General features: G+C 35.0%; 2 protein-coding genes across 2 annotated transcripts in view; both read right to left on the bottom strand.

Moving 5' to 3' along the window:
• Positions 1-43,279: 43,279 nt before the first annotated feature.
• On the bottom strand, positions 43,280-106,712 carry LOC139086830 (protein amalgam-like). Its single transcript, XM_070635439.1, has 11 exons — positions 106,490-106,712; positions 86,901-87,309; positions 77,195-77,317; positions 76,851-77,051; positions 69,823-69,963; positions 59,423-59,554; positions 53,798-53,895; positions 53,320-53,703; positions 52,370-52,566; positions 50,445-50,503; positions 43,280-45,266 (listed from the first exon to the last, which is right to left on the bottom strand). The coding sequence occupies exons 2-11, from the start codon at positions 86,992-86,994 to the stop codon at positions 45,124-45,126; spliced, it is 1,572 nt and encodes a 523-aa protein (XP_070491540.1). The 5' UTR covers positions 86,995-87,309; positions 106,490-106,712; the 3' UTR covers positions 43,280-45,123.
• A 31,654-nt stretch (positions 106,713-138,366) lies between these two features.
• Gr63a (Gustatory receptor 63a) overlaps positions 138,367-144,179 on the bottom strand; it is a 6,026-nt gene continuing 213 nt past the window's right edge. The window contains exons 1-8 of the mRNA XM_070635461.1: positions 144,171-144,179; positions 143,477-143,629; positions 142,137-142,319; positions 141,758-141,948; positions 140,916-141,003; positions 140,349-140,674; positions 139,259-139,373; positions 138,367-138,582 (exon numbers count right to left, since the gene is read on the bottom strand). The exon at positions 144,171-144,179 is cut by the window's right edge and continues 213 nt beyond it. Coding sequence (XP_070491562.1) covers positions 138,463-138,582; positions 139,259-139,373; positions 140,349-140,674; positions 140,916-141,003; positions 141,758-141,948; positions 142,137-142,319; positions 143,477-143,629; positions 144,171-144,179 — 1,185 coding nt within the window. The 3' untranslated portion in view covers positions 138,367-138,462. The remainder of the gene's footprint in view (positions 138,583-139,258; positions 139,374-140,348; positions 140,675-140,915; positions 141,004-141,757; positions 141,949-142,136; positions 142,320-143,476; positions 143,630-144,170) is intronic.

The following is a 144,179-nucleotide window of genomic DNA, read 5'->3' as shown; positions in this document are numbered from 1 at the left end:
GATTCCTTATCCAGGTAACCAAAATAAAAATATAAAAATATATTAAAAATATGATAGATTACTTTTGATATCAATTGATTCACCATAACAACCTTCAGAAGCTCTGCTCATTAATAAATTATCGTATATACAATTTTTCCAGGAGATAATTAAACATTTCCATGACTTCATTTGTATTACAAGGCAATCAATGAATTTTTATCGTTATTAAAAATTGTGCCTTCGTGTGTAATTCACTTTTATCATTTAATTGACGAATTTATCATGAAGCAGGTACTTGAAAGGGATATGGAGAACTTACTGAGAAACAGATATGGTAATGAGCTGTTTTGGGTAAATTTTGGCTTTCACAAGCGGCAGTCAACGGCGATCGTTGACACCTGCTATTGGCGGTTGACACTTGTCATTGGCGGGGGTCAGTTAACACCGTCGAGGGTCGGTCGTTGTTGACACTTGCCATTGCCGGCACTTTGCACCGGTAGGGGTTTATTAACACTTGCCACTAATGCATGTTGTTTGACACTTTCACCGTCGGAGGTTGGTCGCCGCTGTTTCTTGCCACCGACGGAAGCCGGTCGCCGTTGGCTGCCGTTGGGCGCCGATAAAAGATGATATTTTCCAATCTTTCGCTGGTTACCGTCGCCCAATTGCCAACTCTGCTGAGAATTTGAATTTATCACAAAATTAATATATCTGATAATAATACACAGTAATAACAATCAGGGATTGATACTGTACTCATACTCAAAAATAAAAAATCTATCGAGTATCCACTGCCGAAACCAATGAATTAATTTTTAAAAATAGAAGTAAATAATGCTTATGGATTTACTGAAGTTTATGATGAGTTAACTGCCATAAAAATTTCATTTTTTATTACTCAACATTCATCTCAGCCACAAAATAATAATTTTCATCTGCAAATATTTGCTGATTTATTTTTGTCAATTTTAAGACACAACCAGCAAGATTGCGTCATATAAATCCACATCTCGATAGAAAGTGAATGTCAGATTCCCAATAAATTGATCTTCCCAAACATCTTTAACATTCTATCAACTGATGGTGAAATTAATTTACAAAAAAGAATCCCCTTGAGGATGTACTCAACATTCGATGCTTTTATCTTCACATCAAAAAATAAGAGATATACAAGTTGTTTCTTTGCGATGTTACGAAAAGCGAAAGCTGATTCTTCTTATTTCGTATCAACAAACTAATTTGCTGTAAATTGAATGTGGGGAAAAAAAATTGGGTTTGGGGATGGAGTTGAGAAGATTGTAGATGAATTGGGAAGGTTTTTCGGAGAATTTATGGTTAATTGAATGTTTAATGTCGAAAGGTAGGCATAGTTTTTGGAAGAAAATTGCGTCTTGGATGTGCTTATGGAAAGTCATGGCAATAGAGGTTGTATGGTTTACTTTATTGATGATTTTTAGATGGAAATTGAAATTTTCCATATAGATTTTCGATAAAATACATGCAAAATTTGGTAAAAAGCTTTAAAGTCACACTAAATTCAAATTATTAAGCAGAGCATGGAGACGACTAGAGTTTAAAAAATTGGTGCCTGTGACAGACACAGACAACAGATCTGTCATAGTCAAGTAACACTCGATCGGCACTCATTGAAATGTTGCCATCACGGCGACGGAAACAACCGGATTTGCCAAGAGGCTGCTTCTTGGTTCTTAGTATACTACTACTTCGTTGCCGTGGTGGCTATATTCCAATATGTGTCGATCGGGACAGTTTTTGTCTGTTTAAAGGCAAAAATCACAAATTGCAACTCTGAAGTCGACTTGGGACGACTTTTCAATACAAACTCCGATCCCTGATTAAACGTACACCAAGTTAATGTTCACATAAATCACATTAACCGACTTGACCATCTTGACGTTCCATAAAGCCAAATCCGAATCTTTAGGATCGTTTGATTGACACTCCAACCTTCCTCAAACTCTACCTACTACCTCATCGCTGCTATGACCCTTTAATACCCCTCTGAATCCTATTTAAACCCCTCTTGTTCCTCTTATTGTAATATTTGATACTTTATAGTTCATAGTAAGCATAAGTGACTTCAGAATAATTTTAAATTACGTCCTGCCTTGACAATGCTTACATATGCTTATAATGCTTCAAGGACATAGGCATTTTGTAGAGAATTTGGGATGGTACAACAGATCGCAGTGCCGTTGCTATAAGCGAACCCAACATTATATTCTATGGTATTCTATGACAATGCTTCAATTCAGTGGTGGGTAACCTTTAATTTTTGGCAGCACACCTTAGTGGCTAGCCTTGACCAAAACACAAACGACATACGGTCCATGACATTTTCAAACATTTTTGGCGACACACAGGTTACCCACCATTGCTTTAATTCCTCAAATAACATTAAAATGCTGTTTTATACACAGCCTGACAAAGCATGAACCCAAAAACCTTGATAATTCGAGAAATTAAGCTATTCCTATCTCACAATACGTGTTTTGTATTACAACAAATGTTACACCTAATTAGAAATGAATTTTGTGCTCACGTGTCCACCCATTCAGCATCAAAAAATACTTGTACTTAATAATGAAAAAAAAAGCAGCAATCAGCTTCTAGCTCATTAGCCATAGTGACGATCGTACTCGACAAAGCATCGCAAATTAATTTCGATTTATTTTCTAATTTATATCAATTAATTTTGCGGTATTAGTAAACTAAATATACCAAAAAATGGTCGATGACGGCTTGTTTGTTGTGTCTTAATATTTTTTTGTGTTCCATGAAAATGAATGTGCGGTGCCTAGCCTCAACTAATTGCTCATCTACTCTCCTCTTTCACAATTTTGTTCCACTTCATCAGATTACATTTCGTAAACAAAAATTTTATTTCTATTGTTGCTGTTTGTGCTACTGCCATGCTATTATGATGAAGATGATTATTATTGTACTTTTTTTTTGGCCTTTTCATTCTTTTTTTATTGTTGCCATGAGCGGTAATTTTAGATGAAAAAAAGTCGGTCTCTTTTTTTTTCGGGGCCAGGACTAAAGAATGAAAAATACATTTGAAAAATTAATTTTATTAGAAAAGCCATTTTTCATAAATAACAGTCAATCAACCGTTGAATTTGCCTTCCTTGTTTTTTTTTAAAGGTGCTGTTTAATGGATGATGAGTTTGGATGTTGTTGGAGTTTTTGTGGTTAGTTTGACTGACTGACTGATAGACTGACTGAGAAATGTCTTAATACAGGGCATATAAGATACAGGGAGGGGCTTTTTAACACATCCTGACTTCCTTCATGTTCAGTTATGCCCCTTCCTCCCGTCGATTTTATCTAAGCTTCTGCTGCACACAACGTAATTGCCCTCATGACCTCCCATACTCAGATTGACTCATTTACTGGTTACCGCTTGTCACTTTAATTCAGAATTTTTTGTGTTACCTGTCTAAAAAAATCTACTAAATTAAATCCGAAAATTCCGCTAAGATACCCTCTTGATGTCCATCGTCAACATCTAGAGCTTGAAGTCCACACGAATTTTATATGAGAAAATAGACTCGTTTCAATACAAAATCCAAGTCGTTTTCAAGCTCTTTCAACATCAATTCCAAGACTCCCTGCCAAAATTTACAGTACTAAAATGCGCTACAAATAATTCTTAACCTACATTACTTGCATAATTGTTTCCACTGCTATACTCACTTCTCTTCATTAATTATTTAAAGCCGTAGAACGATGCAGGTTTGACATGTTTTGGAAAGTAAAGATAAAGAATAATTTTATTTTTCTAACATTTCTGGCAAATTTGTTTATGGATCATCATAAATGGGAAGGAATGATGTTTAAGAACATTAAATAAATTTTAAAAAGGAATTAAAATAGCGGGGTAAGGCTCATGCGTTGGTTGTTGTCATACATTTAGTGACATACTTAAGGTTTTTGGGAATGCTAAGCGATTTCTGAGGATTTACTAGTGTGTCGCTAGTATTGGGTTGCTAGCCTGACTCCGAAGTTGACCTTCTTCATACCTTCTCTTGGTATTCTATGTTATCATTAAATGCACCGCAGGTGACCGAGCTCTGTGCAAGGATAAGGACTTAAAAGAGCATACTTACTTACTTACTGCAATCATGTTCCTATGCTGTGGTTACAACAGAAGGCTTTCCATCTGACTCTATTGCTGGCTCTGTCACCTAGTTTGTTCAAAATCTGTCCGCACATTGAGCTGACATTCTTTCATTACTGTTCTGCGGCAAGTAGCTTTTGGAGCTCCTGATCGAGCATATTAACTTAAAAGGGCATATTAAATGCTTATTCTAACTCTGCCTGAAGGATGACAGTCCTAAATAGGAATGGTATGATATACAATCTATCATCTTCGAACCCAACATGCACAAAGAAAGCAACAGGACTGGACTAACAACGACAACCCAACACAAAGGACAAATGTGTCACTTAGGACTCCCTCTAACATAATGACAGGTCAACCGCATTCAAAAATTACACAAAATCTACTTCCAATTCCTCTCATTTCATGAATTATCATATGCAGTTTACAGCAAGGCAAATGATGTTCAAGCATCAAAACTGTGTAAAGAACAAAACCAAACCACAGTTCTTATGATGTAAGTAAAACTTAACCAACATATAATTTCATTGTTTAGATGATGTATTTCAACCAAAAAACAAATATTTATGATGCTTGAAGGCACAAATATCATCTCAAATGTAAAACTTAATTGATATAATTATTGATGTGAAATATACATTCCTATTTTGAAGCTAATTAGTTATGTAAACTGTGGGTAGTGAAGATAATTGAGTTGCATTGTTGAAGATTCTCTGGAAAATTTTTCTTTAAAGTGGTTTTTGTGGGATTGTTCTGCATATGTCAGACATGAAATAAATTTTTGAATCTCAAATTCAGTAATTAATTAAGCAGTAATAATTAAAATTTTATGTCAATTGAATTAACCACAAATATTGATATTTACATGCTTAGTTATTTAGCTGGATCTCTAAGGATCAATTGTAATACATGGCTTCCTATATGAAGCAAATTAAGCTATTGATGGCTATCAACAATACGGTCTTTATCAAATATATCCATTCATAAGTTATTTGGTCGTCAATCTACAAGTTAGACTTACAAGTCTTGTTATATTAATTAATTTGTGTCGCTTTGATCTGACTCTTAGATACAACCTTCGCATTACTCCTACGTGAATATATTAATGGCTTTTTACAGCCCTGAAATCATCGATCAAAAAGCATCAGTGGTCAAATTGGTAGAGTTTTGGTCATATGTTGTGCTGTAGGTCGTGAGTTCGTACCTTGGTGTTGCATATGCGCCGAAGGTCGTAGGTTCGAATCAATGTCAGGTTTAGTCTTCAAATGAACTTCATATGCTGTAATGAACAAGAATATGATTGCTTAAGCATCGATCAATTAGTTACATTAAAGCAGTGCTGAGCAACCTTTTATTTTTCCTTGAAGAATCTTGTTGGTAAGCCTCGGTCGGAACTTTACACACACCAATCGATTCATGTCGCAGGCTCATGCCGTGGTACAAAGGTTGCCTATTGTTGCATTCAGATTCGGCAGGACCTTGGGAGTTTCGACTCCACTTTTTTTTGGAAAGTGCCTCCATATTAAAGTCCTGCCAACTCTGACTGCATTGAAGTGATTGAAATTCAGTCTTGAAACTGAAGCTAACCTTGATTGGAATCTTCCACAATTTCTTTGAGTTTTTGTGGAAGAAATCCTAATTCGGATTCCCAGCCGAAAAGTTCTTGAAATGGACTCAGAATCAAGCTACCTCAGGATTGTCTCAATCTCAAGAATTCGTCTATTTCTGTCATTGTACCCTTCCATGTTCAATACTCCGCCTCTGATCCTATTCATCATTATTAATTAAATTTCCCCTTCCTTGACATAAAATCAGTCACAGCCTCTAACCGCTAAAAATCACATCAAATTAACTCCTCATCGATTGAATACGTCACATCCATTTCGTCCGTCATCAAACATTCCTCAAACTAATTTATTTCATGTCATTATTTTCATATTCATCCCTTAAATAGCGGACCATCCTTCGTTATTTGAAAAATAAATTTTCATTATCCATTTCACTCATTCCCACATCCTTCCTTCCTTCTAAGAATAGCAAAAGAGAAATAATAAAAGTTTTTTATTCCTTATTCCACGTTGCGGATAACTTAATTATCATATTTTAAATTCACTGCTTTCACTTTCACTTTTTTTTTTTGTTGTTGTATTCTTCTCCTTCCTTGATGCCCTCGCAAAAGCACTAAACTTCGTTTTTTTTTTTTGTGTATTGTTGGACTTGGCAGTGCGAGTGAAAGAACTTTTCTTTTTCTGTGCCATTTTTTTTTTGTTCGTATGTCCTCGTAAATTACTTTTACATTTCACACTGTTATTTTTCTTACAGCTTAGAGCTGTACAATGAAAATAGCGACCATTTTTCCTAATTTAAATTGTCGCCGCTGCGGATATTTTTGTAGTGTTGAAAGCAGGCATGAAGAGATGAGACTTGTGGAAAAGTGGCAATTTATCAGTTTGTCACACCTTGTTGGTATGCGTCGACTGAAACCGTACAATGTATAGGGTTCATGGGATTTAAAAGGATTTTTGGCGGGACACAGGTTGCTCATCACTATCGTAGGTTGAAGTTGACTTGACTTGTGGGAAAGTGGCAATTTATCAGTTGCACTTTGTTGGTATGCGTCGACTGAAACCGTACAATTTATAGGGTTCAGAATGTTTCACTAGTCTGCTGCAGCACATAGGGTGCCCGTCACTGTCATTGGTTGAAGTTGACTAGGATTTTGAATGAAAATCCTGCAAAATTCACCCTCATTCCTCCTCATAACCTCCAAAATCCCGCTAACTTCCAACAAAACTCCATCCACAATCCAACAATTATTTTGTCCGCTAAGCGAATTCCCTCGTAGCAAAAATATTTTACATAAATTCAGCTCTTATTTGACAGCACAAGCAAAAATATTGATTGATTGTGTGTGTTAATTAAGTTAACAATGTAACCGCGTGGTCATACAGCGTAAAAATGTTCTAAGCTTTATGTGGGGGAGGGAAACAGAAAAGAGGAAAAATAAAGGAAAGAAAAATAGCTTCGAAATGACATCGCAAATCTCTGATGACACAAAAAAAACGTATTTTCTTTCTCGTCGTCCTTCGTTGCTGATACAACTACTGCTGCTGCTTCTCATCTTTCGTAGTGTATTTACTGTCGTTTTGATTCTGTTAGCTGAAAAAACTAATAAAAGTTATAATTTGACAAATGATTTGACGCTTGTGTTGTGCTTTACTTTACTGGAACCATGCTTTGACATGGAAACTAGATTATTACATCTGACTCTGTTGTTCTGTTGTTTTTTAGCAACAAATTTATGTTACAATTTGGAACGGAAATTTAAAATTCAAAAAATGTTAGATAAGAGTGAAGTTGGCTGCGATTTAGAGGAAAATAAGTGAAAATTTAGTGATTTGATTAATTTAAGTGATTAAACAGTGATTATAAGTGTATAAACTAGCTATATTAAGCATAAAAGTCGTGAATTTCAAGCAGCCTTCCAGTCTGGTCTTCAATTCTTCAATTAATTGTGAATTCTAGAGCTTAAAATGAAAAATTCTTTCAAATTTGATAAAATCTTCATTTCCAGTTAAACTTTGCAGCAAAACACAATATTTACTTGATTTCTCAACTTATTCTACACTTGATTAAGCTGCTTTTCAAGATTCCGTACAAGTAAGTAGCAAATAAAGTTTTCAAATTCACCTTGAACTTGACTGGATCTTTCTCTCTGGATGTTTACAGTAGTTTATAGTTTTTCATTCAATTCTAAACTCTCATTTGATCTCCTTTTGCTTACATCAAGCGCTATTAAATATCCAGATGAAAAGAAATGCGTCATAAGAAAAGTCACAGATCATCTAAACTTTCCTATCGTCTGAAAATTTTTCAAAGAACTTACTTTATTCTCTGGCAACTAATAAAAATGTTTCTTATATAAATAAATTAAAATTCATTAAATTAAAACCGCAACATACACAAACAGAACGACGAGCTGAAAATGAATGAAGAAAACTTTTTCTATATTTTACAATTGCTGTTTATTATGTGAGAGACTTTCTTTTCCTTTCAATATCCAATTTATTTTGTCGACGCTTCCATCTCTACACAGTCTCTTACTGTATGACTGTGTAACAATAAGACACATAATGAACATAGAAATGTTTTTTCATCAGTTTATTTCATTCCCATTTTTCCTGTTGTTTGTGGGGATACTCGATACTGTTGTTTGTCAAGATACTGGTACGAGGGATGGTAAGGGGAATGTAACAAGCAGTTACAGGATCTGCGGCTGTTACTTTTTGTTAGAATCTAGTAAATTGACTCAAAATATGAAATTTGTTCACATAAAATCTAAATGTTTGAGACTAAAGCATTGGTGAGGAATCTGTGTGCGCCGGTACACTGGCATGGTCTATGCGCTTTGGGTCTAGGCTTATCCTCAAGTTGTAAGGTATAAAATGAAAGATTTCCCACCTCTGATCCAAAACATGACTTGGTCTAGTCACCAAAATTCATCCCTACGTCACGGACATTCCAAGAAGGCACAAGGAAGTAAAAACGACATCAGCACACCAACAAAAAATTGTGAATAATGAAAATTAAATTGAAAAGGATCGCAACGTGAAATCGTTTATAAACATTTTTAGTGCCAAACAATTCACAACAGAAAAATAACAACAACAAGTCGTCCTGAGAAGCAACAAAAAAATGCTTTTTCTTATGAGGAAATAGGAAGGAAATTAGAAATAAAGCTACAATAATAATTTTCCCCAGCTATTCATGATGGAAAATTGATTTGATTTAATTAATCGAGGAAAGTTTTTGAGTATTTTAAATGCGAACCTTTAGAGGTGATGGACTTGATTTAATGAAATTGGTGGTTCTTTGAGGGAGGCCATGGATCACACTTGATCTGTACGGCCAGCGAAGAAAGTAAGTAAGGTGGTTCTTTGGGAAATTTAGTAATGGAATGGATCAAGACTCGAATAGGATAAGTCAGAGTCAAGATGAATTGAGGCTGGATTTTTAATCGATAACCGATTTATGCTATTCAGGAGAAGAAGCCATGAAGTGCAACATTGGAATGAGAATCTATACCTAACCCTCTAAAGGGAAGAGTGAGGATGGTGAGCTGTCCGGGATGATTTTCTTACAATTTTGTTCAAACAAGGGAAAGGAAGGAGGAGGATTGATAATGAAAATGAGCAAACAACAGCCGACATGGTGCCGTCAAGGTATCTTCACGTCTTGCCGTTACAACATCGAATTAGCTGTACCCAAGCTAACTACATTATACATTTCAAGTAGCTTATCGTTACAAAAAGTCGATTTAAAGTCAAAAAAGACACTAAAATTGCCAAAAAATCATCTCAGCGTCAATAAACATGAAATTATTCAAAATCACAGTCAGGATAATCAAAAAGATTTTATAGTCTACAAAAAAATTATTTAACGACTTCCAAAATACGCGAAATTTTCTTGTTGTGACTTTTAATTACCATGAAAATAACATTTTGAGCTCAAAAAAAGTCTATAAAAATTTTTTTTAATACAAATCCATTTTCATTAAAATCTCACGACTTTTTTCCCATCCGCTGTTACATCAACAAGCACAGAAACAACAACAAAAAAAGCAACAAACATAATCAGAAAGTAATCGTTATAAGTAGGGGTTTCAATCCCGGGATCCCGCATCCCGGGATCCCGGGATCCCGGACGTTTTTCCGGTCCCGAAATTCCGGGATTGGAGAAGCTTCAATCCCGGGATTACGGGATTGAGAATTCATTTGATGATGATACAAAAACTTCAAGTTTAAAGTCTAAAATTTTAAAAAAATTAAGAACCACACGTTTGAAAATCATGTCTTATAATATAATATAGTGAACATGAGGCTTTACGGAATAAAATAACAAAAATTGATTAAAACTTTCTTTAAAAATTCATATTAAATTGTTAATAATTGAAAGGCCAGAAATTAAATTTATTTGTATGTAATTTCTTAAAATTCTGTTAAGGCGTACCAAAGATCTCAAAAATTTAGGCAAATTCTGAGTTTATTATGCTTTCTTGATATCGGGATTTCCCGGGGAACCCCGAAAAATCCCGAGATCCCGAAATTTCTATTCCCGATCCCAAAAATCTATCGAAATTGGGATTTTGAGAAAGCATGATATTGACATCTTGATTTCGGCTCTGAAATCACAAATCTTTGCAATTTTTTGTCATTAATTTGTTTTGTTAACTATTTAGAACACATTTTTGTGTACTGGAAATGATTTTTTTCATCCTCAAAATTTCTAATAAAAATTACTTCCTTGGCTGGGGCGCAAATGTTAGTATTACATTTGCACTTGAATTCGACTAAAAACTTGATATTTTTTCCATCATCCAATCCCGGGATTAATCCCGGGATCCCGGGATTGAGATTTCAAATCCCGTAATCCCGGGATTGAGATTTTGTCCCGGGATTGAAACCCCTAGTTATAAGTGATAGGCTATCAGATTTTATGACTCTAAATTCCACGAACAATGAAATCAATTTGAAAACAAAAAAACCTAATTTACAAGAAAAGAATAGCAACAGCCAGAAGAGGCAGCAGCAAAAAAAGCGAATCCTTGGCTGTAAGTATTAATGAGCCATATAGACAGTTTGTTTGCCATTGCTTTTGTTTTTTTTTCTTCCCTTTCTTTTTGTTGTATTCTTCTTTTTTTTGTTGCTTTAACACCATTCAGTACATAGAAATGATGATATTCTTGTGTAGTAATGGTTGCATGATGGGATGAAATGGAAGGAAATTGTGTTTGTGATGGCTGAAATAGTTTGAAGAGTTGGTGATGTTTGAGTGTTTTGTAGATCTGATCCCATCAGGTCCAACTGGTTTGTCGTGATTATCTTCACTGTCAGCATTTGCGTAGTTGCTAGTGCCTCGGCCAACGAATTCTAACGATCCGGGTTCGATCTCAGGGAAGGTCTAGTTGGATTAAAGTGTTTTTTCACTGTTTTTAGTCTCACCAACTCAGTTTGCTTATTCGCGACACTCAAATTGTGGCTAGGTGCATTGAATTGGTATATTCTGGGCCATAGGCCATGATTTTAGATACAAATTGTAACGAAAGGGGAAAATGGTCAAAAAATGCTTTTGGTTGTTGATATTAAAAGCAGTGGTAGACAACAGCGGCTCTTCTTGATGGTAAGTCTCGACTTAAACCACTCACGACACACAGTTCATGGCAATTTCACATATTATAGTGTGCCGTGGTCAACAGGTTGCCTACCCCCGGGTTAACTATTTAAATAAAATCTAAAGCAGTCAACTGCAATTCTTGAGCGATCGACTAAGTCCATGGCTTATATTTGGTGTGGTTTAAACTCGAAGATCGTCGGTTTGAATTCTCTCATCTCCAAAATTGCTATTGACTTACTTATTGTCCCCGTTGCCGCGCGTAGGGAATGTCTGAAAACAGCTCTATCCTTCGAAACCTTCTGCCAGTTCGGGGTAAAACTGCTATAACCTCATCTAAATCATGAGTATAAAGCATAATTCCGGTCCTCATCACAAAAATCATCAAGCAATTTCAACCAATTCTTCCACAAACTTCCACCATCCCCCATCAACTGAAAGGAGTGAAGCAACAAAAAAAAACAACAACAAAACACAGCAAAGCGAATATATTTAATCAGATTTCATTATTTTTTCATTCCGTCGCTCATTCGTATCCACATATATATATATAGAGAGAAAGAGAAAATTCCCAAAAATAGACAGTACGGCACACTCGATGTAGAATGGAGAAAGCAAAAGCAAAAAAAGGTTAACATATGGGATCATCAAATTGCGATTATATGTACGCTATCTCCGATGTATCACTAAACGCTTCACATGCTTCATGATTTTTCTTAAGAATATTTTCCCATTAATTCACTTGGATTTTTTTTTGTTTTTGTTGCTCTCATGCCAATACATAGACACATCATACGCACATTGTGTGATAAAATAAAGACAATCAAGTTAGCGAATGTGGATGTATAAACAATATAGACGCTTCATATCAAACATCATGTGAATATGGATGATGTGTTTGCTTTTGGGGTTTTAGATGTTTTTGTAAATGGTGGCAGGAAAAGAGGGAAAAAGTTGATGGAAGTAGTGATAAAAGTGGGAATGAGTCAAGGGGGAAGGGAGTGATGGGTAATTTGTGTGTCAAGGCACACCTGTACCACACCTGCGTGTGGTTTTGGTCGACGCTTCCTCAAAAGCAGAGTTACGAAACATGTGCCTGTTTTTCTTACAAAACCATACAAATTATCAAGAAATTGTATGGTTTTGGTCCGTCATGGGTTCCTGTTTTGCAACTCTGCTCCAAAGTTGTTCCTCGAAATATAAAAGGTTGCCTACATCTGGAGTAGGGTAAGCATAGACTTGATGTAGTCAGTTGGGGAATCTACTCAGAATCCAAACTTAAACTTAGAATATCCACCTGATCCATCCCTTCCAAAAATGAGTCAAAATTTATTTTTAACAATTTTCATTGCACATTTTCAAGAAATCTTCCAAAAAAGTTCCCCAAAAAGCTTCCTTACCTTAAAAATAATTTCCAATCTTCAAATCCCTTCCCATCCATAAGCATCACTCGAAATCTCAATAGCAAGTTCTTTCTATAAAATATAAATTTTCTTTAAATTGGTTTAAGTAGTTTTTATATTGTATTTATTTATATTTTCTTCTTACTCTATGCAACAATAGAATTTATGGTTGTTGCTATGCAAGTTTAATATTACATAAGAAAAACAAATATGAGATCGTGTCGAGTTGCCTTTTCAGCATAACAACTGCAATATAGCACTAATATTATTGCAACATAGAGAGAGGATATGCATTTTTATGATTGTGGGGTTGGTGATGGCTGAGGCGCATTTGATCTAAATTTAGGAGGGTTTGATGAAATACAGGAAGTCTGCATTTTACATGAGCCGATCCTTATTTTGAGAGAATTTTATATTGTTGGCTCAGACTAGTTTGCTACGGAATAGATCCAGACGTCCAGATTCTGGCAGTTGACGTCTAAAACTGGATTTATCGTTAACTTCCCTTTTCCAGTTGCCAATTTCAAGTGTTACACTGTCTCACCAGTCATCCAGTCACCTAATTGAACTCTAGTCTACTTTGACAACCAAGACATATTAGGACATTTAAACTGAATCCAGCTGGATTAGTGTTACTCGCAGTTAAGTGCTTCTGTGGAGTAATTAGCAAGATACCTGACTCAAATTAGGTGTTGTAACTCGAAGGACTTAGGTTTGAATCCTGCCTTTTTCATATTTAAGATTTTTCATGAGTTTAGATACTTAAAATGCTTAATCTACGAGATAGAAACGAAATCGGACCTCCGAGAAAGATCTCGACCTACAAAGGACCTTAAAAGACTAAATAAACCCACACATCAACATCCTTCCTTTAATCCACAAAAACATCACTACAGGAATAAATGCAAAAGTATAGCCATAATAAGCCAAACAAGTAGTTAAATTGAGAGCGAAAAATGTTTACTGTTTCATTCTTTAGTTCTCATCTCACGTATTCATTACAATAAAATGACACTTCGTGCGCGTGAAGAATCTTCTCCTTCTATTGTCTTTCTTCTGTTTTTTATTTACTCATATTCAGTCTTTTGAAACTACTTGCTAGTTCTTAAGGGTATAGTGTGATGATTTTGTCAGATTGTTTTGAAAATTTTGAGTAGAGTTGATAAGGTTTGGTTTTGGAGGTGGTTTAAGGAGAGTACAGGCTGTTTGGGGGTCTGTGGATGCCGGAATCCACGTGGTACTTCCATATTTGAGTTGATTAAGGAAGAAAATTGCAGAAAAATTCCAAAAAACTTGCCAGAATTTCTCAAAACTCCTGTCGATGTGGGTTGATCCAGTTTACATCCTAAGATTCCATTTAAACCCCTTAAACACTTGTCATATTCATCCAGCTTACTTCCACTGCCTCACTACTTCCTTACAAATCTAACAAAATCCATCCATGTGCTTTTTATATGTCACAACAATTTTATCTCCTTTTATATTTCATTTTTCCCAGTATTTTTTTTATTATTTACATTTCCAACTCAGTCACTATTTTATTCAGCTACACATTCAATACTCATGTGCTTACAGTCACTGCTACTATTGCCATTACTGTTGTCTTTATTTCCATTCACATACGACATCTTTTTTATATCTTTTTTATACAACAAATTCTCATCTTATCAACCTCATTGTTCTATCATTAGTTTGTTATCTTTGATTTTTTTATTGATTTGCTTCCTCGCTTTTCTTGGTACAAAAGATTTTTAGATTTTTTATTCACATATCAACTTACTAGCACTATTGTGTTGTGTGAACTATATTGTGTCGAATGAATTTTTATTTTAAAGTGATTGTTAGTGTTATTTTGAACTTTTAGTGCTTTTGAGTTAGTAAAGCTTTTTTGATGCTGATTTTTATTATGTTAGTGATGTTTAGTTTATTATTTGAGAAGATGATACAAAGAAATAGAATCAAATCAACTTATTTAATTCTAGTTCTCTATGAGACAAAGAGCATGCTTTCAAGGCAGAGTTGCAAAACAGGCATCTGTTTCAAGGTAACAAAAATACCAATGCGGTACCCATAAGTGGTCTCTGAATTTTACTTGGTTTTTATAGTAAAACTAGATAATTAAAGTAGTAAAGTAGATTCTATGGCGATTTATGCCTTAACTTGCTTACTTTCTTTGCTGACAGAACATATCAATTGAGAATCATGGTACCTAGTAATAAACATATTCATTCATTCATTCATTCCTCTCAGGTGGCGTCTAAATCTGGCTCTTTCTTTTTTTTATCCTTTGACAAATTCCAAGTGCAATACTGTCAGCTTCTTTCGAAGTGTTTTGGTCGTCCACAAGGTCTTTTACAAAAACATCTCTTGTTTGAATGGGATTCCTGTAATAGTCTATCAATGGTAGGGAATGAAGTAGTAATGGAGATATAGAAAATGTGTTCATATTGCACTGTACCATATAATTGAGTAGCCCCCATGGCTCAGTGGTAGAAGAGAGCGACTGAAAATCGCCTAGTCCCATTCGAGATCCGTTATTAGGAATTGCAATATTTTCTGTTAGATCCACACAGCTACAATGCAGTGTTGACAGCAAAGATAGATAGAATAAAGACTAGGGTCCGTCGATGACGAAAGGGCACTGCGATCTACGATCTGTTGTACCATCCCCGAGTGTTGACAGCAAAACTTCTGCATAAATGATGAAACTGCTGTTTTTGGTCAGAATTGTTGTCCAGCAATCCTTAAAAATTCTAATTTCATTGATTTTCCCCAAACTTCTCAGAAAAACCAAGCCATTAGCATCACAAAAATCAATAAAACCAAATTTATTCAACTCAGTCAAATTCTTCTTATTTCAAAAACTTTTCCTTTTATTGTGTCTCAATTCATAGAACCATGAATAATCCATACAGAATCGATTGTGATGTATTACAAAATGATGTTGAAAATTACATTAAACACATATAACAATATTGAGAAATCAGCAAATTGAGATTCTCGTTATTTCATCCTCATTCCACAAAAAATTTTCATTTTTCCACCTCATGTTTTTCTCATCGATTCCTTCTTGTTCCTTACACTGAATGAAAGATCATTGAAATCGAAATGAAAATGCTTTTTGTGGAGATTGAATCACATTACCATGAAGCTTTTTACATCCAATTACTTTTGCACACGCAACGATCCATTATTCAGTAGATGTGTGTATCTACAGGTAAAAGATGTTGTGGAATATCTATCGATATATACTTACATACATATTTATGCTATTTATTTAGATAGACATAACGTTCTTGCCGTTTCATTTTATCATACTGTGTGTGAATAAATTTTGGAACAGTTTCAGATGCCTACCAAGTGCTTGAGAACATCTGTGAGTTCTATCTTACGCATCCTTAGAAATATATGGGAAAGGAATGAGGTAAATATCATTATGCTGCGATAAACGGACGTCCTTGTGTGTATTTTGAGTCGATTCTTCAAAATTAGGTCGGGATAAATATTTTTGAATTTTTGGAAGTACTAAAAAATTATCCCATTGGTCGGGATAAATATTTTGGGATTTTTGGAAGTACTAAAAAATTATCCTATTGGTCGGGATAAATATTTTTGGATTTTTGGAAGTACTAAAAAATTATCCCATTGGTCGGGATAAATATTTTGGGATTTTTGGAAGTACTAAAAAATTATCCCATTGGTCGGGATAAATATTTTGGGATTTTTGGAAGTACTAAAAAATTATCCCATTGGTCGGGATAAATATTTTTGGAGGTACTAAACTCAAAAAGCTTGAATTCCCCAAAAAGTCACCACAAGGAACTATTTCAATATCAAAGCAAATTGTTCCAATTCCGATTTTTTTTTTTATTTTTCATTCATCTTGTGTATGCCGCCGCCAACAGGTATAATACTTATATGCTGATGCCTCCGCTTGAAATTTCCTCTGCTACAAATACAGCTCTTACACGTTCCCATTTCATGCTTCTCCATTGAAAATCTTTCAAAATGCCATTCTCGGCACAAAATTTTCCTGATTCTTCTTATGCTGTAATTTTCATCGTTTTTCTTTCTTCTTATGCTACTTATATATGTAGCATCTTCATTGATATAAGCTTTAGTTGGATGTTGACTTTCACTTAAATAATGAAGAAGGATATGGTGCAGGGGGTGGGTGATTCGGGGTGAATATTGGAAGTTTCTGGATGTTCTGAGCTGTGCTCAAGTGCAGCAGGGATGAAGGATGATTTTTCTGAGAAATTGATTGCATTTTTGAGATGGAATTCGATGACAAAAGGAGCAGATAGACGGTGATGCCTTTGGGAAGCCAACATTCCTGTGAATCATATGGAAATAAGTCAATTTGCTGTTCATACAGATCCATTGCCTCTCTTAGATGTATTCTTAAGCTGGCTGCCGTCTGTGACTCAAATGCCCATCCAAAAATCCCTAAAATTTCAAATAAAATCCTCAATTTCCTTAATCAGCAACTCAAAATAAATAAAGTCAATCCATAAAGTTCCCATCCCCAGCCAACATTCTGCTGTAAAGTAAGGTAAATGAAGAGGATGAAGGAAAGGTGAATATTTGTCTGATAATGTGCCATTTTTTTCCATCCTCCTTTTTTCCATTTTCTTCCTCTACTTTATGTTATAAAACATTTAAACTTTAAATCTATTGAGAGGAAAAGAAGATTTCCTTAACAGCTTTATGTCGTCACCATGCCGTACAATTTATATGCTCTACAATATTTTCATCTTCGGGGTTGGGATATTATGAAGGAAAGTTAATGGAGCTAAATGTTATGGAATTTATAGATTGAGAAATTTAGAGGATTTTAGATGTTTCTTGCTTGCTACGGCATTCGGATATTTTTTGTTGGAGAGCTTTTGAAACTTAAAAGTGGGGATTAAAGGTTGATCTGAAGTCTTAATGCTGATATTATTCTATAGACATCTTATGAATGGAAATTGAGAGAAAATTGAGGACGTGACGTATTAAAGAATTTTTTGAACAGAATGTCTTCAAATTTTCAAGGATATCCTGTAAATTATATTAACATTTATCAATTTATGCTGATGATGTCATAAAATTTTAAGAATCTCTTAACACCTCTTAAGTAGCTGCGAGAAATTGACGAAAATTCCCCAAAGGAACTCGCAACTTAATATCAAGAAAAATGCAAATGGAAGTGAATTTATTTGAATTGATTGTTATTCCACATATTTAAGTAGGCACAAAATTGATATTCATTGCAATTTATAGGCGAATAAGATTTGCATAAGATGCGGTTGTTATTAAAGGAAAGCATCATGCGGAGCGTGCAAATGAAATGTCTATGGAAAATCTATTGCTTTTGCAGTCCTTGTGGGATGTTTGTCAGTTCTTTAGGTTTGGTATGGTGTAGATTTGAGATGGTAATTGAGTGTTTGGATGTGATTTGACCTGAAAGTGATCATTTAGGGGTTAGCGATATGATTAAATTGAGGGAATTATGAACAATAGGGTCATCGAAAAAATGGAAAACCCCTGCGAATAGAAATCTTGCTCTGATCATCAGTCAAAAAGCAATAGTGTCAATTATCGACTAATATTACACAAAATATTGGCAAAGGCACAAATCTCATACAACAGAGTAGCAAGATAAGCTTCTGATAAGCTTAAAAACCAAGTAAGACTCAAAATAGCTCCAAAAACAACACTGACATGAAATTACATTTTAATACAGCAGGACAATATTGTTAACCTTTATTTTAATGAAATTCAACAAATGCGGTACTAAACAGCACCATATCACTCAATTATAGACCAATTTCTCACTCTACATCAGTGATTTTCAATATTGTGTCGCATATCCAGTGTGTATTTAAAGTGTGCGGCGGAACATGGGTTGCCTATTACTGGACTAGTCTGTCACGAGCCATAGGGCATGAATAACTCCGCTAGAATCCACCAAGAACCACAAAACCCAAGCACAAGTCCTAAATTCACCTTAAAGTCCAACAATCCCTTTCCTATCTAACAAAATAATCACAAAGGACAAGTAACAACAAATAAGGCACAATGCAAGCACAATATAAAAAGTACAGAAAATGCTAAATGATTCTGCATAACAATAAAAATACATCCCCACACCCACACCCAGGAAGAGATTTCCCCCATCCACTCCAATAAACAAAAATATTAATCACAATGAGGCTGAAAGACTAAAATTAAATTCCATAAATTGCTGATAGCATTACAGTGCTATACGATGCGAATATCAATTTAATTGAAGGTTATGCTGACTGTTATTGGAGAAAAAATAAAATAAAATTTATATGAAAAGCATTCTCATCAGGAGCTTTGACCCTAATTGAAATCTCGCCATAAGCAAGGCACACAGAAGAGAGAGCGAAAAAAAAATAAAAGTCGAAGGCAGTAAAAATAAATAAATTTCCAGTTCCGCTTTTCGTTTTTTATATTTAAATTACATACGAATTTTCCACTCGATTTATCAAGAGGAACAGAGAAGGAAGAAAGAAATTAGAACCGAATGAAGATGGTGAAGGCAAAAAAAAATTAAATTTCTCATCAATTCCGAATTTGTACTCAATAAAGTTCCTGCTTGAATGTACATTCAAAATTTATTCATACATTCTATGATGTTTTATGGCTCTTATTGGTCTCGGCTTTCTGTTTTTTTACCTTAGAAAAGTTTTGCTATAGCTAGTGCAGACTTTATTTGAAAATTGAGGAAGTTTGATGCTCATTTTTGTGGGTTGGTTAGCCTGAATTTAATTAATTTTTTATTAGGGATTTAAATATGAGAGGATTTAGGTTGCTTTGCTATTACTTTTGTGGGGATTTAATGATAAAATATATGGTGCTTGAAGTACCTAGCCTTATGAGCTTTAGCACTAAGATCTATTCAAGATCTATTGCAGGCTAAAATCTGTCTATATCGACAGTTTTGTTCCAAGAGTTCTTTGGATGTCCACGAGCTCTTTTACCAAACAGAAAGTCAGCTTTGAAGACCTTGATGAGCAATATACTCTTTAGATCTACAGTTTACAGTGAGATTTGAATCACTTAAAAGCTCTGCACATTGCAAGGACACGAGAATGTCATAAGACATGATGTACCCTCTTTTGTACCCAATTACAATTCGTAAGTGCAAGATTCCGGTAAAACGATTTATCCTTACCTACTTACTTCTTTGGCTAGAGAGCAAGTGGATCAATTATCGCGCTCAGAGAATGTCTAAAGCTGTCTATCTTTTGAGAATTTCTGTCATTTTGGAAAATAAAGGCCAGAGAGTCCTTTTCTACACTTTGGGGAGTTCTTTCGTCTTCCTCGAGATCTCTTGCCATCCTTACTTTACTTACTTCGCTGGCCGTACAGATGTAATGTGATCGATGGCCTCTCTCAGTCGGTTCCTGAAGCTGGTTCTATCGCTGGCTACCGCTTGCCAATTACCGCTTGTCATCCTTAAAGTCTGTATATCCACCAAATTCATCTACATACTAGTATATCCTTGAGTAAATCTTACAATTGAGACACAGTCCCTAACACGCTTTTAGGAATCATAGTGGTCTTTCTGAATCTTCAAAGCATGATGTATCATGAAAGCACGATCTTTGCCTGTTATGGAGTATGTGTCAAAGACCTCAAAACTGTACTCAACTCACAAATCAAGCTTCGTAACTATAACTGCGAATTTAAAAAGAGCTTTGACCATGAATTGGGATCAGAATTCGAAGTAGTCTCGTATTTTGTATGAAGTCTGCTTCGAGCTCTCCTTGAGATTGAGCCCAAGACCATTGACACGTAAGGCCAATTCTCTATCATTTAGGCAATTGTTGCCATCTCACAGCTTGACGCTAAACTTATATTTAAATTGACCTTTGGAATTTGAAGCATTTTTGGTAAATAAACAGACGCTTTTTACAGAATCTAGTGTCAAAAATAGCCTAAATTCTCAAAATCAACATTATGTAGGCAAAGACACTAAGCCATCAGCTTTTACTAAAAATAATTTAATTACCAAAAAAAAAGTCAGCTTCAATTCATAATCCAAAAAAAACCTTTTCTAAAATTAGAATAACGATCAATCGATGACTTTACCATCCTCAAACAGCAAAATCTGCGTCATAAATTTTAAAATAATCAATTCAATTAATTCTCATACTTCCTTTATCTTTTCATGTTCCTTTTTTTGCTTCTATCTCGGCACACAACTTTTTTTATTCTGTATTTTAATTAAATTCCTTTTCAATGAATTCAATAAATTTCATAAAAGCAGCACCGGTATAGAGAATACGGAAGAATAATACATATTGAGCATACAAAAAAAGTATATATTGATAATAACGACAACGTATGTGGATGCTGAGTAAAAAATTGAGAATTTTTCTTTTTTTTTGTGGCTCATAAAAAAGGCAAAAGGAGGGCGTGGATTTTGAAAGAGGTTGAAAATTTTAATTGGAAATTTTCGAGGAAATTGAAATAAAACTAAAATGAATGGGGGAGATAAGTAAGGAAGTGATTTTAGTGAGCCATAGTTCTTAATCTTTTGATTTTGGATTGTTCCTTAATTTTCGTGATTTGAGTCTGATTTGTGGGTTAGTTTAATGTTCAATGTCGTGCAATCTCCTACCCAACATAGAAATTCTTCCTCTGAAATTATATGCAGCCATTTATATGAAGGATAATCATGTTCAGTGAAGTATCCAATGGGGAAAGAGATGGGGTCTGGTGATCCGGGTCAAACCTGTTTCATGTCCCTTTTTTGACAAAATTCTTCAATTTTCTATGTTTTTTTTTTTTTTGTAGAAAAATAAAAAAATAGTTCATGAATTTGTTGCTGAATCTCAGATCATGCCATGTGATGCCTGCAACTATAGCTTAAAGAAGGGTTTGCTAAATCCCATCTATAGTGACAATTTTACCTTCAACTGGATAAAGATGCCTTATAGGTTCAATTTCAATGTTGCTTACTTACTTGGCTGGCCATACAGAAACAGTTGTGATACAAAGCTTCTCTCAGATGACGTCTAAAGCTGGCTTATTTGCTGGCTTTCGACTGCCAATTATCTACACCTTGTAATGCTTCGATGCCCTTCTCTTACCGTAATCCTTGCTACTAAGGACTCCAAGTAAGGTGCTTAATCTTTTGATTTTATGCTCCTTTTTTGGACAAAATTCTTCAATTTTCGATGATTTTTTGTAGAAAAATCCAAAAATCGTTCATGAATCTGTTGCTAAATCTCAGATCAGGCCATGTGATGCCTGCAACTATACCCTATGCTAAATTGCATCTTTAGTGACAATTCGGCCTTAAATTTGAAAAACAAGAAAAACTCACAAACTCACAACAATAATTGAATCTACTTCTCAAGTTCATTATTTTGAACAGCTCAACAGTAAACCTTAAAGCCAAAAATTATCAAGAACTCTTCATAAAAGCAACCTCTGCTATTTCTATTCTTGGAATGCCATCAAAAAGCTTTTGGCACGTACGAAAAAAAAAATATCGACAACAATAAAATCTTTCTTTCTTAGTAAATGTTCTTTGTTCTATATTTCTTAAGAATTGAATAACAATTTTAGCTGGAAGGCTTTTAAAATGATTTCCAGGAATGAACTTTTATTTTGGACGTTATTGTGACGTAATTAAAGTGATTGAAATTTTAGAAAAAAAAATTAATTTAATTGAAAATAGGAATTAGTGGTGGGGCACTAGAGTTGTTGCTATAAGTGATGGCAATTCAGGATTCTTGGTACCAAGAATTAGGCTACCGAAAGATTTGTCGAGACTGAGATTTAGAAGAATTCGCATGTAATCATTGTTCCGGTTTCGGTTAGCAAAATCTGAGATAAAAATATAATCAGCAGCTTTACTAATGTCCCTAAATTCACAATAAATCAACAGAAATTGATTAAAATGTTGTCAGGTATCAAATTGTATGAAATATTGTATTACTTCATGGAATAACTTCAAAATTGAGACTCTGGATACCCTCTTGTTTGATATGTTACTTAAGTCGAGCTCTTGCTTACTTACTTCGTTGGTCGTACAGATCAGTTGTGATCCATAATCTCCCAGTGAATGAGTCCAGTGAATGAGTGTAAAAGAACTGAAAGCTTACAGTAGTTTTTGTCGATGTCACTTGAAGTAGCAATTAAGAGTCCAACTCTTATTCATAGCCAGGATCTTGCAAAAGAAGCATTTTCTAGACTGTTGTTCAATTGACAGATCCAGATGCGTATCCATATTGTTTTTGGTATTGGCCAAATTGGCAATTGGCAGGTGGAATCTTACGATAGAACGATAGGCGTCATCTGAGTGAGGCCATGGATCACAGTTGATCTGTATGGTCAAGTAAGTAAGTAGGTGCGTATCCGGGACGAAGCGGAAAGAGAGCTGCTTTAGGGTCGAACCCCCTTTTTGGACAAATCTATTCAATTTGTTGCAACACAGAGTTAGATGGAATGCCTTTTTTAATAACCTAGGCATCATGTCGGAGCATGGTTCCAGTAAGTAAGTAAGTGTTCAATTTGTTAAGGATTTTAAGACGGAAATCTTACAGGAATCGAACTCTCCGTCCTTGAGCTTTTACGTTTGTGTACTAAACTATGCCTTACAACCACAGCATCAGCTCTGTCAAACCACAACAATTGTAATTAAAATTCCCTTAAAAATGTTAATTAAATTTCCGTTTTAAATTCAAAACACGTCAATTGTCACAGCTATTCCTTAAAATAACTCAACAAAATCATTCCACAATTTTAAAATTTTTCCCTTACCCAAAATCATCGCTAAAAGAATAACAAAAGCTTCATTAAGAATGCATGCTATGTTAAAATCGAGAGAAAGGAAGAGATGCCATAAAGCAAGAAAAAAGCCACAAAAATAGTGGTAAGAGACACAAACACACAAAGTGATTTAAATCACTTCAATGTATGCACACAAAATCTTAGATGATGGCAAGAAGGAGTGTGTAGCTTTCTCTAAAGTGGTCACGTATTTAAGTATGAATATATAACTTTCAAAGCTAAAGAAGTGCATTGAGGGAACTAAAAAAAAACGAGAGATTTATTGCACAAGTTTCTCCTACAGCAAGCTTTTCTTCTTCTTCTTCGTGCAAGCAAAATGATTTTCAGCTCTGCTTTTTTTTATAGTCGTTCGGGAGAAATATTGGTGGAAATAGAATAGGAATAAGAAGTGGAAGAAATGTAATTATGGGGATAGAGTGAGAGAGAGATGAATAAGGAATTATAATAGGATTATGAATGTTCAAAATTAAAAAGCCTTATTATTGCTCACGTTTTCTTTATTCCTCCTTGTTCCTTGCGACTGAACAATATGAAAAAAATTATCAACTTTAAATTAATTTTTAGCTGGTTTTTTTGGGAATTTGGATGATTTTTGTCTGTTTTTGTCGGATTGTCAATTTTAGAAATCCACAAATAATTTACAAATTAACTTTAAAAATTCTAAAACAAAAATCAAAAATTTAATTCTTACCGAATAATTTAAAAGTTTTGTTCAAAAAATTTGAAAATTCAATTTTTAACTTTCAAATATTTGATTTAAAACTAAAAAATTGAAATTCAAAATATTAAAATTTTTAATTAAACTAAAATTTTTAAATTTTAATAAATTCATAATTTGATTTAAAATTTGAAAATGTTATTTGAAAAACTTATAATTTGATTTAAAATTTGAAAACTTTATTTGAAAAATTCAAATTTTGATTTTAAACTTTAAAAATTTAAAAAACTAAAATTTTGAATTTTGATCTTTAAAGCTTAAATTTAACATAATAAAAATTTAGAATTAAAATTTTAAAACTTCTAAATTTGTTTTGAAAATTGCTGTAAATTTGAAAATAAGATTGAAAAATTCAAAAAATTTTAGTTTAAATTTGAAGTTTTATAAAAATAAACTTGAAACTTTCGATTTTATTTTTTGGATTAAAATTTTAAAAATTTTAAGTAATTTTTGCTTTAAAATTCAAAAAAAGCATTCAAACGATTTTAATAATGTTCTCAAAAAGTTCAAAATCAAAAGATTTTCTAAAAAAAATTAAAGTTTGAAAAGCTAATTAAATTGTTTGAAAAATTAGAAATTCGCTTTGAAAAACCAATAATATTTTAAAATTCTGTATTTTTGACAATCCAAAATTATAAAGTTTTAAAATTGCTCAAAATAAGCTTTAAGATTTAAAATCTCGTTTTAAAATTTAAATTAATTTCAAAAATTCAAAAAAAAAATATTCCAAAAGTTAAAAATTTTAAAAATTTCAAAATTTTCATTTAAAATTCAAAATAAAAAGTTATTAAAATTAAATTATTTTTTAAAATTTTAAAAAATTATTGAAAATTCTTTAAAAGTTTCAAAATTTAATTTCCCTCCTTTAACAACATTTATCCATTCAACAACATCCATCCCATTCACAAGTGCGTCACCAACTCGTTCCTTTCATTTTTTTCGCTTCTCCATTTTTTCCCCATGTTCTTCATCATTCCATTATTGTTCTTATATTGTTTTACTTGGCTTTAAAAAAGTAATTAGAAAGAAATTTTCATTTATAAGATTATGAAATAATTGAATAATTTTCAATGTGATGATGCTGTTTAAGTCTTTACGTCTCGTTTTTCGTAATTGTTATTAGAAGACGTGAGAAAATGTTTGATAATTTTTTCGTTTATTTTTTTTTAAAAGAGAAATTAAAAGAAAATTTAATTATAATGAAAACTTTTTGACATTTGAAGCTTTTCATTCTTAAAAAATTGCTTTTATTCTTAAAAGAATTCACAAATTTTGAGAAAATTATTTTCAGAAAATATCTTTTGAGTCTCGTGAAAGGATGCTCATGAATTATTTAACTTCTGTTAGGGGTTTTTCTCAAGGTAAATCTAAATTTACTTTTTTATGAAGCTTTAAGATACAAAATTGCAGTTTCTTGGAATTTGTCGTTGACTGTTGAGATATTGACTTGAGAATCAAGGGTTGGAATTGATACTTGACTCAATTTACATGGACTTGTGTCAGGAAATGAGTAGAGATCAGCCATGAACTTCTATCCAGCTTTTCATGCATTTTAGATGCACAGGGTTGCATGTTTCTCAGGCTACAGACAAGCAGTTTTCAACTGTACCTTATAGTTCGTTCAAGGCTGCAGGCCAGCAGTTTTCAACTGTACCTTATAGTTCGTCCAAGGCTGCAGGCCAGGATGAACTCTAGTAGTAAGCAGAACTCGAAGTCGACATGGTTTAAGTCAAATGATTTCGACTAGACATTGAGCTCTGACAATAAGCAAATTGTCCAAATATAGTGGGAAACTTTACAGAATACCGAACCCTTCTCCTTCCACCCCCACATAATTATTCATCTTACATAATTATTGAACGCCTCCATACCGACTGGTGATTGATAAAAAAATTCTTAACAATTTTCAACAAAACATTTCTGTCATCGTCTAATCGAGACATTATATTACTTTTGAATTACCTTTTTGAATTTAATTAAAAACATTGAATTAGTTTAGATTTTTAACGGCTTTTTGAAATTCAAATTAAGTTGCTCAAATTTGAGCAAATATTTTCATAGTTAAAAACCCCTGTTTTCAAAACCTCACTTTGTATTTACTTGTTGAAGTGATAAAAATCACAAAATATCTTAGTGAGTTTAATTAATTATATTTTATATACATTTGAATTATTTACAATACTTTACTTTTAATAAATCGCCTTTACATCGCCGACACATCAAAATAAAATCGCCAGTTGCGATCAACAATAAATAAGGAAATTTTATTAATTAGGAAAATCCAAAGTCTTTTCCTTTTAATTATTCCAGGCGGTTAAAGAAGGTGAATAATCACTCCAACAAATCGTTTTAAGATATTTTGTGAAATATCTTGCTGGCTGAGACAACACATCATCGAAATTTAAGAAAAAAAAATCGGAACACGTTTTTTTTGGAAGAAAATATTTCAATAGAAAATATTTTCTATTATTCGGCCGCGTTTGGGTTTATCTGCAGACGTTGATCGTGCTTCACAGGAACATTACGACGAGTCGGGTGACAATTTCTGGCTGGAAGCAGATTTGAAGCTGAATAATTCATTTTACTGGATGTGTGAACAAAAAAATTGGATTTGCAAAAGTGAAAGATCCAGTTATTATCAAAGGGCAACAAAAGTGTCGATTGTAACATTTTTATATTAATTAACGATTATTGTGGCTGTCTGAGGTCATTTTTAATCGATATAACGTGTAAATTCCTTTGTCTGAAGAGGAACTACACATTTCCTAACCCTAACAAATTCTTCTGTCTCGTTCAGTCTATTTTAGGCAAGCCAGCAGCAAAGCAAGCTCAACAGCAGCAAAGCAAGCTCAACAGCAGCAAATTAACAACATTTCAATCGTATTAGATTGATACCTTGGCGTCCATTAGCGCTACAAGAATTCAAAATGGAATTTCTAAAAGATGGAGTTTTAAATCCAAAATGGATTAAGAAATTGTACGAGAGAGATCCAAATTCATCAAAAATTCGTGCTTATTTTATATCGGGAACTAAGATCAAGGAAGGCATTCAGTGCGAAGTTTATAATTGTAAATTGTCGAAGAGGACGGCAGAAATGTGTGATCCAGCAATGCTCAAAAATGTTTACGAGCCTATGATTTTCTGTTATTTTTGTAACAGAATATTTCACATGAAATGCAAGAAGTTAGACTTGCAGTCGTTATCGAGTGAGGAAACGCCGTGGACATGTCATGAATGTCGATGAATGAATCTCCATAATGAAACAGCAATCGCATTTTGGAACAAGACAAGATTTAAGTCAACAATAGTGGAAAGACGACATTCATTCATGCGAGAATCAGCCATTGCATTGGAACAAGACTCGTTTGACGATAATCAGCAGTTCGACAGTCAAGATTTCGAAGCTTTTAAAGACTCATTTGGTGATCTGACACTGGATGAGAAAAATAAGACTCAACAAGAAATCATTAATGCAAAAGCGATGGCTAGACGTGAGAAGGAAAGAGCACAAGCTTTAGAAAATGCTCTTGAATCGGAAAAGGAGCACAGCAAAAGGCAAATGGAAGAATTTGCATATCAGATGAGGCAAATGCAAGCTCAACTAGCACAATTGAGTTTAAGTCAACAATATTCATCCAACGTATCCTCAAATCATCCAACAAAACCTCAACAACAATCAAAGGACATCCGTGAAGCTGAAAATAAATCCATTAGTGAGAAACTTTGTGACTTGTATACATCAAAGTCAATATCACCACCACCAACTGAAAATGCAACATTTATGTATGATCCAGTACCTCCTCCAACATTCAGTGCCCAACCTACGCCAACATCAACAGCACAGCCAAGTGACGAACGTCTGAGTGAGTCTACTTTGGCACAAATTCTATTGAGATTTACTGAGAGTCAGGAAAGAAATGAAATTAGGGAGAACTTGGCACATAGACGAAAGGTTATGCCTAAAATGAGGTCGTTTGATGGAGATTCTGCATGCTGGTTGGAATTTGAACAAGACGTGACAAGATATACAAAGGCTTGTCAATATGATGACGAAACCGTACGTTGGCACATGAAGGACTCACTTAAAGGTGATACATTCGAGTCTGTGAGGGATATCATCGATACACATCCACTTAAGGACATCATGGAAACCCTTAGGTCTGACTTTGGGGATCCAATGATAATGGTACGAAGGAAAGGCAAAATAATCAAGGATTTAAAAATTGGTTCGGTGCTTTATCGTGAGGATGCTGTGAAATTACGACAAGCAATTCAAGGATATTTCAGTGCCTGTAATTATGCTGAAACTGGATATATTAATTCAAATGAATTGGGTGAAGTTATTTACAATCAATTTAATATTGAAGACAAGGCACGATGCAAGGAACATTTTCGTGAGAAGAATCCAGGAAGAAGTGTCACAATATGCCTCAAAACTATATATGAGTATTTGGTTGAAAGAATGCCAATTTTGGATGAAAAACCCAACAAGAAAATCGATAAAGAGGAGAAGAAGGACGATAAGAAATCCAAGGCTTTTCAAATGCTATCAACTTCATTTTCATCACTTAAGAGAGACGATAGATTCAAATATGAAATCAGAGACCGCAATACGGCACCGTATATTGGATATGACTTAGCAAAAGTCAACGCATTAAACAAAAAATGCGAAATTTGTGGCAAGTTTACTCACTTTGCAATTCAATGCAATCAATTTCGTGCTTTGACAGACAGTCAAAAACTGCACATGGTCAACGATAAAAATTTGTGCAAAAATTGTGTACTTACATCGGATCATGGAGCTCAACAATGTGAAATGAAATTATGCTGCGGAAATAGGAACAAGAATTTTAGATGTCAACAAAAACATCACATAAGTCTTCATAATGTTCTGTCTGGTTCTGGAAATGGCAATAATCGTTCAAGAAGGCCCAACACATACCACAACACAAATCGTGGACATGAAGTAATGCAGAACGCTCAACAAAATCAACAAAACATTGCTTCAATAGCTAATCCAGCTGGAAACGCACAAAATAATGTTCCAGCAAATAATCATCAAAATCAGCCTCAAAATAATCAAAATGCAGTCGCTTTTCATGCTATGCAGCCTCGTGTATTTAATATTGTGCCACATCAAGCACAAGTTATTCAGCTACAACAACATATGATTGAGAACCATCAAAAAACCGTCAAGATGTTCAAGAACAAATTTATTGGACCGAATGGAGTAACCACATGCTACAGTATTGGTGACAGCGCTGCTGAAATCACTCTAGTAAGGGATGACTTACGACAACAATTAGGCATTAAAGGAACGTCTGAGCTCCTTCGCCTTCAATGGACCGATAATTCCATTAAAGAATGTATGGCTGTAAGATTTGACTTGGCAGTACAAGGTGTGCTGAATAGATCGGAAAGAATCATTTTAAAGAATTGTTATGCCATCAGTGATTTGCATCTACCATTCCGATCACTTGATATGGAAGCATTAAGGAACAAGTATCCTTACTTACGTAATGTTGAGTTCGAGAGCTACCACAACGAGCAACCTGTCATGCTTATTGGGAGCCCACACGCTTATATCATCGAGAGTATTAATGGGTTCATCGGAGGTGGCGTTGGCGATCCAGTTGCAATTGAATCATTGCTTGGAGTCAGCGTTTATGGTGGAAATTTAGAGGAGTCTACAGCAACATCGGCAACCGTACAATCAATTGCAATGAAATCGATTGAATCATCCTCAAATTATGTCAAAGTAACAAATGAAGAACTTCATCAACTGCTTAACAAGTTTAATTCTATCGAAACATTAGGAATTAAAGCAAATGAGACTCATCAAACAGAAAATGAGAAGAAAGCTGTTGAAATAATTCAAGAAGAAACGAAGGTTTTAGAATCTGGTGCCATTGAATTTCCATTAGTCTGGAATCGCGAGAATAAAGTAATTCCACATGATTGTACATTTACGAACGACAAATTCATCGATACATTGATTTCATCAATACGTGCATCATGGACCAAATTGAAGCGGACAGTAGCCAGAGCTTTAAAGCTTTTAATGGATGCGTTCATACCCTTAGTAAGATCCAAACAACTCAATGTATTCATGGACAAACAAGGAATAATTAGTATCAATTCACGAGTCGAAAACGATCCTATTTACTATCCACAACGTTTTGTTCCCGTCCTCCCCAGGAAGAACGACCTAATTCACGTTCTATTATCATATCACCACTTCAAGTATAGACACATCGCTATAGAGGCACAAAATGCTGAAATTCGAACAAAAGCATGGATCCCACAACTGAGAAGCGCATTAAAATCTACCAAGAAGAGATGCAACTACTGTAATCTTGTCAATGCTAAGCCATGTGATCCATTAATGGCTCCACTGCCCGACTTTCGTACTGATCCAAGCCTACAACCGTTTGAGGTCACAGGATTTGATTGTTTAGGACCAATAGAAGTGAAAGTCATCGGAAGATACAAGAAAGTGTTCATTCTCATATTGGAACACGGTTCCATAAAGACAAGGTGCTCCGTCAGGCTTTTCGCACGCATTCAAATCGCCTTAAGACTTTCAACGGTCATTTCAAATTCAAATTTATCAGCAACAATTTTCGCATCATCTGAATTAATTTTCGCTTCAAGTCTTCATAAATTCATAACAAAAGCACATTGTGAAAATAATTATAATTTAATCAACATGGATTTACGTATAAAAGTCGATTCAAATTTCTCATCGCCAAGAGAAGTCCAGCACTCATCACAAATTGATGAATTGATGACAATTCAAATGGAGAATATCAGCAATCGACAAAAATTATCTGAGATTTTACGTGTGTTTGTAATGGATTACAAAACAATAGTTGGAGCTGTTCGTGTCGCAGATTATAATCAAAAGCTACTGGATTCTGTTGTAATTCTTCAGTTAAGTGACAAAAAGGAAGCTGAATCTCTATTGGATATTGGATCGATGTTCGTATTGGGTCAGTTAGTAAAATTTTCTAACCCTTTTTTAGTTCAAGGTCGTGTAGTTTTTTCATTTACTTACAACGTTGATGACGAACCTCCGGCAAATGGAATCCCAATCCCAATGGCTATCTTCAATTTTAACAGAAAGGCTGAATCAAACACAACGATTCACTTAATCAAAGTGCTTGAAGCGTTTGAATTCTATGCAACAATCACAAGCTTCCGTTTCGCTTTCAATTATAAGCGTAACATTATACGTAATTTTGGAACGCTGACCTTTTTGTATCGTCGTGATGCTGCCAGTTCACTAACGAACGAATATTTCAGTATCGGAAACAAACTGGAAGTCAAAGTTCCAAAGTCATTTCCTGTCTTGCTTCACAATTCGCTTGCTGGCTTGCTGCTGAACGGACAGACTGAATTTACATCAACGGTACGAGACAACAATTGGTACCACGCAAACTTGGCAGACAATTCTCGTCCAAAGCATCCAGTTCCATCAACATTGACAGTCAACGATTTTCCTGAAGTGGCCAATATCCCACTTCCGCCTGAGCCAGCTGAACCAGCTCCTCCACAGAGCAGTCATCAATTGCTTATCGATGCATTTACTATTGCTAATATTGGAGAGGAAATTGGCCGCCTTAATTCTAATTTCTTTGCAGCCACCCCACCACCTTCTCCAGTACTATCAATTGGAGGGAATGAAGACTTTGATGAATTCTTTATGGAAGCATCTACATCAAAGAAACGCAGATTGAACTGACGGGTGTCGTCAGCCTCGCCCTCCCCAGATTGTCATCGTCTAATCGAGACATTATATTACTTTTGAATTACCTTTTTGAATTTAATTAAAAACATTGAATTAGTTTAGATTTTTAACGGCTTTTTGAAATTCAAATTAAGTTGCTCAAATTTGAGCAAATATTTTCATAGTTAAAAACCCCTGTTTTCAAAACCTCACTTTGTATTTACTTGTTGAAGTGATAAAAATCACAAAATATCTTAGTGAGTTTAATTAATTATATTTTATATACATTTGAATTATTTACAATATTTTACTTTTAAGAAATCGCCTTTACATCGCCGACACATCAAAATAAAATCGCCAGTTGCGATCAACAATAAATAAGGAAATTTTATTAATTAGGAAAATCCAAAGTCTTTTCCTTTTAATTATTCCAGGCGGTTAAAGAAGGTGAATAATCACTCCAACACATTTCAAAATAAATAAATTAATTTTCATTTCCATTTGAATGATTCTTTCTCCTTTTTTGCTTTAACCTTCACAACAGATGAACATTTCATGTCGAAAATCCCACGAAACAAGCAACTCACAACAAAAAACATCTTAAGAAAAATTCCAAAACCTCAAAATCCCCTCAAAAGTCTTTATCCGATCAAGCTCATTAAAAATGTTTACAATCAAAATTATCGGAAATAAAGATTGAAGAAAATTAAAGGAAAAATGCTAAATGAACACACAAAATGTGACAACTCATTCCATTCAGTCACATTGTATGTTAATTGAATTGATCCAATTTTAAAATTTGAAAGCAGAATAATTTTTGGAAAAAGGAGAATAAATTTTTGTAATTAAATTAGACTACCGATTTGATTTCAAAAGGATTCATTTTCCATATCAGTAGATATATACAGTCACAATTGTAAAGGGAGAATTTGGAAAGGGAAAGTAAAAAAGGGAAGGAATTTTACTTTTCTTTACTGTCTTTTGATTTGGAGTCATTTGGATGTCAGGTGTTGATGGGAATGGATGTTATGGACCTCATCCTCATAAGTTACCCAGGAGATGAGCAACCTTTTGTTTTTCGCGGCACATCTTGGTTCTTTGGGTAATTCTCGATCAAAATCTCACACGACATACAGTTCATGGCATTTCTAACAATTTTAGGTGACATACAGGTTGCCTACCACTGCAGGGTGATACTATATACAGTCATGAGTCAACCTCGGCAACCCCAACCCAGGATTTTCCAAAATTCTTCAATTTGCAAGATTAAATCAGCCATTTTGTGAGGAAAATCTCAAAAATCTGCCTTAAAAAATCGATAATTGTCCCTACTTCATCTACACAATCCCTAACATCCACACAACCCCCCTCATTCTCATCTTAAATGAGTAATTGAAATAAAATAACTGAAATTCCTTTCTTGAACACTTCATCAGATTCTTACAAGCAAAAGAGAGACAAAAAATTGGTGACAAATCGTAATTTGATTCAGTGGTGAATAAAGGTTCATTACGATTTCATCATGAAGCATTCCTTTTTGACTTTCTATAGACGACTATTAACTTTGTTTTGTCTTTCTATTGCCATCACTCGTCTCATCTTACTTTCTCTCTTTTGTGTAAGTTTTGCTTTAGGGGAATTGTAATGAAAATCTTTTCATTTTCGTTCCTTTAGGATTGTAGAAGCCGGAGTTGGCAGGACTCCAACGTAGCAGCGCCTGCAAAAATTGTGTCTGGATTTTTTGGAGTCCGGCTTCGAAAGTTCTACCAACTTAGGTACAAACTAAGCTTTCCCGAAGTCTCGACCTGGAGAATTTGTCGAGACCGACTACTCGAATACCCGGGAAGTCTCGATCTCGGCATAAGGAACTCTTAGTCCAAACCTTTTTGCGTCGTGGCACACCATGGTGGTAAGCCTTGACCGAAACTGCAAATGGTTCATGGCACTCAAGAAAAATGTCGGCAGCACACTAGTGTACATTGGGTTTCTAACCAATTTTCAAGTTTAGAGTGGTTTGGTTGAATAAAGTCCAGCTTTGGACGTCTTCTCAGAATCTGATGGATTGGTGATCCAGTTGATTGGCTGTCAAACCAAGTATTGCTACAAAGTGCTGGTCAAGAAGACATTAATCCGGAAGTATAAAAGCGAAAGTAAGGCTGGATAGGTCACATGCTTTGGAAACGGAACTCTAATGTTGTTCAAATTGTGCTGCAACACACTAGAGTGCTGACTAATTTTTTTAGGAAATGCCATGAAATACCATATGTCGCATGCGGTTTGATCACAGCTTACCACAAAAAAAAACCCCTTGGTCAATACTGATCTACAGCAATTAACTTTATATGCAGCAGCTGTTAAAAAATCAAAAATACAAAAAAGTTCACTTTTACCTTCCAAGAATTAATTAATACGCAACCATTATGTTATTAAAAGCAGTCAAGCATCTTCATTTATTTAAATTCCTCACTGTCCACCTTTTTTTTATCCTGAAATTGTACTTTGCATAATTCCACGTAATGTCAAGAATGTTGAGGACGCTCAATAGAAGAAGTCGAGACAAAATTAAAGCACAAATGCTACCATCACCTGAAAATCAGCACTCCAATGTGAGATGAACAAAAAAAAATTCATTTTATGTATTGAATTTCTACCTTTAGGCTATTATGGTACAATATGAGTAAAATAATGATGATGGGAAGTGTATGGAAGGTCTTACTCATGAATTTCCTTTTTCCTTTCCATCCACACCATCTGCTTGCAACAGTGCTGGTGTGTCTATGGGTCAGGGGTGTATTTAGGTCAAATCCCATACCCAGCTACCCCAATTGCTAGGGTTAATAAATGGAATAAGTCCCAAAATTCACAACAAGTCACAAACTAAAGTCAGAACTCGAAGTCGATTCCGATTTTGCATAAAAAAGTTGACTCAAGTCGGCTCGACTCCATACAAAATTCAAGTCAACTTCCAGCAGTGCCTAAAGTTCTCATCCCATACAACACATTCCACCCCAACCCCTCTCCCAACTCCACCCCTGCCATAAATACGGTCATCAAATCGAGAATGTATATCACGTTTTTGAGCACCTCTAATTCTCTATTTAGGCATTTCATACCTTTTTTTTTATATGCCTGCATCCCACCTAATATGAGCAACCTGGCCTCGAGTCATTACATTATAATATTCGAAGGCAATCTCAAAAGCAAAATGAAAGGTCCATTAAAATGTAATTGATCGCAAATCGATGATATGTTTGGCATTTGTAATGATCTGTTCCAATATAATTTCATCATTATCGTTATCATCAAAGTGAAGAACTAAATGAATTAATTATGGACATTAATGGTTATTTAATGAGAAATTATATTTCCTTTTGTTATTATTAATGATGAATACTGGATGGGGGGTAGGGGAGGAGGGTAGGCTATAAATTGTTGATATTAAAAGTCTGTAAAACAATCAAAAAACATCCATACGATAAAATATCTCGTCATTGTCGGAATAAAATAACTTAATTAGACCTGAGAGTAAAGTATCAAGTGGTGTGGGCGATGGAGCTAGCTCCTCTACCTGTTGAGTTGCCATTGAAAATCCTCTTAGGCCAATTTGGCAAATTGGCATGATAGCTACATAAAAAAAAGGCATAATGCTGACAAAGCCCTCAAGGCTGATGAAATTGCTTGTATAGAATGGAATAAAAGGGGAGGATTGGGGGGTGTGGGTAGGTAAGGGGTGTATGTAATAGGATGAGGAATGACCGAAAAATGAAAAGACATATCAAAATTAATGATTTAAGGGAGCAGGAGGTTGGGATGATAGATGTATGAAGATGTTCATGTAGAGATGGTCATAAAACAGTGGGCGGTGAGGTGGAAAAAAGGCACAACAAGGCTGAAAATAATGACATTCATTATGAAACCAATCAAAATAAAAGACAATTTTTTTACATTTTTTTTTCTCATCTTTCTCATCAGAGCTTGAAGTTGAATTGAATTTTGAATACAATTGGTGAGTCTAATTAGTCGAGTAGTTGACTCTAGTCGAGTTCAATAGCTCGACTTTAGTTGACTCTGGTCGATTTTAGTCGACTTTAGTCGACTCTAGTCGACTCTAGTTGCCTCTGGTCGACTCTAGTTGACTCTAATCGACTCTAGTTGCCTCTGGCCGACTCTAGTTGACTCTAGTCGACTCTAGTTGACTTTAGTCGACTCTAGTTGACTCTAGTCGACTCTAGTTGACTCTAGTCGACTCTAGTTGACTCTAGTCGACTCTAGTTGACTCTAGTCGACTCTAGTTGACTCTAGTTCATCTCAATTTGACTCTAGTCGACTCTAGTCGACTCTAGTTGACTCTAGTCGACTCTAGTTGACTCTAGTCGACTCTAGTTGATTCTAGTCGACTCTAGTTGACTCTAGTCGACTCTAGTTGACTCTAGTCGACTCTAGTTCAATTCTAAATTACTCTAGTCGACTCTAGTTGACTCTAGTCGACTCTAGTTGACTCTAGTCGACTCTAGTTGACTCTAGTTCATCTCAATTTGACTCTAGTCGACTCTAGTCGACTCTAGTTGACTCTAGTCGACTCTATTTGACTCTAGTTCATCTCAATTTGACTCTAGTCGACTATAGTTGACTCTAGTCAACCCTACTAGACTCTAGTCGACTCTTATTCATTCAAAATTCAAATCCACTTCAAGTTCTGCTTCTCATTGACGATACATCATCTTTTATTTTATTTTAATGTGTGTGTGTGTCGTTTTTAGTTATTAGGACAAGGACTATAAACATTTTTTTTTTCTCTTATTCTGAAATGGGTCCTCTTTCACATGTTTTTTTTTATAAATTTTTTTTTTATGAATCATTATCATCATATGCCATTTAGCTATTATTTTCATCTTATTTTTAGTAATTTTTTCTCTTTTTTGTTGTTCACTTTTTTTATACAAAAAAAACCTCATTATTTTTATTAATATTATTATATCTTACAATTTAAATTTATTTTTATTCATTTTTTTTTCCTTTTTTTTAGATTTAATGAGCTATACTACAGACATCTATAAAAAGTGTATGTTTGTATGTGTATGTGTGTTTGTATGTGTACTATCATTATCATTATTCATCATTCTCGTGTTTCGTTCTGTTTAGTGAAACTATATTGAAATTATGTAGATTTATTTTCTTTTTCTCTCTCTTTATTATTTTTTGATTATTTCCATCAGTTTGGGCACAACTGAGAGTGGTTGTGATGAGATTGAGGGATTTGGGAGTGCAGTGGTTGATTGTTTTAAAATTCAAAACTTGCAGCAGTTTTAGACCAAAAATTTGTAAAAATAAATCTTTACAGAAATTGCTTGTTTCCCCCCTGACTATTAGCTTCTAGCTCAAATGGCACTCGATGTCATAAAGATCCTCAGATGTCGGCGGTAGGAAACTAGAGTTTCTGGAAACGGTTTTTCTGAAAATCACAAAAAACAGCACTTTCTGACCCTTTATTTTTCGTGACCCACATTGGTGCACCTTGGTGCTAATCTTCCACCCAGTTAATCAAGGTCAATATTGTGTCAGGTCAATTGGTCATCCAAAAATTCAGAGCTTTTATAGACCAGATTATACCGATTTTGATTTATTGTAAATTAGAGTTCGAAATGTGACCTTAGGCAGGATGGTTAAAGAGCCATTTCTATTGATTACAAATTTGCTTTCCAAAGCGATTAATGAAGAAGTTAGACTTAAGAATGGAACCTAGACCAAGCTTCTATCCAGTGCCAGATTTTACCGAATTTGATCTATGGTTAGAGTCAATATGACCTTAGATAGGATTTACAGCAATTTCTATACTGTGTGCTTTCAGGATTTATTTTAGCGTTAAGAATGACCTAGACCAAGCTTCTATTTAGGGCATTGTATACAATTCGGTACATTTATTCCATTCGAGGTGACCTGACCTTTTAAGAGACCATAAACCACTCAAAACATTTGAACTTTAAAGAAATTTAATACAAATTATTTAACAAAATTATTTCTCATAAAACCCCGTTAAAATTTACATTCCTAAGCCCCAATGAACTGGAAAATATGCTTTCAAAAATTGCTTTTTCCATGAAAAAAATTCAAACACGAGTGAGAAAAGCTGCATGAAAAAAAAAAATAAATTGAAAGAAGATTTTTCTCCTTTGTAAATTATTTCGCACAATTAATTTCATCTTCGAAAAAAAAGAAAATTTTTCTCATATGTGGAAAAAAAAATTGTATATACAGAAGAGAAAATAAGACAACAAAATTTCACCGTGTGATGAGATGAGGAATATATGATATAAATGTACTTATACTCATGAATATACTATCATACTTATAATGCGCATAGGATAAAAAAAATACATTTTTTTCCTACATTTTAAAATTAAATTCATAAATAATTTGCATTGCAAATCACTTTCATCATGAGACGTATAAATATCAAGTCGGTTGAGAGGATGTGGATGATACAATTGGTACACAAAATGAAATAAGGAAAAATATTTTATCTGCTTCATAAACGATTAATTTTTTGAAAAGAAAATGGAGCATTCTTCAGTCGTTCTTCTTATTTCCTTCTCTTTATTTTTAAATTGAAAGGAAACGAAATAATAATGACGAAAAAAAGAAAATTGGGTTAAGATATCGTCATTATAGTTAGATGGGTGCCTGGAGCGCAATTTTTTGCGATGAGATGTTTTTTTTTGGAGAGCAGCTTGATGAATTTTTATTAAAATTACTGCAACAATATGTGGCTGAGATGGGAATGTCTTCAATTTTTTGAAATTAGTAATTTTCTTAATTTCAAATAGCAAAATTCCATCAAATATCTAGTAAATGCCATTGAATAGCGCGGAGTTGAGGAAGCTATCGATTTGACTGGTTGATGAACCCATTGTCAAGTGTTTAACTTCACGTGGTACCTCTGTTATCACTATAACACTGCTGCCGACCTAGCCGTGCCAGTGTATGAACTCTAAAGAATTGTTGACAGGATTCTGAACTTTAAAAGTCCAAAAAGCGCCTCTAATATTTATTCGCCTCCCAAAAAACATGAGTCGCCTCCAATCAGGAAGCAAAGTCACTGCCTTTACAATTAAGTTTAAAATAGGAAAACAGGATTGGATTTACTAAGACAACCCAATGTGACCCTCTATTGAGAGCTTAAATGTAATAGTTGAGCATGCCCTCGAGCGCTCTCAGCTTACACTGTCCTTGAAAGCATATTCTTTGTCTATGTTGACAAAGATCATGACCAATTTATTATAGGAACTGTTTCAAACTGCATTTTAAACTTAGGTAAATATCTGAGTCCAGTTCAGACTCGATTTTCCTTTAATCGAATGAAAATGTAGATTAAATGATTAGAGTTTCTTATAGTCAGACAAGAAATTAAGCTATGCTCTGATACAACATAATCTCAAGCTGAATTTCCCAAAATTTTGTTCTTGGCAAATTCTCAAAGACAGTGGCTCATGGGATCGATTGATTTTTCGGCTGAATTTTGTCTTTTTTTCAATTTCATCGACAAAAAACGACATAATTTTGCCGAAAAAAAGTGTAGAAAAATCAACCAGCCTAATGTACCACTTCCGATCAATCCCTACAAATCTGGGCAATTCTGCCAGATCGGCAAGTGATCCTGACAAATCTAACTTAAAACTCAGACATATTTCACATTAAACTTTCAATAAAATTCTCAAGAGCTCTCCAGCTAGCCACATCAAAGTGATCATAAAGCACCCCCAAAACTTCCATAAATTCACGCTAAAAAACCATAAAGAGCAGTTCGTTAAACATCACAAAAAGGCTCGCTAATGGCCTCGGTTCTTATTTCCACATCATTTTGCTGCCATCTCTCTTGTATCAAATGACTGGATAAAAACGCATTTAAAACGTCCTTAAAGCGTCTCCTTTTTTTATACTTCTTCTTATTTAAAACATTTATAGCAATATCTCTTAAGATATTAATACGCAATTTTATTCCTTGTGACCTCAGTTTTTTTTTTCTTATTTATTTCTTCATCTTATTCATTTATGTATATATATATAATCTTCTCTTTTTTATTAAATATAGTACAAAAATACTCATAATATAGAAATGAGCTTTCCATCTTCTTTTATGTAGCTTACTTAATTTATAGACTAAGAAATTTGATTATCTTTGATGGGCGACAATTAATTACAGAGATTCATTAACGAATGTAACTAAATAAAACTGAAAAATTATTTTATGTTGTGCATGAAAAAATGGGGTTGGAAAATTTAATTGAGGAATAATTTGTTGATGTGAATTAAGAAATCAGAGATTGAAGTTGATTCCAATTTTGTGTGGAGTCGAGTCGATTTGAGTCGATTTTTCATACAAAATCCGATCGATTTTGAGTTTTGTTAGAAATTTTAATACTGTAGTCTCATTTCCGAGTGACACAGAGGTAGGATGAAGAGTCCATACTCGAGTGTATAGGTCTAATTGCATCATGTCTAGTTATGGGGTCGAAAATAGCCCATCAAGCCAAAATCGACAATAAAGACACGAGAATCTTACGCCACTGAGCCTTTAAAGCTCTGTAAATGCTCAAATCTTGGAAAAAGTCTGAATTTGGCGACTATATGGCTTCCAATGAGCTCTTGCGGAGTCTGGAAGAGCCTTCTTCACCTGTGTCGTTCGGGTTAACACAAAATAGAAGTCGCTACCGTTTGGAAGCCAAATTCTAATCAAGTAGAGCCGGCTACCATTCGATGTTAATGAATGTGTCCGTAACAGAGACTTAAAACCTTCATTTCTTGACATCTGTGTTGCTCGGAATTTGTAACCGACGTAAATTCATCTAATGCTTGAATTAACTTTGGACTCAAACCAGATCACGAAATCAACTCAAATTTTACATGAAAAAATCGACTTAATTCTACTCGATTCCATACAAAATCCGAGTAGACTTCAAGCTCTGATTCAGACTTTCTCATACAAATTCAATCTATTTTAAAATGTTCATTCAAATTCCCAAACTTCAATAAATGTGACAAAATATTGTAAATTTCATTAGAAATTCTTAATTGAGTTCACATGTAGGAATGATGAAGTTTTCAATGAATAATTGTTTTGTAATAATATTTGTAATTTTTGACAATTAATAAAGTCATAAGTCTTGAGTCTATTTTAAGAAATTGTAACTTTGAGACTATTTGTTGATGTCAATTTCACAAAGGGATTTGCATTTTGAGTTACTTGATTTTATGTCTAATTACTTGGATAATTTTGGATATATGCCTGAAAATGTCTAGCCACAAGTTGATATAGTACAGTTCATTATTACTATAGTCCAGTGGTAGGAAACCTTTGGTTTTCTTAGGCACACCTTGGTGGTAATCCATGGATTCTATGGAATCCAAAGTTTCTACCAGATGATCCACTACCTTGGTAGTAAGCGTCGATCGAAATCAAAAACAGTTCACGGATCATGTTGGTTAAATTAAGTGCCATGGCATACAGTTTGCCAACCACTGCTTTAGTCCTTAATAGGAGCGTAGCTTGAAATTCTAGAGAGAGGGGGGTTTTATGGATCGCAGGAGGAGTTTTGGGATTTTTTCATGAAAACCCCAAGCTAATTGAATATATTTTTCTAATAGTTCGTCCAACACACCCTCTTGAACCCGGAAAACGCCTTTGGTCCATAATTAAATACTCTAGAAAATCTTCATAGGTCCTTTACTTATTCTCTGTCCAGAACTCGAAATCGACTAAGATTTTGTATAGATTAGTTTAGGGTTCAACTAAAATCATCTCAAATCCATATGCAAGATACAATCTCTAACCTTTCATCAGCCAAACCTTATTTCACCATCAAATAACAATAAAGATTCTCCCTCAAAGACCAAATAAATTAAATTAATTTAATCCTGATTAAAGGAAATAATCTAGTTAATTTTACATCGCAAGTATTTTTTTCTCGTCGTCATTTCGTCGTTGCTCATCATTTTTTATAACTTAATTAAATTTAATGTTGAAAAATTTTCTCTCATAATTAATTTAAGAATCATCTCAGCTTTTAACTGATAATCTTAAAAATATCTTTACTTTGAAGTTATTTTGTTATTTCTTTGTGTAGTCAAAGGAAATAATAAGCATTAAGACAAAGAATTTTTGAGTATAAACTTCATAATTTCTTGTTTACTTCGAGGAAGCTAGCTTAATGTTTGTCAAATAAGCTGAAGTACTTGTTTGGGTGCTTCTTGCATTGTTGTAGGAAGCAGACAGAATTCAAAGGAATTTCTGACTGTCTAGAATTATTTTCAAAATCTATTGACTTTTTTCTTTGAAAATTCAATCAATTTTCAAGAAATTTTCACATATGAAGCTTTACTTGCAGTTTTTGACGTACTTAAGGTTCGGCTGACATTCCTCAATTTTCCCCCAATTTTATTACAAATTCTTTCATGCACAAACTAGCAAAATACTCTAAATTAAGAGCATGCGACTGAAAATCATTGGACTTAACTTCAAGTCCCACTCAAGATCCATTATTCAATCTTACCAAGTCGACATCAAGTCATATCAACTCAAAATAATCAAATCAACCAAATTCAACTTCAATCCTAATTATAAGCATCCTTATAACTCTGTATCCATGTCAACAATCAATTAATAAATGAAAACTATAAATGCTAATATTGTGGATGGAAAATAGGAGAGCTCGTTTCAAACATGTACAATTTATTTTATTAATTATATACATAGAATTAATTAAAGTAAAAAATTTTTTGCTATTAGTATTTTTTTAAGGAATAAATTTCTGTACAAAATTATTTTGTAAGATAAAGTTATGGCAGGGATGCTGACTTGTGAAGTTTTGAAGAATTTTTAAATAAAATTTGACTAGGTTTGAGCTTTAATTTAAGATTTTCAGACCAAGGAACGGTTTCTTAATATTTCCGGGATACCTTACCCTACTCTGGTAGGTAGACTATCTTAGGTTAACCCTCCTACCCTAACCCTAGTGTATCTAGGAAAGGATAAGGTGAGATAGCCCAAAATAGCTGATCTCAGACCGTGGAGCGGTTTCTTAGCACACATGGGATACCTTACTCTCCCTGGATTTGATAGGGCTATCCTTAAGTAACCCTTCTACCCTAGCCCTAGTCTACCTAGGATAGGATTGGGTAGGGTAACCTAGGGAAGCTAATCTCAGATTTGGTAGCGATTTCTTTGCTCATACGGGATACTCTACCCTATGCAGATAGGTAAGGCTATTATAGGGTAGCAATCCTACTCCAGCCGTAGTGTACCTAGGATAGTGGGGTAGCTTAACATAGAACAGCCAGAATAGGATAGAGTATCCCTGGTAGATTAAGAAACCAACCCCAGCACACCCTATGAAACTCAAATTCCTTCAATCCCTACAAGTCAACATTCCTGTCCAACCTTCAATTCCTCACATAACAAACAAAAAAACTCATCAATTTTTATTTAAATTTTTATTTTATAACAACATCCATGTAAAACTTTTTTTTCTTCTTTTACCTCAAATAGACGGCAATTTTAAAGGATTAATCATCTCTTTGCTGTGATATTTCAAAAAAAAAAAGTTTTTTTAGTCATTTTTACAAAATAGTTTTATTTTTTCTACAGTTGTGGGAGTTTCTCGCTAACCCATTCACTGTGAACTTTGAAGGTGGATTTAAAAAAATTTGTTTTAATTTTCATGTTGAGTCTGAAGAGCTTCATTTTCATTTTGTGTTAATTAGTTCTCATTAATTTTTTGCATTTTTTGTAATGGAGGTTTGAGAGTTTGCATTTGAGTTGGAATATTGTGAAATGAGATCTGGCACGTAGATAAGTGGTCTGGATATTTGGTGTTGCATGAGACGCAATAATTTGGAGGGGACTTAGTAGGGTTTACCAAAATTAGATGCGCAGGCGTGTATCTGGAATAATATAAAATGCAGGCATGCGCATGCCTGCAGTTTTATGGCAAACCCTACAATTTAGGAATTAATCTTGAATAATTGCTAAGAACTTTGTCCAAAAGGGTATAGAAGTGACCACAAGCCACCCTCTAGCTCTTTTGGATGTGACCCTGAATGCAATACAATCAAGGACACTAGCCTAGTGAGTTGCCACAATCTGAATGACTACTAAGGCAACATCAGGTTTAAATAGCAAATTTTCCACCTAATCTAGAGTTAGCCCTCTTGCTAATTCATTGATTGACACCAAGAATCTGACACAATCGCTTAAAATCCTCAATTTTGAGATCAAATTCATGAGCGTGGTCCTTGTCTGCTCTGGACAACCCAATAAAATTGAACTATTTTGTCCAAATCCTTTAATTATCTCTAAATACGCCCCAGTAATGCATGTGCCATTCACTTTTCCATTCTGTAGCCCCCAGACAGCCCCAAAACCTCATCTCAAACCAACTCAACCACAACTTCTTACCTCTAAATTCAAAAAATACATCAGAAATCCCTCAAAGGGTTCACATCTCCCAAGTCATAGCTTAAAAATTTTAACAAATGTTTATGCTTCGTCGCCTCACAATCACAAATGAGCATCCATTTGCTCATTCCATAGACTAATGTAAAAAAATGTAAATTTGTTTGCTAGTAAGCACCTCCGTTAAACTTTAAAGTGTTTAATTTTGCACACAAAAAAGAAGTGAGAGGTGGAACCGAGCAGCACAATGGATTGCTATTAAATTGATATATTGTGATGGGTGGAAGTTGTCATGCTGAATTGAAATTGTAGAGGAATTCCAGTGGGTGAAAAATTGAATTCTGACCTTTTTCGAGTAAATTCATTAATGATGTTATAATGAACTTTAACCCCAAATGTCCTTAATCTATGACTATATACCGCCCGGTCTTAAAGTTCTCGTACATATTTTTTTTAACACAACTCTTAATTTTTTTTGCTGTTTCTGTTGATTAAAACACACGAGGGTACGAGAGAGAGATAAAATGAAGGCAGAGACGGCAGATAAAGTTGAAAATGAAATTGTTGCGCTTATACTTCCACCTACATCCGTAGCACACGACAAAACTAACATACATATTCACAGTGAGTGGGATAGCAGCTTCTCGTAGTTTATGGATAAAGTTTTTATCATTTCCCCATCCCCAAATTCCCCCCGTACCTATCTTTTAACATAAATTAAGTCTAGTATAATGAAGAGCAAACAAACTAAACTTTAAATTAAGCAGAAATTTCAATTCGTTTGAAGATGTAAAAATAGATGAAGTCGCACTGGTGTAATGCTTCACTTCCATATCTCTCGCTTCGGTATCTGTAAATGAAATGGATAAAAAGAAGGAAAAATTGTTATTTTTTTCTGTGAGATAGAAGGGAAAAACAGAAGCTGTAAAATTCAATAAATTGTTGAATAGAAGGGAAAATGAAGACAAATTTTTAAGTAAGAAAAGTCATTGATGCGTTCGAAATTAAAGATATTGAGATGTTAAATATATTAGGAATACCCAAACTGTGAATAATTAATCAAGAGTCAGACAAAATAATAAAAATTGTGTTTTTTAACAATTTTTAAGTTTTTAAGCGCATTTATTAAAGGTTTTCAATTTTACTTTGATCGATTGGCTGAGTTGCTAGACGAGATAATCATCAGAATCTCATCAGCCTGACATCAAAGAGACCTCAAATTAGAAGCATTATTTTGATACTATCGAGTTACTGACTAACAGCATGATATTGGAGCTTAAAATTGGTTCGTTACGGTGCAGACATCTTTATCACACCTTTGGAAGCTTGATCGGGCTAAGGTCTTTAAGCCAAATTCTGTTAATTTCAAAAGAACGCTAGGAAGTTCCAAGAATTCATGGGCATATGGTATCTGTAATTGACAGAAGGAAGACAGTGATAGACCCAGCTTTAACTTAAAGCCTTTAAGAGACGACTAAGGGACGACATGGAATGCAATTGGTCTGTATGACCAGTAATTAAGTTATTAAGTAGGCTCTGTGATAGAAGCATGCTATCATGAAATCGTCGGACGTGAATTCAAGTCCGAACTACTCACAAAAAAGAGACTCGGTAGCTTTGTAGAAACTAGTCATCTAAAAAACTCATCTATCTTAAGCTTGAGTAGCTACTTTTTGTGGTTTGGCTGTATCGTATTATACCATTTTCGAACAAACAGGCCCTTGACCCTTGGAAAAACCAAGAGAATCTGGTTTTAAACGCCCCAATGGTCTAGCAAGCAGCCAGTCTTAACAACAAAGCAAAGAAACTTACAGTAAAGCGATCAGGAATAGATTAACCAACGACGACCACATCCAAACGATCCCATCCATCCACAATTTTCAATTGTCACAACATATTCGAACAGCTTCAACAGACCAAAAAAAAATCAACATGCAACACAAAGTGTCATTTGGTTGACCACTCTGCCATCCAGTCAAGTCATCAACATGAAATGAAAATGTCAGCAGAAAAAAATATGCTTTTTGACACAAAAAAATAAAACGGTTGTATAAAATTAAAAAATATGCTCGTTACGGAATACGAATAGGAAACAGCAAGAAGAATCAAGGAGGAAAGAAGCAAGGAATAAAAAAAAGAAGTTTTAATTAATTTATAAAACGATAGGAGTGCTAATGAAAAATCATCCAACAATTTTCATTAAAATTATTATTTTTTTTTGTTGCTGTTGTGCTTCGTTCTCGTTCATAGCCTTCCCCTGACTTCACAATCTTTCGTGATTCATAATTTAATTTGTATATGGAGATAGCTTAAAGATTCATTCAGAGGCATTAAGCTGCTTGCAGGTTTTTATGCAGGCATACACACACAAACACACAAAAAGAAATTAGGTATTAAGAGATTGTGATTAAAATTTTTTTTTCTGTTCTGCTCTTGCCTTTTTTTTTTTTTTCATTCAATTATTGCAAGCAATATTCTTTTAATTGGATGCTGTACCAAAAGAATGAAAATATTTATAGCTTTTCTGTAGCATCTCATCGTTTCTACGTTTAGTGACTTGGTAATTATGGAGAGATTTTACTAGAATATTTTTCATTGATGCAGCTGCATATTGGATGTAGGTAGTGATTTATTGTTATAAATGATTTATGCTTCTTTGTTAGCTTTGGTTATAAGAGCTGATAGGTACGTCAGTGACTCTAATAGACAAGGGCATGCTTTTATGGTACAGAAATGCCACAGTGGTACCTAAAAGCGGTCTATTTGCCTGTTCAGGTCTCGGACGATTTAAAAATGAATTTTAGAGTTTACAACATACTAATAAGTCCTTCTGAACATCCAAAAACAGCTGTCAAGGTACAATCTAAGAAACTTTAACGTTTCTTCGTCATCATGACAACATAACGCTTCCCTAGAGACAATCTTTTACTACTTGGGGTACATTTAAATTTTCCTGGAATTATCTGATTTTCAGATTACAGATACCAATTTATTTAAGGTAGAAACAAGCTTCATAGCTACAAAAAAAGCTCACAATCGAATCATTTTCAAGAGAAATTCCATTGTTTGTGTAATAATATCCTTGAATCGTATATCCGAGTAAATCATATGATGAGGGATTAAAGAGTTTTTAAACAGAACTGGAAGTCGGTTTTTGTATTGAAATTTGACTCAAATTGACTTGCCTAAAAATGAAATTCAAGCTAAGGCTTTAAATAGCTTCAAAATTTTTAAGCTATTTTCAACTAATTTTAAGCCACAAAAGCTTTTGCCATGACAGAAGAAATCGTCATTATTCGTGTCTATTTAGAATAATTTAGTCATTATGATAGAAATTACTAAGTCATTTCCGACAGAAATGAAGATACAAAAGAGAAAATTTTTCCTTACTAATTCAACCTACATTTGCATAATTTTTTATTTCGTACTAATTATTCATAATTTATCTCATTTCGGTTTCATTAGGAATTCTTTGTTGTGTATTTTGTCATCCTACACAGCAGTGATCATTTTAGAGAAAGAGTACGACATTCCGTGCGCAAAAATCTTCATATTTTAAAATAATAATCTTGAAATGAATTTTAATTGTTTTAATCTTTTTTGATACATTTTGCAGGTTATGACTGATTTTAAAGCTGATTTTGATAGCATAAATTGGGTAATTGGTCGAAAACCAGACATGAGGCCGGTATGACTCTGATTTGGTCAAGATTTGGTGCCAAAATTGGGTTAAACTCGTTTGAATTTGGTTTGAATCCAGTAATCAACCGGGAACATGTAAGAATCATGCCTATCTGGTGTCAGATTAGGTTTGAATTTGGCTTAAATTCGGCAATATGCAAGAATCTCACTGGCTGGGTTCCAGATTCAGTTTAAAATCGTCTTAGGTTTAAATTTGGTCTTAATCTGGCAACAAGCCGGTCTGGAGCTGGATTTTGAATCAATTTACCAACTTGTGCTATTCGGAACTAGACCTCTAATCATCTAATCATCTATGCATAACCTACAAACCTCCAAATATTCAATTATTCTATATTATCAATCAATCTACTTAATAGAACCGAACTAGAATCTAAAAACTCCAGAAATTTCCAAAACCATCCACTAAAATAGCCTTCAAGCCACCATAATAGCTTTGTTAAAATATCCCACTAAATACCAACAGAATTTTGAGCATCTAAACAGCATGTTCACCTCGTAAATAACAGTAATTGATTAGAAAAGATAATTGAAAAATTTTTCCATTTTACCCTCGAGGCTAAAAAATTTCCACTCTATGAAATTTACACACTCTAGTCGTTACATGCTCTGTATGTGATTCTGTAGCTGTAGATAGCTGGAGCGGATAGACGACGAACGAGATTGAAAATTGAATTTGCAAATTTCCTTCTAGGAAGAACATACACTATAAAGTAATTTTAAGTAAATGTTAAGTTCGAGGGTAAAAAACTTCATGTTCTTGGTAATGAAAATTCAAGCACAAAAAATGAATTAAATTTTTATTATATTAAAAAAAAATTGTAGACATGACATGTGAGAGTGTTAAACTTTCGCTTTCATTTACGAGACGATGTTAATTAATTTAAATGAGAAATTTTTCTTCGACAAGCAGTTTTGGATGATAGAGATGATGATGGATGAGATTTGGAACATCAGTTTGTCTTTAGTAGTTGAATTTCTATGATTGAGAGGAATATAAAAGAGCTCGAAGTTGACTCAAATTTTATATAGAGTCGAGTCAACTAAATGAGCGTGGCGCTGAATATACTTAATTAATATAATTGGGCATACTCAATTTTCAGTGAATTCTCTTGTACAGTTCGGATCCCATTATAAACTGAAAGTCTAGGACTGAACGGAAGATCTGGTGAATCCTTACACGTTAAACTATCTATAGCCATGAAACGCATATACACGCAGCTATGAATCTTTAAGTCAGAACAGCTAAAATCTATTCTTGTGCATGCTCTTTGTCTGTTCGGAGGATCTGATCAATACATATCAAAACTGATCATAATGTGACTTAATAGCTCTACAACTGTTAGCTCTACGTCATCTGATTCAGATAAATATTTTGTATTGATTATCACAGCTTTAAACATGTTGTCCTGAACTAAAATTGATGACACTCTAGTAACCGTGGTTTGATAATCATTATCTTTAACCGATTGACCTATAACAGGCCAAAAGCATGCATTCATGGTACAGAAAGACCACATAGGTAAGAAAAGCAGTCTAATTGCCTGACAGAAACTCTTAAACAGATTGCGAACACCCAGTCTGGAGGCAAATTTAAAAGCACAGACATTATTTTCGCAAAGACAAAAGCAAAGTCAAAGTCAAGCCTTTGCTAGATCATTTTTTTTGTTTTTTTGCAAAATCAGGTCAAATGCACCTTTATATCAACACTGGTCTGAACTTGACATCCGCAATAGATCTACAAAATAGACAATCAAAAAAATTCTATAAATTTGCTCTTTTTGAATCAACAGCTTTAAGTCATTGAAAAGGCATTAACCAGCTTCAATTCTATACCATAACAAGAATTGACTAATTGTCTGACTAAAGAGTACGAGGGTGGCCAAGGAACTCTTGTAGAGAAGCTGTTGATAGAAACAGTGAAGCATTTGGTATTGGTAATTTCCAAAGTGCATCCAGTGATACAGTCAGTGTTAGACACCAACTGAGAGAGCCCATGAATCACATATGATATATACAACCAGCTATGCAAGTAACAAGTACCAAAAATCTCCCATTATCCTGTTAATCAGCAACAGTTTCCTTTTCATACCTAAACATTGCATCAATTTTCAAGCATTTAATGACTTTTTTTACTTATTTTTCTTCCGTCTACTTCCTTCATATTCTTCATTCTTCTCTTTCTCACTCATCCGTTGACAGCAACATGACGACAAGCAATCAACAAGAGCGATAGAAAAGTGAAAAAGAAGGAAATTGTTGGAAAAAAAAAGTTGGAGGCAAAGAAGGAGGGGATGTGATACAGCATAAAAAAAAACAATTTACTCACCTATGAGTGCCGTGTTGAAAACAAATCGTTCTGAAAACTCACTCCATCCGTATCGATTTCTGTTATGTATATTCGCATATACCATTCATTATTATTAATATTATTGATATTGAGCAGTTGAGCAGTCACGAAAAATAAGAGAAAAGAAAAGTTTCATTGGCGATGTTATGAAAAATAGACGAAAAAAAATGGAAGTCATTAATCAAGTTATTATTAGTTGAGCAAATAGAACAAAAATGATGATTCTTTATCAATTTGGCTGTTATACAACAGAAATGAAATTAAAATGAAAAAGGATGAAAAATGGATTAGGCATTAAGTCTTCTGACCTTCCAGTCGGAAATTCAATTCTTCTATTTGTATGACTTGTTGTGCTGTTGAGAGGAAATCTTTTTCTCGTTTGTTGACGATTGGAAGGAAATTATGGCTTTCTTGGAAGTAATTTTGGGTAGATTCTGATTGAGGCTTAAGATATTGAATGCCTTTTTTTTTGGAGGGGTTAACGTGAAAATTATTGAGGTACTTATTTGTGCATTAATACAATTTGGTTAGAGAAAGTGATTTAGAGAGTCTAAGAAGACTTGGAAGATCTTTAGAGACAATCACTGTCTTCATTCTGGGGTTGCTGTTGATAGAGATGAGAATGCACTTGGTGTCGGTAATTGGTAGGTTAGAGTCAGTGATAAAGCCAGCTTCCGACGCAATCTAAGATGTGGAAGGCCATGAGAGGTCATAGATCACAATTGATTGGTAATTAGCAAGAAGTAACCAGTCATAGAGCCATCTTCAGACAAAATCTAAGGCGTGGAAGGCCATGAGAGGTCATAGATCACAATTGATCTGTACGGCTAGTGAAGCAAGCAAGCATTCTGGTTTTAAAAGTGCGAATAAAAGCTTGACGTGAAATATTCGTGACAATTTGTGGTCTTAATTCATCTAAACCCTAAAAACAGTGATTTCCCGTCAAGAATCATGCAAATTTATGCTAAAGATTCATCTGTAACCCAAGCAGCACAATTAAGTCGCTGTTTATGGTCCATTTTGATGACGAAAAATCAAATTTGCTGCCGTACCTCCAAAGTGGACAAGAATGCGTTACGACTTGTTAATGGCAAGTTAAAGTCTAACTTATGACCAGTTCTAACGGTTCTTTGTCTGGTCGGGACTGATTTAAATGTCGCTAATCGGACACGTTTCAAGGGACTGAGCGATTTGTCGGCCATTTTATTAACCGAATTCTGTCATTTTTGAGCATGGTCCTGTTTTCAGTCTAATTCCAGAGTTGGCAGGACTTTGGTAGTCCGGACTCCAAAAGTCCAAAAAGTGGAGTGTTCCACATTGGAGTCGTGACAACTCTGTCTAATCCTTTCATTTTTTGGTCAATTTTTCAGTCAAGTTCTACTGATTTTACTGCCATTTCTTCTATTTGTTCCGATTTTGTCCAAGAAAATTCGGAAAAATCATAAAATTCTCTTTTTTCTAAATTTGGACAGAAAATTACAGAAATCAGTCTAAAACCAACTATTTTTGGCACATAAATCAGCAAAACTGATCTCTTCCGACTGTTTTTGAAAACAATTTCAATAAATCCATGTAAAAATGCCAGAATTCGGTCAGAAAACGGTCTTAAAATGGCTGTCTATCCCATGACCCACAACCTTCTAGTCTCCCTTAACACAAGATTGAACACTCCTTCAATCAATATAAAATCAATCTGAATAAAATTATCTAATCCACATTGTAATATGCTTCCAAGAATTCTCATACAGAAGCAACCAAATCCACCCACGCACAAGAAATGAAGTAAATAAGAAACAAACAACAAAAAGAATAAAAAATAAGAAGTAAGAAGCTCATCCTTTTCATAAGAAAAACAACAACAACACAAAAAAACAAAGTAAATGTTAATTAAAATAGACAGTAACCTAGCAATGACTTTCGCCTCATATTGCTGATCAGGCAACAATTCACGTATAATGAAGCTCATTCCTTGTGTATAATGAGTTGTATATGGATACGGCTGTAGAACAATATCCGTCCAATCTGTATTGTGTGCTCGTTTATAAAAGCTTGAATATGATGAGAATGAATCATATGGATTGTGAATATTTGTATTATCCATCTGTGTAAAAAAAGGTTTGGGAGAATAGAGAAATAGAAAAGAGCATATTCATTATTGTTATCGACATAATCAGTGGAGGAAAAGCTGTGCATAGATTGAGCATATTTTATCTGATTTATATTTAGGTATTTTGATGAATTTGGAGGTGGATTTGACTAAGGCGTCGTTTGGATTGTTGTCATGTTGAGTCTGAGTGTGATTAGTGAAGAGGCTGCGATTAGTCGACTGTATGTGGTGATCTGCTAGAGGAATTGTGATTCCTGAGTGGGATTTGAACCCACGTCCTACGATTTCCAGATGCATGCTCCTATCATTGAGGTATCTGGGGGTTGTAACCTCCTTACTGCTGAACTCTTGATGATTTAGCGTTGATAGGCCATTACAGGTGGAAAGCAACCTAAGTTCCAAGTCGGAGCATGGCCCCAGTAAGTAAGACTAATCCAGTAATCCCATTTCAACAGCATATCCAGTTATAAATTCGACATTCGACTTATCGCAGCCTTTTCTGCCAGAAAAGTTCAAAACTATCTCATTCTGGTCCAAACAGGCACTTCACCAGCATTAGAGCCATACAATCACCAACTCAACCATCACAGCAACAGACAGCCATCACAGCAACAGTCAACCATCACAGCAACAGTCAACCATCACAGCAACAGACAGCCAGTCACAAAAATCCACACCAAACTCCCAACATCCTCCAAATATATGCTCAATGAATGCATGACTGTATATTTATTCTATTTAACGTACATAATTGGCATTATTGGGATATGAGTCCGAATTCTGATGAATGTCGAGATGATTGCCATATCCAATTGGTGGATTGTTGCTCAGCAATTTATAATATAATTTATATTCTTCGATTGGAGCATAAGAATCAACCGTCCACGATATATTGTATTTATCTCTCCACTGACTTTGAGCATTTGAGCGTATAACTGGTGCACGTGGTTCACCCGATAATCTAATATTCTTTTTATTTTTTCCTAATTGATTATCAGCAACGCACGAATAATTTCCAAAATCTTGCGATCTAACTCGACGTACGGTTAATGTATAACGTGTACCGCGATTATCCATCGAAAAATGTTCATTGTGCGGATCAATTGGTACTGTATCTCGAAGCCATGAAACCTTTTAATTTGATTGATGTTTTGGGAAATGAGAAGGAACAAAATATTAGAAATATATCAAAATTTTGTTGAAAATTTGTCATGTAAATACTCACTTGCGGTGTTGTTTCACCATGAACAATACAACTTATTTCAGCTGTCTGTCCCTCGCCTGAATATACAGTTGCTTGCTCTAATGTTATTTCAGGTGGATCTATAAAGGAATATTAGGCGTTTTGGTTAATGATTAGATATTACGTATGGAATTAATGTAAAAGGGATTTTTGAGTGTCTATTAGTAGAGTCACTGGAGGGCAATGGGAAATTTAAATTTTTGTTGGTTTGATGTTTTGTAGTTTAAAGGATGGAAGGATGAGAAAGGGCTGATGTTTGACATTTTATTATTCATCTTAGACTTGAAAGTATTTTTGGATGTTTGTTTATCGATTCAGTGATGCTTAAGAATTAATTAAGTCAGGGAAGAGTAATTGATGGGTTTTGAGGAGCAGATTATCCTTTCTTTGTTGGTATTTGTATTGTTGTTCAATTTTTAGTTGTTGCAAATAATACAGGGTTTGGCCAAAAACTGCTGATGAACCTGTCCTCTGTTCTAAAAGCAAAAAGCCTGTAGTTTGACCGAACTAAACCAGATCTGTCATTACATGCGCTTAGATGTACAGGTCTGCAGTTTACGGTCTAATTCGCAGGCCTAACATTCTTGCATTTCAGATGCAAAAGAGTTGAAGTTTTGGCCAAACCCCAGACCTCCTTTTCCTGTGTTTTAGATGCAAAAGTTTTGAACCCAAACCCTGCAGATCCTGCGTTGAAGATACGAAAGGTCTGTATTTTTTGGTCAAAACCCCACTTCCCTACCCTTCCTGTGTTTTGATGTCAAAGGTCATAATTTTGATTCGAACCAAAGGCCCTATCTTCTTGCATTTCAGATAAGAAGACCTGCAACTTTTAACTGAGCCTTATGTCGGCCCATCTTGCGTTTAAGAAGCACAAGGCTTCACAAGATGCTGGCCAAACCTCAGGACTGTATTTCTTGCATTTAAAAGAGTAGATCAACAGTTTTAAAACGAACCTCATGCCTGCCAATGTTGAGTTTTAGATTCACAAGCCTACAATTTTTCGGCTGAACTGCAGGACTGTCTTTAATACAATATGGATGCGTAAGTATTTAGTTTTTGGCAGATCACGATGCGCCTGCATTTTTGCATTTTTAGATCGGCAGGTTTGTGTTTTTTTGGTGAAATCATTGAATAAAAACAGAAAAGTCTTCAAAATCTCTCCATTTTCGTTCACTTCAGTACAATCCCAATCCATTTTTAAGCAATTTGTCACTTCTCTGACATATCAATGTAAATTCAAATACATCCATCCCTAAAACTCTCCCGAACTAGTAAAATTTCACAAAAACCATAGCTTTTTGATGATGAAATTGACCAAAACTTCAATATGTAATCTGCAATATGTCCACACAAAAAACGAGAAAAATCCCAACTTTAAGCCTCTTAAAGCTTCATCCTGCTTCATCCCCCCGATAAATTTAATTAAAATCTCCATTTATTTTTTTGTGTGTCACCACATGAAATCTCCATTTCATCCCTTTAATAAGAATTAAGAGTTCCATTCCGAACAATCCACATTGAATTTTATGAATCATTAAATTTTGTGGTTAAAGTGCGTTTCAATAAATCGTTTACAGTCACACGTAAGAACAAGAAATGAAAATTAATTTCTTTTTTTTGCGGTACTGTCTGTCCTTATCTCACTCCACAACCTATTCACACGTTCTTATCGTCATCATCAACATCATTAGATATGAAAATGAAAAGGTTTTTCCTTCACATTCTGTGTGTTTTACATCTTAATATGCGTATGAATAGAAAATAAAGTGTTTTTTATTGTATATACCTTCAGCATATTCTATTCACTAAAGTTGGGATGGAGAGACACAGTTCGGGAAGTGTAAATGGACAACTTTATGTATATTACATGAATAAAAGTGGAAAATGAATGTAATAAGAAGGAGGTGGAGATGGTAGGTGGAGTTTGTTGGAGATGAGAAAGCAATTATGCTAATATCCTAGGGAGCTCCATGTGTCAACATTTTGAAGCATAATTAATTATGATTTACTTTCTTCTATTCTTCAACGCTTTGTGTTGTGAGAAAAATAATAAAAAATTTTTTATGAGCACAATTTGTGAGTTGAATTGTACTTTTGAGACTCGTTTTAGGGCTTTTCTGTCTGATTGTTGATTTGAGGGTGAATTGGGAAATGAATTTTTGGAATTAGAATTTTGAAGGTCTTGTTCAGAATTATAAGGTGATTGGGAAGGCTGAATCCGGAAAGGCATGCGATGTAGAAATTTACTGAAAATCCGGTCTTAGACCAGCTTGACTCTAAGGACAATCCAGATTCGATAAAATCCGATTTCAGACCAGAGTCACGTCAACTTGGGACTGGATGTTTGGCAATTTTTGGTAGCTCGATAAATTAGTAGAGAGTTGACTAGACTCCATTTTGGAGTCTGACTGGAACAAAGTCTGACAGAAAGAGAGTCCGATTCTAGTGTTGTTCGAACTCTACTGGAGTCGGACTATGGAGTCCGATTGGAGACCATTGGAGTTGAACTTTATTATCCGATTGGAGACCATTGGACCATTGTTCCGACTCCTGGGGGTCTTTTCAATTCTGCATCAGTATGAGATGCATGCAGTCATGCTCCGATTACATTCAACACTGTACGAATCTGTGGACTAAACGGTCAATAGGTTCTAAACTTGAAAATTGATGCAATATCGAGTAGTTATGGGTTCGAGACTCTGTGAGTCAACTTGATGTCCTTTGTATCATATAAATCAAACTAATCATAGATGTTAGATTATATTATCCACAAACTCATCATTAAATCCCTTCTCTATATCAAAAATAGACCCATAAAACCAAAAAAATGCTTTCTAATTCCACCAAACATCCTCAAAACTCATTACTCAAATTAATTTCTTCTCTCCACACTTTTTTCTTTTCTGTTGCCTAGAAGCGTCGTAAGCGTTGACAGAGAAATGGAATCAAGTGTGAATACATTAAATGTAATTTTCTTCTCTTTTTTTCTGCTTTTTTCATTTTTATTATTTAATGAAAAAATAAACTACACAGCAAGACACATGGCACAATGTATTAAAGTATATGAAAAGCGAAAGGAGAGAAAAGACACCAGAAAATGAGACATTTAACTGAAAGCAATTTGCCTGTCATATATGAATGAGTGAATAAAAATTCTCAGTCTCTTTTGTGACTCTGTTAATGTCATTTACAGATATAATGTTGCTGCTTCTTCTTTTTTTTGGTACACTAAGATTTTTTTATTTACTTTTGTTTCCTCTGTGGAAGGTTCTTTTTTTTGCTTCTTGAGTACGGTATGAATGTTGTCAGTGCTACTATGAAACCATTGTTAATGTAAAGTCATGAGGATGTTCATATTCATTTTATTCATATATGAAATGTATCACAAATATGTTAACTAACTTTTCATGAGCAGTGAAGTAATGTGGATATATGAATATGAATATTTTTGGGGGTGTATATGGAACTGTGGTCCAGCTTCGTGGCTGGACTCTTATTATATTCACACCAGATTGAGTTTGATCTTGACTCTGATTTTATAAGGAGTTCAAAATCTGAGTTGACTTCGGTCAACTTTTCCATACAAAATTAGAGTTCACTACGAGCTCACGGTATTTCCGATCAGTTTTGGCGACACACTTGTGTACCGCGGGACACGGTGGGCAATCTGTGCCTTAAATAAATCCCATTAAATGACATATTCCAAGAAAAATGGGTCATATCAAACAATTCATCTTCCAAACCATCATCAATCCATATCCTCTGTTCATATAATACATCCACAAAAAAATCAAAAAGGTCCACTTCATCACGGAAGTAACATAAAAGTCAACTTCACAGAGTCTTTAAAGTTGTATAGAGTACAAGAAAAGGAATGACATTATGAGAAGGCATGCTTTCATGTATCAACAAAAAAATGTGTCATTCTTCATTTGGTATTTACAATGTGATGTATATACACACACATACATTGAGTCAGTAAGACTTAGTTGAATAATATTCTTCATCTGCTGCTTCTTCTTCCTTATGATACATCATAATCAAATTTATGACAACATGAAAGCTTCCCTTTTTTTTCTTGATAAGATTTTTTACATCCAACATACATTCAAACGTATTCATGTGCGATTTGCGTAAGAGGAGAAGGAAGAAGAAGAAAAAAAATTCTTTCCGTTTGGCACCTTATCGGATGTAAACAGCATTTGTTTTTCACTTCCTTTCACATCATACATAAATATTTCATAAAAAAAAAAATTTGAAAAGAAAATGCGAGAAATGTAATCGGAATCGAATTATGGATAACGCACTTTTTTACGATTGTGGAATTGATTTGAAGTGAATGATGAATAGGTAGGTGTGATTGGGATCCGCAAAGATTTGGAATAAAGACAGTTTTGAGTGACGTGTTGAATAAAGTCTTATATCTCATCCTTAAAATGAGTTCAAAACAGACTTTAGGGTTACCTTGGGGACTCTTTATGTCAATTTGATATTCTGCCGTCAACTTTGTCACGTAGCAGTGCCTTAGTGACTTTATTACTTTAAATATTGTTGCTTTTAATTTATAATTACGATAGAAACATTGAATTTCTTTCGAATGGAATGTTAGAGCTAATATTCCGATAAAGAGGCATTTGGCAACCAAGATACAGCAGCGCTTGTGCCTTCCATGTAGCCACTGCATGACACTTGTGCATCAATAGGGTTTATTGCAAAATCAAAGTCTTAAATTACAATAACGCATTATAAAACCTCTGGAACTGATAATGCTTGTAAGATGTTCAAAAATCTTAAATCTATAAAACTGCATTTAGCATATCGGAAAGGCACATGACGTGAAATAGTTGGAAAATAGTGTTCCTAGGCTGACAAGACTCTGACTTCGAGTCAAATTCGAATAATTTCGATCCTTGATCCGATCCTACGCTGAATTACGTCATGAGCTTTTCGATAATCAAGTAAATCTTTTTTCGAATAGCATTAAGTGAAAAAAACAAATTCAGTCTTAGGCTGGTATGACTCCAGATTCGATTTAAATACGGCACTATTCAAAAAGGCCTTTAGCCTGAAGCTAGATTTTTGATCGATTGAACAAATTGTGATATTTGGATTCATTCAAAACCTTTTGGTCTCATTCTTGGAAAGCATACGGCGTTGAAATGACAGAAAAATCCAAGCTAAGGCCTATTTGACTCAAGTCTGAGGATGGATATCATAGATTCTGGCCCGTGACAGAATTATCAGCCTTTTGCGGAGCTCAAAGTCGATTCGAAATTGATATGAAATATTCCAGACAAAATCTGAGTCGACTTCAAGCTCTAGCCCTTTCTTCATCGTGTGCCTTCCGAATTGACAAACGATAGCCAGCGATAGAGCCAGCTCCACACTCCAATTGATTGAGTTCATGAATTACACTTGATCTGTACGACCAGCGAAGTAAGTAAGTAAATGCCTTTCAACATCCCTCATATCCATTTCCTCTGACGAGAAAATCGCACTCAAACTAGCTTCAAAAATACCTTTACAAATCAAATCATGAGGAATGAACAGAAAATACGTATTTTTTTCTGTTTACATTCACATGAACTTAAGACGAATTTTACTTACATAGTACATGCAATGAAATTTGACTTGAAGCTGTTTGACCAACTCCGTTATTTGCTGTACAAATATATGTGCCTCCTTTGTGCCGGTCCATATTTTCAATCACATAGCTTGGTGATACGAACTTCTCCTCACCTGTAGGGATAGATAAGAGATAAATATTAGTTTTTGGTATTAAGGATATGGAAGGAATTATGCTTGATTTCTAATTTAATGAATTTATCGTATTTTTGAATCAAATCAGAGATTTAAAGCAGACATGACATCTCAAATGTATCAAAATCAAGATAAAAGACACTAAATTCTCAAAATACATCCTCATAGCTTACATCCTTCATAAATTCACATTCAAAGAATTAAAATCATTTTAATCCCATTCATTCAATTTTGCTGTATAAACAAAATAGCTTTTTTTTTCCTTTTATTCATGTATCATGGATTAAAGCGATTGATACGAAATCCATGAATGTCTTAATGTACAGAGAATATCAATGAAATTCATGAATCTATTTACAAAATCAATACTCATCATATGTCTTCTAAGAATTCAGATAAAGCTTTAGAATAGCATGTCTATTTATAAGATATTGGTAGATATCCTATGAGGAAATGCTCAAAGAAAATTAGTATTTAGTTCTAGGGGAAGAGGAAGGAATTAAGCTGTTTTGTATAAAAATACTGGAACTCATTTTTTAGGTCAAGGTTGTGAAGTAATCCAACTGGATTTCATTTTGGAAGCTAAGGATGCAACTGGATCTCATTTTAAAGACTCAACTATCCTACTGGATCTAGTTTTGAATTTTGGATTGGGAACAAATTACTTTAATTCGACTGGATCTCAATTTGTTGTCTAAAATGACGACAGGATACGACATGATTCTACTGAATCTAATTATAAAGGCCAAGTTTGCGTCTTGATCTTAATGGATCTCATTTTGATAGTCAAAAAAGTGAATTGAATTCTACTGGATCACATTTTTTTTTATCAAAAATCCAGGGACACGACTTGATATTACCGGATTTTTGTGATAATCAAGGAAGTAGCTTGAATTCTATTAGATCTTGCCTTCTGATTGCTGGATTAATAAGGATAATAATGATCATTCATTTCATAGACTGGGGACTCAAGTTGATCCTACTGGATCTTATTTTGTGAATCAGGAGATTAAATTGCGCTGTGTATTCAATCATGCGAACGAAAACAAGGGCAAGGTCATTGTTATGTCGATTCAAAATCAGATTCATCAAGATGTCACTTTTTTGATAATTTCGCTGCTCAAGGGTGTCCTAAGAACTCTTGGAAGGATGTTGTTGACACGGCAGAGAGAGTTTTGTACTTGAAATTGCAAATTGGCAAATTGAAACCAGCAATAGCGTTAGTTTCAGACGAAATCTAAGGGAGATTTTCGATCACAATAGATCTGTACGGCCAGCGAAGTAATTAAGTAAGTAAGAAACATTCTCAAATCAAATTCAACAAAATTAATTCAATAAAATTGAGCAAAATTTTCCTTAAATCAAGTTTGTCTGTCACCAACAAAGCCCATTGACAACGTCTCTGATTTCTACAGCAGTTGACAAATAAATGAATGCAAAAAAACTTTTAAGACTTTAATTTTGTCAAAAACATTTTTTTTACATTCATCTGATATTTTCAAGTGGGTTTTTTTTATCTCGTACACAAAGGAAAATGCGAGAGGAAACACACGCAATTTTTTTAAGCACTGCAGATATACAAATATACAATGTGAAGTCGACACGTGTAATTCATCCAAAAATACACTTATGTATGTGAACATTACAATAATAAGATTGTCTCACATGGATACGCCGTGTTTAGTAAAAAATCAACCAGAAAAGTAAATAAAAGTTTTTTTTTACAAAGGAAACAGGTAGAACGGAATGAATAAATAGAAAATTGTTGCGTGGGATTGAATGGATTTGAAACGCATTTTATTGATTTTTACACAAGAATTCAGGTAGAGGTTAAGCAGGTGAAGGTCAACAAGGGTGTAGGAAGAGTTTTAGAACTTTTAAGCTTGGATATTAGAATATTTGTCCCGTAAAATCCTATGAAATTGAAGAATTTGGACAAATCCAGTTATGGGCAACTGTTCATTATGGGTACCACACCTGGATGGAAAGCCTCAGCTGGAACCGCATCCGAAAAACGGTCCATAACATTTTCAAACATTTTAAACGGTACACTAGTGTGCTGCTGCCAACAGGTTTCCCACCGATAAGTTTGAGGAAATACCGATAAGTTCATGGATGGAATGTATTGATAAGGACGCTAGAGTTCTCAATATCCGGAAATAGCAGAAGCTATCGAATGATAGAGCTGTCAACAGACATTCTCTAAACGCAACAATGGACCCCCTTGCACCCTTGCCAAGAAAGGAACTAAATCTCTAAAATCAACAGAATCAAATATCTATCACGTTTCACCCTCTCTTGACATTCATCCCCATCTCCTCAAAAATTTCATATTTCCATCAAATTTTAATCAACTCAATCGAATCAATACACGACACATTAAAGCAGGATACAACAAACAATACATATATATATTTTTGACATAATCATGTTCCAAAGATAAGCAACGAATCGTTTTCAATAAATCCACAGTTCGATGAACAAGCAAAATGAACAATCTAAAGCAACATCACAAAATTTTACTCTAACTTGTTACCATAATGTTATGTCGCATTACATGAAAATACAAAAAATTTTATTCTTTAACATTATTCACATAGAAACTACAGGAGTTTAATTGAAATTGTGTTGTGTAATCAAAATTACTTTACCATAGAACATTTTTTATGCATCGTTCTTTGTGTGTTGATAAAATTTGTATGGATGTGTCATAAACAAAATGATGAACATGAGCGAAAAATGTATGTATACACAGCATCCACATAAATAATAAGCAACACAAATGCCATCGAGAAACATTAAAATAATGCTTTTTTCAGTCAAAATTTTATATATTTAGTAATGAACAGTGGGTAGTTTGTGGCACTAAAACGCATATAGTCTACTTAACATTTGGTGTGTTTTAAGAACAATTAATTTTGAACTAAAGACCTCCAGGAAGGAAGCATTTGATATTGGAAATTAATAGGCGATAGAACCAGTTTTAGGCGTCATCTGAAGGAAGCCTTAGATGACAATTGATCTGTAAGGTTTCTTACATTGAGTGTTTTGGATATACTTACAAGAGTAAATTTCTCGATTTACTGTCAGCAATTGTCATCTTTTACTTGAACTAGTATTACAAAGTTCTGATTAGCTTTAATCGACTTGTTAGCAATGTTCATGTGACTTGTAAAGCATGACTCTGTAGCCGAGTGGTTAGCAACAGATCTGAATCTAGTCAATCTTCATTTGACTCGTGGGTTCGACATATTAGCTAGACTTTGACAGACTTATTAGCATGATTTTGAATGGCTGATTAGCATGGCTCTGACTGGTATGTTAACAAGTGTCTGAATGACTTGTAAGCCAGGTTTTGACCAGATTTTTATCACGGTTCTGGCTGACTTGTAAGTAAGTTTCTGACTAGATTGCTAGAATAACTCTGGCTTAATTGTTAACATGGTTCTGATTGAATGTAAGGAAGTTTCTTTGCTGGTTTGTTTGCTTGGTTCTGACTTGTATTGTAAGTATGGTTAAATACTTTGTACTCTCCAATAAGAACTGACTTCCTTAGCTGATACTAGTAGAAAATTACAGATTTTTACGAATTTGTAATTTAATACCAAAATAAAATGGTGTCGGACCATTAGATAGAAAAGTAGATGGACTTACGGATATACCAAATAATGGACAAACCAAAGGACGAATGAACTTCCTCGGCAGACAAAGCATCAGCTTTGCCAAATTAAGCTAAAATATAATTTTATGGAAAAATATTTTGTACATACATAAAGTGAATGAGAAAAAAAGTTTCTGTATTCAACATGTTCATTTGCGGAATGTGAAACTAATTAAAAACGCGTCAAGCTTCACGTTGAGATAGAACCTCACATTCGAAAACATGTTTAATTAAAATTTAATTGTGTTCAAATGAATATAAAAAAAAATACCTAATTATAAATGATTTTATATATGTGTGTACCTACGCAATGAATGGCAATAGATGCTTTATTTTCATCTGTCAATGACATTTTTTTTGACGTCAAAGTGGGTTGTTTATTTTTCCTTTACTGTCTACACCAATAAATTTCAATTTATTTATCGTCAAAGTTGATGGAGCAGGTAGATAAATAAATATTTTTCGGTGTGTGATTATATTCGACATCTAACGATGAACTAACTCGTGTCTTTTATCTTTATTCTATTATTATTAATCTACTAGAGTTAAAGAATCGTCAATAATAGCTCAATATCTCGGTTGTAAGAAGAAAACTGATTAAAGAGGTCTGATCGTACTTAATTAAGCATTGGTAGCAGAATTGTAGGCAGAAATTTATAAGAGGATGGGGAAAGGAGTCGATTTGACCACTTGATTGGGAGCTAACACAGTAATAAAGACGAGAATACTAGAGAATTCTCTTGGAAGTCAGTACACTACTGTACATCATTTAAAGATACTCTAACATAGGCAGACGCCTAGGACGTATGCTAATAGGGTGTTTCAAGATTCCAGCATTTTCTTCTATCAATTATCTAATTCAGATAAATCAAGGATATTACGTTCAGCATCCTCATCCTTATATTTGGTGACGTACAATACCAAGGACATTTTCATGGTACACGTGTGCTTCAGGATACTTGTGTTCAATTTCTGGTTTTGAGTCACTTACTCTAATAACTCAATTCAGCATCAAATTTCAATTAAAAAGTTAAATCTTGAAAGACAAAGAATGTGGATTATTTGAATCATTTACCCCGTGGCGCCAAGGGGTCTTGCTAATTTCCTGATAGAACGTAACCATTAAAGCGCTAGACTGGAGCAGGAAATTCAATATAAATTTTTGTACATTAGGGAGAATCAAGAGAATTAGAGCATAGTTGTCAAAAGTCGGTTTTTCCTGCTTAATAGTTCACCTTCCGCAGGGTGACCATCTTCCATAGATCGGACCTATCGCATTTGACCGCCTTCTACAGGGTCGTTTCAAATGTTTATTATATCCAATCTCTTGGCAACCTTAATCCAGTTTAAATAGCCTAGCATTAAATCTTTACAAATTCTCAATATTACTTTCCCTAATCTTTAACTCCATATTACAAGAATCTCAAACAAAACTTCTTAATCCAAAAACCACATAGATTAAGATTATAAATATTTCATCCCATTCCAAATATCACAGCAACTAACAGACGATGAAAATATTATATCAATAAATTTATTTTTTTTGAAAAACATTGTCAATGTTGAGAACCTGAGCAGCTGTTAAATGAATGAACAAGAGATAGATATTGTTGAAACATTATCAGTCTTGTAATAAATTTTTAATTAAAAATCTCTTTTACTTCTCATCCATTTTTATCGTTGTTGCGTGTCTCATCTCTCAAACTATCATTTTATGTATATCAGTAGCAAAAGTTTTTTGTTTTTCAATTTATCTATTTTCATGAACAACACTAAGTGGCAATTGTGAATAATGAAGATCAACTAAATTGGTTTAATTTTGTTTCTTATGTCTTCTCTTGAAGGGGGTTTCTTACTTTTATTTTATGAAGTATGTTGAATATTGAAATTAGATTTATTGATGTAGATAAAGTTTTTGTGCTTCTTCTAGTTTTTGAAAGTAGTTCGCAAAGAAGTTTTTAGTTTTTCAATCCTTTCAATTTATTAATTTTAAAAAATGAAGAAAACTTCCACGTGGCAAGGGGTTGTTCACATTATTATGCAATGCTCTTGATGTACGGCTGGATAGGATATGCACTTTGAAAGAAAAATGTCATTACTGGAACAGAAACACAAGTTTATCTCACCACATTCGGTTGAAATGTGCAAGAGAAAGGGCGATAAAGGAACTCTAAAAGCTAGTTGACGTAGAGAAGTGATGAAAGAATGTCAGCTTAACGTCCAGATATTTTTACAAAAAAGGTGACAGAGTCAGCAACAGAGTCAAATTGAAGATCTTTTGTTGAAATCGTAGCTCCTAATAGGAACGGCTACTTTAAAAAGGTGAAAATTTAAATTTAAAGTTGCAGTAAAAAAAAAATCTTCCACGCGGCTATTGTCCGATCTGAACAACTTCATCATCAGGGGCGTATTCCCCTATACCTCTTTTTGGGACAAAATTCTTAAATTTGCAAGAGTATCAACTGTTTTTAACTGCAAAACAACACACTACAGATTCATTGATTCTGTTACAAATTAAATCCAATTTCTCAAAAATAATTCTTAATCATCTAACACGAGGACTTACTCTCGACATTCTCTCTATATATTATTAGATAACCTCAAGATCACATTCAATACGCAGTACTCAGTCGTTAATCGCAATATTTATTTCAACAAATCAAAGCTATTAAAAATAATTTGAGCATGTAAAAATAAGATAAGTCAATAGCATATGGTTGTGGCTGCAAATATTTTTATTTCGTTTTTTGAAGTCTTGTAGAAATATGGAACGTATGGAATTTATGAACATTTGAGGAAAACAGGTGAAAATTTGACAGCATCTGCAATTTTAAAGACTTTTCTGATGGCAAAAATGGACGAGAATTTCAAGGAAATCAACATGAAAGTCCTGCAATATTAGATGAAGTTCAATGAACGAATAGCAAAAATAATAGCGGCAATAAATGTAATATTCGATGTCTAGGCTTAATTACTCGTTCCAATAAGTAAGAAAATTGATACCCGAATAACAGAAGTCGTCCAAATGATCCAATATTCAGCAACAGACTGTCGTGACTCTGGTATGTTGCCGGATTTAAATCGATCTCCTCATCAAGGCAAAGTCAGCCGTGTCTAGAGCCAGATTTATGACCGAATAACCCATTTGTTCTATTTTATGCTACACAATAAGCAAACCAACCCCTAACAATCATAAAAACACCCTTCAAAACACATCAAAAAACTAAACAAAACTTAATAATGCATATAAATTAGTCTCAAGTTTCAAACGAAATAAACTTTGATATGGTGTAAAATGATGCATGCAGCCACAAGCATAACTCAGATTTCATCTTGAAACGTGTCATATGATATTTTACTTTACATACTTTATATGATGTGAAATAAGAATGAGAACTTTTATGGAATTGATTTAATGAAATTTCTTGGTATTTAGTTTGAACATTTGTGGAGATGATTTTATGGGTTGTTGAAGGGTTTTTGATTTGTGAGTGTGTGGTATAGTGAAGACTGACTCAATCGTGAGCTGGAAGGCAGTTCTATTAGAGTCGGATGAAGTGTAGGAGTTGTCGTCGTCTCGGTCTTGACAAATTGTCGAGACTATTCGAAAAGTGTCGGTCTCGGGATCATGAACCTTTGGTAAAGAGTCGATGCCCTTAGGAACGTACTTGTGCCGAAGTAAACAAGCTGTGCTGTACTAGTTTGAGTCAATTTTACACGTATTTGTTCATTCTTTCTCCAAAATCAAGCTACAGCGTCTCTAGAACTTGAAATCGATTGGAATAAACCGATTCGACTTAACCTCGAGCTCTGTACCAAATTGTGTGTCTAGGCTGTATTCCTGAGTCAAACCAAATCTAAGCTAGTCTTTAGCAACTCATCTGACACAGTACCAAACAGGATTTTAGTCCCTCCAGACATCCTGACTAGCCAAAATTAACATCTGACCTAAACAACGTGTATTCCAGCACAGTCATCCTTAATTGACATCCTTCAACATGAGTTCATCTCCATAAGAAACAAAGCATGTGTCATATTTCCATATTTTCTGGTTCACAGCATCCAATCAAGTAACACACAACAGAAAACATTTCCATACCAACACATCCCAATAGAAAATAAACTTACAAACTATCCATATCCATAATAATCTCCTGTTGCTTATTGTTAACATTCATTGGAAAATTTTTCATAAGAATGTAATCCATTTCATGTCACATTCCTTTAACACACACCCCAAAATCCTATTGTTATATGAAACTCATAACATATAAGATTAAGTACAAATATAAACATCCATAGTGGTAACCTTAAGTGAGAGATAAGTCGTTTTTAATTTGTTGTATTTCATTATAAAATAAGACCAAGAATGGAACTGAAGATGAGGATGAGATGTAGGATGGGAAAAAATATACAAAATAATAAATATACGCTTGACCTGATTCTTATATTTGTTATTCTCATATTACACTTACACACTTCATATCGTTGGATGTCAGCTACTCGACACAATATTGTTAGGTGAAAAGTATGATTATAGAGATTTTTGCACGAACACATTATTCCTCGGTTCTTTACCTTCTTGTGGATGGTGCAAAGAAAAAAATACGATAAAAGGGGACACAAAATTATAGACGAAGTGAAAAAGAAGAACTGAGTTGAAGTAAAAGTGGAAAGCTTGAGATTTAGTTGTTTACTCTCAGGTGTCGGTTTGGAGAAGCTTCATTTACTGTTCAGAGGACGTTGCACTGTGGGAGAATTGTGGGAAATTTTGTTGGTAGAAAATGTCTGTGATATAAAATAGTTTTTGAAATTTCTAGGACGTGAAATTTGATTTTGATGATGAAATAAGAAGCAGAAGGTAAAATATAACAAGTTGAAATGGAAACGGTATGAAAAGTTAGATTTGATGTCGACAATCAGGATGAAGTTAGTTAAGTGCTTCACTTCAGAAGCAAAGGAATTAAGCTTCACTAAAATCACGAGTCTAATGATGGGATTCGAACTTTGGAGCTCAAATTCAACACAATTCTTCATGACCTGCAACTTGTTAAATGAGCTATCAAGGCACTTTTGCTGCATCATGCTATTTGACATTTACCTGAATACTACAAATCGGCTAGATCCTATGATTGATCAAAATCGCTGAGCCGTTCAGTAAGCGTTTTGTAATTTTCACGGTTCAGCACCAGGAACCTTAACTCCTTATTCAAATCGGAAAGTCAATCAAAAATCCAGCACCAGACTGGCGTGACTCTGATTTGATGTAGGATTAGGTTAACATTTGACATTACGACGGTGTGACTCCGACCAGAAACCGTGCAAGGGTCATAGTCACGGACAGAGTCATGATGACATGGTAATGGGCAAATTCATGCCAGAGTCACGCCACCATGTGTGACTATACATGACTGTAATCTTGGCATGGTTTCCTATCAGAGTTACGTAGTCATGTTGTCAGATGTAAACCAAATCCAGCACAATATCACAGTCACGCCAGCTTGGGACTGGATCTTGATAGATTATCCAATTTGAACAATGAATTGAGCTTCCCACTCTTCGCAATGAGAATTTCAAGACGCTGACAGGAATTATTAACTAAGACCAACTTATGTTATTAGGGCTAAAGATTAACCAAAACCTTCAAATATAGCAGAAAGGACTAAAGACCATCCATAAAAATTCAATTTTTCTGCCATTAAATTTTCAATCACCATCCACACTCAACAAGAATGTAGAACAAGCACACAAAGAAGAAAAAAAAATCACAAACAAGTCCTGATGACTAGGCAGAACTAAGCAAACGAACAACTCAATTTTAGTAAGCACTTTCATTTCCGCCTTTGAAAATGGTCCAGTGTGTGACACAATCAGCACTCACATAAATACAGTCTCTCTGTTCATGTATATCAAACAATGATCACGTTATTTATATGTATGTGTTAAAGATTCATGCATGGTCAGTAAGTAAATAAGAGTGGAGAGGCAGGCAAAAGAAAAAATCTCAATTTTTGCTATTTTTCCACAAAAAAAAAAATCTTTTTGGCCAGCACAAAAGAAGTAAGGAAAAGAAAAAAGGCAAATATTTATACATTTAGGATGGTCGATGGGTAAAATGAAGGAAATGAAAGGTGGTTGAATCAGAGTTGTAAAACAGGTGCCTGTGACAGGCAAAAATCGTACAAATTCTTGGTAATTTATATGGTTTTTCTTACAAATCCATACAAATTATCAAGAATTTGTACGGTTTTCGCCTGTCACAGGTGCCTGTTTAACAACTCTGGGTTGAATGTATGAAGATATAAGGACAGATGGCATGAGGTGGTGGTGCATGGCATGTGGACTGAGTAAAATGAATCTTGATAAAGCTAAAGGAGAGATGTATTATGTTCAACAGGCGTGGGCACTGATGGCCATTAGATTCAATGCTTGTCAAGCACTTCCAAAGTCTGATTTAGATTCAAAAACAGCTGAAATTTCACAAATTTACGATAAATTCCCATCAATAATCAACCATAATTCCTTAATAAAGTGTCTAATCCTTCCCAATTTTCAATTTCTACATCTACTTGCCAATCGTACTTACCATTCGGAAGTAAATTATTTTTCCTCGTCCATGTGATGTTTGGCATTGGATTGCCGGTAGCTGAGCACTCTAGTCGTACTGGTGATCCCTTTTTCACTTGCAAATGTCCCCCAGATGTGACATGAGAAATTTTTGCTGGTACTAGGATATTGTGGGTAGAAGAAGAAGAAAGATAAAAAAGGCACAAAGCATTAAATTAAAATGGGGGATATAAAAAAAGGGAAGAAACTTTAAATTCTATCCGACGTAAATTGAGAGCGAAAAAAATTCTTGTTTATGACAATTTTTTCCAAGGAAAGCTTTCTTTTCATGACGCGCAAAAGGCTGTATTTTTCCCATTATTTCCTTTTTTTCAGTACAGAGAAACTTTATTTCACTTCTTCTTTCTTTTTTTCTCCTCGTTCATATTCAGTTTACGTTATAAAATCTACTACAGAACGTAGGCAAAACTGACAGACGATTTTCTATCTCCATTATCTCTAGCTTTCTTATGAGTAAGGCAAAATGTTTGTGACGTACTATCAAATTAAGTTTTGTAACAAAAAAGTATGTTAACTTGTTTGGACAGCGCTTTTACGTCTGTAAATGTAGAGTTTGGTAATTTTAAAAGTTGTGGATCATTGACTTTGGATTAGGTATTTAGTTTTTTGAAGGATCTTCCACTTACGACTTTTGAAGATCGATTACACTAATTAGGAAGCATTAATAGACAAAATTTTATTTTGTTCTTAAATTTTAGCCCGGAGCAAGCACGATTTGAGAATTTGGTATCATTTGGTAATGTATAACTCTTAAAGTACTAACTTTAAATATTTTAACCTCAAAATTCTCATAAAAAATACTCAAAATATGATTTTATCCGCAATTACGTGCATAAATATAAAGTTTGGCCATATTTAAAAATTGTGAATCATTGAAGTTGAATTAGGAATTTAATTTTTTGAAGTATTCTCCAATTACAGCTTTTGGAGATCAACTCCACTTCGCTAAAAGCATTAATAGACAAATTATGAACATATTCTTGAATTTCAGCCCGGAGCAAGCAAGATTTGAGAATTTAAGCTCATCTGGTACAGTAAAACTATTAAAATATAAACTTTAAATATTTTAACCTCAAAATGTCCCTTAAAAATTACCCAACAAATCACTTTCACAGCACAAATACCTCCAATATCGACAAAATATCATCGTTTTTTCAACCCAGACAGAATGTAGCCACAAATAATTCTTCATTTCGTACAAAAAAATCCGCCAAATCGGCTAAAAACAAAAAAGACGAGCAAAATTTTTCCCTCTTCCTTCACTGATTTTTGTCGTCTTCTTTTGTTCTTTTATAGATTGTACGGCATATCTTAAAGTTTAGTGATGCATTCGATGTGTAAAAAAAGGAGAGACAAAAAAATAAGAGCAACAATCGAGAGACATTTGGGATGTGTTTGTTTATCACTCAGTCGTCCTTCCCATTCCTCTCATTTTTCTTATTCTTCGCATCGTCGTTTTTTTTTTTCTTTCTTCTTCTTCCTCAATAGCGTAAAAACAAAGAAGAAAGTAAACAAATTTCATGAAATATTTTTCCTCACACTTTTTTTTTGCGTGTTATGCTGGGTTTGATATGGATTAATTTATTGCTTTTATGTAATTAAGATAAAAAGCATTGTATAATTCATGGATAAGAAGCTCATTGAATATTGAATTTCATTAGTGTTCTTGTTATTCAATTATACACACTTGATTTTAACGTAAAATAATGCAGTGTTGTTGAAACTGTGTGCTGTGGCACAATGGTGAGCCATAAATGCCATGAACCAAATGCCGAGTGCGATTTTAGTCAAGGATTATCACCAAGGCGTGCCGTGACACACTTGTGAGCCATAAACCACATTTCGTATGCAATTTCAGTCTTTTCTTAACACAAAAGTGTGCCGTGACACAAAAAAGGTTAGACAACACTGGTGTAATGGAAGCTAGTTTATTTGATAACAAAGTACAATGCCTTGGTAAACGATTGTTTGTTATATAACAAGAAATATGAATATTTTACCCTTTTAACCTTCAAGACTTCAATATTTTCTAACAAGTAAACTTGTTACGTGAAGAAATATGAAGTTTAAGTTTAGGTTGAGATATTCAGCAAAAGAGCATCATCAACAAAGCTCTAAAAACAATTTGAATGTTCTAACCTCTTAAATTTAAATGCTGATTTTTGTAGACTTTTAATGAACAGATTGAATAAAAGTTCTCCAAAGTTGCTTGCTCCGGACTGAAATTTAATACAATAGCCTTAATTTGTCTCTTAATATTTTCATGTAGTAGCGTTTAAGCTGTAAAGTTTCGAAGTGATAGATCCAAATGAAAATCTCCAAAGTTGCTTGCTCCGGGCTAAAATTCAATAAAATAGTCAAACTTTGTCTCTTAATGCTTTCAGTGAATAGTAATCGATTTATGAACTTTCCAAGTGAGAGATTCAAAAATAATAATCAGCGAAGTTGCTTGCTCCGGACTGAAGTTCAATAATTTACTCTTATTTTGTCCAAAAATGCTTTCAGTGAATAGAAATTATTCCTCAAACATTCCAAGTGAGAAATCCTCCAAAAAACTGAAAACTTAATCCAATGTCAATGATCCAGCTCACTTAAATGAAGTTTCAGACAATTTTAAGTTGTTTTCAAAATTCTAAGAGGTAAATTGATGTCAAAATAACTAGCCGAACGATCCTTAGTCCTTGAAAAAGGTCAATTCACTTCCATATCCCAATAAAACATAAAAATTTATCAATTTTTACATCAAAATCACCCCAAGCTTCTCAATATTTAAATGAAATGAATCTAGATTCAAATTTAAAAAAGGAGCAGAACGTCCATTCGACCATGAAAAATTGAATGAATATTCACGGAAGAATAATTACTCGTGAGAAACATGAAGGAACAGAAATCTTGACGAATAAGAACAAATGAATTGAATTTCAATGTTGAAAAATAAGAAGATATAAAAAACAGAAGGAGACAGACTCAATGCAATCAAAGACGGAAATAAATATTTCATTTCAAGCAATGAAAAGGAAATGAATAACTTCTTATTCTCCCCATTTTTTGTAATGTTTCAAGTCTAAGCTCATCACAATATATGTATATATACGTATAGAGTCGTCTCCATCCGTTGATGAAAGCTTTTGGGTAAATGTTTGTGTAAATATTTTAAAGTAAGACTTCAACAAATATTTTTTGCTCATTTCTATGTAGATTGTAGCATGAATGTCTCTATCTTCTTTGAATTCTTACAAGAATTTTGTGTGGATTCCTTCTGGGAATCTTTTATAATTTGTATAGGGATGCGATGACATTTTAGGAATTGTTGTGGGAGCTTTGAAATGAAATCAGAGATTTTTTTTTAAACTTAAATTTTTCGTCGAATTTTAAAATTGAAAATTTTGCTGAATTTTATGGGAGATGTAAAGTCGAGAGGTGATATTGGATGTACAAAAGGGAACACTGTAACTAAGGGCAGCTGGTAGTTTGACTTCGGAAATAATAGTGTTCCGACTCTTTCTACAACTAAGGCTCTACAGAAAACTGCATATTCCTTCAGCATAGCTCGTTTAGGACTCGAACCTACGACCTCTTAATTACATGTCAAGTGTTCTTACACACTGAGCTCTACTGAGTTATCAGGAGTTGCTAGAGAGTGTAGCACAATGCTCACTTAAATTTTCATCTCTAAATAGTTCCTCAATCCCTGAAAATCTCGAGTACCGACTTTTATAACATGAATTAGTCTAATAGCTTACAACTAGTCATTTTTTCAGCAGCTCTGAATTGACTCTAAGCTATAAATAAGAGCTACAAGCTCTGAATTGTCCAAGGTTTGTGATAAGGTCAGTAATAGAGTCTGATGGAAAGCCTTTTGTAGTAACCTTCACTAATATACAATTCATATGCTCAGTAAGTACCTTATGGTAACTATTGAGCATGCTTATGTGAGTCATGTAACCAATCACTAGTTACCGTAAGATGCCTATTAAGCATATGCTCATATGTTACATGACTCATTGGTTACATGAGCATGTACAATAGTTACCGTAAGATGCATATGATTGACATATGCTTGTATGTTAGGGCTAGGCTTCACATTGGAGCATGATTCCAACACGATAGAAGAGCTAAAGAAGAGCTGAAATCGAGCTCCGGGAATTGGTACTTAGCTGCTCATTGAAAATATGCTTGCATGTTAGGACTAAGTTTCGCATCGTAGCATGGTTCCAGCACTAAAGAAGAGCTTAAAACTCCGGGATCTGAGACTGAAGCCAAGACTTCTCAGGTAGTCTCGTGACTTCGGAAAACCCCAACAGGACCTAATCCTCTTAGTCAAATCTAATCCTTATAGCTCAATCGCATTATCCCCAAAAAAATCCATTCCACAACTATCACAAGGACAAATTTAAAACACAAAAAAAAAATGACGAGTCATGGAATGTACATCTTGTGAATATTCATTTTACGGTACGTAAAATTTTCATGTCATTTTTTCCATCTCTCCATTGCTCTATTCTTGCTGAAGTAAGTCAGATATTTTTCAGTTGTTCAAGTTTTTTTCTCCACTTTACATAAATTTGCTGGATACGCTTGATGAATTTGAATGAATCAAAGGAAAATTATTTGCACAGGAAGTTGGAACTGGAGAAATTTTTTTTAATACTTTATTTTTTTGTGAAAAAGTTTAGCTTGGATGTAGACTGAGGGGTCATTTTGGATGTTAGGATGTGGAAAATTATGTCTGAATTTATAAGTTGCAGGAAGGAAGGAATTGACTATTTTCAGTGGTACGTAATTTAAGAACGACCCCAAAACGTCATTCAAGTTGAATCTGAAGATTTTTGTCATTTTGGAATGGAAATTTGATGACAAAAGTTTCAGAATAAGCTTGTTTTGAAGGAACGTTGATCAATGAAAGCTCGGATGAACAACTAGGTGGTTTGTCTAGCCAATGTCAATAGAATCACATCCGGATGTTAGTGGTCATCGTTGTAACTCTAGCTAGAGTTGTGATAAGACGTACCTGTGACGTGTAGAGGTGGCAGGTTGTGTCAAAAGGTGAGCTTTTACAGATTGCAACGCTGATCCTAACAGACAATGAGTATACTTACTTAAATGAGCATTCAAATGAGTATAATCACTTAAATGAGCATCCTAATAAGCATAATCACTTAACTGAGCATCCTTATGAGCATATTCAATCAATATAATTGAGAATGGTCAATTTTGTGAGCCTAATCTTGGATATAATCCTTGTCTGCTCGGGTATCTTGACATTAGACAGTCAGAACACCCAATTGTCCACTTGGGAAAACTTAATTTACTTCAAACCATAAACAATCCCCAAATCATCAACCTTAAAAACCTACAACTCTAAAAATCTCTGTCCAAACACAATAATCACCTGACTAAGCATTAAAAACTACTACAATAGCTGTGAATAATTTCACAAAAAAGATACAAACAGTATTTCAGCACACACTAAATCATACGACGCAGCTTAAAGCATCTCTCGATATGTCGATAATCTTCTTTATGAGGATTTTGCATGCCTTATGATTTGTATAAATTTTATTCATCGATTTCCGACGATGAACGTCTGGGGTGATTTCTTTTTTTTTTCATATTAAAATGTCAATCAACTTTTATCTATGTGTGTATATGTACACATATATGTTTGGGACACATTTGATCGACTGTATAATATTGATAAGTATGAGCCCATAATCGAGAGAATATACTGAAAAAAAAGGTCATATATGTAGAGTTTTATGAGCGTTGAGTTGAGCAAACATGATTGGTTTTTTGGAGGAAATTGGGGGGTTGTTTGTATGTTAGGTAACGTCTTCTTAGAAGGAGGAGGATACAGGAAGTAGGGATTAGGGATACAGGGAGTAGGGAGTAGGGATTAGGGATACAGGGAGTAGGGAGTAAGGAGAAGTGAGCAGGGAGCAGGGAGCAGGGAACAGGTTGGAGGGAGCAGGGAGTAGGAATCAGGGAACAAGGAGCAGGGAACAGGATGCAGGGAGCAGGGAGTAGGGAACAACTCGAGTCGGATGTCAGACACATCCGGATGTCAGTAATCATCCTTGTAACTCAACAAACAATGAGCATACTCACCTAAATGAGCATGTTCATGAGTGCACTTAATCAATATAATTGAGGATGTTCAGTTTTAGTGAGCTTATAGCTTGTCTGTTAGGGTAATTAGACATTACCCATCAGATCATGGACTAAGCCATAGACATAGACATTACACATGGATCAGATCATCCAGTTGTTCGACTCGAGTCGACTCGATTCCTTCGAGCTCTGAAAAAGAGGATTAAACTGTTGCTACGAAGGAATTGCGGGGTTAAGGGCTACATAATGTAAATTTCCTGCGTTACGTACCCAACAAACAACCCCAAATGGAAAATTTGGTTTATTTTTCTGTGAGTTGGATCGATTGACAAGTTTGTCAGTTTTTTAGCCATATTTTGATGGATTTCTATGTACACAAATTTGTTGAGCTATATTTTATCGACTTTAAAGCTGAATAATTGAACGCAATTTTAATTATGGAAATTTTCTAGCAAAATATTCATCTAAAATTAATTTCCCATCGGCAAGGTCAATTAATACAAGCGCAAGCAGTAAAAATAGATCAAAAAATAACTTCAAAGCCTAATTGCCCCCCGGCAGAATAAAAAAAAACTCAAATCATTAACGTTAATGGCTATAAGCTGTACTCAAAGGAACAACAAGAAGAAGTCGAAGATGAAAAATGCTCATTTTCAATTTCGTCGGCATCATAAAAATATCAATTATGACTTTCCATTTCCATTAATAATAATAAGTCTCACTAATGATTCCTCATGTCTTAACGTCCACACACATGTACATGATGTGTTGAAAGAATAATTGATATTTATCGACGCAATAAATTAAAGTCTGTCGGTTCCTTTAGGCATTCTCAATTCATAGTCGAAATAGAGTCAACATGTAAGTTATTCTTACTTAAGATCTCCACATGATGCGTTATCTCTTGTGGCTCAAACGAGGCAATTTGACAAATATAATCTCCAGCATCTGATGGTACAGCATCACGGATTTGTAAAGTATTTCCATTAACTAATCTTACTCTAGGATCTGGGCTGACTTTAACTTGGCCTACTGTTAATATTGCTATGCCACGCTTCCATGCCAGCATGTATGAGCCTGTATAAATAGAGATAAAAAGTTACAGTACATAAATATTTGTGGGGATTTCCTTTTATTTGAACTTAATTTATGTCCATGTCGTATGACTTGATTATATACATATGGACAGCATACGACACAGTGGATATAAAGTTACTTACCAGGATGCGTGACCTCACATGGCAATGTTATCGTATCACCGACAGCAAATTTGAAAGCTTCTGACCTCGATATAAACATAGGCTCATTATTTTTATTATTTAGTACCTGACTAGCGACTAAAGCTGGAAAGAGATTAGAGAAGGATGGAGAAATAGAAGATGAGAAAAAATTGAACGTATATTAGTATTGAGGATGCATATAAAAAAAAGTTCTATTAATAGCTGTGTTTTGGGGGTTGTTGGCTGTATTTAGATAATTTTGGTTAATGGTCTGTGATTTTGTTCCTAATTAGGAATTGAATGGATTTTTGAAAGTATTTGATGTTTTATTAAATTGATGATATGATTCTCCGTACAGTTGCTTGCCATATAAATCTATTCACCATACAACAGTTGCTTGTCATACAAAATAAGTATCCATGCAACAGTTGCTTGTCATACGAATTAAGTATCCATACAACAATTGCTCGCCATATGAAATTACTAAAAAAACACAACATTTGCCCGTCACTTAAAATTGTAGCTTAAATAACAGCTCGATTTGAATTATTCTATGTACAACAGTTTTGTTTCCAACAAAATGTTCTTGGCACAACAGTTGCGCACCACATAAAATTATTTTCCATACAACAGTTGTGTGCCATATAGAATTATTCCCAATTCAACAGTTGCTTGTATTGCTTTAAATTGTTCTTTTCTCAACAGTTGAACATCAAACAAAAACTATTCCTTCCGCCAAAGTTGTGCATTATTGAAAGTTTTTTCAAAAACAACAGTTGCATTCTTGATTAAAATGTTCACATCACAACACGTGCTCACCATATTAAATTATAACCTGTGCAACAGTTGCACGTCAGATAAAATTGTTGCTTAAGTAGCATCAACGCGTCATGTTAGCAACAATTGCAAGTCAAAAATTACTCTTTGCACAACAGTTGCTTGCCATATGAAATTTGTCTCTATTCAACAGTTGCGCAACATATAAAATGATTCCTTACACAACAGTTGCGCAACATATAAAACAACTCTATGCCCAACAGTTGTGTTTATGACCTAATTTATAATTTCCTGGTATTTAACTTGTCATAAACTCGTCAAATAACCTCAAAACCAATTAGTTCAAAATCAAATTCACAAAGAGAAAAACCAATAAATTCATCCCCAATTCCCAAAAAACTTTTTTCAATTCATTCATGACTTCTCGACAAATTTTTCTTCTCATACTTCGTCATACTTCACGGCGCTCAATTCCTAATCAACACATATTTAGAACGAAATCAAAAACTTTTTCGATATACTCGGGAAATTTTTTTTTCCCTTCTTTAATTACAAAACTTTTTGCCACTTTTGCCTTTATTTCCAAAACTCAACCCACTTAATTGTAATCAGAGAAACATAACAGAAAATGAGAAGGATGAAGATGTGAAGGAAATGGATGAAAAAGCAAACATATAGAAAAATAGGCATTCAAAAGCAGAAACGCAGGAGGTAGGGGAAGGGATGGGGTAGTCAGGGTGGGCTTTTGGGGAGTCAATTGATCTTTAATTGACAAATTGTTTGGTAATTGCTGCAAATTGTTAAGAAAATTAGGTTTTGTCATCGAAAAGTTTGGGTGATTGGCAGTAAGGCTTGTTAAACAGTGACTCAGGACTAGTTTTTGATGATCAGTGCCAAATCATAAGCTGAATATTCCATTGTATGACGCTTTGTAGGCCTTTGTCCAAGCACAAATCGGTAAATTGGTCATAAATCTGGTATCTGACCTAAGAGACTCTGACTTGTCACCACGATTTAAATCCGGAATTATGCCAATGTTAAGTCAGTCTGGTACCGGATTCTGGACCAGTAAATCGATATTACATTAAAAGTCCAGTCTCAGGCTGACGTGACTCTTACTTATTGTCAGATTCGATTTAAATCGGACAGTATTCCAGAGTTAAGTCAGTCTGGTACAGGATTTTGGACCAGTCAATCGGTTAATCGATAAAAATCCGATCTCAGGCCGACGTGACTCTGACTTAGTGTCAGATTCGATTTAAATCCAGCATCATGTCAGTGTTACGTCAGCCTGGTACAGGATTTTGGATCAATTAAGCCTATTGTGTCAATGATGCCGCAGTACACACGTTGCTCACCTCTGAATCAACCGATTAACCGATTGTGCTATTCTGGATACATGTATATGAATTGAAAGAGACTTGATAAATCACCCAACTACATCCCTGCCTTTGCCTTTCCACTAATGCAAAAACAAAAAAGGAAATTTGAGTCGAGATTGAGTGAGATTTCCGTTTAAGGAATTGATCTTTGTTAACTAGCAATTGAGACTTCTTATTTATGCATTCAAATTCTTGAATAATTTACTTCTTGTTCCCTATGACTGCAGGGAAAAGACGAAGAAGAAGTTATGAAGATGTCGAAAAAAAAGCAGAAAGTTTATGAAAAGCACTTTGCGGGAAGCAAAAAATTTCGTTAACAGAAAAATAAAACTTTCCACTTCCTTCTTTTCATTTTCATTTGTATAATGAAATGTTGTTTGATGTTGTGGGGAGATATGGGAAAATTGAGGAATTTTTGAGAGATGGAAGTTTTCGTGGAATTTTATGAGAATTCTCATAAGGACTAAATTGGGTAAATTGAGGATTTAACTTTGGGACCTTTTTTGGGGGGTTTTGGGTTTGAATTTTAGGATGAGCTCGTTCTTAATGATCAGTTTATCCCTAATTAGCCAGTTTTAGTTTTCACGAGTTTAGCCCATTTAGGACGACAACTAATCAATTTAGTATATTTTCGATTCTTCCAGTGTGCTGGAAAAAATTTAGCATTTATCTTTAGCCCGATCAATCCAACCATCCGAAAAAAGGATTCATATTCCTCACCTCCGAAAAAATTTCTCAAGAAATATCTGAATTCGCTCCTATACCAAGTATCAGAGCCAGAATTTTGTGTGGAAAATTTGGGAAAAATCGACTTGGGTCATCTCGACTCGATACAAAATTTGAGCCGACGTCGAGCTCTGCCTTACTTACTGGAATCATGCACCGTATAGCCTTGGTTTCTACAAAATGACTTCCATCTGACTCTATTGCTGATTTTATCACGACTTCTACCCCTAATACCCCTTGATAATCCACACCCTCCATCCCATAAATTCACACCAAAAAAATCGTCTCGAAAAATCCACAAAAAAATGAAAAGAAAAATCGACATCGAATATCATTTCAATAATATCATGTAGATTTGCAGCTATCGTTTCATGCCATATCAAATTGCTCAATGAAGTGAATAAAATTCAATGCAATTAAATGAAAATTATACCGCACGAGAATAATGCCATATTATAAATATTTCAGGAAAAAAAGGAATCATTAATTGTATTGCCAAATGCAATTGCAAAATTTTGCTCCTCACTTGATAATTTCAATATAAAATCATTGAATTTATTATTATATCCAATGCAACAGCCACAGACGTCGACTGTGAGACAGAAAAAAGAAGCAGCATTGCCTTTTCGCTTAATTTTAATGTCGAAAAATGAAAATTTATATACACTAAATGACTGGCACTGCTGTGCTAGGTTCATAAAAAGCAATTCATTCCTACGCTTTTTTTATGCTGTATTTAATGATCATTTGAATGATATTTTTTCATTTGAAATTTTTAAGTTATCGCAATGCTTTTGTGAATACATCAAACAGAATCTCTCTCGTTTTTTTTGTGCTGCTCATATAAGCTGCTTTCATTTTGAATCTGGATGTTTTATGGAATATATGGAGATGAACATTTTGATGTCAGTCTGGTATAAAGCTTTGTGAATTTTTTTAGTAATATTTTTCAATGAATTTTTTTTGTTTGCTGAATTATGTTCTATTTAAAATCACAGCTAAAGCATCTTAAGCTGAAATTTCATTTGGTCTATTGCTGATAATGTCGGCTATGGTGCCCTAATTATAATGATATTTAAGGAGAGTCAAAAGGGATGTAAGGGGGTTAGTTTGGTATTTTTGTCCCAAAAAGCCATAGGACAATGAAGAACTTTGTCTAAAAAGGGAGTTTTGACCCTTAAAACCCACCTGGATATGCTTAAAACCCTAATTCTCTAAAGTACGACTCTTTTGGCTTGAACTGACAATATTCATCACGAGAATGTGTCAAGGGGTCGCACTTATTGGGTAACTCAAAAAATCAATGTTTTAAACACCCCTCTCACTCCTAGAACCCTAGAACCCCGTTGTAATAAGTGAATGGCCCTAAGCTAGGCGCTTAGTAAAGCAACATATATTATGTATTCACTATCTTTATGAGTCCTTTCCAAAAATTTATCTCTTAAATCCGAGATCATAAGGTAGATGCTGAGCCAATAAAACAGTCCCTCCTCATCCCTGCCCCATCCTCATCCCTGTTCCATTCTCATTCCTGCCCCATCCTCATCCCTGCTCCATCCTCATTCCTGCCCCATCCTCTTCCCTTTCCCCATCCTCATCCCCATGCTCATTCCTACCCCATCCTCATCCCTGTTCCATCCTCATTCCTGCCCCATCCTCATCCCTCCTCATCCTCATTCATTTCCCATCTTCATCCATGCTCCATTCTCATCCTTGCCACATCCTCATACTTACCCCATCATCATCCCTACCCCATTTTCATTCCTATTTCTTACAAATTATAAACCCCACAAATCCACACCTTAAAAAGAATCATTCCTAAACACAAACATCAAGCATTATGCGTTCACAGTCATACATTCCCAACTTCATAAGCTGTTTCCAATGAAACAAATATGAGCATTCATCAACAACAGAGTGTATATAATATTTTTATTTTTTATTTCCAGAATGAACAATTTAATGATGAACAGTATTCCGCTTTTACATTTTAATCACACCACATTACACGCTTTGAGCTGCAATGAACAGATTTATACGTTTGTATTGTGGCTTTTTTCTTCTTGCATTTTGTAATTCATTTTAATGAGTTTGTACAGCTATTTTTGTTGGTGTTTATTTGAAAGTAAATTGGATTTTTTGTTTGTTTTTGTATTGATTCAGGAGTTGAAGGTGCTGTTTAGTTGGAACCCAAATCCATCAATTCTAGTATGCTCAACTTTAAGGCACAATGACCGGAATCCATTTTCCAGAACAATAAGCCTTAATCGTCCTAAATATTATTGAATTTCAAATGATTTCTTCTTTTGGGTTTTTTCTGTATTATTTCATGCATTACAGCTTAGTGATACGAGAGCTGCCTTTTTTATATTTACATGACGTATCATATTATTATGTTGCACACATAGACGAATATCATCAGAATTTCATGAATTTGCTATATTATATATTTATGATATTCAATCGTATTTGAAAGACGATGGATCGATCGAGAGGTCATTGATGGGGTTGTCGATGAGGGGGATTTGATTGGATGTGATTGTGGGATTGATTACGGGACTGAGGAACAGTTGGATATTGGGAAATTGGAAATTGTAGTTCGAATGGCTAGTTGTGGCAGGAATTCAAAAATTAAAAGCTTGAAGTTTTGTAATCATTTTTTACCAAGATTATGGAGGAATGGGGTTGACCCTGAATATGCCCCTGATTTTTAGAACATTTTTCCACCAAGATGAGGAAGGGATGGGAATTACCCTTAATATGCGCCTGATTTTTGGAACCTTTTTCCCCAGGCTGAGAAACTCCGCGGTAATACCGTGGTATTGAATTTCAAATACCGCGGTATTTTATAAATTTGGGCAATGATCATGATTTCTTTGTGATTATTTACAATCACAAAGTGTTTTTTCATGATCACAGCTTGATCGCAATGATTATCGTATCTGATCGTGATCACTCTGAAAAAATTTTATCATCACCGTTCATAATCACTGAACATAGTCATCATCAGATGTCATCTGATACGATCACTCCAAAAATATCTGCATGTTCACTGATCGCGATCAATGACGCAATCATGCGACCTTATCATAATCACTACTGGAAATTTCATTTTTAAATTATCATGATCACTGATTGTAATCTTTATCATGTTCACTGATAATTAGTGAGCGTAATCAGAGCATAATTTCCAAAAATTTTCGAAATTTTTCAAAGTCATAACCATGTTCACTGATTGTAATCAATGAACATAATCAAATGTGTTCTGAGCATGATCACTTCAATGGGGGAAGATTACTTGGCGAAACATATACGTAAAATTGGCGCGAATTTTGGAAGTGACTTTGACCTTACTGGATCTTGGTTTTAGTTCGTGGAAGTGATTTGATTACTGGATCTTGGTATTTGATCGTAGCTACTTAGATTCTACTGGATCTTGATTTTAGTTCGTGGAAATGACTTTGAACTGGATCTGGAGTTTTGTTTTTAGAAATGACTTTGACCTGATGATCTTGTTTTTAGTCGTTTAAGTAACTTTAAGATCCAGAAAGTCAATGTTAAAAACGAGATCCAGGGTCAAAGTTACTTCCACGAACTAAAATCAAGATCCAGTAAGGAAAAAACTACTTTCTCAATCAAATAACATGATCCAGTAAGATCATGCAAGATCCAGAAAGACATTAAAGCAAGATCCAGAAAGATTTAATTAATGAAAGTTAGGGTTTCTGACAGCGGTTAACCGTTAACAGCATAACAGCGGTTTTTTACCTAAAAATGCAGTTAACGCAAAACAGCGGTTATTGAAATTTAACCGCTGTTAACAGCATTTTTAATTTGACTTTAAATAAGAAAATTTTAAAGGCTTTTAATAAAAAAGTTTTAATTTCTTTCTGATATATCTCCCACAAAATATTCAACACATCCACATCCATAACGTAGAACAGAGAATCACTCAATATCAAATTTCCACGAAAATCGATTCAACCTTTTGAGGAGCTGAGCTGCTGAAATTAACCATACGAGGCAAAATAAAAGATTATCATAAAAAGCTCATTAACATAGTATAATTGTGATATTATTAAAAATTCGCAATAACCGCTGTTAACCGCGTTAACAGCTGTTATGAGTTTTTTCATAACAGCATAACTGCGGTTATGAAAAAACGCGGTTAATCAGAAACCCTAATGAAAGTCATTTTCAAGGAACTATCATTAAAAAAACTTGAAAAAATGTGATTTTTTGAAAAGATTTTCGCAAGATTTTCATTAGGATGAAAAACGATTGAAAATTCATTTTCGATATCGATTTTCCCAAGATTTTCCTATGTTTGGATAAAAACCCTTCAAAAAGTGATTTTTCGCCTTCAGAAGTTCAAATGAAAACCCTATAAAATGTAATGTTTTGTTTTTTAGTTTTTTTAAAATTGAATGAAAATCTTAATAAATCCATTTTCCGCGGAATCGGATGAAAAACTCAGGAAAATTTGATTTCCACCTTCAATTTTTTTTATCATATTGAATAATAATTTTTAACGAATCACAAATTTGTCGAATCCTATTTTTTTCTTCACATGATTATGTTCACTGATCATGATCAGTGAGTATGAAAAGTAAAAAAGTTAATTAAGTTAATATTAAAACCCGAATGATCCGAAGTGAAAAGGAATTATTACTTCTTGAAACAATGCATCAAAAAATATTAATTTATCATGTCTCATTTTTAATTATTATTTACAGATGGTGGCTTCAAGGAAAAACGTGAGATCTCGAAAGTTAAGCAACGCAGCAATAAGATTGGTATGAAAAAAAATCTAAGTTTTAAAATTTTCAAAAAAAAAAATTAATAATTTCTACTATTATAGCATACAAAAAAATACTTAAAAAAATTCAGAACACCAAAAAAAAATTGGTTAACTTAATTAATTTTTTTGTTTTTTCATGATCACTTTGTAAGTGAATGATCACTGATCACGCTCAGTGATAATCACTGATCATGATCATTATTGCGATTACAATCAGTGACCACGAAAGTTGCAAAAATTGCATGCAAGTTTGCACTTCATACAAGTTATGATCATAATCAGACGCAATAATGATCATGATCAGTGATCATAGTCACAAAAGCGCGATCGCGTCGGTTTGTCAAAATAATGTATGGAGTGATGATGAAAATTCATCATTCAAACTCCAAGTCACAAATAAATATCTGATCATTTTGCCTAAAATACCGCCGATAATAGTTTCTCAGCCTGGCTTTTTCCTGCAAGAGGATGGGATTGAGCCTGAACACTTTTTTGCTTTTGAATCATTTGTGACCAAGATGGTGTAGGGATAGGACTTGACCCAATATCCAAGATGACTATCCTTGGATTACTCTGAGTTGAATACTCCACAAAACATTCAACATCCACATCCATCATGTAGAACAGAGAATCACTCAATAGCAAATTTCCACGAAAATCGATTCAACCTTTTGAGGAGCTGAGCTGCTGAAAATATTATTCATAATTCATTAAATGATTTTTCATCTCTTTCAGAATTTTATGTTAAACGTTAATCGGATTAATGAAAATTTATCTGCTTATTAAAAAATTATTAATTTCCCTTCCTGAAAATTTTTTAATTTTTTTATTGAACTATTCTCGGAAGTTTCATCCATTATTTTAACCCCTTTGATCTGAGGATCAAGTCATAATTGAATGGAAAATTGTTAAACAATGCGGAGTTAAATCATTCATAATTGGGACTTAAATGGGAGAATCAATATGATTGTATGTCAATCTGTATTGCATATTAATCTAATCCGTTGAAAAATATATTTGTAAAGTATGTAGATAAAGGTTGGATAAAGGATTTTGCAGAGAAATGATTCAATAGAATTAAATAGAAAAGGTTTAATTTGCAAAGGCTTAACAAGGTGCAGTATTAAGGCGAATTGTATCCCCTGATCCCGCTATGTACACCGTAGATGTCCAAGCTATGTATCGGAATAAGTAGTTAAGTACGCAAAATTCTATCCAAACCCCCTAGAGTGAAGGATGGCAGCCCCAAACTCAGACCAGGGATGGTAAAGTTCACAACCGACCATTTCCAAAAATCAACTTATATAAAGAAAGCAACAGTTTTAAGGAATGAATTAAGACATGACTTTAATGCTGTTACCACTTAACCCAGCATTGTATACACTGGGTGCCTCATCACCCACTAGTAACATAATGTCTTGATGTTGATCTGGAAGTAGAACACGGAGTATGAAAAGTGTTGAAATTCATATTTTATTCATGGAAAGAACTGTAAAAAGACCTAAATCAGGGAATTGTGCCTAGTCTGATGACTCAATTATGGTCTTTTCTACATTGTGAATAATTCAGGAATTTGGATTTTATCATGTTTATTCATAGTATTATTGATTTTAATCCCTTACAACCAGATATTCAGATTTCTATTAATGTAATATCCGAGTAGAAAAATAGGGTAGGGTATTCGGTATGTTGGTGGATTCAGATGGGAGAGAAGGGGAGGAGGTTGATTCGTGGGTCAACACCTCCTTTTTGGAATGAATTCTTGATTTTGCTAGGTTTTTCATGAAATTATCCTAAACAACCCCTTTTCCCTAAGATTTTTGCTATTCATACATCCCAACCCCACCTTTTAGGTTGCTGGGAAGCGACTAGGTCCCTGCATTAACGGCAACAAATTGAAGTTACTCAAGCGGCAACCTGACAGCAATTTTTTGACCCAATCTTTCACCAAAAATGGAAATTCTTTATAATTGACCCAAAACAACAGCATAAAATATAAAAATTCAAAATTCAAACTTACCTATATTAAAAATATTTTTGTGTATGCATATTATTGTCAACAGGTGTAGAAGCCAAGATTTGATAAATTTCCTATTTTCTCTATACACTTTCATATTATTTTTCTAAATTTTTATCCTCGTTTCCACTTCAAATTTTCTTCAAAATTTTCTTTTTTTTTGTTATATTTTTTCAGAAATTTTTCTTCTTTCTTCACTTTTCCATCCACTCTACACACACATGTGCTGAACAACTCAAAGCTGAATCATTTGTGAAGTTCATTGGATCATGTTTCTTTCATTAAGACGATTAAAAATGAACTTTCATCTTTTCATATTTCAACTTTTCTTCGATTTTCTTTGATTTTTTTTTTTATGTCTTTAAAGCTCACTTCAAGCATTGATGCATTTTGGATGATGAGAAAAAATTTTCTATAAAAGGAGAAAAAATAAAGAAAATTAAATTTTCAAAAAAGCTTCAATCAACTTTTTTTTGTGAAAAAAGAAAGAATTTCTCCTTTTTTTAACTAAAAACTTATTTCATTCTTCATCCATTTATGCATTTTTGTGCTCAGTTCTTTGAGTAAAAGTTTCTTTTTTTGTTGCCTTCTTTCTATCCAATCTCAATTCCATTCCATTTGCAAAATTAGCTGGGAATTTATAAAATATGAGACAAAATAACGAAACAGACAAGGAATATGCTTTGATGATACAGAATCCTAATACGAGAGCTTGCTGACTTTAAAGAGTTGAGAGCTTGCTAGGGGATATATCACTCCGGTACCAAAAAGCGATCTTTTAAGCGGTTAGGGATATTTTTCTAAGAATTTTGGGTGATTAGAAGTTAAATTTAGATTGTCAAAGGAGATTTATGTCTTGACCCTTTCCGCCACTATCTTAGACCCTCGAAAAACTAAAAAATCTTGAATTTTTCCGCATCTTAATGTGCCACGATGTAAAGTGTGCCTACCAAGGCTCAGTAGCTATTGTTCAATAAATTTCGTCCAATCAAGTTATTCTCTATTGGTCGTCACATTCCTTAAAAACTTGAAATTACACTCAAATGCGCTCAATCCGTTCAAATCCCATCCAAAACTCAAACCAACCATTGTACTACTTTTTAAAATATCATCAAAAGAATGAATGAAAGTTTTCAAATTCTTCTCTCACTTTATGATTTATTTCTACTTTCAAAACAACGATAGCACAGTAAAAAAATAGCTATTTGAGTTCCAACAGAACAGAAATAGAAAAAGAATATTTCCAACAATCCTCAAGGACACGACACTTAAAATCTTTGATATATTCGTGCATTCACAAAAAATATTCATCTCTCGTATTTCGTGATGGATGATTGACGAATGTGAAGCGTGTCATATCCTTAGCATGAATAAAAAACTTTCTCTATGCTGCTTCTCAGTTTCTTCGTTTTTAAGGAAAAAAGCTCAACATTTCATTATCTAAACATTTTTTAATGCAAATTCGAAGAGAATATGATGAGCACTTAGACATGGTGGACACAGTTGAAGGGTTGGGGAATTGAGGGCAGTTTTATGGAGAGAAAATGAAAGTGATGACTGGCGATAAGATGATGATAACGTCAATTACTCAGATACGCAGAGAACCGAAAAGAACCGAAGAGAACCGAGGAGAACCGAATAGACCCGAAGAGAATCGAAGAGAATCGAGGATAACCCAAGAGAATCGAGGAAAACCGAAGAAAACCGAAGATAACCGAGGATAACCGAGGATAACCGAAGATAACCGAGTAGAACTGAAGAGAACCGAGGAAAACCGAAAATAATCTAGGAGAACCGAAGAGAACCGAGGAGAAACGAATATAACCGAAGACAACCGAGGAGAACCGAATAGAACCGTGAAGAACTAAAAATCGAGAAGCTTTTAATCCAGATTCGAAGATACAAAACTACATTATAGGCTTTTGTCCTAAATCTACATCGCATGAACAATAATTTATTCCTACATTTACGATTATTTGTCGCAAATATTTTAATTGACTCACCAACTTTTAACAAACACCCCCAACAAAAAAGGCAGCCACACAAAAAAATTTCATTTCTCGTCTCATATTTCAGCACAAACTTTCTCTCCTCTTAAGAGTTAAGATCTCATCAAAATTTTACCCTCAAACACACTCATAATTAATTAAAATGACGAGAAATGTTTCATCAAATCCAATATTGACACAAAAATTTTCAACAACTTTATCCTATGCTAAGCTTCATATTCTGAACAACAACAAAAAACCCTACAAGGAGATCCAACAAGACAAATTTAAATCGTAAACATTTTGAAAGTCGTAAACCCAACACACACAAAAAATATAGAAAACCACCTCCATTCATTATTCTATTTACATCATTGAAGACTGAAAAGTGGAAAAGCGAGAAAATTCATCATGATGATGAAAATTCATTTCCAACTGTCTGTTTGTGCTCTCCTTAAATTTGATTAAAAATATTTATTTAAATTATTATTAATCTTTGAGATGAAAAATTTTGTTTTCTTGAAGATTTTTGCCTTTCAATTTGTTCATGTTGTTGCTGTTACTACTCATTTGGCGCTTGCTTCTTCTTATTGCTCGCTCATTTTAATGTGTATAAATATTCGCTTAGCAATTTTAGATGAAAATGTTTGCATTTTAAATTTAATTTTAATTTTTGAAAAAAAAATGGGGTTTTGGGGGATGTGACATGGAATGTAGTCAGAGATTGAGAGATGGAGGGTAGAGGAGAGAGGTCGGACAAGTTGTGACTCCTTGAATATGCCTCTGATTCATCGTCAATTCATCGGTTCGTCAGTTCGTCGATTCATCGGTTCGTCAGTTCTTCGACTCGTCAGTTCGTCAGTTCGTCGGTTTGTCGATTTGTCGGATCGTCAGTTCGTCAATTCATCGGTTCGTCAGTTCGTCGATTCATCGGCTCGTCAGTTCTTCGGCTCGTCAGTTCGTCAGTTCGTTGATTTGTCGGTTTGTCGGTTCGTCAGTTCGTCGATTCGTCAGTTCGTCGATTCGTCGGTTCTTGGTTGCCAGTCTTAGTCTAATTGTTGGTCTCGATCTCTTGGTCTCAGTAAATCTCATATCCCTCAAAAATCTCATACCTCAGCCTAAAACTCATCATACTTACAACAATATACATTGACTCCTTTACACGCTGTTATGTTATACTTGACACAATTCCATTGTTCCTCAAACAAAAAGCAAACTTCAAACATTTAAAAAGCTTACTTAAATTAATTTTTAAACAACAACAAAACAAAAATCTCAAAATTTAAAGCAATTTAAGTTTCAACAAAAAAAGGAGAAAATTCCCATAGAAAATTATACACCAGATAAGCTAATTACTGACATAAATCCCTTGAGAATCTCACAAGTATCAACATCCTTTTTCAAAAAAAAATTACAAACTTTTTCCAGCAATAAAATTTGCTTTGTAAATTTTACATTGAAAGTTCAAAGAGGAAAAATGTAAATCCCCATCCATTTTATTAAAGGAATTAAACCCTTCACCTTTAACTACAAAGTACATCCCAAAGACCTGGTGTAGAATATAGTTACATTCCCGTAAAGCTTTTTGACGCTTATGATTATGAATAATTTCATTATGAAAGCTTTTTTTAAGAAAATAACACAAAAAAATAAGAGAGAAAAAAGTTCCTCTTTACATCCATCGGAGCGCGAAAAGAGTTTAATTAAATTAATTAATTATGTTGTTGTACATTCACTTTTTTTTAATATTCTCACGTTTTTTAAAGTTTTTCAAATAGCCTCGAAATTCTTTCAAAAAAACACAAACTTTATTTTCTTCTTTCCAAAAAAGAATTTTTTTTTGTGCTTTAAAAAAGAAATAACAAGTAAAAAATGTTCACATAAATGCAGGACTAAAGCGCATTTTCAATTAGTGAAATCAAAATTCATGCTTAGCAAAAGAGCTTAGTATAATCCTTAATGATTCTGATTCAATATATCGTATAGACCTAATGTTTCAAAGTTAGAGTTAATATTAATTAAGTGTAGTTGCATACCCCTCGAATAATAAAATAGCATCGGTTTCAAATTTAGTAGCAACTACTGATCCTACATTCTAAATTTCACTTCATTTGATTAAAACATATCAAAGTTTGAGCTAAAATAAATTTGACTTAGTTGCATGCCCCTTGAAAGACATTAGGACATTAGTTCCATATTCAAGAACAATCATTGAACCTTCATACCAAATTTCACGTTATATCGTTAAAAAACATCAAAGTTAGAGCTAATATGAATTTATAGTAGTTGGATGCCCCTCAAAATACTTCATAGGATCAACTATTTATTTAGGAACGGTCATTCAACCTTCATACCAAATTCCAACGCATATTGTCAAAATATATCAACATTCGAGCTAAAATAAATTTGACGTAGTTTTATGCCCCTCAAAATTTAAAATGGCGTCAACTGCATATTTAGGAATGATTATTAAACCTACATTCCAAAATTCAATTAATATTATCAAAATATAGTCAAGTTAGAGTTGAAATAAGTTTGGTGTAGTAGCATGCCCCTCAAAATGGCGTGGATTACATAATCAGGAACAGCAACTGAATCTGCTATAGCCCGAAAAGGAAGTGATCAATTTCAAAAATCTTTCTTCCGTCAGTTCTTGCAGGTGAAAGCTGCCATATGTCAAATTTCAAGTCTCTTGGACCTTCCGTTTAAAAGTAGATAGTGATACAGACAATACTACGGTATTAAGGACATATTGAACACAATACCGCCTAACAGACTAAAACCCAAAGAGAACAAAAAAAAATTCCCAAGCACGCTTAAAGAAAGGCGAAGAAAAGTCATGAATGATAAATGACATGGAAATTAATTTTCATTCAGAAGTAATCTTCGAGAAATATTTTCTTCCTTTAACCCTCCTCTACTGCCACGTTCTTAGCTACGCGCGTTCATTACTCTCTCTCTTCGTCGTCGCCGTCTTTTTCTTTGACTTTGCGTGAAATCTAGAAATCCTTCCTGTTGAAGTGGAAATTTATGCTTTTATGAGAATTGGAAAAGTTATTTATAGGGCTTATTGTTATAGTTGCGCATTTATGGATCATTTAAAGCAGTGGTGGGAACCTTTTTTGAGAAATGATACTAGAGTTGCAAAATAGACACCTGTCACAGGCTGAAATCGTACACATTCTTGATAATTTGTATGGTTTTGTGAAAAAATATCAAGAAATTGTACGGTTTTTGGGTGTCACAGGTGCGTGTTTAGTAACTCTGAACGGGACACCTTGGTGGTGAGGCTCGATCGAACTAGTGTCACATTAGTGTGTTGCGACACACTGGTTGCTCACCACTGATATCATGGGTATATTTATTAATACAAAACTGAAGTCATCTTTCAGCTCCATATGAAAGTCATGATTCGCTGGCCATACAGATCAGTTGTGATCCATGACTTCCCTTACATGCCGCCTAAAAACAGCTCAATCGCTGGCTACCGTTTGCCAATTTCCGATTCCAAATGCAATACTATCTCGACCGACAGTTTCTTTCCATGAGTTCTTTGGCTGTCCACGTGACCTTTTGTAATATATATACATGAGAGTCATATGTATGACCGTCAAGTGGAGCCGGTATCTCATGTGTAGTAGAGGCGTAGTCAAGAGGCTGTTGATAGAGACAGTTAAGAATGTTTGGTATTGGTGATTGGCCAGCTTCAGGCACCGGATGAGGGAGGCCATGAATCATACTTGATCTGTAAGGTCAGGGAAGTAAGTTAGTAGTAAGTACTTAGCCAAGGACAGCCAGCGACAGAGCCAGTTTAAGACGCGTACTAAGAGAGACAATGGATCATAGATGATCTGTCCAGCCAAAGAAGTAAGTAACTGAAGTAAGGTTCATTCCTCCAAGAACACTACCACGACCTGCAGCTATAAAACCATCAGTTCCCAAATTCAATCTATTTAGCATTCACAAAGACAAAATGCCACCAAAAAATCCTGTTCCAGAAAATACAAAATTCACAGAAAAAATTAAAGAACCGCTTCAAGTTGCGGGTTGAGTAAAGCACAGACAGAATCCTCATTAGCAATTATCATCATTAAAAAAATATTTTTTTATTTTTTCATGCTTCCTCTGTCTTACGAAAACAGCAGTAGTAGCAGCAGCAGCAGCAGTTTCATACCAAGCATCATTTATTTTACACTTTTAAATTATTCATCTCTCTCACTCACTCTCTCACTCACCATAAATTATCACATTACCCCAAAAAATGATCCCTAACCATTGCTTAATATTCCCTTTTTTTTACATCTTCGTATTTGGATGTATTTTTGGCTAAAAACATTTTTATTGTGTTTGTTGTCGAGAAACGAGAAACTTTTTTATTCATCCACATCGTATATCCCCCTCCCCCTAACCCCTTACTAATAGTCAGATAAGATAGAAATAGGAAATAGTTTGCAAATGTGATGAAAATGTATTGTAATTAATGTGATATGCTGAGGAATGTCCATTGGATGAAAATATTTTATTATTCGAGTGTATAAATGAGAGAAAATTATGTTCAAGGCTTACAAGGAATAAATTCCTTTTTTTTTTTGGTATGGTCAAACATTTAATTAGAATTTAAAATTATATATGAAAATAGAGAGAACAAAAATTCCCATTTGTGTCATATTAATTTGTTGGATGAAATTGGTCAATGAGTTGATGATGAATTGTCATTTTTGAGGAGTGAGCGCATTTTAAACTGAAAATTGACTTTGCAGACATAGTGGATGCTCTCAAACATCTACGCAATAACAAGCTATTGCTAAATATACTACTTAAACTGTATTGTCTCAGGTTACTATCCACTTGAGAACATGCTCTTTACATTGCTACTCCATATCCTCTATCCTAGCTGTCCTAGATTACCCTACCTCATCCTATCCTAGGTACACTAGAGCTGAAGTATTAGGGTTATCTTAGCATAGAGTAGGTTTATCGGGTTGGTTAAGAAGCAAGAGGGAGGGTAACCCCAGATATTCATACCTCCCCTGGTAGAGTAGAGTTGGGTAGAGTATTCCAAGTAGAATAGAGTAGAGTATCTCGAATAGCGTAGAGTATTCCGAATAGGATAGGGTATTCCGGGTAGTGTAGGATTGAGGAGAGGATAGTAGGGTATCCATGGATAGAGTACAATATCCTGGATTGGGAAGAGTATCCATAGTTGGGTAGAGTATCCCGTATTGAGTAGAATATCCTGGATAGAGGAGAGTATCCTGAATACTGTGGGACATTCCGGGTAGGGTAGAATAACCAGGATAGTGTAGATTATCACGGATAGTGTCGAATTTTCTGGATATGGTTGAGTATCCCGGTTAAAATAGAGGATCTCGGATAGAGTAGAGTATTCCGGTTAGGATAGGGTGTCTCTGGAAGGGTAGGGTATGATATTTCGAGGAGATTAAGAAAACGGTTCCAAGTCTAGAAAATTCTCATTTTCTTTCTAGAATAATTACGATTGATTCAGGAACAATTCAATATCACTGATGTAGTTATTAAAATTGAAATCTTTGCATTCGTCTAGCTCCTTAATACTTATTAATGACTTTACTTATGCTTCTTTAATGAACTTTTTATTTGTAAAAATTGTAAAAAAATTGACTTTTTCATCAATTTTTAAAATTTTCTTAAGGACATCCCACCTCAAATTTTTAATTCCAATTTTCTCAACTCAGCATTTAATTTACCTTTCAAAATTAATTTTTTCTGATCAAAAAAAGTGGCAAGCCCCATACAAAAAAGATTCAAACAATAAGCATTGATCCCTTGATAATTATCGCTCAAAAAACTGCATAACAGCATGTTCATTTGCAATAAAAATTCATTCAAAATATTGTCAACAATGCAAAATTACTCCCATCTGATTTAATTTGGTTCCATTTTATCAAACAGTCATTAAAAAGCGCCAACAACACAATCTAAATGCATTTTACCTCAAATAAATTGCATAAAAGTCAGCCACAAAAGTGAACATTAGGATATATATTTATATTTACCGATTGCAGACATAATTTTGTTTAGAACATTCCCATTTTGCAAATATTTGTGAGAGAAAAAAGGGACACAAAAAAGAGAGGCACACAATGATGACCATAGGAAATAGAAATAGGACCAAAATACAGCATAGCATTAAATAAAGTGAGAGTTAAAATTTCTCATAGTCCAAAGCAGATAATTAACGAATAAATTAACATGCAAAATATGTTCGGACTAAACTAGCTCCCCCTCCCTGCCTGCATATACATCCATATACATATTCACATATTGTGAATGTCGAGTTGGCATTAATTTCGGGTTTTTTTTTTTGCTTTAAACAATGCCAAAGCTAAAGTTTTAGTTTATTTATTGCTCATATCACATACACATTCTACGACTGCTTATGGTGATGCTGTTCATGATAAAAAAAAAGAAGAAAAAACTTTTTTTCAGCTCTCGTTTTTTTTTGGTGTGTTTAGAACAGCAAATGCTGTTGATGCTGAACTAGAAATTCTATTTTTTTTGCCTCTGCTCTTTGTTCTCAATTCAATTCACTTTTTCTAGTATTTTAAAATTTATTCCTTTATGGGTTATTTATGGATTACGTAATGTTAAGAATTTTTTTAGATTGAGGGTTAAATTCGAGCTGGAAGTTGTCTTGAATTTAATATAGAATTGGCTTTTCTGAACAAAATCTTAGGAGACTTCAAGCTTTGGATTGGAAAATATAAGATTAAGCATAGTCTAACTTTAGACGTAAAGATGGTCTTACACTATTAATCTGAACATCACGTTAAGGCAAATTTACTTTCTCTTCACAAAAATGAACCGAAAACAGCCGTTGTGTCGCTGTCATGACCCTTGTGCAAAGTTCCAAGTTAACTTAGATTTTGTATTGAAAATTAGAGGATAAAACTTAGTTATATCAATTTTTGGAATAATTTGGTTAAAAGATCCAAGATCTGGAATCAGATTAGCATGACTCTGATATGGTGTTGAATTTACAACGAATCCGGCACCAAATCACAGTTAAACCAGTCTAGGGTTGAATTTATGATCGATGAATCGATTTGTTCAATTTATGCTTCTTATGCTGATCTGTCTTCATTAGCTTGGAATTCAAGGCTACCCATTTATGTGAATTTTGATTGAAAAGCACAATTAATGGAGCTGAATGTTTAGCTTCAATTACAAAATAATCCAAAAGGCAACCATTTGAAAGCTTTGTAGAGTTTGAAAATGAAGAAAATTAGGTTTCATTTTGATGCTTATTAACAAGCCTTATCAATCCTTACGACCAGGGGTTCAACCAGAGGCGAGCGTTTTGGGAGGACCGACTCAATGTAGTTGTATATGACATAAAACTATGAATGGAAGAAGATTAAAGATTTCACGAAAAATCGGCAGTCCTACCCTGTTTTCGGTAATATTTTCTAGCTACCTCCTAGTTCGAGTACCGATCAGCTACGATTAGTTTTCATTTTCACCAGGACCTTGCTACGATAACCTGTCCTAGTCCTACATTACATCCTCACAATCCCAGCATTTAGGGCTCACCAAAAAAACAATTTTCTACTCATTCTCCTTCACAGTCATTTATTTAGAATACATTTTTTCTCCCCTCAGTTCCTTCATCTGACTGAAAAATGAGCACCGAATGAGAAAAAAAAATAAAATAAATGAAAGAATTTTTGCTGCTATCTAAATGCTGGATAAAGTTATACGAATGAGTAAGAAAAATTTATAGCTAGGGGCTACTGACTCTCGGAAGGACATAGCTTTGTAAATAAAAAAAAAAAAAACTTTGAGAAATTTTTTGGATCTGATTTTGGTTTACGATTTGAAGGTGGAAAAAAAAAGTCAAGAAAGCAGACAGCAAAGAGGATTTGCCTTCATATTCATGCACGAAATTTCCTTGAAGGTCACAAAATAAGAGTTTTGTTTTTTGCCGACTTAATTTTGTATTCTATATCATTAATCTTATCTGTTGCTGGATTATTCTGATTGTAAAGCACGTGCTGCTTAAAAACTGACATTTTATTATTGTAGAGTATTTTCGGAAGAGCTTGATGTTTTGCAAATTGCTGCAGGAAAATAGGCAGAGAAATAACTGCAGTGACTTAGTCGTTAGAATGTCGGACTATCGGTCCTAACGACCCGGGTTCGATCCCAGGGAAAGTCAAGTTGAATTTGGGAGCTTTTTTGCAATTCTAGCCATGCTAATTCAGTTTGTGTGACTCGGGACATCCAAATTGTGATTAGATGAATTGTATTGGTATATCCTTGATCATGCAGTATGCAGAGCAAAGATATCTATCGGCTTCAATAGGCAACATAATAACCCAAAGAAAATCACAATCAATCCTACAAAAACTCGACAACTTTATCATCTACGTCAACTTTCTCTTCATTCACAATACGACAAAAGTGCCAAGTAAGATGATACTTTAATGATGACCTGCACAAAAAATCTCGTTTTGTTGACAAATTTTCAAGGTTTTTTGGTCTATAAACAAAAAAAAGTCATGACAAATTTTATCCTCTTAATTTAAAAAAAATTGAGAAAATCCTTGTGATATTCAAAGACTAAAGCGCATTTTTGAGCTGCAATATTTTAAATGCTAGCTGCTGTAAGATTCTTAAGATTGTGGATGATAAGAGATCTTGAGGAAAATCAAAGAATTTTTGGATTGGATGTGTAGAAATGGACACTAAAGTCCTTAATGTTTGAAATTGACAGAAGTTCACAAAGGATAGAGTTGGCTTTAGATGTCCAATATACGCGGCAATCGAATCAAGTGCGCCTTAGCCAAGCAAGTACGTAAGTAAGTAAAACAGGCTGCGGAAATGCTGAATTGGCTTAAAGTTAGTAAGTAAGTAAGTGAGTATTGTGTATTACCAAACGGTATTTAAATAACAATATAATGAAATCGTATAAGATGATAACAATAGAAAAAATAATGTAAAGAGTGTTGGCCTACCGATCCTAACGTTCCGGGTTCGATCTTAGAGAATATATAGTAAAAATAGTGTAAACGCGGCTAACAGCCTTCTTTTGGAAAATACAGACAATAATGTAGTAATGATTCCACTATAAACTGTAGGTCTACTGAGTGCAGAGGCCTGGTGTATCCCTCACACATTAGACTACCAAACCAAGCTCAATGAAGCAGTCGCTTGATAGTACTTAGCCAATGGTTCAAACCGCAGTTCTCAATGATACCTGGTTTTGGAGATCTCACTTCTCTGCCAAGCAACCAGCCAGACAATGAGCCAATCAACCAGCTATCTACCCAGCCAATCAAAGTGAAGCAATAACCATCATTTCTCTTCGCATCAAAGATCCTCTAAAAATCGTGGTAAAAAATTCAGAATCTCTTTAAAAATAACACACCAAAAATGATGATGAAGAGCTAGTCAAAAGCAGAAGGAAGCAACAAAAAAAAGCAGTAACACAACAATGGTGTGTTTAATATGATGTAGAACATTACCATAGCAAGAAGTACCGACAAATATAATAGAATGAATTGCAGTACAAAAGGAACAATAATGATAACATCCAACAAATAATAATATTATGATGATGAGGAGGAGTTGAGAGCCAAAATAAGAGAACTGAACAGAAAGTAGAGAGAGTATGATGATGTATCGCATAAAAATGTCGAGGGAAACGACAGTGAGTGGTATAAAGTGGGATTGAATACAAATTGCTACAAACAGAGGTATCATATTTCAGTAAAATAAATTAAATAAAGAACGCACACCGAAAAAAAATAAAGCTTCAACTTTTCTCATATTATGTGCTTTATTCTTCTTCATTGTTATGTCTTTTAAAAAAGTTCATGTCAAACTCTTGCTCGTACGTTTTTTGTTTTTTGTATCTTTTAGGGTTATTTGGAACATATTTTTATGGAAATTATAGTAAAAAGGGATTTACATTTAGTCTGTTGGGTAAATTAAAGGTAATATGGGTTGTATAGGATAGAGCAGGCTTTAGGAGTTCTCTCCGCGCGGCTATGGACCTACGTGAGTCTGAGTCAAAGAAGTAACTGAAGTATTATAGGTTATTAGGGCTGTAGTTCAGTCTTTTGGAATTGGAAATAAGTAACTTATGACTTAATTGGGGCAAACTTATCCCCAATATAGGTTCTTAAAGGTTCTCGAAATTTTTGATGGAACTTGTTTCAGAACAAGCACCTGATTAGCGGCTATCAAGCCTTAGACCAGATTCTATGATATTTGGCCTCAAACTAGAGTCAAGTCGGTTTTAGGCTGGATTTTTTAGTCATTTTCACGGATTCAATCGGGTTCATCTCATTTTTCTCAACAGACAATGAGCATACTCACTGAAATGAGTGTGTTAATTATGCTTTCTCGAAATTACGGTTCCGATAAATTTTGGGGATCGGCATCGGGATCGGGATCAAAATTGAAATTTTTATGATTTCCCGGGAAATCCTGATCCCGGCCCCGATAGCGAGAAAACATAGCGTTAATAGTATACCACTTAATTACTGAAACCAACATACTTGTGTAAAACATACTTGTGGAAGCGGCTAAAAATTGTCTAAAAACCCGGCTTCAGACTAGCATGAAACTGACCCAAGATATGAAGAAATTTGACGGAATTCGATGTGAGGTTAAAACAGTGATGGGCAACCTGTGTGCTGTTGAAATATTTTGAGAAATGTTAAAAATTCCATGCCGTGTGTGGCTTTTCACCAAGATGTCCCGTGGCACAAAAAAGGCCCGCCCAGTCGACTTGAAGCCGGATTTTCTATCATTCCTTTGTCTTTTGCTTTCCGGGCATATTTCACATCAACTTCCATTCCCAAAAAAATGCCCTCCTAATCATCCAACAAACTCTGTTCTTCCTTACTTATTTTTTTTTTTTTGTGAGTGACATCTACTCTGCTTTATATTACTTTTTATCACAGACAGACAAAACATTTTATATGTATCGCTACTCTCGTTCCATTGAAACAAAACAAAAAATTTCCCTTGAAAAAGAGAAGTTCTTTCCTTCAGCGAAAAAAAAAATAAAAAATAATTTTAAGGCTTAAGAGAGACTTTAACTTTTCATTGTCAATAAAAAACAAGAAAAAAAATTTGCAATTTTTCTCAATGACTTTATTCTTTATTTTTTTTTCGAGGATATGCCTACGACCGAATTTCGTGAGATAATAAACAGCTGTTTGGGGAGACATTAAGCATTCAAGGTGATAATGAAATTTTTTCTCAGAAAAATTTTCCCTTTTCATTCATAAATTTTGTGAAGAAATTTTTCCCAAAACAATTTCAAGGATTGTCATTTCCACCTCCTTTCATTTCATTCAAATGTGAATATGTGTCAGAGAAACTTCTTTTTTGTTGTTGTTGCCGTTCCTTTCAGTCGACCGTGTTTAATGTATTCAAATTTGTCTTTGCTTGTGCTGCTGTTTGTTGTTAATCCCGAGCTGTAGATTATGGTTGATTTGACTTATGCTGCATATACTTTTAAGAGCGAGGAACTAGCTGCGATTAGTCGACCGTAAATCTAGTTATAAAATTGGCATTTCATGATTTTTTACAGTAATCTTTATAGAAATGATTGGCAACCTGTATACCGCGACAGAAAGAGATTGACACCAAAACCCCTCCCAGGCTATGTCCAATCACTTCCCTACACACCTTGCAGTACAAAGAATGATTCAAATATTCAATTTGTAAGCCATGATTCAATTCAGGAACAATGTGGAAATTTATCAGCTCTTTGTAAATGCTAATACTGTAATCAAAGTGAACAGGCGATGAGCTGGACACATTTTTTAGGACACCTAGTGAAGCTTCATTAATTAAGGCTTTCAAATCTGACTTTCTAGAACATTAAAGAACTCGTGGATAAATAAAGAATTCTTAGACAAATGCTGTTGATAGAAAAAGTGTTGCTTTTGGCATTGGCAATTGGAAAATGGAAGTCCGCTGTAGGCGACACCTACGGAAGGTCATGGATCGCAAATGAGCTATACGAAAAGTGAACAGAGCTCAATATTCGACTTCTGTTTATGACTTTATCCCACATCACCAGAAAGTGCTTCTCGGGATCCAAAATGTTTCTTCCACAATCCCTCCTCAATGTCTTTTTTTCTTTCTCTCTTATTCACTCTCACCCTCACTGTGTGTCTTTTTCTGCTTTTTTATTTGACTTTATGTTTACATTTATTTATATTTTTGTTGTACATTTTCATGTTATTTTATAAGCAAGGTGCTAATGTTGGATAAATTGTTAGGCTTAAGAAAGGCATTTTAAATTAGCTTCTGATGTTGTCGACCTGGATTTTGGATGGAAAAGTGGATTCAAGTTGACTGAATTTCATATTAAATTTCGTCGAGTCGACTTTGAGTTCCTGAAGCTAGAATAGGTTTTGAATCGGGACGATGAGGGAGGTTTGGGACCATTACACGCCTCAAACAGCGGCCCCCTGGTTGCTGTGTCTCAGCACATAATATACAACCTGCATTTCCAAAAAACCTTCCCATTTTTCACAAAATTCCATCAAACTTTTCCAAACAACCAAAAAAATAAAAATTTAATTACTTTACTTGATGAAACTTTTCCATCCATCCATCCAGCCATACCTGCCAGACAACTAATTTAACTTCATCATCGTCAATGAATAAATTCATAAACGAAAAAATTCATAAAAATATTTTTTTTTTGCATATGCAAATTTCTGAAAAAATCGAATAGTTTTGTACCCCCACCGACATTCCAGCATGAACACTGAATAATCTTCCCTATTTTAGTCGAATATTTTATCATTCCTCATCTATAGTCAGAGAATATTTTAATCGACTTCACTTCCCACCCAAAATAATATAAAAAATTCGTATTTGTTCATACTTTAACCTCTCATGTTTCGACTAGTTTGTACATAAATGAGGAATTCTGTTATTGCAGATGAGAAATATTTTTGGATAAGTGAAAATTTTGAGAAAATTCCTGCACGATTCGGATGAAGTGAATTATTGTAGTCATGCTTTGGCATTATTTTGATGGAAATTTTAGTTTTTTTTTGTTGATTTTTTTAAACAAATCTTCTAATTTTCTAAGTATTTTAAAAATTAAAAGTAAAGCTCTTAAATGTCAGTAATAAATTAATTGGCGACGTAGAGCAATAACACGTTATAAACCGATTAGATCTAAGTGGATCAAATCACAACATGGGTGCTAGGTCATCTCTATGTCATCAAAAGGGCATAGAGCCCCTGAAGGCCCTTACCTTCCTTTTTATGCTATCAATGGAGAAGACTAGGCTTAGAATACTTTCAATAATTCACTCATTGTGGAATGTTAAGTATATGCTTGAAGAGTACAGCCTTATGAGCTGAAGGTAATGTATAGAATTGTTTCATACCCTTTAGACCCAAAGTTTACAATGAGATCCGAATCATAAACAAGCTTTCTACATTGGAAGGACACAATTACATCATAAAACCTGACATACCCTGTACAATCTACCCAGTTAGAATTCATCTGCGTAAGATTTTGCAAAGAAAATCATCAATTTACTAGAATTTCCTTATATATCACGCAATGGAGACACATCATGTGCCAAAAACTTCAAAATTACACTCAGCACACGAATGTGGGCTCGGATTTTGTTTGAAACAATTGATTCGACTTCATACAAAATTCAACTCGACTTCGAGCTCTATAAACCTAAATTTTCAAATTCAGGACCTAATTTGGAGAGCTTTTGAGAATTCAAGCTACTAATTAACGTCTCTCATACCAATAACCGTTACCCCTGCCATTAGAAACACGAAAAAAAAATGTCATTCAAACACCCTTCTTTTATGATTCAAATTCCTAATGCTTTAATCGTCTGCTAGCTACTAAAGTCTATTATATATGGCGTGGAAATTCACATTTATTGTGTAAATATAATTAGTGCTGAGTCTAATGCAAATCAAAGTGGATGAAGCACTTGTGAATTAAATTGTGTGATATATTCACACTTCTTAATGACTGTTTGGTTAACGACTGTAGATCATTTTTGGTCAACCTATGTACTGCGGTACACTAGTGTGTCTCCAAGAACTTTTGAAAATGCTATGAATCGTATGCCGTAGTTAAGGCTTACCACTGAGGTGTGCAGAAAAAAATAAAGCATTGCCCACAACTGCAGTAGATCAAAGAAAAACTTCAAGTGCAACAGATTCTGTTAACATTTTAATTACGAACATGTTAAGATTTTTTTAAATTATTAAAATTCAGCCTTTTAATTGGACTTTTTAAGTAGCATAAAATAACACCTCATTATAGCCAACTTAACTATTGTTCCGATTCCTTCCTTTAAAAAAACATTTTCATACTAACACTTTGGAACAAAAAATAAATCGTTAATAAAAGCAGCAGCACAACGAGTAGAAAATGTTATCGTGTCGCTTCAAAGTCCTTTGACATTTATATGTTTATGTTATTTTCTTTCACCTCTTAGCATGCTGCATGTCAGAGTTAGAGGTGAAAAAAGAATGATGTGAATTAAAAGTTAGGATATTATTTTGGAATGTAGGATGTGTAGGTATGGCGCATAATATTTTTGGGGAACTGGATTAATTTGGACCAATTGGTAGGAATCTATTGATAGCTCAGGAACAGCTTTTTGGAATGAATCTTGCAAGGAACGTGTTAATTGACTATTTAAGGACCTAAGCCTGGTGTAAAACCCCTTCGGATTCAGATCTGAATGATCCAGAGCTGTACGTTAAATGCGTCTCAGGGCTAATGACAGTTTGACTAATCAGTCGACAGTTTGTCAAACCATCGCACTTAATCTGAGGCAATAACCGAGTCCTACAGAGAGAAGCTGTGAGCCGTGACGTCCTGGTGTTTATAACGCACAGGATGATGTAGCACAGGCAGCTTCCCTCTCATCCCTTAATCAAAATTTTCTAAAATCTTAATCTTTTCTAGTCACTTCACATAAATTCTTTACTCCAGTTCTACCTCAATTGCATTGAAATATCTCAATATTTTCAATAAATTCACTAATAAAATCATTTCAAGCTCCACAAAAATCAATTCCTCGAACTGTTAACAGCACATAAAAAATCAAACTCCTTAAAACACAAGCATCAAGTCAGACAGAAAGAAAAAAATCCTCTTAAAATAAATCTCCTTCAATCACAAATTTGCTAAGTCAGTGGTGGTCAACCTTTAATTTTTGGGGGCATGCCTTGGTGGTGAGGTTTGAGTGGAACTGGGCATGGCTTGCGGTTTATGGGATTTTTAAGTAAATGATCGAAGGTGTCGGGTAGCTTAGGTTGCCCACCACTGCACTAAATCGTTTAAATCACGTTACGCAATATACAGCACACAGAAAAAAAGCTCAAAAGCTAAACTCTTTTTATATCCTTTCAAAACTGTCTCACTCTCTATGCTATAACTCTCGTGATGCTGCTAATGCTTTTTTATGTGTGACACATCAAAAAAAAAAGTGTGAGCGAGGACATGAAAAATTATTTATGGATCAAGTGACACTTTTTGTGTGTGTGTGTGTGACTCTCACTTTGACACTAAACGAATGAGTGATGTTGACAATTTTTTTAAAAAAAAGGTCATCGATGTCATGTCGAATTGTCTGATGAGTGTTGGAATCTGATATGTTAAATTTGAAGTTGTTCCTGATTTTACAATCGTCTCATTTAACTGAGTGTGGCACTTATTTTAAATTGATGATTTGCATAGTGCAAGTTTTTTGGGATATTTGAGAGCATCTGCTGGTGATTTTTAGTTGGAATAAAGTTTAATTGATATTAATTTTTTTGGTGAATATTTGAGTGCTTTTTGATGTTTTTTGTTAGAATTAATTTTTCGGAAAAGTTTTGCTATAAATTGAATTTTAGAGCTCGGTTTTTAAAAGGATCTTTGAGCAGTTAAGTGCATTGCTGGTCAAATAAGTCAAATGTTTGGTATGGCAACCCGAAAGTTGAAGATTCAAGTCCCAAATAGTTCCAAATTTATCCTTAAATGAAAATTTAGGTACTTCGACTGCTTAACGTACGAGATGAAGTCATGATTAGGTGTATGGATAACGTTAGATAAAGGTATGGGCCAGGAATTTGAAGTCTAGCTGGAAAAATGAGGATGATAGCTTCAAGAATTGCCTTTTTATTGTAATATTGGCAGAACAGACACAGACCTGAAAGTATCACATGACTTTAGGGACTCCAAGTTGCAAAAGGTCTGAAGAGTGTGGTGCAACAGATTGTTGATCCCTGTGTCTTTAGCTCATAAGGATGGGTCCTTCATGAATTACATATCACGTCACGCAAACAGAAGATTGAAATATGAGCCTGAATTTGTTTGAAATCTGGATTCGAGAATTAGAGCTCATGGCATAGAAAAAAGCAAAAATATGGACAAGGCTAGACATTAATCTAGTTTGAGGTCTGTCCTCATCTCAGCATCACTCAGGATTTTTCGCCATTTATGTGTCATGTGCTATCTAGGAGAAAGCTCATAATAATGATTGAATCAAGTTCTTATAACAAGGTTCAATTCTAATCCTGCATCGCTTAAATCAGTAGCGTTGCAATACTAAACGTCGACAAAATCTAGGAACTCTGAATTATTCATTCTACAGAATTGAATCTTGACTATTTCATGAAAAGCCGTTCCTCAAAATACCAAAAATGTATCAAAACTTCACTAACATTTTTGAGTTTCTCAGAAAATATTCAGCAATATTCCTATTAATTCCGTTTACAAAATCGACAGTCACTCTACATAGTCGATTGACACCAGTTGCCTATAAACGCCACGAAAATGCAAAAACATCAGAAACTGAAAATCATTCCAAAAATTCAGAGCTTTTCTCATCAAAATTATTCAAATTGCTTTGAATTTAAAGAATTTTTTGGAATTTTCAGCGCAACAAGACTTAAATTGGTTTTATATAATTTTGGATTAAGAATTCTAGTCGATTTTAATCCAAATTATTATACTAGGTTTTGAATATTTGGCAGATAAAGTATTAACTTGGAAGACGGTCAATGAGTTCATTGATATTTTGGTATACGAAATTAGCAAGCGGTAGCCAGCGATTGAGCAAGTTTCAGGCGTCACCTGAGGGAGGTCATAAATCACAGTTGATATGTATGATAACAGAGTCAGCAAAGTTACTGAGTAACCCTCAAATTCAAAATTATTTCCATTTTTGAGCTATCCTTCAAAACATTTTCCACATAAAAAATCCCAAATTCCATCCAACATCACTCAAAAATAAAAAATGTCAAGAATCTCCCATCTGTCGTATCCCATCGAAAACCCCTAACACAAATATCCCATCCATCAAACTTCAAAACAATATTAAAATCCCCACAAAAATTCCACAAGAGCAAAACTTTATCTCCAAAAAAAACTTTTCATTCATTAGTGACTGCTGCATGCTGAGTCGAACACGAGAATGAATTGAAGAATGAAGGCACACAAAAAAAGGAACTTGTGCATAATGGCACTTTTGCGAGAACTAATAAATTTTTAATCACACAAAAAAAAACTTGAGCTTGACTTTCAAGCTATACCAAAAAATATCCACATACACATTCACTTCCTCTCTAATCCATTTGAGAATTTATAAATCCACTGTAAGTTCTGCAAAGTCTTTTTTTGTGTCACTAGCACAGATACACACCGACACAATTAGATGAGATGCCTTATATCTCTTTGTTGGACGTAAATCCAACAAACATTACAAAGATGATGTACAAAAGGATTTTGTGGACATTAATGCTATATTGGTCGACTTGATAAATCACTTGATTGAATTTTCACAATCTCAGATAGCACCAAAAAGGCATCAATCTTATGTCCTTTTTAAAAAAGTGTCCTTTAATGTCTTTTGTTGCTGCATGAAATTTATGACAGCACTTAAATATTTTCCTTTCCTTTTTTTTCTTTGTCACAGCAGCAAGTACAAAAAAAATATTTTTGAGTGACTTATTGAATTTGTTGGCCACACGCGCACGGTGGAGACGACGTTAAAATCGAACCGTTTTAAGCGATGATCTCAGAAAAACTGAAAAAAATCACCAATTTCTTCTCTGTATGATAAAGCATCGTGCCTGCTTGTGTACGAATATCCCTTCCACGACTCGAATGATGATGTTGTTGAGGATATTTATTGGAATGACTTTCCCGTACTCAAAAATTTCTTATTTCCATTATAACAGTTTTTTTGTTTTGGTTCTGCTCACAGGACATGCGCGTTGCTGACTGTTGAGAGTTTAAAGCACGTGCGTTTTTTTAAATTTCTCAATTTTTTTTTCTTCTTACTCCTTTTTATAAATCCATTAAGTGCTCGACTGAAATGTTTAAACAGCTCTTATCATTTTCCATTAAAAAGTTAATTAAATCTACTGTTTATAGACTTTATGGATGGTGCCGTGGTGCTCTCTTAAAAAAAAACTTCATCAAGAATATTTTATTTTTTTCAAGTATTTTTCTTGGCATGATTAAATGAAAAAGTGTTGGAAAAGAAATTAGTTTTGAAGGAATTAGCTCAAAAAATTTTTGAGGAGTGGACTGCAGTGGGTGGTCACTTAGAGCAGTAGTTTCAATGCGCGACACAGGAGACATGTCGAGCGTATTGCCATGCTTATCGTGACACATCTGAAGGGTTTGGTGAAACACTGGTGCAGTGGTGGGCAACCTTTTAATTTTCGCGGCAAACAATATTATAAGCCTTGATTGAAACCTCACACCACATACGGCTCATGTCATTTCCAAAAATTCCATGCGGCACTAAGGTTGCCTACCATTGGACTAGTGTATTACGCAGAGGAATTTGACAAGCACTGATTTAAAGAAGTATGATGGCTAGGAAATCAGAAAATTGTAGAGTTTTATCCAAAAAAGGGACTCTAGATGCTCTAAGGGTAATTTGTATGGTGTAGTATGAAATAACGACACCAATGGAACCAATATAATTGTGCACTTGATATGGTGGCGCAGTGACCTGACAACATTAATAGAGAAATCGATCCCAGATTCGATATGCAACACAAAGTCAGCATTAAGCTGTCCTCATGGGTCATTTGGATTTGTTTTAGCGTAGTGCGCTAAAGGACCGTTCATCCAAATAGGCAAAAAGTAAGCTATCATGGTACAAAAAGATAACTACGGTACCTAAATGTCGATCTCTCTACCTGTTAGGGTCGCATATTACATAACGTTTAATATAGAAGTTATTAAGCCCATCCTCCCCTTCCTTCAATATCAAACTCTACATGGAATCTTTTCTCATGGTTTGAGGTGTCAAACCCCCCTACACCTCGTAAGAGCGGTATGCAATTGATATGTCATACCCAATCTCTCCTATCTCCCTTTGGCCCCTAAGAGCATCACATAACAAGAAAACAACCCCTTGTACCCAGAATATGATTAAATAATTGCATAATTGTTAGAGTTGTCAATTATTTGGGTTTTTACTATTTGTACAAATACCAAATACCCAAATATCGAGACCCCCAAATATTGTACAAATACCAAATATTTTCGAAAGTATGGATATGACCCTAAAAACATCTGAATTTTCAAAAAATTGCCTGTATATTCACTAATAGTAATAACAATCAACTTAGAAGTAATGAAATTAATTGTTTTCAAAAGAATAATAATGAAAAATAACTAAAATATTAACTTCTTTTAAGCCATATGATTAGGAAACTTCGACTTAAAACATTCTATGCAAAGAAGGAACGTTCAACCCTTGTTAATGTAGGTTGAATGGATTTCAATTTAATAAACCACACCTTTAACTTCAGTGCGGTTTTTGGTATTTTTGAAAGACCGAATGTCTAGATCTAAGTCTAATCATGAATACAGCCATTCTAATGATAATGACATGAAGTGCGATTTTCATTCTCTTGTTCTCGAAACCACAACATGTGCTAAATTCTTATATTCACTTGATATTATACCAAAAAATCGCTCCCAAATTTAAAAAAAGGACTAAAAAACATTTCTAAAACGATAAAAAATTTTATTCTTGAAGATTTTCAGGAAAAATTTTATACTTGCTGTGCATTTAACTCTTATATTGGTAGAAACAAATTATTTGGTTTGAAAATACAAATTATTTGGGGGCCCAAATAGTTTCAAATTGGACCAAATACCCAAATATTGGTATTTGTAATTGACAACCCTAATAATTATCATAAAATTTTCCAAAACTGACCAGTTTTTCACGGTTAATTTACAATTTTTGTAAATATTTATTCGATTGGAACTCTTTAAAGTGTCCCCCAATAAAATATTTTGAATATAAAATTGTGGTGTGCATCTAAAAAAATTTAATTACATATTTATGGATTTTAATGATATGACAAACTTGCGGTTGGCCTAATATGGGTCATAATTGATCTGTATTGCCAGCAGTAAGTTTGAATCCCAAAGATGCAGCTTTTAACTTGGTATTGACATTTTTCAAGCAGTAGTCATCTCCAAGTAGTCCATAAATCACAATTGATCCATATTTCCAGCGAAGTAAGTCAGTCTGTATCTATGGCTTAGAACACAAGAATTCTATCAATTTGTCACGATCAATATAGCACAGATGAGCATCCTGTATAACGAGAAAAAGCAATATTGATAAAAATAAATTTTCATTAAAATATTTCAGATCAATGACATGACATTTTTCATGCTATACATCATAATTCAGATGTGTAATATTTTACATTAATTTAAAAATTTTATTATACAAAATTCCTCGAAGTTACACATAGGAACTCATAGGGATGGGCACTTATTATGTAATGGTTTTAAGGGGAAGATGGGGAAGAGAGGGAACAGAGGGAACAAGGGGAACAGGGGGGACAAGGGGAAGAGAGGGAAGAGGAGGAAGATGTGGAAGAACTGATGGAAAAGGGGAACTGATGGAAGAGGCGAACCGATGGAAGAGGGGTAGCAGGACGAACAGGGGGAGCAAGGTGAACAGGTTGATGGAACAGAGGAAGAGTGGGAGAAAAGGTGTGATTCGGTTGGACGTCTTCTTCAGGCGTCTGAAGCCAGTGGTGAGCAACCTGTGAGCTAAAATCTGCGGCGAGATATTCTCTAGTGTTGAGGTTTGCCGTGGCATAATAAAAGTTGCCAACCATTGCCTTAAGCAGTCAAAAACAATTTTCATAGACATTTTGTTACGGGCGAAGGAGTGGTGTGGACGAAAGCTGATTGTTGATCTTACACAATAAAAGTTCTCTAGCACTGCCTTATGCAATCTAAAATAATTTCCATAGAGATTTTGTTACGAAGGGACGAAGAATTGGTGAGTGGGGAAAGCTGCTGATCTGACTCGTGGGTGGATGTGATCCAATGTTTGTGTCTGAATCTGGCTATATCACTGGCAATCGCTTGACAGCATCTTTTCATGAGTTCTTGGGCGCCCTCACACCGATGTGATATTTCCTGTTATCACTAAAAACTCCGCTGGCGATCGAACCAACTGGATTAAGTAAGTCGATTTTTCGTGCTACGTAATAAGTGAACAGTCATAGAACATCGTGAGTTTAAGCCATTATGGTTGGACGCCATTCACTGTATTTCCAGGAAAGCATTTTCCTCCCATTTATCTAATATATCATTCCATCAGTCAACATCAGATGTGGTCAACCTGTGTGCCTACCGCGGCACATTAAAGTGACACAAATGTGACAAAAACTTATGAAAATGCTATGAAACCGAATATCGTGTGCGGTTTAAATTAAAGCCTAAAACCCAAATAAACCCCAAAAATCAAAAGGTTGCCCACCACTGGTCTACATCCACCCCTAAAAAACATTTTTTTATGATTATCATATTATCATCAACAAGAATAATAATTGAATTTCAAATTCCACATCCAATGGTGATAATTCCTTCATTCTTCAACACTTTTTTCGCGTGCTTCCTTTTTTTCTAATTTTTTTCTCCCCTTTTTCTTACTTCCCTTTTTCATTTCAATAAAGTTCGTAAAGAAAACCAATTTAACTTTGAAGTGAGAGAAGTGACTCAAATTTGCATAAAAATTCAATTTACTACGTAGCAAATAATTTGTTCTTTGACAAACAATTGATTTAGTAACACGACGGATGTAAAGTTCCTCCCTCCTTCCCGACTAAATGAGCGACTCGAATGAAAGGCAGGAGTTGTGGATAATGCAAGACAACATGAAACTTTGTAATTATTTTTTTATAACTTACTGACTTTTGTTTGCTACGTTGCCTTACTACCTGTTTCAATTCCCACTTAGTTGACAATATAAAATGTAAGTTTATTGAAAGTTTTTCATCAAGCATAATAATGATGGGAAGTAGGAAGTGTTGTTAAGGATTGGAGACTGGATTTTGTGGAGGGAATGAATAAGCAGGAGTAGCGTAGTGGTTAGAGTATCGGCCTAAGGACTCTAACGACCCGGGTTCGATTCTAGGGACAGTCTAGTCGGATTCGGGTACGATTTTCGCGATTTTTTTTTAACAAGACATAAAAGTTGAGGTTGGGAACGCTGCATAACAATGCATGGATACCCTGAGTATAAAAATAGCATCCCCCACCCCAATCTTTCCCTCTACCCCTTTACAATCAAATCCATCCTGTTCTCAACAACTTAAAAACATCAATTCCAAGTCGCCTCAATTCTCCAGCAGTCAGCATATCAACAAAGCCAAACAGAAATTGTCCAACAATAAATCTAAATTTGCCTCCAGTGATCAATTGAGATGCAATACAATTTTCTAAAAAATTACATTATCAATCTTAAAATTGAATGAAAAAAGTTTAAACTACATCTTAAATTGGTTCTCATGAGACAAGGCATTGACAGAGTGAAAAATTGTTTTTAAAATGCGACGATGAAAAATAATATTTTATTTGTGCAGTTCTATTTAGGTGATTGAGGAGATGCAGAATTGAAGTTATATTGTGCAACCTAATCTTTAAGCTGGAAATTTTATTGGGAATTTAATTGTTTTGTATGAAATCTATGAAAAAAAGGATTGAAGAGAGCAGAAGGGGGCAGAAGAAGCCAGAAGGGTATAGAAGGGCACAGAAGGGAACAGAACGGAGCAGGAGAAGGCAGCCGGAGGCAGAAGGTGGGGGAAGAGGCGAAGGTTTGATCCAAAAAATTCTAGAATTTACAAATAACACCACCCGAACAGCACCACATAGTCATTAGACACACTTGGTTGCAGGTATTAACGACAAAGCACCATAGCTGCTTTTGGTCCGTTTTGACGGCAAAAACTTAAATTTGCATAAATTTCGAATCTAATTCAAAGCATTAGCAACGATCACTTAGTACGTTCAGGAGGTGATGCGAAGGGATAGTGATAAACCACAAAATACCCCAAGTGCCACAGCTTTCCAGAAAGTAAAACTCTATCACCAAAGGTAAAAAATAATTGTGAATAGGATAAATTCCTATTGCATGTACTTTAATTGAAAAGAAAAACAATAGAAAATCTACAGCAGGAAGGACATAAAGTCAGAAACTAAAATAAATGATGTCGAAGGGAAGATTGAAAAACTACTCGAAAATGCAATTTGTTATTTAAGTTTTAGTAAGTTCAAGTTTTTTTGTGCAGCACTCAGCTGAATGATATTGATTTGCTCTATATTCAATGAGACCTTTTCAGTCAGTCGTTCTCTTATTGTATTTATAAATAGTTTGAGTGTCAAGTCATTTGACATTTAGTGAGCTGATTGAACGGTGGAATATGGATGGATGGAGGGTTGAGTATGGGCACTTTGGGGACTAAATGCGTAGCTGTAGAAATAGAGTGCTTAGATCCTAATCTCCATCCTAGTCTCCATCCTAGTCTCCATCTCCATCATCACCGTCTCCATCATCACCGTCTCCATCATCACCGTCTCCATATCCCCGTCTGTGCCAAGACGGTGGAGTAGCCAGGACGGTGGAGTAGCCAGGACGGTGGAGTAGCCAGGACGGTGGAGTAGCCAGGACGGTGGAGTAGCCAGGACGGTGGAGGAGCCAGGACGGTGGAGTAGCCAGGACGGTGGAGTAGCCAGGATTAGCCACATTCATTAGAGAGATATTCAGGAAAAGAGTGGGTGTGTGCAGTCAAAGGCTCATTTTATGCCCTCAAACCTCAGGGACGTAGCCAAAGGTCGCAGTTAAAGGTTCAACCCCTGATAACCTCTGCTGCCATTGACACTTACCATCCAACTACAGTGTTGATTGATTCTGAATTTTGAAGCATTTTTCAAGCATAATTTCTATTAAGTCATGCATCCAATTGTTAAAGTATCTCATCATAACTAACTCTACTAGCCTAATAACATCAACACCAAAACAATCCCATCCAACCCCCTTCCAAAAAACATCCAATTTCCATCCAATCGACAATCAATTTCATCAATAAAATTCGTCACATAAATCACAGCACACTATGACATTTGACACTTGTTTTTTTCCTTCTTTATTATTATTTTTATGCTTCTTCCTCCTTTTGTTTTTCGACATTCATCCATTACAATCCCAAGCTTTCAGCAATCGCCAACATTCGATGTAATTTTTCAAAACGACATCACGATAAATTAACAATAAAATGAAAGCAGCATAGCTTATGGAATGGGTTAGCTGTTGAAATTTTCATTCCTCTCCTCTTTTTGTGACTTTCGTCTCTAATTCATTGACAAGACACTAGCGTGCTACAAACATCAAATAGACCGCAGATAATTAAGTAAGAAGCAATCATGGATTTATTGCTTAAACATTAGTTTCTCATCTTCTTATTTTTTTTTTCGGTCTTTCTTGTCTCGTTTTTACTTTATCCTATTACATTTTTTTTTGTTGGGCAATAAAATAGCCACAAGGCTTCACTTTTGGGTATATTCAATACTCTTTTTTTTTTGTTGAGATATATACGCACGCCAATGTATTTGAGAGGGCAAAAGGCAAAAAGGGAAGATAAAATATGCGAAAGATGAGTAGGGAAGTGGAATGAGGGGATGTCCTAGGGATGGGAACTTGATGGAGTCTAAAATTGGGGTTTCGCAGCAATGGCGGGTCATCTGCATACTGTATACTTATCGGTATACTGTATGCTGCAGCACACTAGCGTTTCTCATCACTGAACTAGAAAAAGGGGCTCGATTATAGCTTTAGAACAGTTATGGTCAACCTTTGTGTATGCTTTCTCGCTATCGGGATCGGGATTTCAATTTCAAGGGATATCCGCTGTTAAAATGTTTGAACAACTTCCTTATAGTGATAAGCTACAGCCAAATCACAGCCGGGATTTCAAGAAAGCATACCAAAGTGCCATTGTCACAGCATGGAAATGCCAAAAACCATATGTCATGTACAATTTCAGTCGTGGTTTACCATCAAGGGCAGCGGGATACAAAAAAGGTTGCTTATCACTCGAGTTAGAGCAAGAGACTAAATTGTGGCTTTAGAGGATTTAAGGAGTTGACTGGGTTTAAGGAGTTGAGGTGCATGGGACCGACAGAAAATTTTAAATTTTCTGCCAATTCTGCACGGGGGCCTAATGTCTCGTTTAAAGAACGAGTAATTCTAAAGTATGCATTCTAAATGCTATCTAATGTTGACACTAGAGCAGTGGTGGGCAACCTTTTCTTTCCACGCCATAGCTTGGTTGAAAGCCTCGACCATAAACTACACACAATACACGTTATTAAGGTGTTCAAATCCATGCGATCTATGCCTTAGAATTGTCCATGTATTGAATAAGACTTCCATAACCTTTCCATGTGATCTTTTACTGCCGCACACATGTTGCCCAACACTACACTAGAGTGATGATTTGAGATCCTAAATAATATGAAATTTACCCATAAATTTCCCATCCCTTGACCCCTAGCGTGAGAGAACAGGACAGTGAACGCAGGAAAGTAAAATTGTATCTTTTCATTTTCTCTCCCTTCATCTTCCACTTTAATGTGGTGGGTTCATGAAATAAGATGTTTGTTAAAAGCTCAACTCTCTTCTTTATTATCTTGTAGATTTCTATCCCTTAACGAAATACCGAAAATAAAAAGAAACGTTTAATGGAAAAGCCATAAATAATGGCCATAAATGTCAAAATATTCGATACCCTTCACTTAAATATATTTATTCATGCTTTCTTCTCCTTCCTCGACCGCATGTTCATATATTTATCTTTTTATATCGGTTCCATACCGAATATGTGTGTATATGGTCCGAGTTATACTACACATGATGCTCTAGTCATGATAATAATCTTTACTTCTATTTCATAAGTGCCAAAAGTGTTGGACATAAGATGTAAAATAAAAAATTCATTTTCAGTAAGTTTTATTATTGCTGTATGTACATCTCTATTTACTAGAATGTGCTTCAATGTCAAGAAATATTGAAAATTTATTTGAATTTTATTGGATGTTATGAGGATGTCTTTTTATGAATTGGACATCTTAAGTTGAGTTTTAGTGCTCTTGATTTGTTGTTGTTGTTATGAGAATGTTTGGACATCTTTGGATAGGCATTGGAGATGTTGAAAGTATTGCAATTTGTCATATCAATGTCATGCCAGCTTGGTGCATGATTTTGGATCAATTAATCGACTTGTGCTTCAAGGCTTCTACACAGCCCTTGGATGGAATCCACAAGGGAAAAGGCGACCGGGAGCTCCAAAAGCTACTTGGCGAAGAACAGTAATGAAAGAATGTCAGCTCTACGTGCGGACAGAGAATTTGTACAAACTAGGTTACAGAGCCAGCAGCAGAGTCAGATGGAAAGCCTTCTGTTGTAACCTAAGCTCCATATAGGAACATGGTTGTAGTAGGTTTGAAAACGACCGCAGTCGAGGTTGATAGTCAATAATCGTAATTGTCGCGGCCTTCACCACTGGCTTGTATTGACAGTCTTTATCACAAGAAGATGAGCTTTGTTTATATTAAAGTTAAGCAAGGTGTGGGTAGGATTATGAGTCATAAGTAGTGAAATCTGTCTAAAAATTCTTTGAACATCTATGACCCAATGGTTAAGTTTCAGAACAAAAATTAGAAATCTTCATTTTAGTAAGGTCGTTGGTTCAAATCCCAATAAGTACATACCTCACAGAAATCACAATAAAGATTCTAAATAAAGGATTCTTGAGACGGAATCGAGGTTAATCGAGAGAAAACTCCGAGGTCAGGCCTTACAATTCCTCAGGATTGACTTGAGATCAAGCCTCACAGTCCCTCGGTATTGACTTGTTGTCAGGCCTCACAATCCCTTTTGATTGTATTGAGTTCATGCCTCACAGTCCCTACAGATTGACATATAGTCAAGCCTTACAGTCCCTCGAGATTGATTCAAAGTCAGGTCTCATAGCCCTTTGAGATTGACTCGAGGTCAGGCCTCACAGTCTCTCTAGGATTGACCCGAAGTCAGGCTTTACAGTCCCTTAGGATTGACTTGAGATCCGGCTTTACAGTCCCTCGGGATTGACTTGAGGTCAGGTCTCACAGTGCCTCGAGATTGACTTAATAAGTCTTATCTTCCGTCAGGACAGATTCGATGTCAGGCCTTACCGTCCCTCAAAACTGACTCGACGTTAGGCCTTATCATTCATCCAGACAGACTCGAGTTCAGGCATAGCAGTCCTCGGATTCCTAATGTAACCTTCTTACCTCTCCTCATACATAACATCGACAATGCAAGAACACATTTAACCAAAAGCAATTATAAGTGAAACACGAGTAATTCTCCCTCCACCAAACAGACAATAATAACAAAGTAAATTATATTTACAATAAAAAAAAAGAAAATCTTTCCCCTTATTTCCAATGTATCCAATGCTACATCCCAAAACAATAAAAATGAAATCATGTTAAAAAATAAATAAATTGTTCTTGTTGAAGCAAGGAAAGAAAGCAAGGAAGTAGAAAAAAAATTAAATGACTATAGCGGATATGGTTTTGTGGAACACATGCAATGGAACAGCTGAGCAACTTTATAGCTCTCAGCGTGCGAATTCAAAGAAGATATTTGAAAGCTTGCAATTATGATTAACTCGAAAGCGAAATTAGATCAAAAAATTTTTATTGTCTCTTGAATAGGAATTGAATGTCTAGTGGGAAATTAGAAGCGATTCATTGTCTTGCAATTTGGATTTTGTTTATGCCTTTTTTTGTTGTTGATGACTTTTTTTTGTTTCTAGGAGTTGATTTATTTAGATGAATTTGTATTGAGGTTGATATGGATTGGGAATCTCATTGGGTCTTGCTGTCCTTGATATCCTCAAACTAGAGTTGGCAGGACTTTGTAGTTCGGACTCCATTTTTTGGGATTCCAGTGGAATTCAGACTTTGTGGAATCAGACTCCATTTTTTTGCCTCCACATTTGAGTCCTGCCAACTGTTTGCTTCAAACGTCTTAAAACTGATGTCAGCCACTAATGACGTCCATCAATAATTGTCGTTTGCGTTATATCGGCATTATTAATCCATTCCTGTTTGTATTTCATTCCTGTTTGTTTTGATGGGTTTGGTAATGGAAATTTGTATATCTTACCATTCATATCCTCATTTTAAGACTGTTTCCATCCAGGTAGGGTTGTTTGGGTTAGGCTTTTGCTCTACACAATCCGGCATACAGCCCGGTCATCAATGATGCATTTAGTGATAACAGAGGATACTTCAACTCGGTCAGCAGCTAGTACTAGTGATAACAGTAAATAACACGAAAAGATATGCTCTCCAGCTTCAAAATCAGACTTCAGCTTTCCTAATCTCCCAAAAGAATACGCTTTTACAAAGTGGTTCACTTAGTATGCTTGTTTGTTTAAGGAAGAAAAGATGATGCTCTGATTTTGGCTACACCATGAAGGAACTACATCTATGATAGACACATCCAGTACTATGATCAGCTATGTTAGCATAACAAAAATATTCCATGTCAATCTTCATTTCTGAAATACCCTCCAAATACACAATTCATCATAAATCCTCAATAATTCTACTAGAAATTCCGAAAATCCTACATAAAAAATCCAGCAAAGAGCATCAACATCCCAAACAACAATGATCACAAAAAGCAGCAAGCATCTCTCTGGCCTCTCAATAAACATAATATTTTGAATGCCTAACTCAAAATGAGATTTTTTTTATATATTTATTCCTATATATTTCCCTTAGTGCTATTATAGAGCCCTCATGTGGCACATCCGTAATTTTTTTTAATAGCCTGAATTTTTAGTAGAATTAAATTAAATTCCTTCATATACACTTTGTCCTACTCCTTGGGGATGTTCTTTTTTATGAGCTTGTGTGTGCCGAGTAAATCCTTTTTTTGGAAATTCAATTCTATTATGCTTGATTATTTTTCAGTTCAATTCCAAAAAAAAAACGTTCGACTTTTATTGAATTTGGATTCATCGTTGATTAAATTTAAGGATTTTTATTCAGTCATGAATTGAAATAAAATTTAGAAAAAATAAATAAAATTCAATTAAAAGCGATAAAATCAAAATTGTTCAAAATGTACATTGAAGTCACCCGCCCCTACATGCCTACCCCACACATATTGACTTTACTGAAATGAAAATTTTTCAAAAAAAAAAAAGAAAAAAAATCGGGTCAATTTGTACAAATAATATTATTTAACGCCTGAATGACTTTTCATCATCCTGTACGATATAATAATAAACATTGTCGGTTTTATATGTGAATGGAAGTATGGGAGTAATTTGGGGAGATTTAGGATGAAGCGCATTTTTAGAGAGAATTAAAAGATTGGTCCTTTCTAGGCTATGGCTTGCACATAACTTATTTACTTACTTTGCTGACTAAAAAAATCAATTTTGATCCATGAACTCTCTCAGATGCCGCCTTAAACTAGCTCTATCGCCGACTATTAAGTACTATCTCCAACGACAGCTTCCTTGGCCGTCCACGTGACCTTTTCACAACTACAAAGTCTGCCTTTAAGACCTAATTTACTGGAGCTTTCGCAGATCTTCTTATCACTTGTTCTGCCCATCGTAGCCTGTTCAATTTGACTCGCTTTACAATTTTAGCGTCCCTAAAGAGCTGTTTCAGTTCCAAATTGCTCCTGATGTTACATTTAAACAGATTATTAATCTTGTTGGTTTTGCAGGAGCCTTTTTTTTTATTAATGTAGCCTATTTTTTGCAAAACTGATAACGCCCTAAGCTTTGAGCGTCCAAGCGTCCACATATTCCATTTAGCCTTGGTCATCATTGTTAGTTTCAGTCCGGCTTTCTCATTGGTTCTCTAAGTTTGTAGTTAAGGATGACGTCTTACTAGACCAACGAACCATGCCAGCAACATGTATTAAGCAGAGCCTTGTTTAATTCTTTCACACTATGTGGCTTGGATTGATGGGCTTCATCATAAGAGGGTGAGTTTGATATGTAATGAAGTTAAGCTAGGAGGTACTAAGGAGATATATATTACAACCTTTAGAAAGCCTTTTTATATCCAATGACATTCAATTCCTCACTAACTGTGAAAATCATTCGAGTAGCTTTATGCTACACTTATAAAACTCGACCGTACATGAGATAGACATGTCCTAAATTGGCTTTTATTCAAGTTGCATTCAATAGCCTCAGTAGAGCCCCTGATTACTAAAGAGTTACAAATGTGGTCGAGTTTTTTGTGCTCTATCTAATTTACTAGATCCAAAACAAAATTGCAGCCATTAAGAGATATTAAACTTCAGTATAAATTCATTAAAATTGCATTACAATTGCATTACATCCTAAACTTCATAATTTAAACAATTCTAATGCTTCCCCAAATTAACCAGCATTTACACAATTTTCTATTTCACTTACTTCAATTATATTCCCAAAAATTCCCACCACAACAGCCATAATAAATCCCGTCTCTAAAATACACGATGCACTTCGTAATTTATAAACATTTTGCATTCAAAATCACTGACCGTCCAATTTTCTGTGCTCACTGTCGAAAATATGAAGCCTGACATAATCGAAAAAAAAAGTTGCTTTTGAAATTATATACAGGTCATAAAAATTCATCATTTTTGGATAGAATGTGAATATTTTTTAAAAAAAGTGTATCCAATGACCTATAAAAAGTCCATTTTCATTGTTATGTTTATTTGCATCGTCTATGACGAAAGCAATTCCTTTTTTTGTGCGCTAGTCGAACGAGAAGAAATTTTAATGATCCTGTAGTTTTGGACATGCATTTCTCATGCTGTATATGGCTAGGATGTGTGTGAGCTTTTTCTAGTTCCACAGAATTAAAATGAAAATCATGCAAAATTTTTTCCTTGCCTTTTGTGTTTGCTTGTCAAAAAAAAATCACTTTTTTGATTATTTCGGTGCAGTCCATGCAGAAACGAAAAGGAACAACATTTTTTTTGGAGCAAATGTTCGAGGCACGTCCAAGAAACTTTTTTCAAAGTTCAAACTTTTCGTGCATTCTTCACTTTTTATTGTTGTAAATATTTCTACTGACTCACTTGGTGCTGATTATTTTGATGAATGCTGTTGATGATTTATTTAAGGAATGGAAATGCTGGAACTTAACTTCAATTTAAGTAAGACGAGTTGCTTGGCCAACGCACCATGCATTAACCAGAGCTACACTTGACTCTGACGCACCATGTGGCTTGAATTGACGGTCTTTACCTCAAAAAGGCGAGGTTGGTCCTTGGTGGGAAGGAGGCAATAGATCACAATTGATCTGTACGGCCAGCGAAGAAAGATACTGGAACTGTAGATTGACTGTGAACTGAAAACCGTCACCGACATGTTATTTAAGGCTTTGGATCCAAAATAGAACTTTGTTCCCATTTTCGGATCCTAACAGAAACAGCATATCCTTGCATCCCAGTTTTTGCATCCTTCATGCCACAACAGCATAGTCCAACCACCTCAATCTGCGATCTAAAATATCCTAAATAGCCACTCAATGACAATCGTCGCACACAATAATTGAATCCTCATTCAGCTTCACAATTAGACTCTCTATTGCTTACCTTTCGGCTACTTCTTCCACGCACAATTTTTTATTCACACATCCAAAAAGTTGTTGACCGATGAACATGAAAATTTGAACAAGACTCAAAATGTTGATGAACTTTCATGTTGACATGCATCAAGCATTGCTTATGACTCATTTCATGACTGTGTCGCTAAATAAGCCTACAAAACAGGCAACAATAAAGGATGCCTAAACAACACACAATGCACATGCAAAATAGGAAGTGGAAGTGAAGGAAGAATTTGCATGAAAATAGCTGAAATGAGAATGACGAGGAACTTTTTTTTGGGTATGGAATGAGAAATGGAAGTAAAGGAAGAAGCAACAACAAAATAATCAAAAACATCACGATGAGTGAGCAAAAAGTTTGCAAATTTAATTTCGTTCCTCAACAAAAGGATGTCCTTGGGAGTTTTTTGGATGGATTTGATGATGAGGCTTGTCAGTGGACATTTTGGTGGGATTTGTGGTCATTTAATGGGGGTCGGTGGGATTTGAAGTTGGGTTTGGTACTTGGTTTTAGGATTGGGCATGGGAATATTAAAAGAGTGACCTGATGCAGCACTTTTGGGTACTGAGAAGCTGATAGGTAGGATCTGAGGGGTTTGAACTTGAATTTGGTACTTGGTTTCATGATTGGGTATGGAAATGTTGTGAGAATGACTTAATATGGAACTTTTGGGTCCAAAGAAGCTGCTAGGTACTGAAGCTGATAGGTATAAAAGCTGCAAGGTACAGAGAAGCTGCTAGGTACTGAGTAGTTGCTAGTTACAGAATCTGTTAAGTCCAGAGAAGTATATTCCTAGTTTGGGGTTCGTTCAGTTATTATGTAACGCTCTTAAAGGGGCGAATTGAGCTTAAGTAATAATTAAACGATCCCAATGTCACCCGTTAGCTATATTGTCCATTAAGGGACATCTACATGCTTCTAATCATCCTGTCCGCTTTCCAATCTTAAAGACAACATTTCAGCATATTCCAATCCAGTTTTCTATCCAAAAAATATTCAAATTTCCTCAGTTCCACAGCAATCATTGCCAAACTTCAACAACCACCACAAATTTCCCTAAGGGACAGCTCCTGCGAAGGGGAAATCCAGTACACAAAGTAATAAGAAGACGAAACATGACAAAAGAATTTTCAGGCCAGTAATTTTTACTCGCGACTTTTTTCAACGCACTTAAATTAAACATTGAAAAGTTTTTGTCTTTTGTTCCTCGACTTCCTGTTAATCCTCAACCGTGTCATATTCTAAGAAGGTAAAAGACAATTTTTTTATTGTAGTCACGTTTTAAAATTATTTTATGATAATGTGGAATCCTATTAACGCAACACTGCCTCAATACCTTTTCAATACTTAGTCACTAACACATACCAGGCCATGTCTAGTTGATTTGCAATTTTCATCTGCTCACGTGTTTTTTATAATGATTCTATCTCCATTCTCAACGTCTGTGCCTTTTTTATATATTCTCAAATCGACATTCATACCAAATAGACTCAGTCACAATGGAAAACATTTCCGTCTCAATAAGAGACATACACACATACACAGGAATAGATAGAAAGGCATTCAGGTTGACAGTTAGATAACTTATTGAAATTGTATGTGAATATTATCATCATAAATTGATGAGGTATGTGACATTCAAGCAAATATTGATAACGATATTTTGATGGCTGTTTATTCATGTTATTGTTAATGTTTATGCTACATGTTGAATGAAAAGTGATGACAGAAGATATGACAGTCAGTGACACACTTACTTGATTTGGTTTACTTTTGGGGGGAATTGACATTCTTCAAATTCCTATCAACTTGCACTCAATTTGTATGAACTTGCACTTGATTTGTATCAACTTGTACTCACTTTTTATCAACTTGCACTCAGGTTGTGTCGACTTGCATTCAATTTTTGCCAACTTGCACTCAAGTTGTGTCAACTTGCACTCAATTTGTATCAACTTGCACTCAATTTGTATCAACTTGCACTCAATTTATAGCAATTTGCACTCAATTTGTGTCAAATTGCACTCAATTTGAATCAACTTGCTCTTAATTTGCATCAATTTTCCAGCGATTCTCACTCAACTTGCACCTAATTTGTAACAACTTGCATCACAATCTCACCCATCATTTACTAAATTTCTACAAACGTGCACCAAATTAAAGCTCCATTCAACATTCCACACACAAAATAAAAAGAATGTTTTCATCCACATTCACAAACTTCAGCAATCAGTGCCATCCATTTAGAAGTTTCCAGTTCCAGACCTCTTCTTCACATCCCATTCACATTACAAATTCATTCAAATATTTAAATTTATATCACTTCTTGTTAGATTACTTCATTTAATGAATAAAATATTACACAGATATCACACAGTGAGCTTGATTTCAACTATAATTTGGTTGTCGAGAGTTGGAAAACTGTGAATAGGGGAAAGATTTATTCATTACAATAACGATAATGGCAATGTGACGATGGGAATGAATTGAAGAGAATTGAGTGAAACTGATGTGAATTAATGAGATAAATTTGGTGATGGTTTTGAGTGGGTGGTTAATGAATTAAATTTTTATGATGACTAATGAGCGATTAAGATAGTCTGTGATTAATAGGAAAATTTTTATTCTAAAGAATGACTAAACATTTTGAGGTTATGAAGATAAAGATTTTGAAGGGTGGATAAGCTTTAAAAATTTAAGTGCAAGTTGAGTCAACTTGAGTGCAAGTTGATACAAATTGAGTGCAAGTGGAGTCAAGTTGAGTGCAAGTTGATACAAATTGAGCGCAAGTTGATACAAATTGAGTGCAAGTTGATACAAATTGAGTGCAAGTTGATACAAATTGAGTGCAAGTTGATACAAATTGTGTGCAAGTTGACACAAATTGAGAGCAAGTTGACACAAAATGAGTACAAGTTGATACAAATTGAGTGCAAGTTGACACAAATTGAGAGCAAGTTGACACAAAATGAGTACAAGTTGATACAAATTGAGTGCAAGTTGACACAAATTGAGTGCAAGTTGATACAAATTGAGTGCAAGTTGATACAAATTGAGTGCAAGTTGATACAAATTGAGTGCAAGTTGACACAAATCATGTGCAAGTTGAACTGTATGCATAAAAAATCTTTAAAAAAGCTTTAAATGTCACTAAAAAATTGATATAAATCCTCCCATCTAGTGTTTCTCTCACTATTTTTATCTATACATAATTAATTCCAAAATCAGTTCTGTGGTATTCATTTTCATTTTCAGTTTTACGGTTTCATTTCATTTGAGCGGCAGTGAGAGAGTACTGAGAATTGCGACAGTCGGAACTAGCAATGAATCAATTTAGCATAATTCTGTTAATTTCATTTGCAAATATTTTTTTGCCAATTCTTCATTGGTTACGGCGATTGTCACCGCATGATATGGCAACCAAGGACGAACGATTGATGATGCATTAAATTGGAGATGGCCAATAATGAAGGAGTTGATCCTGCCAAAAAGTGGCGGTCTTAATTTGGATTCCAAAAATTTCAATCGACTTTTGTCGACGAGACACAAAATGTCATTCAAGTCATTCAAAAATGCCATTCAAACTTCATGTCTGATGTCCAGTAACTTGTCGGACAGCATATGAAAATGGAAATCAAAAAGTCATGACTGCAGCAATGCCACACGATGAACGAATTCCATGTGACAATGATGACATCATTTATCCCATCAATAATTCATATGTCGTTGATCTCCAATCAATTCCTTTAATGACATTTAAGAGCATTGCCATTGATGGACGTCTAATGACATTAAATGAATTTAAAAACTTTTTTATTCGGGACATACAGTCAATCATTATTTAAGAACATCGACAATATATGGGAATAAGGAATGCAGCTCCTTCAAATGTCAACTGAGTCATCAGGGAGGTGATTCACTGCGTCAACAGCTGTACGAGCCATTCTGTCAACCAATTCCACATTGCAGTGATCCAATCAAGCCAATTGGACATTGCGATGCATTTTTTCAAATGAAATTACCAAACAGTGAAAGGATGTCGGCTGAGATCAATGGATCTAATCTTAATGATGTGCGAATAGAGGTAAATACTCAGAATTTCTTTGCAATAGAAGAAATGACTGTGAATCAGCAAATATGTCTTAAATTTTAATTGTCATTGCTATGACTTTTGATTGCTTTGTAGAAGTCATGTCTAGATTACATCCTGTTTATTAATATTGAACTTCATTCTAATCGGCTTTAGATCGATATCAATTTAGCTTCTCAATTCAGCATAAACTACTATTGATCTATTGATATTTGAATCTTATATCAATAGAAACAGGCAGGGTTGTTGATTGGGGAATTTTGGTGATTATTGGACATAACTGAATATGTTCAGGATAGTAAATTAGCTGATTTAAGGGGTTGTATGCTGACAAACAGAAATAGTCAATCCATGCCATCCTTTTAGACAATCCAACCTTCACAAGCACCAAGCAGCCATCTCTGTCATCAACATTTCAATAATGAATTGCATTCTTCCAACTTTTTCCTCATCATCTGCCTTTTTCGTGCCTCGCCTGACTCTCATTAAACTTTTTTTTCCATTTCCAATTTTCTGTTTACTCAATTTTCATTCATCCATGCCATTGCAATTCATTTCTATTTGCATAAAGTGAATGATTGAGTAAAAGGGCATAAAAAAGTCAACACAGCATCTACAACTATCTGATTTGAGTTCAATAATTTATTGATTTCTTCTTTTTTGCATCCAGTTCCAATCATTACCCGAAAAAAATGTTATAATAAATTCCCGCAGCTATCAATTCAGCACTTTCAACAGGTATATTGTTGACGAGAGTAAGATCGCTTATCATATCAGTGTCACAACGGAAGTGAATCAACTGTATTTACAGCTCATTATTGTCGATCGATATGAATATGATGAGCATGGCACACGATTAATGGAACATTTGAGGAAAGTTTTGGTTTTATAGGTTGCAGAGAGGTAGCTGGGGTGTGGGATGGTAACTGAGATGTGACATGGTAACTGGGATGTGACATGGTAACTGGGATGTGATATGGTAACTGGGATGTGACATGGTAATTGGGATGTGACATGGTAGCTGGGATGTGACATGGCAGCTGGGATGTGACATGGTAACTGGGATGTGACATGGTAACTGGGATGTGACATGGTAACTGGGATGTGACATGGTAACTGGGATGTGACATGGTAACTGGGATGTGACATGGTAACTGGGATGTGACATGGTAACTGGGATGTGACATGGTAACTGGGATGTGACATGGTAACTGGGATGTGACATGATAACTAGGATGTGACATGATAACTGGGATGTGACATGATAACTGGGATGTGACATGGTAACTGGGATGTGACATGGTAAATGGGATGTGACATGGTAACTGGGATATGACATGGTAACTGGGATTTTACATGGTAACTGGGATGTGACATGGTAACTGGGATGTGACATGGTAACTGAAATGTGACATGGTAACTGGGATGTGACATGGTAACTGCGATGTGACATTAGGTCCAATATATTTTATTGAATGCTTTGCTTTATGCCTTGATGCAATTATCGCTACAATTGAAGTTTCTCGAAGCTCTTCCTTCAAATTTCAATTATATTTCAATTTACCATTCTCAAAAGAAGTCACAGCAGCAAATTCCACCATCCACATTCCATTCCACAACCCAGGACAACGTCTCAATCCTTGCACATTCCATTTCTACACATCTTTTACAGACCAATCAAAATTTTATTTCATCTCTGGCCTTGCCATTTACGCCTAACGAGAGTGGGTCACGTTCTAGCAGTCATTTTATTCTTGTGACATTGTTTATGACGCTGATTTATATGATCTATTATGATGACAGACACATTCCACGCTTGATGGCAAATGATAAGAAATTGTCGCTTTATGCTTCATTCTAATGTTATATTTGGTCGCTTTGATAACACATCACACGCGAATGAGATGATGACCTCGACAATGTCAAATTATGATGATGATGACGACGTGCATGGATGCATGGAAGTTGATTTACAACATTGGATGCATGGAACAGATTAAAGTATCGAAAATATTATTTAAGGCTTCAATAATCCTATACTGGATGTTAAATTATTTACTTCTTTCTCTTGGCCGTGCAGATCAAGTGTGATCCATGCCCTCTCTCAGTCGGTACGTGAAGCTGGCTTTGTGGATGTCTAATGGTCGTTAATATCCCGAACTGGCAGAAGGTTTTGAAGGATAGAGCTGTCTTTAGACATTCCCTACGCGCAGCAATTGATCCTCGTACGCCCCAACCAAGGAAGTAAGTACATCCAAAAATCCTCAAAAAAACTCTCATCACCAAAATCAAAAACATTAAATAAACAATAATTAAGTTATCTCATTACATCCCCTCATCCCACTTTAACCGATATCTCATTAAATCCACAACCGTCTTAATCCCCATGAGTCATTCACGTCTAAGACATGAAATTTTCATTCATGTACAATCACCTTGACAATCATCTGATTAAATTTTCATATCAAAGTAATGAGAAAATGTTCATTATGCAAAATCATGTCAGTAGTTAATTAATGAATGGAATCGATTGACATTATCAAATGTTTGTACGTAGATTAAAAAAAAAATTAATTTGTCATTTTGTCAATTACAATTAAGTAAGGAAATTTTCTCTCCTCTTTTTTATATCGAATGTCTAATTAAATTAATTATTCATGAGAATTTGCTTATTGTATGAAAATTTGTATTTGAATTATAAATTATTGATTGTACAACACGGTTGTGCTTGATTAATGTGAGAGAATTGTTGTTTTGGATGGTGATGATGGAGTGAAGAGATTTTGGTGGGAAAATTGAGAATTTTGACGGATTTACAAGGTAGATTGAAGGGACCAGGAGCCAAACTTTATGAGCTGGTGACACTGACTGCGATCATAGAATCTATTGTACTAGATCCTTTAAACTTCAAGATTACCGAGAGAATCGAAACACTTGCAAGTACATAGCAAGAATTCGAGAATGTCATAAGACCTAATGTACCCTACACTGTATCTAGTTAAATATCGTGTGTCCAAGATACTGTCGAGTAATTCATTTAAGTATCAGTATATCCCTAAGTAGACTTAGCAGAGTAAGTATATTATGTGCAATAGTCCTCAAAACTGCACCCAGCACACGAACAGAGTATTGTAGCAGAGCCTAGCACAAAGCAGGATCTTGCAGAACCAAGCAGCTAGAACAGAGCCTAGCAGCCAATTTAAAATAGACAGGGCTCAAATTCTGCTTATATTTCATATGTAGTCGAGTCGACTTGAGTCTACTTTTCCATACAAAATCAGAATCAACTTTGATCAGCTCTGGAAAAAGATCTTCTAAAACTAGACATGACTTAAACTTTGAATTTATAATATATTGTCAAATTTAAGTAAATCCCTTGCTGGTCTGCTGGTCTACTATCTATGAACAATTAATTGATCCAATTTCTTAAAGATCAATGCATATAGATCATGTGTTCGATTCCTATCAAATCAAATTCAACTACACACAATCTAAAGTAAAGTTGTTCCATCCAAACAATATTCAAAATTTTCCGTTAATAGCAATATCCTGAATTAGGGGCCATGGACGTCATTTAGGGTTTTGGGACCAAATACATCATCCTCCTCCCCCTTTTTGAATAAAATTAGTCAATTGCTAGAGTTTTTTGTGAAAAAAAGTCCCGCAAAATTGTGATTTATACTCAAAAATTCCAATTCCGAACTTGCCTAAATGAAATTCCTGACTACTACATCCCTGCCTTCAACGATGAATCCAGCTTTCCATAAACGCCAAAAAAATAGCCAAATTTTTGAGGTTTAAAAAAGAAATCTTTATTAAGAAAATTCTCACCGAGTCTGTAAATAAATTAATTTAATTTTGTATAAATTCATTTTAAAAAAATCAATATTTACACTAAGCTCCTTTTCTGAAATGAAAATTTTACAAAATCAGAATTACAATCAATTAATTAATTTAATTTCTGCACATACACATGGAGTATGTGCTTAAGGTAAAATGCAATTATTTACTTATGACATTATCTTCATTAAAATGGATATAAATGAATTTATAAAATTTTAAATTGGTTATTTTATGCAACAATGAGTCTTAGGGGGATTGTGGGGATGCTGATAGATCTAAGCTTCATCTTAGTGCTTGAAATTAAGTGATTGTTGTGTCTTATGAGTATGAATCATGTGACTGTGTAACTGAGAGATGGTAATGGCTCATAAAGTCGAGTTAAGAGGCATTAGGAGCCATTAGGAAGGATTTTGGAAGTTGGCAAGTTGAGGGCAGCAGTAGGGTCAGTTTCAGGCGGCATCTGATGGAGGTAATGGATCACAATAGATCTGTCCTGTCAGCTGTATGGAGAGGATTTGAATGAAGCAGGAATGGATTCAAGGGAGACGTGAAATGGGGCTTAAGACCTCCTAAATCGCGATCCATACAACCCTAACCCCCTCTCATCCCTCACTCTGACTACCAATGTAGCATGAAGCATGATTGTAGGATGAAGTATCCTAATCCTGATTATAGCAATTTAAACAGAATCCAGATCCACAAATCACCCATTTCTAAGGTTTTATACCATCCAAATTACCCCTTCATACTTCATACCATTCAAATGACTTCAATTTAATAGACATTTTGCCCAAAAGGTAATCACTTCTTCCACATACCGGAAGTTAACACGATTATCCCCTCCTAAATGATATATTGAAATTACAAAAATTTATTGCACAAAATCAAATTTTTCACCATAAATCCTCAATCTTCCTGCCAATTTCAGCCCTCCTAAAATGAAAATTTACACCTATAATCCTTAAGATGCTCCGCAATGAATATTCTATATCCTCAATTCCAAAAATAAATTTACGTTCAATTATCTGAGAAAAAATTCAAACAGTTCCCATGATGGCAATAAAGTCTCTCTTCTTTTTTTTTCATTCAATTCCATCACATTAATTTATTTACAGACACATTTTCTTAACTGACGATGAAGATGCTTTGAGCAAATCATGTCTGAAAATATTTTGATCCTTCATGTGTGTGTATGTGATGCATTTGAAAAGTAAAATTTTCAATTTTGAGCTGATGTTTTCTTTGTGGAAACACTTACGCACGTGGAATCATGGTTGATGGGTGTTTTTTTGAGAGGTGGGTAATTTGGGGTATTGGGTATTATGTGTGAAGCTTGAAGGGCCCAGACTTATGAAATGAAGACACAGTGATGTTGGGTATTGGGGATTTTGAAGGGGATTTTCATGGTATGGGATTGGATGTCTATGGGTTATGGTCAAAGGTACATACTAAAAAGGAGAACTCCCCTCATCCATGCCTTGGAAACAAATCCCAAAATGCTCCAAATCTCACTTAAGTCTAACCATCAATTCCAACATTACCCCATCCATTCCTACTCAAACCATTTCTGGCTACATCCTTGAATAGAAGAGATTGATCACATCTAGATATACGCACTTGTCGACTTCCATTTGTGTCGTGGTCAAGCAGCTTCAGTTGCCCTTCATTCCTGCTTAGTTCTGGCTATCTACGTATGGTTCGCATGGGCAACTGAGGGAAGCTAGTCTACTCTTAAGTGCTCTATTCTAGCTCATCTTGTCATCCCAAATAGCCGGACAAGTCGGTTAATCAATCCTAAATTCTACAACTAATCGGCGTGACTCTGCCATGTTGCCAGATATAAACCAGACCGGTGTAACTCAGGTATTGGCAATTGCCATTTGGTATTGGCAATTGCCATTTGGTATTGGCAATTGGTATTCGGAAGCCTGCGATAAAAGCAGCTTTAGGCGACATCTGAGGGAGGCCATGGATCACAGTTGATCTGTACGGCCATCGAAGTAAGTAGCGTGATTCTGGCATGGTGCCAGATTCAAACTTGATTCAAACCGAATCCAGTACTATGCCAGTGTCACATCGGATTTCTGACCGATAAATTAATTTGTGCTATTCGGACATGATCCTTAACTCTGCAATTTGATAAACAGAACTCAAAAACTCCTCAATTTGCATCTCATCTTCTCAGGCATCTTCCAGGCATAATTCCTTAATACTTCCCCCAAAAATTCAACTCCACCAAAAAACTTTTTCTCATCTCATCCAATATTATCTCACGCACAAGTTCCCATCTCTAGCTTGTCATCTTCTTTATATCCAATTTATTCTTCCGTATATGTATCGAATGTGAATAAAGAAGATGCAGCAACAAAAAAAATATTTTCTTTTATGTCTCATGATGGGATTTTTTTTTTACTTTATTAGATTCTTTAACATATCCAACTCGTTATCATAAATTCCCCAACACTTACAGTCTCTCTTCCTCTCTCGATGTCTCGTTTTTATTCATCGACATTTTCTTCATGAAAATTGATAAAATTTATATTATGAGGATGTGTATGGAGTATGGTATACAAAAATGTAATAATAACAATATCGCAGAAGGATTTAAGGTAGCATTTTGAAATGAAATGAATTTAAATCTATACTACCAACTCGAGAGAGCTCAAGTGAGTGAAGAAAAATTATGTAAAGATTTTGAATTGAAGGTGGGAAGTTGAGATTTGGTATTGGAAGTAAGGCGCATCTCAAAATTTGCTCAATATTCTCTCAAATTGCTCATAATTCTCTCTAAATTGCTCAATTTTCTCTCAAATTGCTCAATATTCTCTCAAATTGCTCAAAATTCTCTCAAGTTGCTCAATATTCTCTCAAATTGCTCAAAATTCTCTCAAGTTGCTCAAAATTCTCTCAATTTGCTCAAAATTCTCTCAAGTTGCTCAAAATTCTCTCAAGTTGCTCAAAATTCTCTCAAGTTGCTCAAAATTCTCTCAAGTTGCTCAATATTCTCTCAAATTACTCAATATTCTCTCAAATTGCTCAATATTCTCTCAAATTGCTCAACATTCTCTCAAATTGCTCAAAATTCTCTCAAATTGCTCAGCATTCTCTCAAGTTTCTCTCAATATTCTCTCAATTTGCTCAAAATTTTCTCAATATTCTCTCAAATTGCTCAAAAGTCTCTCAATATTCTATCAAATTGCTCAATGTTTTCTCAAATTGCTCAATATTCTCTCAATTTGCTTTATAATCCCTCAATTTGCTCAACATTCTCTCAATTTCCTCAATATTCTCTCAAATTGCTCAAAATTCTCTCAAATTGCTTAAAATTCTCTCAAATTGCTCAATATTCTCTCAATTTGCTCAAAATTCTCTCAAGTTGCTCAAAATTCTCTCATTTTGCTCAAAATTCTCTCAAATTGCTCAAAATTCTCTTAAATTGCTCAATATTCTCTCAATTTGCTCATTTTACTCAAATTGCTCAATTTGCTCAATTTACTTAAATTGCTCAATTTGCTCACTTTACTCTTAATTTGCTCAATATTCTAATTTTACTCAAATTGCTCAAATTGCTCAGTTTGCTCAAATTGCTCAGTTTGCTCAAATTGCTCAAATTGCTCAAAATTTCTCTCAATCTCCTTTAATTTCCTCCAATTCCAATTGCTCCTCAATCATTTCATCTCCCCCAAGACATTCCAACCCCATCAACACATCGCTCATAAAACATAATCGAAAAACAGTGTAATGCATACCATGAGTTGAGACTTCAAGACTATATTAGATACAACAACACATAGACACAGCATAAAGATGAAAAAAAAAGTATATACGGATCATCTGGGATATGAAAAATTATGTAACCCCATTACCATTTTCTTATTCTTCCTCAAATCTATGTAAATTTTATTCCGTCTTGTTACTGAAATCGTTATTTCCATTGCTATGTGTTTTATATCCTTTAGTGAAATCATTTCAATTCTTATTCAATCAAAAACTTGAGACTACATTTGTAAAAAATTTACAATAATTCTCGTAAGCTTTTGGAATTTTTCTTTTCGGTGTGCAATGTAAGTTGTTGGACCCTTGGGGGAGTTTTGGAATGGAATCATATTGAATCACAATCACAGGTGCGTTTAGGAGGGACCCGACATGCCGATTCCCCCTTAAGAGCTACCGACCCCTCTTAGGAGCTACCGACCCTTCTTAAAAGCTACCGACCCCACTTAAGAGCTGCCGACCCCTCTTAAGAGCTACCGACCCCTCTTAAGAGCTACCGTCCCCCTTTAAGAGCTATCGATCACCCTTTAAGAGCTACCGACCCCTCTTAAGAGCTACTTACCCCTCTTAAGAGCTACCGACCCCCCTTAAGAGCTACCGACCCCTCTTAAGAGCTACCGACCCCTCTTAAGAGCTACCGACCCCTCTTAAGAGCTACCGACCCCTCTTAAGAGCTACCGACCCCCTTAAGAGCTACCGACCCCTCTTAAGAGCTACCGACCCCTCTTAAAAGCTACCGACCCCTCTTAAGAGCTACCGACCCCTCTTAAGAGCTACCGACCCCTCTTAAGAGCTACCGACCCCTCTTAAGAGCTGCCGACCCCACTTAAGACCTACCGTCCCCCACCATCAGGTCAATCTCCTCAAAATTTCTTTAAACAAAATTTCACCACAAGAGCACAACCCGGAAGTATGAAAAAAAATTCCTGCAATTTCAAAATCATGTCTGCAGACACAAAGCACAAAACTGATATGAAGACTAAGTAAAGGATTACAAATGAATGTGAATGAAGCAAAGAGAAAGTACTGACGTAAAGATAACAAATACTTGTGATACTAAAAGGATAATGGTTGAATTGATATTCGTTACATTCCTGGATATTATATGTCGATTTAAATTCAGCATTACCATTTTGTAATGATGGGGAAATTGTAAGTGCATTTTATGAAGAGCTTTGTGTACCAATTTGAATTCTCTTTTTACTGATTCGGTGTTATTTTTTTTACAGATTGCACAATGGGATGTGGATGTATGATTGCTGTCTTTGGCATACGTAAGCTGTAGCATTTGCGTTGAATTTTGGAGATTTATTTTTTTGATGCTTTTTTTGGTTGTTTATTTTAGGAATCGTTTACTTATTACGTAATGTGACTCTTTAGATACTGCTTCCATCCCCGCCGTAGGTACAGACCCCTCTCTACCTATTATTCCGATAACACATGATGTCATGATGTTAAAAAGTATCGTACGGATAACGGATAATCCGAAAAGCCTAATTCGTTGAACCACATTTTTTGCCATAAAAATGAGTCGAAATCTGCCGAATCTAGGTGACGTCAGGACAACTTCGTATCTAACTGGTTCCGGCTTCGGCTTCGGCTTCGGCTTCGGTCTCGGCTTCGTCTTCGGCTTCGTCTTCGACTTCAGCTTCAGCTTCGGTTTTGGCTACGGCTTCAGCTTCGGCTTCGGTTTTGACTTCGGCATCGGCTTCAGCTCCGGCTTCGGTTTTGCCTTTGACTTCGACTTCGGCTTCGGATTCGACTTCGGCTTCGGATTCAGCTTCGGCTTCGGTTTCGTTCTTCGGCTTAATGACGATGTCCTTTCCGGAAAATTCCTTGGCTGAGTTTCATTTGTTAATAGAGAATGTTTAAGGGAGCTTTCAAAGCTCCTTGACAAAGCCTTCAAAGCTTCTTGACGGACCCTGTTTCATCTTTGTCGCTCGGGTCTTGTTTTACAGTCAAGCACATTTGATACTCAAAGCCTTAATATTAATCACTTAAAAATACATAAATATTTGTCCATACAATTCCATAAAGCCTGAGTTAAGTTGCATGCTGAATAAACAATTATGCTGTAAATCCCATTTATGGAAGCGTTAATGAAAGGAAGTCAGGTGGAAGTGAAAATTCTTTTGAATTGCACCGAAAAATAAAATGTGGCTGTTATGATTGTAGTTTAAAAAAGGTAAATTGGTGCTTATTGTAAGTATGCTTTTGTGGCAGCTGTAAAAAGCTGCACTTGGATTGTAATTTTGGTTGGATGTGAACTATAAAGGATGTAATTATTTTTGAGGGATTTTATGAATTTAATTTAAACGGGTTTAGCATCATTGAGCAGGAATGGCTTGGTGGTGGAATGGTTTCGTACTTCGGTTTTTAATTATTGTGATACCGACCAAGCGGTCATGGGTTCGAGACTCGTCAAGGGGAAAGTCATCAGTCCTTTTTCGAATCATATGCAGTAGAGCTTTGAAGGGCTCCATCAAGGAGCTTTGAAGGGCTCGATCAAGGAGCTTTGAAGGGCTCAAGGAGTTTTGAAGGGCTCGATCAAGGAGCTTTGAAGGGCTCGATCAAGGAGCTTTGAAGGGCTCGATCAAGGAGCTTTGAAGGGCTCGATCAAGGAGCTTTGAACGGCTCCGTCAAGGAACTTTGGAGGGCTCGATCAAGGAGCTTTGAAAGGCTCGATCAAGGAGCTTTGAAGGGCTCGATCAAGGAGCTTTGAAAGGCTCGATCAAGGAGCTTTGAAGGGCTCGGCTCCGTCATCAAGGAGGGCTTTGTGAATGATCAAGCTCGATCAAGGAGCTTTGAAGGGCTTGATCAAGGAGTTTTGAAGGGCTCGATCAAGGAGCTTTGATGGGCTCCATCAAGAAGCTTTGAAGGGCTCGATCAAGGAGCTTTGATAGCTCGATCAAGGAGCTTTGAACGGCTCCGTCAAGGAACTTTGAAGGGCTCGATCAAGGAGCTTTGAACGGCTCCGTCAAGGAGCTTTGAAGGGCTCGATCAAGGAGCTTTGAAGGGTTCCATCAAGGAGTTTTGAAGGGCTCGACCAAGGAGCATTGAAGGGCTCGATCAAGTAGCTTTGAAGGACTTTGAAGGTCATCATGCTTTGAATGGCTCCATCAGGAGTCAGACATCGACGTCATTTATCGCATACCCCAAAATCAATTAAAAACTCTCTCACGTGTCCAAAACGTCCCCCAACTACTGATTCCATTTAAGCAACCAAAAAAAAAAGGCTTCATAAAGCTTCTCCTTAATTTAAATGCATTCATGTGAATGAATAAAATGAAATGAAATGAAATCTACACAAAAAAAAGAATGTATTTGTACGAATGTCCTGTCAAAATGAATGAAAACACATAAATATGCGTTGCTATAGCTTTGAGATAAATATATATATAAATGCTTTTCAATAAATTTCAACATTATGGCTGAGTGATTTTTAATAACTTTTTATAAAATATATGTTTGTGAGCAAAAGTGGAAATAAAAATTCCATTTGAAATATTTTTTTTTTTATATTTTATAAAAATTGTTTTCTCAAAATGAGGAAAGTTTTTCTATTGATTGAAGTTTGACGTGATGCGGTTTGTCTGAGTCCAATCTAAGTCATTATTAAGGAACAATGATGTCTGATGAGTTCCAAATAACTTCAGTTCATACAGAATAACTCAGAGTAAGTCATAGTGTCGTCTGATTTTGTAGATGACAAAATTTTGCGTGGGCAGCCAAAGAACTCTAGGAAAGAGGCTGTTGATAGGGACAGTGAAGCATTTGATATTGGTAATTGGAAAAGGGCAGCCAGCAAAACATCCAGCTTCAGATGTTAACTAAGAAAGGCTATTGATCACAGTTGATGTCAGACAAAATATCACAAAAGTGTCTGTTCACAGTCAATGCCGTTTAACAGACAAATCACAGATTCCAACTCTAACTGACCCTATCACTGGTCATTGTTAGGTCTAGTTTGGTTCATTTTTTGGTTCTCTCAGATTATATTTAAGGCTACTATGCTTGCCAGGACAAGGTACCCTCCCGAATTGACAAACATAGGAAAGAACTAGTAATCAACTGAACATTAACTTGATATTAATTAGTTATACTTTGGATTGACGGTTTCCACGAGGGGATGTCCCAAAAGCACGAGAGAATGCTCCAAAAGCAACTTTGTGTAGAAAAGTAATGCGGGAATGTCAATAAGATGTCAAAACAGAGAATTCGTACATGCTGTTTGGTTTGGCCAGCAATTGAGTCAGATTGCAGGTCTTTTGTAATAGTCTAGGCTCCAAGTTGGAGCATGGCTCCAGTAAGTAAGTTAGTACTAGGGTAAGGAGGTTACCAAGTGGAGAGCATTAGGCTTAACCCTCTACCTTAAGTCGCTACAAAAGCATCAAATTCAATATTTCCCACAATTATTCCATAAAAATGCATTCCATACCCATTCCATACTCAAAATGGTCTCTAAAACTTAATTTTTTTTTATTTCATGCTTCATCATATTTATGCACATGCTAACGATGCAAAAAAAAAGTAGTCTAAATAATAATAATAATTTCTGTGTGATGCTAAAACATGCATAAAAATGCTTATGAAATGAGAAAAAAAAATCAGTTTGCAGCTTTCCTTTTTCAGCGAATAATAAAAAAAGGAACTAGCATAAAACTGCACACGATGGAAATAAAGAAGGACAATTTTTATGCTGCTTTTGTTGTTTTCTGTTCCGATGACATCTAAAAAAAATAAAAAAAACTAATAATAAAGGAACATGTGCTTGCAATAATTATGATGACAAACATTGATAACTGTGCTGTGCATATTTTATGTCATGACTCGCAGAAAAAAATCCATACCATTGTTGTGTCATATTTATTATTTTTGTGATCCTTTATTGTTGTTGTTGTTGTTGTTTTGCTGAGTGGCGCAATGAACATGAAATATTGCTGGATGTGTGCATACAGTTTGGTGTCTATTGGAATGATCGATATTGAATTTGAAATTTATTGAGTTTTTGAAGAGTTCTGGGTAGTGAAGCTTGATATTGACTCACGTTTTGGATGCAGTATTTGTAGATAAATTGCAGATGAATGAACAAATATGGAAGTTTGGAGGAATTTATAGGGAATGAATGGGGATGGGTTTGAAATTTTTGGAATAATTTTACAAAATAGATGCAAAAAAGCTGAAGGAAACCTTAAAATCTCATTGCAGCTCGAGTTGGAGTCAATTTAGAAGTCCAATGGAAATTAACGGCCATTTAGAATTTAAAAAGTAACGGAAGTTCAAAATTCAAAAGGTTGTTCAAAGTGAAGTTCAAAAATTGATCAAGGTAGCCACATGACATCCAAGTAGCAATTTTTATGGCAGCTAACACGAAAATAGCCACTTGGATGCACTATGGCAACTAATTGGCTACGATGAACAATATATGCCGACCGTGAAAGGCTTTAATTAGATGTAGCTTCCAAAAATCAAACCTCAAACACAATAATCATCCTTGACCTACTAAAACTCTTAACTTCTTACCCTCAATACTGCATAAACCGTCAATTCATAATAAATTCATGTCATTCGCCCGCATTTCCCTTGACTTTATTCACTAAAATAATTCCAATTTATTACACAAAGACAATTTCGACATAAATAATTTACAACCACATCAAGTGCGCCTTAACGTATTCACATAATAATGCAACAATTTCGTCACTTTCTTATGCTCTCTCTATATATATTTTATTATTATTATTGGCATTATTACAGTTATTGTATTGCCGTCATTCCAAAAACGAAGGACATAAAAAATCGATAAAGTCATAAATTAAAGATGCTGTCAGCAGAAAAAAAAATGCCTTCTAAGATTCATAATAGCTTATATTTCTCGTTATAAATGTCGTCGCAGCTGGCTCCTCCGTTGGAATGCTGATTTGGAATTGTAACAGTACAACTAAATAAGTCACCATTGTCGCAAGGAGCTTTTATTGTTTATTGTGTACAGTTCCAACGTTTTATGATGAGATTAATGAAGTATGTTTGTATGAAATGAGAGAAAATAAGGCATTTAATTAAAATTTTGAATGTTCTAGACCAGTGATGTTCGAACTGTGTGCTGCGGCACTTTTAGTGGCAAGCCTCGACCGAAACCCCACACGACATACAGTTCATGGCATTTCCTACTTTTTTTGGCGACTCACAGGTTGTCCACCACTCATGTAGACTCTATGTTCCAGTGGTGGACAATCTGTGTGCCGCGGCACTTGTTTAGAAATGCCATGAATCGCATGCCATAAGCAATTTTGGTCGTGGCTTACCACCAAGTTGTGTCTCAGTCCAGTGGTGGGCAACCTGTGTGCCACGACACATTAACATGTCACTGAAATTGATTGGAAATGCCATGAATCGCATGCCATGAGCAATTTTGGTGGTAGCTTCGCACCAAGTTGTGTTTTAGTCCAGTTGTTGACAACCTGTGTGCCGTGGAACTTTATCATGCCATTGAAAATGCCATGAATCGGATGCCATGATCAATTTCTTCCGTGGCTTCCCACCAAGTTATGTCTCAGCACACAGGTTGCCCACCACTGACCTAAACTCCAAAGTCCTTCAAAAGTCCCCCAAAAACTTGTATTTTACCGTCATTAAGTCACTTACCGATTTAAAAAGGGTTCGATTTACATCAAAAAATCCACCTAAATTGATATTGGCTTGATTCATTTCAGTCGCTCTTAAGAACATGTTGATTTCCACTTGTGCATCAGAATTCATCCTGAAAAGATTCTCTTTTATAGATTTTTTATGGAAGTAGAGTAGTATAAAAAGCTTTCAGACATGTCTTAAGAGATTACGGCACTTTACTATATTGAGAATATTGAGTGAGGATGTGGTGGAGGTTGAATGGGTTGTTGGAAGCTTTAAAAGGTGGATTTTGGTGATCGATTCTAATGTTCTGGGTTCGATTCCTGAAAAAGTCTGGTCAAATTCGAGTTTGCAAGAGAATGCATGAATTTCGGAATGGACACAGTGCAGAAAAGACGAAAAACCCAGCGCTAACTTGACGTAAGTCTTCTCTGAGACTGGAATTCACAGGATATGACAAAAGACCAGATTCATGGCAGTCTGGGGTTTGACTTTTCATCTTTTCTATGCATTGTGCCTTCCAGGGATGTTCTACTTGTAGTTCATGTGGTTAAATAACACCTGTGACAGGTCGTGTCTGTGACAGGTCGTGTATGTGACAGGTCGTGTCTGTGACAGGTCGTGCCTGTGCTACTTATGGTTCATGTGTTTGGACAACATTTGAGACAAATCGCGCCTGTGACAGGCCACAAAAATCTACCTGTCAACAGATGGACTGTTTCCGTTGACCTGTCACAGATTGCAAGTCTGCCTCAGTCCTCCAACTTCCCAAAATCCATCAAAATTCGTCTAAAAACCTTACAAAATTCAACTCAAAATTCATCTCATTAAGATAAACTTACTAACAATTCAACGAATATCCACCAAACCCCACACTCTCATAATCCATTCCATATGTCCCAATCACACAACATTGTCCAAGCTTTACTGTCAATATTCAACGGATTCAACCAGAGTTGCAAAACAGGCACCTTCGACAGACAAAAACCGTACAAATTCTTGGTAATTTGTAATGTTTTTCTTACGAAACCATATAAATTATCAAGAATTTGTACGGTTTTTGTCTCTCGCAGGTGCCTATTTTGCAACTCTGGATTCAACTCACCAACTCAATTCAACCATAAGAATTTTCTTCTGAAAAATAGTCTTTACATTGAATGCGGCATTATGTCCCTCATCGCATATAAAAAACAGTAGGCAAACATTACATAGTGCTGTTATCGTCAATCCAATATCTTTAACACCAAATCCTTCAGATACTTGACTCATCAGTCCATATACCGACAATGTGATTATAAAGAACAAGTAAAGGCTGATAAATGTAAATGTATAACAAACGGATGTGCCAGTATGACGTGTAATTTTACTCAATTGAAGCCATAAAGCACGATAGTCGGCAACCATCGCAGCAGGTCCAATGTGACGCAATGCCTATTGAGATATAAATTATAAATGACATATGTATGCATTCATTAAGCATGTCACATTCAATTATTTATCTAATTTATCACGAATGCCTTAATTTTCTGTGTGACATGCTCATTGGAAATTCCCAAAATGCCATCCATAATCTCATGTGGAAATTAATTTCATCTTGCAATTTCAAGCAGCCATGAAAATATGAATAGATCCCACATATCCAATTGACATGAATCACACATGTTATACAGACCTTTTGAAAGTCCTCAGCTAAAATTCTGGCTGAATGACTCAACACTTCACACGACATATACCAAAAGGCACCGGCCATGTAAGTCAACCTATAATAAATTGAAGTGTATTTCATCATCTTCATCATTCATGCATCATATGAGCATGTGGGATTGAGAGGTTTTCCGGGGGAGTTGGAGTGCTTGATGAAAATATACTTGATTTGGGGATGTAATTGGAAATAAGCAATGCGTTTCAGTCAAGCAGGGATACAGTGAGAATTGAACCGGCACTTTGGCACTGGTACCGGCCAGTCAATGGGCCGTAAATGGGTGCTGGTAACAACGGCTGTCGATGGGAACTGGGGTTAAAGATCAAAGAGATCACCGGTTGGCGCTTGGGACAACGACCACCGATTGGCGCTGGGGACAACGACCACCGATGAGCGCTGGGGACAACGACCACCAATTGGCGCTGAAGACAACGACCACCGATAGGCGCTGAAGACAACGACCACCGATGGGCGCTGAGGACAACGACCACCGATTGGCGCTGAAGACAACGATCACCAATTGGCGCTGAAGACAACGAACACCAATTGACGCTGGGGACAACGACCACCGATTGGCGCTGAAGACAACGACCACCGATGAGCGCTCTGGATAACGACCACCGATTGGCGCTGAAGACAACGACCACCGATGGCGCTGAGGACAACGCGCTGGGGATAACTACCGCCGAGAACAGACGATGTCGATGAACAGCCGTTCTCCAACGCTGCTCGGTACAGCACAGATATACTTCAAATCCACCAAAGCACACCAATCCCCTCTCTCACAATCATGCCCTCATATTAATCCTTACGTATCTAAATAACAATAGGGAATGACTTGAAGTACAAATGCAAAATCCAATTCCGTCTCTTCCATTCGTATAACATAATGTGTCAGTACTACAGACACAGTTGATAAAAATGGCAACAAAATACTGATAACTAATCCTTTTGTACTAAGTTCAACTTCCAATTGCTTTCCAGCTGTTTTATAGTAGATCCTCTATGTCAGTCACGAGAAAAAAAGTATAAAAAAAATTTGCATTTTCATCATAATTCTTAACAATATGCTCAATAATGCTATGCTATGTGTCTGGGGGTGGGTGTTGTAGATGAAATTGAATATACTTAATGTGATGTTCGGTGCTATATATAATGTCAAATACTATACCATAATTTCATAACACATACTTCAAAATCACTCCATTCATTTAATATAGATGCAATCTTTTTTGCCTCATACCACATTATGGGTACGATGAATATTGGCAGTAGATTGACAATGAATAGATAAGCGATTACAGCTTCCTCAAAACGTCCCTCACCATTACGTACGATTTCAATGCGCTTAGTAAATGTGAAGCTCATGTAAATCTATGGATAGAAGTAACAAAAAAAATTAATATGAATGGCAGTTACTGAAGAAGTAAGATAAAGTTGTTGGAAGTGAGGGATTTTTAGAAGTAAGATGCAGTTTTAGATGGTTGTGGGAATGTAGTTTGAGTCAAAGGCGCAGTGGGTTATCTAAAAGTCATACCAAACTGATTAAAGGCTTTGAAGTTTAAACAAGACTACAAACACTCTAGAAGGCTTTTCGATAAGACTTACAAGGATCACAGGATATGAAATTCTGGACACTCAAGTAAAGGAAGCTCTCTAGAATTGAATCAGAACTTGCCCATGGAAGCTCAAGTGTCTCAGTAGTATACTGTTTAAGAATTTTGTAAATAATTGAGTATTGCAACTCTGACACACCGTTCATGGGTTCGAAACTCAGCATTAAAGTCAATTAAATTATTTTAAGTTCTGAGTCGACTCGACTTAGTTCTCAAGTTGAATGTTGACTGATTCCGAATTAACTTGTGACTTAAAACATCCCTCCTAAATCACCCCTTTCCATAAAAAGCAGGAATGTCGACTTTCTCTCATATAAAATTAGGGCTCGGTCAAGGATCGTAGGCCAGCATTTCCTGCGTTTTAGATGCATAGACCTTCAGATTTCGGAGGTACTTTATAGTTTGTCCAAGGCTGAAGCTCCAATTAATAAAGTTGATGGCTAAAGAGCACGAGAGCGGCAAATGAACTCTTAGAGACATCCTGTTGGTAATTGACAAAGGGTAGCCAGCAATAGAGTCAGTTTTAGTTGCCGACTTAGAGAGACAATTGATTACAGATCCCCAAAGTAGCCCCAGTGAAGTAAGTAAGTATGGCTGCAGGTATGCATGGCTTTTTTTTTGTTGGTTTTGCCAGCATGGCTTAGAATTGCTTGGCTTTGCCTTGTTTGGCTTTGCTTGCATGGCTTTACCTGCATAGTTTTGCTTTGAACAAGCCTTAAATTCAATTAAAATCAACTTCAAAATTTCCAATTCAGTCTGTCCGTCAAATCTAGATCACAATCCAATTTTCAAAGACAATCCACAAAATAAACTACATTCCATACTTCCCATAAAGATTGAGTTGCCGATAATTTTCTTCATGTGCACCTCAACAATAGAAAAAGTGTACCAAAAAAGTCTGAAATATTTTCATACCATCCATATCGTAAAGATGCAGAATGAATACGCCATTGATTTTGATTTAACGTAAAATTGAAATTCTCCAGCACTATTGAGTCTCGTCTGTGGGAATACACCCATGCCACGTAGGAAATTATAGATCGGTTTCAAGCAATCAAAAATTATATCCTGTAAGTATATTATTTGCATAATATCATTGGTATTGGATGAACACTGTAATACTGTATGTATCCAGTAACAATATGGATCTGTAACAGTGGTGGACAACCTGTTTGCCGCGGCACACAAGTGTGACTAATCCAAAAATGATTGGAAATGTCATGAACCGTATGTTGTGTACGGTTTTGATTGAGGCTCAATTTCAGAGTTGCAAAACAGATTGTTGTGCCAGGAAAAAAACCGTACAAATTCTTGATAATTTGTATGGTTTTGAAGAAAAAAACGTACAAAATCTTGATAATTTGTACGGTTTTGTAGGAATTTGTATGGTTTTGTGGGAATTTATATGGTTTAGTAGAAATTTGTGTAGTTTTGGAGGAATTTGTAAGGTTTAATAGGAATTTGTATGGTTTTATTACAAATTATCAAGAATTTGTACGGTTTTTGCCTATCACAGCCACCTGTTTTGCAACTCTGCTTACCATCAAGGTGAAAGGTTGTCCACCACTGTTATAGATTCATACTGAATTGAATTGGAAATCACAGTTACCTTCTTTAC

Source organism: Chironomus tepperi, unplaced genomic scaffold (genome assembly GCF_022539635.2).
Source record: "Chironomus tepperi strain 1889 unplaced genomic scaffold, CSIRO-AGI_Ctep_v1 contig_89, whole genome shotgun sequence".
NCBI lineage: Eukaryota > Metazoa > Arthropoda > Insecta > Diptera > Chironomidae > Chironomus > Chironomus tepperi.
The sequence above is the reverse complement of the archived record's forward strand: the minus strand, read 5'-3'. Positions and strand labels throughout refer to the sequence as shown.

Coding starts and splice junctions, on each gene's coding strand:
- LOC139086830 (XM_070635439.1), bottom strand. CDS start 86,994: ATGAAAGTGTATAGAGAAAATAGGAAATTTATCAAATCTTGGCTTCTA. Junction 77,052..77,194: donor ATGTGAGGTCACGCATCCTG/GTAAGTAACTTT, acceptor CTATTTATACAG/GCTCATACATGCTGGCATGG. Junction 52,567..53,319: donor ATCCCAATAATGCCAATTAT/GTACGTTAAATA, acceptor TTTTTTACACAG/ATGGATAATACAAATATTCA.